The sequence below is a fragment of the Protopterus annectens genome, chromosome 11.part0 (genome assembly GCF_019279795.1).
Source record: "Protopterus annectens isolate FY-2018-M chromosome 11.part0, PAN1.0, whole genome shotgun sequence".
Taxonomy (NCBI): Eukaryota; Metazoa; Chordata; order Ceratodontiformes; family Protopteridae; genus Protopterus; species Protopterus annectens.
Window position 1 is genome coordinate 821,884,129 of NC_056745.1, and position 144,179 is coordinate 822,028,307.

Genomic DNA, 144,179 nt, shown 5'->3' on the forward strand with positions numbered 1-144,179 from the left:
GGATGAACAAGAAGAAGGTCACGGTGAGCTGCCTGTCGGGCGCTAGGATCCGCCACATAACACAAGCACTCAGGTCACTCCAAGGCAAGTACAAATATGATTCGGTCATTGTCCATGCTGGTGTGAATGACCTGAGACGTACTTCCCTGGACTACATGAAAAGAGACATAGAGGAGCTCTCTGAGCATGTAGCCCAGGCCGGTATGACCCTGACCTTGAGTAGCATCTTACCCTCACCAAGAATGATGCCACAATATGAAGGCAAGATGATCAATTTCAACAATTGGCTTAAGTATTGGTGTCATTCAAAGGGGATCCAATGCCTGTCAGCCTGGGATGACATGCTCGACAAGCCACGATGCTTCGCTAGGGACGGCTTGCACCTGTCACCCTTGGGCTTTCGGATATTGGCAAAGGCTCTTGCTTTCCCCATAGTGCCTTTTTTAGGCAAGGCTCAAAAGACAAACCCACTTCCATAGGTATCACAAGGGATAAGAAACTAAGAGTAATGCTACTCAACGCCAGAAATCTAAACCTCAAGATGCACTTTTCGAAACTCTCCTTAGCATGGAGAACATCGATATCTGTGCAGTAACAGAAACCTGGTTCAAGGCTCCTGAGAGCACCCCAGCACTACCAGGTTATACCTCATACCATGCTTTTCGGCCCCAAAACTTGGACCGAACTCCAAAAGGAGGGGGAGTATCAATATTCGTCAAAGATACCCACACCTCCAGGTTGGTGGCACAGCACGAAGCATCAGAGACTATCCATGTGCAACTAACAGTGGGTAAAACTGCCTTCCAGTTTATAGCCTGCTACAGACCACCCTCCCAAACCCAGGAACCCCACTCGGCCTTCCTGAGAACACTGGAAAATATGAAGGTCTCTCCAAACACCATTATATTGGGCGACTTCAACTACCCAAACATAGACTGGGAACATTACTCTAGCTCCAACACCCTAGCCCAAAGGTTCCTAGAATTTATAAACTCAAATGCTATGGAACAACTTGTTACCACTCCCACAAGAGGGGAAAACATACTGGACCTGATCATCACCAACATGGGGACTCTATGCTCCAGACCAGAAGTGTATCCCTCATTGGTAAGATCAGACCATAAACTAATCTCACTGGATAGTCACATCTCGACCCCACCCCCTGCCCAGAAAACCACAGTGAAAAACTTCTCTAAAGCAAATTTCACACTCCTCAAAACCGAGGTGGAATCCTTCAAAGCCTCCGAGCCTGTGGAAAATACGGCCCAGACCGCAGAATCCTTTATAAACTCATTCTATGAACACCTTCAGGAATGCATGGATCATGCAATCCCAAATAAAACCAAGACCTAATCCTCCAAAGGCAGACGTCCTGTCTGGTGGACCCCAGCCATAAACAAACTATACAATAAAAGGAGGAAGCTACTACATGATAGAGCAAAATCCCAAAAAGGGAAGGCATCTTTGATCAGTATTAGCAAAAAACTATGGGCACTCATAAAATCGTCTAAGGCCAGCTTCAAGAGAAAAATTGCACAGGACACTAAGGATAATCACAAGGCTTTCTTTAGTTATGTTAGGAACCTGGGTGGGAGTTCCCAGATATGCTCAGAATTAGTCCAACATGACAAAAAATACATCGAACCCACAGACATTGCCAACATCCTAGCTGACAGGTTCAGCGCAAACTCCCCCTCCCCCACCAAAAGGGCAACTATCTATCCCAGCAGAGTGCTGCCCCCCTGACATCTCAGATGCTCAGGTAAGAGCCGCCCTCTCCCAAGCAAAAAACACAGCATCAATGGGACCAGACGGTGTCCCGGGCTGCATCCTACATGAACTCCAAGAAGAGCTAAACCCAAACATAAAACTACTGTTCAATCTCAGCCTTACTACAGGATATGTACCCAAAGAGTGGCGTACAGCAGCAGTGGTCCCTCTCCTCAAAGGTGGTGCCTCAACGGATCCTGGAAACTATCGCCTCATAAGCCTGACTAGCTTGGTCTGCAAAGCTATGGAAAGGATCATCATGAACCTCATAAATAAAGATATTGGGGACCTACAGCCGCTGGATCCTACCCAGTTCGGCTTTGTTAAGGCAGATCCTGCCTCTTAAACCTGGTCAATTTCTTTGAAACAGTCACCAAGGCCATTGGAGGGAAGGTGGTCCACACAGCCTACCTGGACCTCGCAAAAGCCTTCGATACAATACCCCACTTGGGCATTATAGATAAGCTCACCAGCTTAAATATAAACCCCTATGTCACTAGATGGGTTGCAAACTGGCTCAAGTACAGAACCCACATGGTTAGAATTGCTGGAGCCATGTCAGACTCCAAACCAGTTACAAGTGGCATCCCACAAGGCTCAGTCCTGGGACCTCTCTTGTTCGGTATATATTTCTCGGAGGTACAGGCCAACACAGAAGGACTATGGCTGACCAGGTTTGCAGATGACTGCAAACTGGGTGCCATAATCGACTCTCCAGCCGACACAAGCATCCTCCAAAAGGGCCTCATAGAAACAGACAACTGGTGCCAGAGCCATGGCCTCAAGCTAAACGCCAAAAAGTGTATAGTCATCCCTTTGGAAAAACAAAGTGCCCACAAATTACCACATAGGTGGTAATCCATTAAGTACAGAAGAAGTAATTAGGGACCTGGGGACCCAAGTTGATAGCAATCTCTCCTTTGACAACCACTTGGCCAAAGTGGTTAGAAAAACATTTTATATAGCCCACCTAATCATGAAGGGATTCACATCTAGATCAGGGGAGGTCATCGTGCCTCTTTACTCATCCCTCATCAGGCCCATAATTGAGTACAATGCCCCTTTTGGGATGTACCTTACCAGACACCTGCAGCAACTGGAAAGACCCCAAAAGTACCTCACCAAGAGGATCAAAGGGCTCAAACAGATGCCATATGCTGCCCGATTAAAGAAACTCCAGCTCTACTCAGTGGCATACCGCCTGCTCAGAGGCGATCTGTGCTTGACGTATAAAGCCATGTCCAACCCGGAATTAATGGACATGCTGCACCTCAGAAAATCCAAATCCCATCGAGCTATGCGCTCGAGAGACTTGAACCTCAACACTGAAATAAATAGGACATGCTGGTGGGACAGATTCATAACCCAGCGGCTCCCTTCACTCTGGAATAAAATCCCAGTCCAGGTTAGGCAGACTCCCTCACTGACTCTCTTCAAGAGGAATCTTGATGAGTGGATGGGAGAGCGTAGGTTTACCCCGGGTATCACTTCTGTGTCACTGTTAGACAGAGGCACAGTATACTAACCTCGAAAAAGGGCATAGCAAAATTAATTTAAATTGGGTGGCGAAAGCCAAACACACTCTGGCTAGGCTTATAAATGCCCTAGGGCAGATAGCCTAGTATGAAACTATGAACCTATGAACCTATGGGTTACCTGATATGGAGCACTCAGAACATATATGTGATGATGAGTGACATCTGCAACAGGGATACTGTAGATATACAGTAGGTGACATACATGTGCCTGTCTGTAGGAACAGGTGCCAGCGTCAACACAGGCACACTCGCACAAGGACGCACAGACATTGACACACTTGGCAGGGCCAGGAGTGCAACTCATCACTAATGATATTGCCACAACACATCAATGTGCAGGCATTACAAGGGTTGGGAGGGTGGCCTAATGGTTAAGGTGTTTGCCTTGCAAACACAAGGTACAGGGTTTGAGTCCCACAAGGGATAATTGGCTAGGCTTAAAATGGCTCACAAGGGCAGTTAGCCTAGTACTAATCTAATCTATGCACCACACAGGTCATATGGAGGTCGTATGGGCAACGAGTATGAGGAGGTGTCAGACATTAGACAGCATGATACAGTATGCCCTGGGGGGGGTTGTAGTGAGTGTGGATGTGGACATACGTACCATACAACACACAGGGTGCCAGTTCTGACATGCATGGGTGCATATCTGCATGGGTGTTTGGTGGTCAACTGTGCCACCAGGCTGTACAAGGGTAGGTGATGGGTATACCTTGGCATTAGGCCACATGACAATGGTCTGCATTGTGGCTCAGGCCTATAGGTTCTGCATTTGCCCACACAGGTGGGTATTGCATCCCCCATCCAGTCACCTGGGTGACTATTGTGTGTGGCCAATGCTGTACATCACATGCCATGTATGTGTTCCTTAGTCCATTACATGGATGGTGTCTGGGATGTGCACACATCCCACATGCATGTACAGTGACATGTGGAACTGTACCTGGGGTGTCTGGCCCATGTTGTGAACACAGATTATCATCAGATGTGCCAGTCTTGCCCTCCTGTGGCAGGAACTGGTAATGGGCAGCAGGTTTACCCTGCACCTACATTTATAGCATGATAACAGCATTCCCTGATGTCAGTGTCATCTGTCCATATAGGGCATGCTGTCAGGCATGGTATGTCTGTTGTGAGTCACATGTTAAGGCACCACAGGTGGTGCAGGTGTCCATTGGGGATCATGGTGGATGTGCACTGTCTGCATGCACTTGCATATTGGACAGATGGGCAGGGTGACATGCCCTCTGTAGCCCACTGTTGTCACTGCATAGTTACTATCAGTGGGCAATATGCAGTGTACTACCCACATATTGGCTGTTGCCTAGGCATGTGTGTGTGTGTATGACACATGGGTTGAGTGTGTGCTCTGGATAATAGTGGGGTTGCTAACTGTGATTGGCTGATCTTGATGTCACATGTATGGGTATGGCTTTGCATCCCAGCCTCTCAGCTAATTTACATCTGTTATCCCTGTATGGTTGACATTGTGATATATAGTAGGGCCACCATAAAAGAAATAAGCACAACCCCCTCCACATTGCCCTCACCCACACAGGATACAAATTACAAACACACACCTGTCATGTCTGGAAATAGAACCCCTACCTAACTAGTTTATTACACTATGCAGTTATAGTATGTGCCATGGACATTACTGGAGTGCTTCTTCCCCAAAGGTGTATTTCACACTGACTGACATCAGCAGGATTACCAAAATAGGGCATTTCAACTGTACTGCGAGTGACTAGCCTAAAATGCATTGTTCCCTACACAGACTGTGAGACACACACAAAACATCCACAACTGATATGTGTGGGTATAGAACTCCTACCCAAGGTATATATTACACTGCAACCTGGAGCTGTTATAGGACGCACCACAGGGATTACTAGAAGCATCCTTCCCCAAAGGTGTATTTCACACTGAATGATATCTGCAGGATTACCAAAGTAGGGCATTTCAACTGTACTGCAAGTGACTAGCCTAAAATGCATTGCTCCCTACACAGACCGTGAGACACACACAAAACATCCACAACTAACATGTGTGGGAATAGAACCCCTGATTAAGGCCTATATTACATTACATCATAGAGCAGTTATAGGTCGCACCACAGGGATTACTAATGAACTTGCTCCCCAAAGTTGTATTTCACAATGAATGAAATCAGCAGGATTGCCAAAGTAGGGCATTTGAAATGTACTGCAAGTGAGTAGCCTATAATGCATTGCTCCATACACAGACATTGAAACACACACAAAACATCCAGAACTTCCATGGGTGGAGATGGAACCCTACCACTGTACTAAATCACAATACAGTGGTACGCAGTTACGGGACACGCTACAGAGATTACTGGGCTATGACTTTCCCAGAGGTGTATTTTTAGGTGAGTGACATCAGTAGCCTTGCCAAAGTTGAGTATATGAATTCTAAGGTGTGTGAGTAACCTAAAAACCATTGCTCGCTACTCAGTCAGAGACACAAAGATTCATGCACACACACTTGCCAAGTCTGGGGTTAGAGCACCTACTTAACTACCTTATCATACTACAGCAGTATGCAGTTACAGGCCAGGCTATGGAGATTACTGGTTTATTGCTTTCCCAGAGGTGCATTTCTAGGAGAGTGACATCAGCAGCCTTGCCAAAGTTGAGTATATGAATTATACAGAGTGTGAGTAGCCTAAAAAAGCACTGCTCTCTACTCAGTCAGGCACACACAGATTCACACACAAACACAAAGTTGCCAGGTCTGGGGTTAGAACACATACCTAACTATTTGATTTCACTACAGCAGTACACAGTTATGGGATGCACCATGGGGATTACTAAGCTACAGTTCTCCCAAAGGTGTATTTCACATTGGATGACCTCAGCAGGCTTGTCATAGTACTGCTATGGGGAGGGTGGTGTGTTCATGGGCTGTAACCCATTCATGTAGGGTTCAGTCACAAAAAGGTAGGGCTTGACATGCCACATTCGGGCACACACGGGGTCATATGTCACAGGTACGTGTATACAGCTACTAGGTGACTACTTCCTTGTACAGTCATGTTGCACAGCTGACATGTGCACCACATAGTCTGTCATGCTGACAGATACTGGTGGCTAGTATCTGCAGTGAGTGACATCTGCACCTCATGTGTTTGGGGCCCTTTGGCTGTGTACTGGGTGGGACAGGCCCAGATGGCTCCTTGTCATGGTCACCGTCTTCCACACATCTATGTCCGTCTACCTTTGGCATATTATAGTGTGTTGTCCTTGCATATATGTCTGTATTCCTATCTACTGTGTGTGCAAGGTAGGAGTGCTGCATACTGACATGCGTCTGCACTAAGAACTGCAACTGCCAGATATGTCTGGTCCACTGGTGTTTGCAGACATGGCCTTCATGTGTTTAAGCATGTGAGCATGCCCAGTATGACCTTTCAGTATGTTGTTGACTGAGATTGCCTTCATTCCTCTGTGTGTGAGTATGCCCAGTATGACCATCTATATAGTATGTGTGGATCAAGTCCAGGTAGTTTGTACTGTGGTGCTGACATTTGTGTTGTACACCAGTAAGTAGCATGCAGTGTCTGCAGGGTATACATTGGTCATTTGGCATTGACTGTTGCTACATTTCTGCATAGCGGGGATGGGACACCTGACCGTTATTAGATTTCTACACAGGAGTGGGGTGGGCACACCCGACTGTTACTATAAGTGTACGTAGGATGGGGGGGCACACCTGACACTTTTAGACATTTGCTAGAACTGTACTAGTATATCAGGTACTGCATTTCAGTTTGTAGTCTTACCTATCATGCTGGCATACCAGTATACTACAGATCTTAGCTTTAACTACCGACATATTAGTTTCTGACTTCCTAGCCTTCACAACTTGCATCCGACTGCCTGGCCTGCTGTAGTCTGTGTGTGTAGGCCTGGGGGAGGGGGTTACCTATAGGGCTCATTCAGAGGCCATAGTACAGTATTTGTTTGTGTTTGTCTACACCTATCCTGCTGGCTGTAACTGTTGTTGGGTATGTGACCCCCTCCCCAACTGGCATGTGTGAGTCACTTACCTTGTGGGTGTCCCAGTATTGAGGGTGGTGCTGCAGGGCTGCCTATGTCGGATGCACATAGTACACTTCCTGTACATGGTTGAGCACAGGTAGTGTCATGTTTGGCATCTCTTTTACTGTATGTGTGAGTTGGAGAGAGGTGTCATTCCCTGGGTCCCTATTGTGTCAGTGCATGTGCTGTGCATTGCCTCTTTGTCAAGGCCAGGGCATACTGGGCACACCTCCTTCTGCCTACTGGAGCAGGCTCAGGTTGTTCCTCCTCTGAGTCACTCTGTGCCTCTGCAGGCCTTGGCATTGGTGGGGGGGCTGTGTGGCCCTGCCCCATGCTGTTCCTGCTGCAGCTGTTTCCACAGGATCATATTGTGTAGCATGGCACATACAGGGACAATTTGGGTACATGTATTTGGTGAGTACTGCAAGGCTCAACAAGATGTGTCCAGGCACCAGAACCATGACTTGAGCATCCCAAACACACACTCTATTATGATTCGTGTTTGTGCGTGTGCCTCATTATGGAGTTCTTGTTCGGATGTGTGTGCATTTCTGATGAGTGTCATCAGCCATGGCTCCAGTGCGTATCCAGCATCCCTCACTAGGTGACCGTGTGGGATGTCCCCATTGGCAAATGTCTGGTACAGCTGCATCAGATGCCAGATGTGGGAATCGTGGTAGCTTCTATGGCAGCCAGCACACACATTCATTATTATGCCCTGGGCATTGAACACAACCTGGCATTTGATGGAGGGGAAGCCCTTGCGGTTGATGTAGACCCTTCCCCACTCACCAGGTGGTGCTTTAATGCATATGTGCATGCAGTCTATTGCACCCACTACCTCAGGATATTCTGCTATTTGGTGGAAGAGACGCATATTGCTGGCCAATGCCTCAAGAGTGATAGGGAAATATACGTGCTCACCGACATGTGCTGACATGGCATCCAGGAACTGGTGGAGTACCCTGGATGCTGATGCCTGTGAAATCCCCATCATATCCCCAGTTGGCCTTTGAAAGGTACCTGTAGCTAGTATTCTTAGGCCTACACATACCTTGGTATCCACTGGGATGGGTTCCCCTCTGTTAGTTCTGTGTGTCAGGCATGGCCGGCACAGCTCAACAATTTGCTGTAAGAGGTCTCTGTCCACCCTATAGCACTCCACTAACTCCAGCTCATGTAGCCCTTAGTAGGTTACCCTGGGTCTGTACACTCTTCCCCGTCTCCTCACTCTGAGTTTCTCAGCAGCATTCACATCCTGACCACCCTCAGCCTCTTGCACATGCTGGTTTATGATAGCAAAAGCAGCCCCTAACATTTTTTCTCTTGCTTTCGTTTTGTAAAATTTCCCCATCTGTTTACACCGGTGGTGCAGAGATTTTGGGAAAAACAAGGGGGAAAGGTGTTTGTATAGTTTATAGTGCTGTGCTGGGTTGGTCTACTGCCTGTATACTTGGCTGTTTCTGATACATTTCACCTGGCAGCTATGCTAGTTCTCCTTGATTACCTTCCTATTGCTGTTTTCCATTCCCATTGCCTCCCTGTTTAAGCCTGTCTGCGCGCCGCGCAAACAGAGTGCTGAAATGTGCACAGAGCTGCTATTTCCTGGTTTAACTTCCTTTTTCTTCCTGTAAAACCCGGTGCGCAGCACGCACACCCACTTACACTTTGTAAAGAATGCTAGGCAGGTTTAGACACACCCCTAGCTTAGCTGTGCCAAGCTAGGTGCAATCCTGAGCCACAGGACTCCAATCCACTTACAGTTTGCTTGACACACACACCCATGATGTCACCTATATCCTAGTCTTGCACCCAGCTATTTATACTCTTCCCCTTGTTTGCATAGGATTGCCTGCTGATGCATAGTTACATGTCTCACACTGAGCCTCCCCCCTTAGCAACCACTACTCACTGGCCAGGTTGTCTTCTGCCTGCCACTGATTTGCATGGCAGAATACTGTTTTTAGTTAGAATGCTCATTTTAAGTTATTTTCTTATCCCCCCCCAATCCCATTTGCGCACCGCTGCCCTATGCTTAAACAGCCGAGATCTGTGGGAAAAAAACTTAAAAGTTGATTTTTTTTATTTTTTACACAGTTTGCAATGCCAATGGCTAATACTTGGCCATTGGCATGCTTCCTCAATAATATGCAGCCTTTATTTGGAGCTGTCATAGCTCCGTCTTAGAATTTGCAGAAATGTACTCAGTTACTAACTGAGTATATTTCTACAAATTGCACTAGTCTTGCATGGATTATTGCAAGCTTCTTGGATTGCAAATTCTCCTCATTTGCATGGATTTCTCCTGCAAATGAGGTGATTTGCATACCAGGGCTTAGTCTGTGCAAGATTATTGCTGGAGCTTTTGGGCACGCCCCTGCTGGCTGTTCCTGGATCGCACGGCAGACATATTGCCTGCGTGAGCTCCTGCACTCATCTTGCACTCTGTGCACACTTTTGAGGATCCAGGGGATTGTATAATATATATTCTTTTACTAAAACCCCCTTACCAGCTTCCTTATGGACCTTTTCCCCACTACACTGCTATGTCCATTTTGCTATCTGTAACAAAGTGTTGTCAATGAACAAGTACTTGAATATAATGAAAAATATGGCAAGCTTTCTGAATAAAAATTGTTGTGGAAAGATTATGCTATGATCAAAGCTATTTACTGTATTTCTTCACAATGTCATTCTTGTCAGTAATGAGAAAGATGATTCCACGAGTACAACCTTTGTAAATATCAGGATAATATTTGAGGCTGTAGATCATTTGCTACTAATTCTGAAACTTAGACAGAGGTCCTGTAGGAATGAAACTTTTTTGTCTGCAGGCAACGTGTATTCTGATTGCCTGATGCTCTTTCCTGGTCAGACTATGGAATATGTACAAAAATGCATACATATAGCATTTACATCATGTTTTCTTTCTCTGGGACAGACAATTGGCTTAGTTTTGAATTGGGAGGTTCTTAGAAACAGTATGCTCAGTCTAAACCTGACATTATTTATTTATTTTGCATTTGTTTACCGGGAAAGTCCGACTGGACAAAGTGTCCTTTTTCAGTGGAGGGCCAGGGAGAAATTCTCCACATAAAATCTGACTGACATTTACATTAATGCAATATTTTTTTAAACAGTAATACAACATTTTTTTATGATAGAGAGAAGGTAGACAACATATGACAATACAAGGTAAGACAATTATCTACAATATAACATTTCAGTTTAACATTTCTCAGTGATTTTAAGTTGCAAAAAGAAAACAGTAGCAGATTTATATGGTAGTTAAGTAAGGTAATTAACCTTAGATGGGGAATATATGGAAACTAGTTATGATATTAGCACTTCTGTATTAGGTGTTTTGAAAAAAAGAAACTGTACATTATTACTTATTATTATTAATATTATTATTACATTATGTATTAGAAACTGTACATGGGGATTATTACACATGATATCATTAAAACAGGTATGTATAAGTATTTGAACTCAGTACTCTTTCTGTTATCACCCCAGTACATGTACAGTGATTTTTTTAGTCTGAGAATATTAGTGTCCCAGTGATTCAGACGGAATTTATTAACAGACCTGTGTGAAGGGTATACAGAACAGAGTTAATGTTCCAAACCTTGAAAATGTTATTAAAATTACATTCCAACTAAACTTGTTGAAAAGCTAGAAGGTATTGTGCTGATATTTCTGTTCTCCTTAGCCATCCAAGTTTCAAAATGGTTACAGTGATAGTGTCCTTGTCATTTTTGTCACACTCCAAAATCTTATGAAAATGAAACTCATAAATGTAAGAAATTTCACAAAAGGAAGATTTTTTTTTCCATGGAGCAGAATGTAAACTATGTGTGTGTGTGTGTGTGTGTGTGTGTGTGTGTGTGTGTGTGTGTGTGTGTGTGTGTTTGTGAAGAGGGGGGTCATGGAGGCTAAAGATGCATTACTTAATTTGTATGTTTGGTCACAATGCAGAAGCAATCTAAGTGTCCTTACGAAAAAATATGCATACAAAAATAAATATAATGAGCAAAACCAAGCCTGAATATCTATGACTGTCTACAAGAATTCAAAAATGTTCTCATTTGTGTGACTGTCTAAATGCTTACTTTTGTAGAATTTGACAAAAAGGTATCTGCTTCCCTTATATGGAAGTCAGTTGAATTTTATTAGCACGTAATTCTGTTGTTAATTCCCTTGTATGCATTCTCATACACAAATGCACCAAAACTGAATAGGCATATCTTCTGAGATGAAGAATATAATAAAATTTGGCATGCACAGCATTTAATATTACTTTAGCAGAGTGAATTGGATTAGTTAATATTACCAGCTAGAAGTGTTTTGAGTGGAAAGTGTCAACATAAATGGTTACAAAATCACGTGTTTGTGTATGTAGACTTATTTATGAGCTAACTGATATCTCAGTCTTTGTAATTAGCTTGGGGAAAGGTATTGGCAGTTAATATATATTTAATACAAGAAAAGATAACATATAAAAAGAACAAATGAAAGATAAAAATGTCAAAAAATGAGTTATTAACAGCCATGCAAGGCATACTTCATATTTGCAAAAGTAATGTTAAGAAAAGGTATAATTCTTGCTTCTTTGAGGTGGTCTTGATAGATTCCTCAGTGAGTACCCTTTTATATCACAGTCATGTCAGGAAATGAATGATGACTGCTATAAACCATTCTGGGTACCAATAACCAAAATGTGTGCAGTTTCATAGAACCCAGTTTCTGTCACAGCCTTTCTGAGGGTCTGCCTTGACACTTATTTCTGAGGATTTCCTTCAGAACACTGGGCATGCTTTGATTAGTTTTCAGCTTTTTCAGTACTCTGTTATCCATTGAATCATGACATGTGTCTGAAGTGTAATAGTGGTTCACTGCCGAGTGAAAATTTCATTTAACAAAAGCTGCACTCATTTTTTGTTTGTTTATTTATCTAGAATAAATCAGGTGCTAAACAATGTCTCTATTATGGTAGAATATTGCTTTTATAACCAAAAAGCAACTTGGTCAACAGAATTGCCTGCAGTCATGTAATAAGGAAGGTGCTAAGGGAACTTAATATATAATTCTTATATCATTATACTATATTTCTGCCATCAGACTTGCCATTGCTACTAGATCCATTTCACCAGGGCAGTGTCTCGCCTTAGGCGATTAAAACTAAGAAGAGTTGCTCTGCATATATATCTTCAAATATTAAACAAATGAATGATCATTTTCATTTTAAGAACAAAGAATAAACAAACAGTGTTTAGAATTAGAAGAAAGTAAAAAGGAACATTTGGTTTTGTAATACCCCCTGCAGGGCAATCATTATTTTCTGCATTCCCTTTTCAGGAACTTGACAACAAAATATTGCAACTGTATGAAGGCAAAGTGTTTTATCAATAATAAAAAAAAAAGACTTGCTTATTACAGCTATGATATTTAGGGCATCAAATAAAGCATACAATTGAGACTTTTTTCACTGAAGAAAGTTACTGAATTGTTTTTTACAGAATGTTTTATTCTGCTTCTTAATTCTTAATTCATATTTCTCACATCTGTATTCCTTGCACATTGCTAATGTGAAATGGGACTATTCATTTGATTAAGCTTTGCTTCATTTGCTTATATATCCGCTTTATTGTGGAACTCAGCCTACACTAAGCACATTGAGCCTCCCTCATTTAGCTAGTGAATAATATATTGCAAAGTGAAGGTAATGATATAAATAGCATTCAATGAGCATTCCTGGGACTAACAGATTATTATATTTATGCTAGGAAGCAACTTTGACCTAATTACATTGCAACATTCATATAAATTACACTAAATGAAGCATCAATTTAGTAAACACAGATTGCCTCTTTAATCATTTTACTATTTTTCACCTTTGCCCAGGGCTCAAACTGGAAATCAACCCTATATATCTTTTTTTGGGACTGTATTGCTGTCTTTTCCCAGAGTAAGGCAGGTAAGTCAGTATGTTTCTGTTAGACTCTGGGTATTTGGACAGCTTCTCTTTCAAGTAAAACAACAGTTCTTTAAGTATTTCTACAGCTTTAAATTCAAATGGGGCATATTTGCATAAAAGCAGAGCAGTTGTTTATGAAGACTGTGGAACAAGGACAATGTGTCTCATTTGTCCTTTACTTTAAAATAATTTTTCTTACATATATCAAGAACATTCTGGGAAATCATACGTTTTTTAAATGAATCAATATCTTAATGATCAGACATCTTTTTCATTTTTCATGCTGGACTATCTTCTGTTTGACTAGCCCTTTTGTCAGTACAGACATTTCTTGTTTGAGAAAGTTTTTTACAGAAGAATAGAAGCTCTACTCCATTTTTAATTTGAATCAAAACTCCAATGATTACATTTTATTTATTTAATTGTCATTTGTTTACTGAGATGGTCCGACTGGGTTTACAGAACCCATTTTCAGTGGAGGCCCAAGGAGAAAAGCTCCACATACAGTACAATACAAACACATTATAGTCCAAAAACAAGACAAGTGACATGAGGAATACTATATAAAAATAAGTTGATAGAACATAACCTTGGTTACAAGATATCCTACACATCTGGACCATTCTATAGAGTTACATTATTATAGACAATTTGAGTCATTCTAACAACATATACATAGCCTATGAGTAGAAAAAGTGTACAAAAGTAGTTTGCAGGTAGTACAATGTATGACATCAGCTGTTATAGCACATGAAAAGTAAAATGCTGGTTTCAGTTAGGAAAATAATAGCAGAAGAGTTAGTGATGCAGAAAGGTAGTGAGAGAGTTAGGAATAATAAAGGCATTACAGACTGTGCAGTCGCTTAAGGATATGGTACACTTAAACTGGAGAGCAAGACTTTGTTGGTCATGCTTTTGCTTTGTACTTGACTTACAGATACCTATTGTATTAGTCTAAAATGCAATATATATTTCGTTTGTATAATTGTCAATGCAAATTAGTTACTGTCTTGCAGTTAATGGTATATTCAATTGCAGTTAATAGATTAATAACTACATGTACTGTAGATGCATCACTACATTTACAGTGACTCTCCTGACATTGACTGTAAAACAAATGCTGTTGACTGCTGCTGCCTTTACCATAAAAAGCTTTTTATAATGCTTCTATGTGAACTTCTCTTTTTAATTGGTGGTACAAATGTTTGTAGAAGATATTGGGACAGATTAATTAACAGTTAGTTGCAGCTATCTTGTAAACAGTTACACTAAGGGCTGTACACACTGCTGTGCAATGCGCACATGATAGTATGCTAGTTCATATTTATTAAATGACTCTACACTTAGCATAAAGCCACCACACAAAGGTAAATGGCAGAATATGCTAATGAAAGCTTAATTAGCCAAATTAGATGCTAATTAACCAATCCAACCTGGTGGAGCTGTTCATGACACTATAAAGCAATTGTGTACACTCAGTGTAGCCATATGCCCTGAAATCAAAAACCCTTTGGATTGCAGCCAAGATTACACCTAAAACAACATGTTAGCAGTTCCTGCTGCCATTATAAAGCTGTATGGGCAATAGACTTTAATTAAAGTTGCTGTTGCCAGATCTGTGCCAAGAAGAAGAAGAAGAACTTTTATACCCTGTTTGACATGCAACTTCTTTTGCCCTCATCTGAGGACCAAGGTAAGTGTGGAACCTGTTAAAAAAATAGCTATCTGCTTAGTTCTGTATGCAAGTAGTTATATGCACCTAAGATCAGACTTCTGTCCTGGGTACTATAATGTTAGCAATATTGTATGACTGTGATGTCTGCAATACCCACCTATGGACTTTACACAATAATGAGTATCAATCATTTCACTTTCCCACTCATATATGCAACCATGAGTACATTAAAAAAAGCACAAAGAGCAGTGCACAGAAATCATCATCACCACTGACACAGGCTGGTGTTGGGGGAATACATGATGGCAAACCTAACGCCAAAGAAGTGAGTGTGAATGTTGAATTGTATTGCATAATTGAAAGCTCTGCAGTATACCTACTGGTGTTGTCCTCCATGTCAGAACCAACATCAGCGATACTGGGTGAATCCTTTGCTGAGGTGTTAGTGATCTCCAATAGTGGACAGGAACTCCTCAGTTTTGGTCACTGGTGGTTTGTTAGCTGCCTTCCCCCACCCGTACATAAAGCCATATATTCCCAGTCAAATTCACATGCCCTATATATCATGTACATTATTATGACACTGGCCCTCCAGAGTAGAACATCTGTCTCCAGATATGGTCACAGGAGTACTTTTCACCTCTGCTTCTTTCTAAGAGGAAGGATTCATGTGGGCTTAGTGCCTTGATTATAATGTCATTCTCTGCAGCACTGTATGGCACTTTACAGTGTGCAGATTTCTTGGGCAACATAGCCCTGTACAAACTGAAAAATGAAATAAATATATAATACACAATTAAGACAGAAATGATTCTTAACAAAACAAATACATATATATGAATGTATACATCCCTCATGTATAAATTAATGAAAAAATAAAAGCTCCATATTAGTACACAGTAGTAAATACAGCCCCCTCCAAAAAATAACTAAATAAATAATTAACTAAATAAATAGATAAATAAAGAAATAAAAATAAAAAAGTAAGTCAAATGAAATGCTATTGTACAGGTTATGTAAGGAGAACAACAGCTGTGTAACTAAGTAGTATATTGCAGCTTTAACCAAAGAAATGTACACTTTTCCATTACAAATGGCTAAAAGCTTTCTTGGAGGTTCACTTATGCGGCAGGTGGTCAGTTATATATCACAAGCTTAACACATTGTGGGCTACAAACATCAAACCCCTGACATTGCTAGTAAGTGACACTCTTCTGCAATAACTTGCCAGATGGGTATAGAAAATGTTCCATAATGTCATATTACATTCTTCCCAAACATTTGCAATATACAGAATAACTGATATACATATCTAGGCCACCAGCAAGGGACAAACAATACATATGCTAAAGCTATTGGTCTGTTGTGAAATGCAATAAATCAATAAGGTTGAAATACAGCAGTTGTTGAAAAAAACAGAAACTTACCTTTGCATCAAGTAGATGTGACACCAGAATCACATTTTGCAAGCAATTAACAGCATGCAGCTCTCTGGATAAACAGCCTCTCCTAACACAATACAATTTCCTTGCCTAAACGATTATCTTGATATGGTACAGATTCAGCCCTGTGAGCACTGTGAATATGCAAATGAGACATGAACCCATTAACATTCATGAATTCCAAAATCTGCACTAAGTGCAGGGAATGTAAACATGGTGTACAGACCTACACGATTGCATGCACATGCATTACCTCTACAAGGATGAACACTGGGAAGTGTTACCTATTAAGTACTTGGAAGTATAAATGATAAGTCTAACTGCAGTATCAAATAGTTTTTCACAGTCAGTCCTAGTTAATTTGCACTTATCGAGGGTATGTCACACAGTGATAAAAATCTGAACTGTGTCTTGTGAATGCCCTGGGGTTCTAATTCACAGATTGCGGTGTTTGTGTAAACATAAATAATGTTTATTGAACATATGTTCATGATGAAACACAACAAAGTTGAGGAAATATTACGACTATAATTTTAACTATTTGTTTCATAATGTTTCCTTTATTTCAGTAACTTTAATTTTTCTTTCCTTTTCATCATTTGAATGCCATTTGGCATGGCACTCTCTAGCAAGGCAGCGGTCTTTAACAATGAACTACAGTTCACTGTCTAAGGAAAAAAGTGAAACAATTAATATGAGTAAACAAGCATGGTACTGTTGTGCAGCCATCAATACTCTGGATAGTACTCAGTGAGGAAAATACACTGTCAGGTAACTTTCTTTGTGACACAAAGTATAAGTGTAGTAAGCTTAGAAAAAAGGACAGCTAACTCAGGGCTGTAATTCATTTAACCAATTTCATGAGGAGCTGAATACATATATACACACGTTTCATGATATCATTGTGTTCTTGTTTAAAATTCAACTATTCTCAGTATTGCTAGCAACATGTGAGCTGTGTGTCCACTTTCACATAATTTTGCATTAACTACATTTCTGATAGTTTGTGTCAGAAATTAAGTTTGCAATCTGTCAAGGAGATGTGAGAACCATGAATTTGTCACTGTAATGCATTTCTTGCTCTGGTCACTACTAGATATACCCTATGCTTGAATTAAGTTTTTCTTTCAGCTTTTTTTCTCTCTGTCAGTTTTTTTAATGCCTTTTGCATTTGGTATTCACTCGACAGTGTGCAAACACAGTTCACTTTCTAAGGGAAAAAAGTGAAAAATTCTAGTTAGCCTGACACGGGTGCATGCCCATCAGCGCTCTGGATAGTACTTAATGAATAAATTCCACCTCTAAGCTAACTTTCCCCGTAGTAAAGGATGTAACTGAACTAACTTGAAAGAAATAAGACAGGCAATGCGGGGTATGAATCCCATTTTTTTTACTATTGTACAACTGCAGCAGAGATATCAGAAAACTGTGAGGCACATCAGGAGAGAATAACTTCCCTCAGAAAGACATGGGTAAGTATGCATTTGTTCTGATTTTAAGGCACAAAGGTAATTTCACTCCATCACTGTATATCATTTTGAGCAGGCATACCTTAACTTTAATATCAAGCTTATATGTCGGCTTCAGTAAGTCTTGATTATTGTACCAGGCAATTAGTATATCAGATTAATTGTATGTGGGTTCAATACCCACAAAGAGATATTTGATTTTTTTGACAGGCTACATTTTATAAGATATTTAACTTGAATACTGTATGACATTAGCAATTCAATATTTGCAAATGTAATTATTACCTTATAAAGCAAATATCTGATATGGCACAGTGAAAAGAATGATGCTATTAGTCATATTATACTATTGTGATTGATTTTATGACACATTCATGCCTTTCCATCATATCCGAATGTGGCCAAAGTGTATTTCTCATATTGTTTTATATACTGAAATAATTAAGTAACATGAAATGCCATTGACCTGTCTCACTTTTTGTCACACGCCACCATTTATCTCTCCTTTTATTTATTTTTTAATACATTACTTCTGAAAACAAAATGATCATCAACACACATAGGTTGACTGATAACTGGGGTTCAACCCACCATATCTCCATGGGTAGCTGCAAAAGGAGCACTAAAGGCAGCATAGACACCCAGTATATATATATATATATATATATATATATATATATATATATATGTGTGTGTGTGTATATATATATATATATATATATATATATATATATATATATATATATATATATATATATATGGGTCATTGACCTGTCAGTGCTGCCTTTGCAACTCCTGCCCTGCCTGTTCCAGCTGCTTTGTGTAGCTGTGCTCTTGCTGCTGGTGCAGAGGTACCCTCTGGGAGTAATAGTAGTGGAGGTGGAGATTTTCTCACCTGACAGGAGCTGACAGAGCTGATGGAGGGCATTATGGAAAGGGGACTAAGTGCCCAAATCAACAGGGTTGGAAAGGTCCTGCATCGTATTGCCAAACCAATGTCATGTCCTGCATTGTCGCAGGTAGCTGACGCAAAAGATAGTGATGACAATTCCAAGGGTAAGGATTAGATTTTTCCTTTTCTCAAGCTAGATGTTGCTGCACCTCCAAAGTTCCTTATCTTTCCCCAATCATGCTGTCCTCCAACATTTTGTGTCTGTCATCATCCTTGTCTGTCTCATATATCCTGTATGCCTGTATGTGCCACCTAATCTACGCTAACTACCTGATCATCTAATTTCTAAGCACCTTCTGCAATATTCCACTCTCTCCCAAAAAATGGGCACCTGTCCCGCCAAAGAATTATGCCCCACACACAGCTCTCCACTTCATCTAAGTGTCACCTTGACACACTTGATTTGGTCCAATAGGCTGTACAACATTATTCCTTTTGTTGTCACCCATCCCTGGACTGGTAACTCTCCAAACTCCTGAAATGTGTATGCAATACTACATACATGTTCTGAAGAAGTGGATAGCTGTTGCTCTCCTGCTACCCTCAATGCAAATTCCTGTATTCTTTCTTCAGTGTCATACCCTTGGCTTGCCATCCCTATTTTCACCACTGTTCTATGAACCCTTTTTCACAAATTTAATATGGTTAAAAAAAAAATCACACACAACTCATATGGCCTGATGTGGTCCATCAAACAGCCTTTACTTTTTATCCTCAACCTACTGACAAGTATGTAATGCCTCATTTTCAAATGGGCTGTCTCCACATCCACTGAGGAGATACATTTATCTTTGCACACAGCTCCCTCTGTGCTTTCTCATTTTTAACAGAAACATCCTCTCTGCAACACTCTGAAGAGGTCATCCTGTCAAAAGTGCACTATTTTCCTGTGGCACTTGTGACTAATACTGTGCTGTCTAGATTATGCAACTGGTTAGGTGGGTGGTTCAAATGAGACAGTAGTGAACTTGTGTGTCTGTGTGGTTCTAGTGTCACAGAAGTAAAGCTTCAACAACAGACATGCTGTGTCCAGTTCCAGTCAGGAGAAAACTTTAAATTTGTACAGAGCTCCCTTTGCAGTTTATCCCACTTTTAATACAAACATATTCTCTGCAACACAGTGATAAGGTCATCCTGTCAAATGTGTACTCTCTCTCTCTCTCCTTAAGAGTCATACTGGTCATATGGCACTTGAGCAGCTAATGCTGTGTTCTGTAGATTGTATAACTAGATAGTTTGAAGGTTCAAATCTCAGAGTGGGGAACTTATGTATGTAACTTCAATGTCAGGTGTGCAAAGTTTCCTAAATGGGAATGATGTATCAATTTCAAGTCATTGGAAGTTTTTAACATGGGAGAGGATGTCCCCATCCTCTTGTTCCACTCTTGCCACAAACATCTTCTCTTCTTGCCAATGTTGCAGTCAGCATGTGCACACTGTCCTCTTACAGCTCAGATGTCTCCTGCAGCACATGTGGCTAATTCCATGCTGTGTAGGTTGTGCAAATTGATATGTAGAGGGGTTCAAATCCAGTACTGGATAACTAATGTGCGTGTAAGTACTGTCATTTATAACTGCATCTGTGACAGCACCCCTTATGTAAATTTCCATTTAGAGACTATTTTCACTGGCAGAGGATTAGTCTATATATTTATATTACCCCAAGGCAATAAATGATTTTGGAAACACAATGCTTACATTATTGTATCAAAAATGAACCACAACAAAGTGGTCATATGCATTAACTTGTGCTGGCTGTTGATTTTTTTCTCTCTAGACTGTATAAATACAGAGGGAGGTGGTTTGTATCCAGCAACGATTGACTACTGTCTGTGGGTGTTTGCCTGTCATGCTGTGTAGAGAAAGCTTCCAATGCATGCACTGTGTGGAGATATGTAATGTTACTGTGCACTTCAACTACATACATTTTTTAAAAGAACAACTGTGTATGAAAGAATAGCGATGTCATCCATTCAAATGTGCTCTGCCACAATTGTAAAAGAACATCTCATGTGGCACTTGTGATTCAGGCAGTGTTCTGTACTTTAAGATCTTAGGCTGTGTGTTCAAATCCAGCCATTACTCCTTTGACTCACTTGTGTCAGTATGTCTGTGAATGTGCAGGTATGTGCCCACTGAGTGGTGCACAGCTACAGTTATCCCACTCCACAAGGGGGGATCCACCTTGGATACCAGGAACTACCGCCCCATCAGTCTGATGAGCCTGATCTGTAAGGCCATGAAATGTATTATCATGGAATTTATTATCCATGGACTCAAGCTCAATGCTAAGAATTGTATAGTTATCCCCTTTGGGAAAAAAACATGTACCCATGAATTACCACATAGGTGGCAGTACACTAAACACCGAAAGTGTGATAAGAGACTTAGGGACACAGGTGGACAGTGGTCTCACTTTCGATAACCACATTGCCACAACAGTCAGGAAATCTTTCTATGTGGCACACTTCATCACTAAGGGCTTTTCATCCAGAAAAAAGGAGGTCATTGTCCCACTGTACTCATCCCTCATTAGACCCATTATAGAATACAATGCCCCATTTGGTATGTACCTCTCAAGACATCTGCAACAACTGGAAAGGCTGCAGAAATACCTCACTAAAAGAATCACAGGCATAAAGCAGATGCCCTATGCTGACCGTCTAAAAAAACTCCACCTATACTTTGTCTCATATCGTCTACTCAGAGGCAATCTCTGCTTAACATACAAGGCCATGTCAAATCCAGAGCTGTTGGACATGCTACACTTAAAGATAATCTCAATCCCTCAGAGACAGACACTCCAGGGATCCAAACCTTGTCATCACAATGAACAAAACATGCTGGAGGGATAGGTTCCTGACCCAGAGACTACCCAGACTCTGGAATAGATTACCCATACATGTCAAGCAGAGTGCCTCTTTGGCTCACTTCAAAAGGAACCTTGATGATTGGATGGGAGATAGGAAATTCACCCTGGGGATCAAATCAGTTGCCCTGCTAGACAGGGGTCCAGGGAAGTAAATACTGTGGGAAGAAATAGCCAGGGAATTGTTATGGCTGGGCTTGTATAAGCCCTAGGGCCAACAGCCTAGTACCAACCTATGAACCTATGAACAATATCATCAGTCAGCTATCTGCTGTGTACTTGTATGGCTGGGGATTCCTATTACAATGATTCTTTGCTCATTTTTCACACATAAACACTTTATTGGATAATAATGATTCTATGACATGATATTTGGTTTTTCCCAGAAGAACTATTAAAGCTTTTCATGTAGCATGAGGACATGAGACTATGTTCTGTATGCCATTGCCTTAGCAAGGCATGTGCTTGAATCCATGATTATGCACACACTGTGCCTGATTGACATTCTCCCATCACAGTGATGACTTCTTTATGCAACACTTGTGTTTGGATATACCTAGCAGCATACAATGTTGTGTGATGAACACATATTGCAGTAGCCTTTTAAAGAAATTACACATAACCCTTACAGCAATAACATGATGTCACAACTTGAAAGACCCAAATATCTCACACTTGTTGCACCAGTGTCACTGTGCCATGCTTATTCTTCTCAATATCATGTACCTTCTGTCATCACATAGTCAGGTGTTTAAAACCTATACTGGCTGACTGTAAGCATTATGTGTCCTAATGCTGTTATGCATGAATGACATCCACAAGTGTTGTAATGTGTACAATTACAGTGGGAAAAAAATCTCCCAGTCCTTTTATCTCATACAAATTGCAACACAATCATATGATGTAATTGCTGCAAACAGGTGGAGTCTCACAACTTTATTAAGACTTCCACTGTGGCTCATGTGATTCTCATGTTTGCAGTCAGTGGACATGCATATCTTATTGTTTAATTCTGGTTAAGGGTAACATTCTATGACTATACTGATATTACACAAACAACACTGCATGAACGTGCATTTGGAGAAAGAAATATAAAGTTGTTTTGTAATATTCTGCCAGACAAACAGCTGTTCTGCAAATGTTGTGGTGTGAATGCTCCTGTGTCATATGCCTTCAGTAATGACCTGTATAGCATATCTACACTGATACAATGTGATGGGCAATATTGATGGATGGAACAACAGGGACAGCTTCCTTGGCCAAGAAACATTTGTATTTACCTGGCTGTGGATTGCAATTCATTACTGAGACTAAGCAGAAATTCCTTAAGATTCCAAGAGCAGGATAAGTTATTTCTTACACACATTTAATTGAATTGCACTTCTGTAACACTTATAGTTGTGCTATACAGTTAGTCTACTGCATTTTTCACTGTTGTGGAGCTTTTATTGCTGTTTCACTGCATTTGCATACTGTTTGGTACTGTTATGACTGTATTTTTCATTGCTAGATACAGTTTCATTGCTCTAATTGCTTGTTTGCTGAATTATGTAACTGTGAACTACTTTTTCATGCTGAGAGTTGTATTTCCTTTTTGTGGGTGCTCTGTCCATGCTTTTCTGTATATTTTTGATTTGTAGAGGTTTCTATGTTCTAGTCAGGTATCATATAACTTATTTGCTTGCAGTTAAAAGCATTCTCTAGAGTCTCCTTGCTCCTTTATCTGTTTAAAATTTTCATTTAGTGGCTACAGCTAGTAGCTGTAATAGTGTGCATTACTATAATTGCATTTCTATTTAACTACTAAACTGTAAACTGCTTTTTCATACTGAAACTTGCATTTTCTCTTTGTGAGTGCTCTTTCTATGCATTTATTATGAAGTTTCTGTGTTCTGCTCAGGTGGCATTGTCTTGATAGAGGCCTGCTGTTGTCCGGGCCTGGTAATTTTGTTTGAGTTTCCTGTGTTTCTGGCAGCCATTTTCTGCTGATAGTTTGTTGTCTTCATTATTATTGAGAGTGGCAGGGTTTCCTGACCTTCTGTAACATGAGTGATTGGATAATAGCAGGGGCTAGTAGGACTGAGTAGTAATTTGATCTTCTTGATTCTTCCATCCTGTCTGGTATATAAACCCTGTGTCTGTAAAAGGCTGTGTTTGTATTTACCAGGCTGTGGATTGTAATTCATTACTGGGACTAAGTAGAAATTCCTTAAGATTCCAAGAGCAGGATAAGTTATTTCTTACACTTAATTCATTGACTTGCACTTCTGTAATGCTTATAATTGTGTTATACAGTTAACCTACTACATTTTGCACTGTTATAAAGCTTTTTTTACTGTTTTACTGCATTTATGTACTGTTTTATGCTGTTTAAACTGTATTGTTCATTGCTAGATACTGTTTCATTACTCTAATTGCATATTTACTGAATTACTTAACTGTAAACTGCTTTTTCATACTGAGAGTTTTATTTTCTGTTTGTGAGTGCTCTATCTGTGCTTTTCTGAGCATTTTTGATTTTTTTTAGGTTTCTGTGTTCTAGTTAGGTATCATATATATGATTTGTTTGCAGTTAAAAGCATTTTTTAGTGTCTCCTTGCTCCTTTATCTGTTTAAAATGTTCATTTAGTGGCTACATCTAGTAGCTGTAATAGTTTCCCACCCCCTCCCTCTCTATTGTTGTCTTGTTCTTATACTTGGTGGCTTTGCAGTTGCCCGCCCATACTGTATAGTTGATCTGGGATACTCCTCCCAGTCTAGTGTCATTAGTTCATTCTACCTAACAAAGAGAGAACATTTGTGAAGGCCAACCCACTTAGATTCTTAAACTTGAATTAACTTCTGTTCCAGCTTTCTCCTTTTCCACTTTACTACAAAAAAAAATAAAAATTCTAAGCTTGTTTCCCCCCTTTCCTGTAATAAGTCTAGTCCAGATACAGATTTGCTGTATCCAGGACTGTATGTAAGCTCCTGAGCCCCCAAGCCTTTCTGTGTTGGAGGGAAGCCTTCTAGCTTATCAGTGGGAGTGGTAAGCACTAGGTAACCTATCGACCACATAAGGAGTGGTTTCTGGGCCAGATTTGTGGTTTCTTGGCCTTTTGGACAGTTTCTTCCATATCTTTCAACTTTCTGGTTTAAAAGCCCATGTTTGCACTTGTTTGCCCCCTTTTATGTAACTAGTCTAGTTCAGATACAGATTTGCTGTGTCCAAGACTGTAAGCTTCTGAGCCCCGCAAGCCTTTCTGTGTTGGAGGGAAGCCTTCTAGCGTATAAGTGGGAGTGGTAAACATTAGGTAGCCTATCTACCACAAGAGGAGTGGTTTCTGGCCAAGAAATTGCAATTTTTTGGCCGTTTGGATGATTTTGCCATCTCTCTGAACTTTACAGTTTAAAAGCCCACATTTGCTCTTGTTTCCTGCCTTTCCTGTAACTAGTCTAGTCCAGATACAGACTTGCTGTATTCAGGACTGTTTGAAAGCTTCTGAGTGGTGGCAGAGCCTGCTCTTCAAATTTTCCCTTAGATCTACTAGTTTTCTCCTCTCCTGCACTTATACTAGCTTATTAGTCTAGCACTTTACCAGACTTCTTGTAGCAATTATTGTAGCACACAAGTGCTACCAGCACTAAACGTTCTACAAGGAAACAGATCTAGTACTTATTATCAATGCCCACCCCACCAGGCATGTCTCAAGGTCAGTTCCCTGTGCTTTCTCCTATTAACCTGGTGAACTTGGGCATCCTGAGGCAATGTAGCAACTGCCTCATGTACACCGACAAACCTCTCCTCTTACCTGCCAACACTCAGACTTGCGAGAGATGCACTTATATATCCAAATTGGAAACCACGCACTCTCCAGCCAAGACTGGAATAGCTGGTCAAGAGGAGAAGGTCAACAGTTGCATCACACCACATGGAACACATAGCCTTCCAGAACACACACCAGCACTGCCTTCACATAAAAAAACAAACCACACACCCACCTTCATGAAGGTTCTCAATAAAAATCTACCCAAGCAGCAGAGCCCTCCAAGGCAGTAGCGCACTCGACCACCGCAACACAACACTAATCACGAGACACATAACTCTCTTAAACAGTGTGCCACTCAACCAAAGCCCCTAAGGCAAAACAGCATGTCCAACACACTAGTCATAGGTGACTGTTGAATAAGGAGAAAGTAACAGTCAGCTGCCTGTCAGGTGCCAGGATCCAACACATAATGCATGCACTCAGGTCGCTCAACAACAGGTACAAGTATGACTCTGCCATTGTACATGTGGGTGTGAATGACCTAAGACCTACATCCCTGGACTACATGAAAAGAGACATGGAGGAGCTCTTGGATTATGTAGTCCAGGTGGGTATGACCCTGGCCCTGAGCAGCATCCTAACATCACCCAGAATGATACCACAGTCATCATCTCATCATCATCTCATCATCATCTTTCGGTTGTTCCTGTTAGGGGTGGCCACAGCAGATCATCTGTTTCCATTTCTTCCTGTCCTCTGCATCTTGCTCTGTCACACCAATCACCTGCATGTCCTCATTCACCACATCCATAAACCTTATCTTAGGACTTCCTCTATTCCTGTTACCTGGTAGCTTCATCCTTAGCATCTTTCTCCCAATATACTCAGCATCCCTCCTCAGCACATGTCCAAACCAATGTAATCTTGCCTCTCTGGCTTTATCTCTAAACCTTCCTACCTGGGCTGACCCTCTAATATACTTATTCCTAATTGTGTCCACCCTCATCACACCTAGTGCAAATCTTAACATCTTTAACTCTGCCACATCCAGATCTAACTTTTGCCTTTTTGTCAATACCACTGTCTCCAACCCATATAAGATAGCTGGTCTCACTACCCTCTTGTAGACCTTCCCTTGCACTCTTACTGGTACTCGTCTGTCACAAATCACTCCTGACACTCCTCTCCACCCACTCCATCCTGCTTGTACTCTCTTCTTAACCTCTCTTCCACACTCATCATTACTCAGAACTATTGATCCCAAGTATTTATACTCATCCACCTTCGCCACCTCTACTCCCTGCATCCTCACCATTCCTCTATCCTCCCTCTCATTCACACACATATATTCTGTCTTAGTCCTGCTAATCTTCATTCCTCTTCTCTCTAGAGAATATCTCCTTCTCTCCAGTGTCTCCTCTACCTATTCCCTACTCTCACTACAGATCACAATGTTATCTGCAAACATCATAGTCCATAGGGACTCCTGTCTGATCTCATCTGTCAATCTGCCCATCACCATTACAAGTAAGAAAGGGCTCAGAGTTGATCCTTGATGTGATTCCACCTCCACCTTAAAAGCATCCATCACTCCCACCGCAGACCTCACCACTGTCACACTACCCTCATACAGATCCTGTACCACTCTTACATACTTTTCTGACACTCCCAACTTCCTCATACAATACCACAACTCCTCTCTTGGCACCCTGTCATATGCTTTCTCTAAGTCTACAAAAACACAATGCAAATCGTTCTGACCTTCTCTGTACTTTTCCATCAACACTCTCAGAGCAAACATCGCATCTGTAGTGCTCTTTCCCGGCAAGAAACCATACTGCTCATCACTAATCATCACGTCCATTCTTAACTTAGCTTCCACTACTCTTTTCCATAACTTCATGCTGTGACTGATCACTTTAATCCCTCTGTAGTTACTACAGCTCTGCACCTCACCCTTATTCTTAAAAATCGGTACCAAAACACTTTTTCTCCATTCCTCAGGCATCCTCTCACTTTCCAAGATTTCATTAAACAATATGGCTAGAAACTCCACTGCCATTTCACCTAAACACCTCCATGCTTCCACAGGTATGTCATCTGGACCAACAGCATTTCCATTCTTCATCCTCTTCATAGCTATCCTTACTTCCTCCTTGCTAATCCATTGCACTTCATGATTCACTATCCCCACATCATCCAACCTTCTCTCCCTCTCATTCTCTTCATTCATCAACCCCTCAAAGTACTCTTTCCATCTGCTCAACACACTCTCCTCGCTTGTGAGTATGTTTCCCTCATTATCCTTTATCACCTTTACCTGCTGCATATCTTTCCTAGTTTGGTCTCTCTGCCTAGCCAATCGGTACAGGTCCTTTTCCACCTCCTTAGTGTCCAACCTTTCATACAACTCTTTATATGCCTTATCTTTAGCTTTTGCCACCTCTCTCTTCGCCATGCACCTCATCTCCTTATACTCCTGTCTACTTTCTTCATCTCTCTGACAATCCCACTTCTTCTTTGCCAACCTCTTTCTCAATATACTCTCCTGTACTTCCTCATTCAACCACCATGTCTTCTTGTCATCCTTCCTCCATCCAGATGTCATACCAAGCACCTTTCTATCTGTCTCCCTTACTAGCACTGCTGTAGTTACCCGGCTATTTGTTAACTCTTCACTGCCACCCAGTGCCTGTCTTAATTCTTCCCTGAACTCCACCTCACAATTACCCTTTTTCAATTTCCACCATTTGATCCTTGATGCTACCCTTATACTCATCCTCCTCTTCTTGATCACCAACGTCATCCTATAAGCCACCATCCTATGCTACCTAACTACACTTTCCCCGGTCACCACTTTACAGTCTCCAATCTCCTTTAAACTGGCCCTCCTACATAAGATATAATCCAGCTGTGTGCATCTTCCTCCACTCTTCTGTGTCACCCTATGCTCCTCCCTCTTGTTAAAATACGTATTCACCACAGCCATGTCCATCCTTTTCGCAAAATCCACTACCATCTGACCTTCTGCATTCATTTGCTTAACACCATACCTACACATCACTTCCTCATCCCCTCTGTTCCCTTCACCAACATGCCCATTGAAATTTGCTGCAATCACCACTCTCTCACCCTTGGGTACAGTCATCACCACTTCATTCAACTCGCTCCAAAATTTTTCTTTCTCATCCATCGCACACTCAACTTGTGGAGCATATGCACTAACAACATTCATCATTACACCATCAATTTCCAGCTTCATAAACATCACTCTATCTGACACACTTTTCACCTCCCTCTTAGCATACTGTTCCTTCAGGATAACTCCTACACCATTTCTTCACCCATCCACACCATGATAAAAACAATTTGAACCCATCGCTGATACACCTAGCCTTACTCCCCTTCCATCTGGTCTCTTGCACACAGAATATGCCAACCTTCCTTCTGTCCATCATATCGGCTAGCTCTCTCCCTATACCAGTCATCCTGCCAACATTCAAAGTTCCGACCCTCACTGCCACAGTCCTAGCCTTTCTCCTCTCTTCCTGCCTTCGGCCATGCCTTCCCCCTCTTCTCCTCCTTTGGCCAACAGTGGCCCAATTTCTGCCAGCACCCTGTTGGCTAACATTACTGGTGGCAGCTGTTGTTAACCCAGCCCTCAACCGATCCAGTATGTAAATATTTACTGCTGTCTGCATGGATGATTTGGCAAAGTTTTACACTGGATGCCCTTCCTGACGCAACCCTCCCCATTTATCCGGGCTTGGGACCGGCACAAAGAAATGCACTGGCTTGTGCATCCCCAGTGGCTGGGTTCCAGAATGATACCACAATACAAGGAAAAAATGATTGATTTCAAAAATTGGCTAAGTTTCTGGTGTCATTCTAAGGGGATCCAGTATCTGTCCGCCTGGGATGACATGATTGACAGACCTCGATGCTTTGCCAAAGATGGCGTGCATCTGTCACCCCTGGGCTTCCAGATACTGGCCAAGGCTCTTGTCAACTGTATAGTGCCTTTTTTTAGGTCGTGTTCCAGAGACCAAATTACCACCGTAACAGCTATAAACAAATGCAATCTGAGGGTCATGTTGCTCAACGCTAGAAGTCTAAATCTCAAAATGCACTCACTCAAGGCACTCCTTAAAATGGAGAACATCAACATTTGTGATGTAACAGAGACCTGGTTCAAGGCAGCAGAAAGCACCCCTGCACTACCAGGCTATAACTCATTCCACACCATTCAGCCCCAGAACTTAGACCGAAGCTCCAAAGGCAGTGATGTTTCCATATTCATAAAGGATGCGCACGCCTCCAGACTGATAGCCCGACATAATGAATCAGAGATACTTCAGGTGCAGCTAACATTGGGTAAGACAGCGATTCAGGTCGTAGCCTGCTATAGGTCCCCAACCATGTCCTAAGACTCGTACTCCATGTTCCTAAGCATCCTGGAGAATATTAGGGTCCAACCTAATATTCTGTTACTAGGTGACTTCAACTACTCCTCCATTAACTGGGTAAACTACTCATGTACCAGTACACTTGCCCAATGGTTCCTGGAGTTCATTAATTCCAATGCCCTGGACCAGCTCGTTTTTACCCCCACTAGAGGTAGCAACATCCTTGACCTGGTCCTTACTAACATAAGCAAACTCTACAACAGAAGGAGGAAACTGATGCAGAATAAGGTGAAGTCCCAAGTCTGGAAAAGCTCCCTTATTTGCCTCAACAAAAAGTTGAGATCCCTCATCAAATCCTCTAAAGCTAGGTATGAAAACATAATTGCAGCAGATTGTAAAGACAACCACAAGACCTTCTATAGTTATGTAAAGAATCTCCACGGCAATACCCAGATTTGCTCTGAGCTACTGCACAATGGTTCCTCCTATACTGAGCCAACAGATATTGCCAGTATACTGGCTGTCAGATTCAATGCCAACTTTACCCCCCCCCCAAGGTCCAATCACAATACCAGTAGATTGCCAGGCACCCAGTATTACTGCTGCACAGGTTAAAACTGCACTGTCAAAGGCCAAGAATACAGCTTCTATGGGACCTGACAATATCCCTGGCTGTGTTCCACATGAACTACAGAGTGAACTGGCACTTCACTTGTGCGCCCTGTTCAATCACAGCCTCACCTCAGGCTTTGAATGGTGCACTGCTACAGTCATCCCTCTCCACAAAAGAGGAAAGACTACAGACCCTGGGAACTATCGCCCCATTAGCCTGATGAGTCTGATATGTAAAGCTATGGAATGCATCATCATGGACCTAATAAATAAGGATATAGGGAATCTCCAAACTCTGGTCCAAAGACAGTTTGGTTTTGTGAAGGGTGGATCATGCCTGCTCAACTTGGTCGACTTCTTTGAGTCAGTCACCAGAGCTGTGGATGAAGGCAAGGTGGTTCATACAGCCTACCTTGATCTGGCCAAGGCTTTTGATACCATTCCCCACTCAGGAATCATAGAAAAACTCACTAAGCTTGGCATCAACCCCTATATCACTAGGCGGGTTGAAAACTGGCTCACAAATAGAACCCACAGTGTGAAAGTAGCTGACTCCAAGTCAGACTGACGATAAGTCATGAGTGGAGTCCCACAGGGTTCGGTCCTGGGTCTTCTCCTGTTTGGTATCTACTTCTCTGAAGTCAAGGCCAACACGAAGGGACTCTGGCTGGCAAAGTTGGCAGGTGATTGCAGGTTGGGAGCTATTATTAACTCCCCCAGTGATGTTGACATCCTACAGAATGGCCTCACTGTGACCAACAACTAGTGTCAGAACCATGGCCTTAAGCTCAATGCCAAAAAATGTGTCGTCATCCCCTTTGAGAAAAACCCAGTTCCCATAAATTACCACATTGATGGTAGTCCACTGAACACAGGAGAAGTTATAACAGATCTGGGAACACAGGTTGACAGCAACCTCTCTTTTGATCACCACATTGCCACTGTGGTCAGAAAGTCATTCTATGTGGCAAATCTCATTACAAAGGGTTTTGCATCCAGGAAGAAAGAGGTCATTGTCTCGCTCTACTCTTCCCTCATTAGGCCAATCATTGAGTACAATGTCCCATTTGGCATGTACCTTACTAGACATCTGCAACAACTGGAGAGGCCGCAAAAGTACCTCACAAAGAGGATCCTAGGCCTTAAACACTTGTCCTGTAAGGATAGACTCAAAAAACACCAACTATTCTCTGTCTCATATCACCTACTTAGAGGCGATCTCTGCTTGACTTACAAAGCCATGTCTGACCCAGCTCTGTTAGAAATGTTACATCTAAAGAAATCCCAATCCCTCCACACCACACGCTCCAGAGATCTCAACCTCATTACCACAATTAACAGAACATGCTGGAGGGACAGGTTCATAACCCAGAGACTGCCCATGCTATGGAGCAGACTTCCTATACATGTCAAGCAGAGCACCTCGCTGACCCTCTTCAAGAGAAATCTTGATGAGTGGATGTGAAACAGAAAATTCACCCTGGGGATAACACCAGTGGCATTACTCGACAGAGGCTCTGGGAACTAAGGTTGGGTGGCACTATGGCAGGGTAATCCAATGGCTAGGCTTGTAAAGGCCCCAGGGCCATTAGCCTACACACACCTATGAACCTATGATATTGCAATGCTCACAGTTTGCGAACATTAACATAGTTACCTCCTTGTCAACATTCTGACAAAATCACATTGTACATATTATCCTTACATATTCTTTATTACTTCACACATTCATTTCATTTATTTGTGATAAGATCCAGTGCAATGTTGTGAGACAGACATAATCAATACACAGCTGTGTAGAGTATGTAGTATGATAGGCAGGGGTTTGAATCTGGTAGCATCCATCTGTGGCATAACTGTGTCATACAGGATTAGCCTTAAGCAAAGGAACTATTTATTGTACAGTCTGAGGGAAAATATTTTTAAGCCATCAGTCTCCTCAGTAGAGGATCCATACTCATTACAATAGGCAAGTGCTGTAAGCCCTTCAAGTATCTTTCTCATGACAGTTACAGTATGCCAATTTCTATGGCCTTACAGATTGATATGCATCTTTCTGATACCTGTCCTGACATGCATTCAAGTCTGGAAAGATGCAAATGTTGAGTATATCATTGATTGTTCACAGACATTAGTTAATTTTCAAATAAGGAGGCATTGTATTGCATGTCTTTCTCCAAATATTTCTGTACTGCTGTAATTGTTTTCTTCATAGTGTACAGCTTTATTACACATGAGGAATTACATAATATGTCTTCCTGTCTGGCATGATGCCAGATCATCATAAAATGGGATTGGACTTGTGTTTGTACACTTTCTTATGTGTTTGTGTTGTTTACATGCTGTCATGGCAGTGTTCACTGTAATGTCTTGTGAGTATGTCCAGTATAATCCTGTATTAGATGCACTCCATTTACAAACAGAGACCTTGAGCTACTGCAATGTCATTAGATCTGTGTTGCCATTTTTCACTTATGTATTTTGATTGCTATTATATTAGTGTTTATGATGGAGTTGTATATAAAAGACATGGTTGTCTACAATATGTACCAATGTAATATACCCTCCTATCCATGGTTGTACAATGATAAATGTTAAAACCTGTTCCTTTTGGCTGGCTGTGCATGACACAGCTGCTTGTTTATGCATGATGGAGTGGAGGATACAGCACTACAGTCAGTTATCAAACACATATATTCCCTATATATACATACCATATTCAATAATTGCACTTCACCATATGCGAATGGTTAATAATGTATCCACTTTCCTTGCTAACTATTATTTCAATATGGCAAGTTATCCACATTAATATCACTTTTATTCACCTTTTTTACAATATTGCATTTTGCCTCTTTCCCATAAATTGTTAGCATGTCCATTTTTAAGATATGTACATTGGTAAACACTTGGAAACAGTATTTATTATTATCATCAGTATGGGCATCTTTATATTGAAAATGTTTGTTGTGGTGTTATCACATTTGAATGGATTAGCTGAGTACATTTTTTTCTATTAATCCACCCCTCATAATTGTCACTGCACTATAACATTGCATTGTGCATAAATTTGAACAATTTCATGTTCCCTGCATCTACATGATTACGGATCACTTGCCTTTACTTCATATAAGCTCTCCACACCTGTTCACATAATACGTTTGCCTACAGGCAAGTCGTTTTGTTCACATTGTATGATTATGATCCCAGCACCATTTTGTGGCCACCAACACTGCTGCTGGCCAAGAAACAGTGCTTGGAAATGTGCAAGCATGATTAGCAGCATGCATATTCGATGAGCACTGCTGTTCATCGCTCTAAAGCACTAAAATCAAGTAGGCTTCATGCAAGGCCTCCACCATTGTTAATGAATCCCAGGGATTATAATTACAACATTTGGGGTATACAAAGATAAACTACTTCAGAGTCAAATGTTGATTACTGGTACATCTTATTCAGACAACAGTATTTTGTGGAAGTAACACTTGAGACCAAATAAAATACCTCTCACCTCACTTTTATAAGTGGTAACAACATTTTGCAACTTATTCTGAACTGTCAGAAAATAATGAGAACCTTACAAGTTGTACATTGTTGACATGTTCCTAGGACAGTTCACCTCTCTGTTAGGCTGGTAATGATGGAGCATGTAGAATAACATAGCAGAATTGTTTCCAGACTGCAGTAGTAGTATTTGTGGTGTTTATTGCAGTAGCTTTTCATAGGTGATGCAAGAGTTGGTATGCATAGAAAATGGTCCTGCACATTACAGCTTCTTCTTATTAAGGAATGTAATGAAATAATAAGGGACAGTCATAGTTTACGGACAAAGACATTGAATTAATGACACTTTGCCTATTAAATATGCATGACCACCCACACATACCTACCCAAATAGTTGAGCTGCATTTTCTTATAAGTGTGATTACCCAGTCTAAAAAAATCACTGAGTTCTCATGTGAATGCATATTATGTAGAGCATAAAAAAGAAGTACAATGTGGCCGATGAATTTATTTACAGCCATAGATTACATTGTTATATGGCTTGTGATAAGTATAACCTTATGTAATGTTAATTCTTCTACTTACTTGAAACCAAACTTTAATATACATAATATGTTAGGAAAAGTAAATAAAAGTATAGAGCAATGAGACAATACAAACCAAAGAGTAGCATGAAAAGGTATAGCAACCTAGCATACTTCTTTATTGATTCCCAGATTCTTATCGAAATCCAAGTTACAAATCATTATTCATTTTTATACCTCTAATACACAGATGTGGTGGAGTTATACAGTGATATACTCCAAAATGGTCCAGTTTGAGTTTGAAGACAAATCCACAGGGATCAAAAAGCTTAGAAGGTGGTAAACTCCTCCACAATTACTACCCCAAAAGATGTTAAAGCTTTTATACCACTAAAATGAATTTTAATGTTTTATTTCTTTGTTTTAATTGTATTTTTCAGAGATATTTCAGTACTGAGCATGGAAATGTGTACACTTTCTTAGCATTGTCATGACTGGAACAGAATGGGATTGCTTTCAAGGTTAAATGGGGGTAGTAGCAGAAACAACATTGCATTCAATTTTTTTTTACTTAGGTTTGACACAACATAAATGTCTGTCATTCCTTAGCATAAGTAACCTCTACTTGGTACCTTTGTGTGCTGCATTGGTTTCCTTAGCATAAGTATTATTTGATTATAGTAGTAAGTCATTCATTAGGTGACATCAATATTTTTATAGTGAGATCCAGTGTCTACAATAATATTGCTGGTGGTTATGTGATCACCTGCATCACTGCAAGTACTACAAGTGCCCATCTATTGTGCAAGTGCACTCTTCTTCAAATGCACCGACAAAGCCTTCCATCACTAGCTTGGGTAACCAAAGATCATGTCATCTGTTCACCAGCTCCTGCTTTTTAAGTATTATGGCCTCCAACTGGCAATGTAGAAGATGATAACCTAGGTGAGAACCACCTCATCATCCCCACATAATGGCTAAGCTGTAGCCAACCATTTCTTATACTCCCCTCCCTGTCTGCTCAAGTGCCTGAGGTGGTACTTGAACTCAGATCATCTGGGTCACAGTCAGGGCTTTATCACTCTTTGCAGCAGAGTGTATATATCATTAAAAATTTGGGCTTGAAGATATCTTAACTGGCCCCACAGTTTTATCTGGTGCTGTTGTTTGCCATATAAGAAAATTATGTAAAATGGCTTGTATGTATTAATCAATATTGGTAAGCCATATACTTTTTTTCTGTAACACTTTGACTTTTAATATTCATTGATAGCACTAGTATTAGTCTATTTTGCAGAATAATTACATGAGAAATCAGGTACACTTTAGGATAAAAGTCTTGATACATAATCATTCCATACTACCAACTCATAAATTAGATTAACACTGAAATAAAAGGTGTACTGTCAATTATTGTGTGGTATATAATTTCATCAACAGATGTCTTTATCAAGATGTAACTCAACATGTTTCTTGAGTTTTCTACAGCATTCCTTGTATATATATATATATATATATATATATACATATTTTTCAGCCACTATTGATTGCCAGATTTTCTAAAGAAGTAACAAGTAAAGGTTGTCTAGATATATATTCCAAATGATTTAACTTCCCATCTTTTATAGAAAGTGTTAAAATAATATGTTTGAAGTTTCATATCCTATCCTGCTTTTTCAGGCATTTTGGACCTTACACTGTTTTATATTTTATTTATTTATTTTTTTATTTTATTTTTATTTTACATTTGTTAACTGGGGGTGTCTGACTGAGCCAAAAAGGCCCTTTTTCAGCAGAGACCCAGGGAGAAAAGCTCCACATAGAAAAATTACAGATACGTTTAGATATTTAGACATGATCAGTATACACACAAATTACAATAGACATGTTTTTACAATGGTATGCAGCACATCAACAGTTACAGTGGAGAGAACAAACAAGAAAATATTAATTTAAAAATAAATGTAATAGATTTGTGGTGTACAGCTGAAATTTGGAACTTAGGTAGAATATATACATAGTACACAGGTACAGTACATACATTGTAGATTAGCCAGTGTTTGTGTTCTTTAATAAGATTTAATAAGATTAAACAGATGACCACATAAATTGAGATGAGAGTACTTTCAACTTTATACTATAGCATGAATTTCCATTATTTCTGTTGAGGAATACCTCTTTTCTACATCATTTTAGAGGTTTCTTTATGGACACAACTGGTTTCTTTATGCTGCCATGTCCTTGTGATGGAATGCCTCTTAGTACCATTACAACTTCCATAGGTTCATAGGTTCATAGGTTGGTACTAGGCTATTGGCCCTAGGGTCTATACAAGCCTAGCCGTAACAATTTCCTGGCTATTTCTTCCCACACAATTTACTTCCCTGAACCCCTGTCTAGCAGGGTGACTGACATGATCCCTTGGGTGAATTTCCTTTCTCCCATCCAATCATCAAGGTTTCTTTTGAAGAGGGCCAAAGAGACGCTCTGCTTGACATGTATGGGCAGTCTATTCCAGAGTCTGGGGAGTCTCTGGGTCAGGAACCTATCCCTCCAGCATGTTTTGTTTATTGTGATGATAAGGTTTAGATCCCTGGAGTGTGTGGCTCTGAGGGATTGGGATTTTTTAAGTGTAGCATGTCCTACAGTTCTGGGTTTGACATGGCCTTGTATGTTAAGCAGAGATCGCCTCGGAGTAGACAATATGCGACAGAGTATAGCTGGAGTTTTTTAAGGTGGTCAGCATAGGGCATCTGCTTTAGGCCTGTAATTCTTTTAGTGAGATATTTCTGCGGCCTTTCCAGTTGTTGCAGATGTCTTGAGAGGTACATACCAAATGAGGCGTTGTATTCTATAATGGGTCTAATGATGGATGAGTACAGTGGGAAAATTACCTCCTTTTTTCTGGATGAAAAGCCCTTAGTGATGAGGTGGCCGCATAGAAGGATTTCCTGACTGTTGTGGCGATGTGGTTATTGAAGGTGAGACCACTGTCCACCTGTGTCCCTAAGTCTCTTATCACACTTTCAGAGTTTAGTGTACTGCCACCTATGTGATAATTCATGGGTACATGTTTTTTTCCCAAAGGGGATAACTATAAATTTCTTGGCATTGAGCTTGAGCCCATGGCTCTGGCACCAAGCATCTGTTTCTGTAAGGCCCCTTTGTAGAGTATCCACATAATTTGGGGATTCAATAATGGCTCCCAGTTTGCAGTCATCTGTGAATTTTGTTAGCCAGAGTCCCTTAGTGTTGGCCTGTACTTCAGAGAAGTAGATGCCAAACAAGAGAGATCCCAGGACTGAACCCTGAGATACTCCACTTGTCACTTGTCTGGAGCTGGATTTGGAGTCAGCTACTTTTACAGTGTGGGATGGGAGAAAGGAAATTCACCCCAGGGATCACGTCAGATTGAACCAGGAGCAATGTCTGAATAAATGACTTGCTCACACAGTAGGCAAATGATGGCTGAGGGAATCAAACTCTGTATCACTGAAACAACTCACAACCTTAACCTCCATCATCAGCTGTTGGACCTAAGTAGGAATGCTGTTATCTCAGGTGATTTTAAAGGAATTACTCACAATGTCAGTATTGCTTGCACTTGGACAAATATATCAGACTGGCAGCATCCACCAAATCCAAGATGAAGGAAAGGTTTAAAAGCAAATCTTTGTGGTGGTCCACTAATATAAATAAATTATGTAATAATGGGAAGAACCTGCTAAAATGAAGTAGCAGAACAAATATCCCCCAAATTAAGGAATAGCATTAAACTTCTAGATAAAAGGCTAAAATGGGACATAAGAAAAAAAATCCCATCAACTCAGTCTAGCCACAGAAGCAAAACACAACCACAAACTCTTCTTCATTTATATACCGTAAGAAATAACACCCAACGTTACTACAGGCTTATTCACAGTGGTACCAACTACTCAAATCCAGTGGATATCACTAGCTGGTTAATAAATTAAGTACAAACTTCATCCCGAGAACATCAATTCCAAATCTTTCTATCCCTGATTGATTCAATCCAAAAATCATCATAACAGAGCATTTACTGAAGGTGGACTCCTAAACAAAGAATACCTCATCCATGAGGCCTGACAACACACCATGTTGCTTAATTAATAGCACTGAGCAAGCATTGTTGTACCCACTCCTTAAACTCTTCAAACTGAGTCTATCAACTGTTTTTTTGTCCCAAGGAGTGGCACACAGCTTTTGTAATGCTTCTCCACAAGGCTGGCTCCATCTTAGATGCAATGAATTATAGCTGTCAGCCTAATTAGTCTTATATGCAAAGCCACGGAATGTATAACAACAGATCTAATTAACTATCATAACTAAATCTTACCAGAGTTGACCCATAGCAATTTGTCTTTGTTAAGTTTTGATCCAATATAAAGCACCTTGTGAACTTTTTTTAAGAGGATTACTCAGGTTGTGGGAAGGTGTCCACACAGAGTAGACATTTGATACCATTCCACATGCTAATATATTAAACACACTGAATGAACTCCAAATTGACTTATACGTGGTTAAGTAGTCAACCAAATGGCTTAGAAAAAAGACTCACACTGTGAAAGTGGGGTACATCATATGAGAATGTGAAGGTGATTAGTGAAGTCCCACAGGGATTACATCGGGTTTGTTTGATGTTCAGTATCTTTGATCTACAACTATCAGATAAGGTTAACAAAGTTTGTGGATGATTGCAAGCTAGCAGTCATTGTCTAGTCCCCCTCTGACATACATGTTCTCCAGCAGGATCCTGATTTCATCAATAGCTGGGGTTCTAAAAATGGGATCAAGATTAACACCAAAAAGTGCAGCATTCTAGCATTTGAAAAGTATCCCCCAGCCCCTACTTAAAGCAGAGATGACACACCACTTCAGTATTAAAATGCTGTCAGATACCTGGGTACATGGGTGGACAGCTCACTTATCTTTGACCATTACTTTGCAACAATGATCAGAAAATCATTTTACCTTGCACAGCTCATAACTAAAGGTATGTCTTCCAAAGCTAAAGAAGTCCTCACTTCCTTGTACTCTGAATTGATTAGACACATCATGGAGTAAAATGCCCCCTTTGGGATGTTCCTTACTAGGCATATCAAGAAACTGGTGAGATCCCAGAGGTTTGCAACTAAAAATATCACAGGCCTAAAACATTTTAACTACCATAAAAGACTGGAGGATTTGTCACTGCACACAGTTTCATGTAGACTCCTTAGGGTTATTTTTGCCTTGCTTATAGGTTTACAGGGGTTCCACTGGTCCAAGAACTTTTATACTTCAATAAATCAGCCCAGCTAACAGCAGGGCCACAGATGTAAATCTGCTCCAATAAATAACTAAGACTATCATGCTGCACCTACCTGTTTTCTGGAACAAACTCCCTTTCCAATTGAAACAGTGTGATGTGCAGTCTGCCTTTAAAAAACATCTGGAAAACTTTATGGATATTTTCAATTTCACCCCAGGTATGACTGGCCTAGCCCTGCTTGAAAAGAGAGCAAAACCTAAGGGTGGGTATTGGCAAAGTGAGGCCTTGATGCTTGATTGCTTTCTATGATTGTATTAATACACCAAGCAGACATAATTGTGATGTTATATTGAACAAGTAATTAGATAATAAATACATTTTATTATTAGAATTATAGAATGAAGTATTAATATCCTAATGAATCCTATTAATATCCTTCTAACCACAGTTGACAGAACTCAACAATCAATGTGAATTTTGTTTGTACGGATGTAGTCTTTAATCTGCTGCAAAGCAGTCTTACCCCTTTTTTCAGATATCTGCATAATTATGATTTGTATGCATATTGCCATATTTAGTGGAAAAGTAAGTGTAAATATCAATAAAGCAGTGCTTTTTAGGCACCAGCTGTCAATAAAAACATTTTCAAGCATTGTGTATTCTTTCAAGTTATTAATATAATTATTAACATATGGCTCACATTCATAATATTTCTGGAAAATAATATTTTTTTCTGGTAACAAGTGCCCTATTTGTCTAAGTAGCCACTTCTGGGCTCTGTTGTAAATGGGCACATGAAATACTCTTCCACAATATGTCCAGATGGACACTGCATGAGATGTTTACAGAAATAGGATAATTATGCATATATGCATATTTTATAACTAATAGCTATAAATATCTAGAAATTGGTGATAGACAGAAAGCAGGTGTGAGCGACGATACGTACAGCATTATGTACATTTTTTTGTTAGCATGACGTACCATATATACATGTTCTTGGAGTATTAACATAAATATCAATATGAACTAACGTAAAAACGAGCAACTGGAAAATACTGGAGAAACAAACGTAGTGACCACTCACAAACTACTCACTGCTCAGCTGAGAAATAATACCAGTCTGTTGTAAAAATCCACAAGAAGGTTTTATTAACCAAAGGGTTAAGCGCTTTCACTCGTATCACACGAGCTTCATCAGAACAAAGTACAAATTCTAAAATAACACTTTAAATACTATTCAAATTGGCGCCAAAAACTTCTTAAAGCCATAGCATACTAATAATAAAGTGCAATTTACACATAATAGTGAATGCAATAAAATCAATTTGAATTTCATACAATAATTATATCATCATATCTCAATGAATTGATTTAAAATTTTGAATGTCAGAACTAAAAACTCCTGTAATATATAAATATTTATTGTTAATGAAATTCAATTTTTCAGCATTAAAACTGGTTTCACTGAAATGTAGTCATTAATACCTGGTGCAGTCATAGCATCAGTGTATAACTGCCACCAGTATTCTCTATAAGCTAACACATTTTTGATGTTGCCTCCCCTAGGGTCAGCTTTCACGGTTTCTAATATTGCAAACTTGAAATGATGTGTGGGACCCTCCTTATTTATGTGCCTATAAAGGGCATTTTTAGTATCCTTGGTTTTGATACTGTAACCATGAGCATAAATTCTTTTTTTGAATTGTCTCTGAGTTCTTCCTATGTAATAGGCGGAACAGCACATACACTTAGCTAGATAGATAATCATGTTAGTGTTACAATTGCCTTTCCTAAACCTCACACAAGTCTTGTTTATGTTGTCCAAAATTATGTTGCTTATGTCTAAAATATCCTTACACTGATTGCATGCCCCACATTTCTTTGTGTGCGTGTCAGTGATCAAACTATATTTGTTGTTACTTTCAAAAAGATGTTTTAAATTCCTGCCCATTTTGTAGACAAACCTAGGTTTGTGACCAAGAATGTTCCATATTTCTTTGTCATTGTATAATAATTCCCAATTCTTGTTCATGATATCTTTTACTGCATAAGAGTGGGGACCATATTCAATAATGCATGCTCTATTAAATTTGTTAGTATCTACAATATCCACTTGAGCGGTGTTCGTAACAGTGCCTGTCACCTCATTGGTATTGGTGCCTAATAGAGGTGTATATTTCTTACCCCACTGACCAATAACATATTTGCTAGTGTCTGTCAACAGTTTTTCATCATAGCCTCTTTCTCTAAATAAATTGGTGATGAAAGTAACTTCCTCAATCATGTCTGCATAATCAGATGTCATCCTAAGTGCACGAACGAGCTGTCCTTTGAATATATTGTATTTAAGTTTGTCAGGGTGGTTACTGCTATATTCTACATAAGAATTGGTAAAAGTACTTTTTCTGTGTATCCTGGATTTAAATCTCACCCCATCGTGGGATATTAGGGTGTCCAGATAAGCTACTCCAGTTGAATTACATTCAAAGGTGAATTTCAAAAATGTAGAGCTGTTATTCAGATATGTGACAAAATCATCCAAAGATTTATAATCACCATTCCACAGGATGTAAATGTCATCTAGATAACGGGAGTAATAGACAATATTCTCAGAATACTTGCTGTTAAATATATGGGTCTCCTCCCAGTCTAGTAGCACCAAATTTGCATAAATGGGGGCACAAGCTGCCCCCATAGCTACACCTTGTGTTTGTCTGAACCTTTCACCCTTGAAAAATATGTAATTATAATCTAATACTATATTCATCAGCTCTGATATCAATCTTATCCTGTCCCAGCTCATTTTAGTGTGTTTAACCATGCTGTTGGTAAAAGCAGTAATCCATTCACTGTGTGGGATGCATGTAAACAAATCGACTACATCAATGGATGACATTATTAAATTTTGACATTTGGTATCGATGGGAAAATTCTTCAAAAATGCCCAGGAATCTTTCACCAGATGTTTAATTTCCAAGCTGATAGATTTAAGGAAGGTGTCTATTACCACCCCTAAGGGAAAAGTTTTTGACCTACTCCCTGAAATAATGGGGCGGAAAGGGGGTTCTAAAATATTTTTATGCACCTTCGGAATGCCAACAATAGTGGCCATGTAGGGAAATTCTACCACCATGAATTTATGCAAATCTACTGTGATTCTACCTTCCGTCAAAAAATCATCCAGAAACATGTCTATCCTTCTGTAAGCTGAATTAACTTCATTCATCGACACCACTTCATAGTTTCCTGAACAGTGCAAGATATCATGTATAATAGAGCTGTATAAAGTAGCATCAAATAATACAATTCCATCACCCTTATCAGGTTTCATTATACGTACACTTTTATTGTGTCGTAACTCATCAAATAATCTCTGTTCATCAAGTGTGAGGTTTTTGTTCACTTTATTGTGTTTGGCTACATTATTGTATCTGTATAATTCCCTGGAAACTTTGTTTTCATACACCTGTATCAATATATTGTTAATGGGAATGAATGTGCTTTTTTTCTTAAGTTTCCCCTGTTGTGCTGTAATTTCAGATTGGTCTCTAAACATCAAAGCCAGATTTAACTTTCTGGTATATAACTTCAGTTCATTTACGCTATCAACAATATTAAAGTGAGTAGTAGGTATGAAATTCATACCTTTGGAAAGAAGGCTGAAATATGTAGTATCCAGATGGACATTACAATAATTAAATATCTTAAAATCATTGTATTCATATGTAATGCCATCCTGCGGGGTGACAATAATCTCCTGTGTAATATGAGTGTTAGTCTCACTTTTTAGTATTTTTTCTTCCATCCACCCCCCTGTTTCCATCTTGGAACATACCTTCTCTTGGGTTTCTGAAAAAAATCATTGTCACTCCCAGCAACATGCCTTACTTCCTGCTCAACAAAATCATTGCAAAAATTGCTTTCCCTGGTGTAAAAATGATCTTTGTTATCCCATTTGTACATGTCATGACGTGAATATTGGTCCGTATCCCTATTCACTTTTTTATTTTTTCTCTCTAATGCTTTTTTAGCTTTAAATTCAGCAGATTCAAATTGTTTATTGTACAAATTTTCCCATTGTGGGAAAGCTAAATCATGTAATATCACTTGATTAATCCTTTCAACCTCTGCCATTATTCTACAAAGTTTCATATCATTGTGCTTAATTAATAACTTCATGAAATCAAATCCAAAAGAATCAAACAATTCATTGAATTCTTTTTTAGTTTCACTGTTAATATCAACGCCAATGGGTTCCTTGTAGAAACGTAGGCCCATGGGTACTATTTTAAGAGACATACAATGTGTTAAATAAGCGCTGTCTAGCTTAACAGCATTAATAATATTCAACTTCTTACCAAATAAGTAAATAGTGTCCTTCAAGTTACCATGAAATTCCATAGGTGCATGAATATTATCTCTACCACTATTATTGAAATTACAGTCTTTGGTAAAGAAGTCCTTTAAATTGTACTGTCTTTCACTTTGATTAATAGTGTTGTTACTCGAATTTTGAACAGTACCTGTAGGTCCACCTAGACCATGTGAGACCTGGCTGTACGTGCGTACAGGTTGAGTGGATTTAGGCTTGGTGCCTGTCCTTCTCGCTTCCTCAGTGAGATTGGTGAAAGAAAAGTCAAAAGTGAAGTCCTTAGCATCCAGTTTGTGACAGTCAACTCTTCCCTCAGAAAGCGGTAAATCGATGTTGTACCCACGTTTGGAGTATTCTTCTTGCCCGTTAGGGATATCCGGAGAAGATGTGGTGGGTGTTACAATACGTGACTCCGCTTGAATTTGCTCGGCGCCAACTTCCGTAATTGTAGATTGTTTGCCGATGTTACTATCTGACGGACAATGCGACTCATTGTCAGATATCCTGTTTTCAGGCTGAATTCTGGTAAGGTTTGTGCTGAACAAAGTCAATAGCTTGGAAACCTCCCCACGTAGTGCATTCAAGTCGGCTCTTAGCTCGGCAAGTTCACTACCATTGCAGGGTAGGGCAGAGTCAGTAGAACTATTAGTTATTTCAGGGAGTAGGTCAAAAACTTTTCCCTTAGGGGTGGTAATAGACACCTTCCTTAAATCTATCAGCTTGGAAATTAAACATCTGGTGAAAGATTCCTGGACATTTTTGAAGAATTTTCCCATCGATACCAAATGTCAAAATTTAATAATGTCATCCATTGATGTAGTCGATTTGTTTACATGCATCCCACACAGTGAAGGGATTACTGCTTTTACCAACAGAATGGTTAAATACACTAAAATGAGCTGGGACAGGATAAGATTGATATCAGAGCTGATGAATATAGTATTAGATTATAATTACATATTTTTCAAGGGTGAAAGGTTCAGACAAACACAAGGTGTAGCTATGGGGGCAGCTTGTGCCCCCATTTATGCTAATTTAGTGCTACTAGACTGGGAGGAGACCCATATATTTAACAGCAAGTATTCTGAGAATATTGTCTATTACTCCCGTTATCTAGATGACATTTACATCCTGTGGAATGGTGATTATAAATCTTTGGATGATTTTGTCACATATCTGAATAACAGCTCTACATTTTTGAAATTCACCTTTGAATGTAATTCAACTGGAGTAGCTTATCTGGACACCCTAATATCCCACGATGGGGTGAGATTTAAATCCAGGATACACAGAAAAAGTACTTTTACCAATTCTTATGTAGAATATAGCAGTAACCACCCTGACAAACTTAAATACAATATATTCAAAGGACAGCTCGTTCGTGCACTTAGGATGACATCTGATTATGCAGACATGATTGAGGAAGTTACTTTCATCACCAATTTATTTAGAGAAAGAGGCTATGATGAAAAACTGTTGACAGACACTAGCAAATATGTTATTGGTCAGTGGGGTAAGAAATATACACCTCTGTTAGGCACCAATACCAATGAGGTGACAGGCACTGTTACGAACACCGCTCAAGTGGATATTGTAGATACTAACAAATTTAATAGAGCATGCATTATTGAATATGGTCCCCACTCTTATGCAGTAAAAGATATCATGAACAAGAATTGGGAATTATTATACAATGACAAAGAAATATGGAACATTCTTGGTCACAAACCTAGGTTTGTCTACAAAATGGGCAGGAATTTAAAACATCTTTTGAAAGTAACAACAAATATAGTTTGATCACTGACACGCACACAAAGAAATGTGGGGCATGCAATCAGTGTAAGGATATTTTAGACATAAGCAACATAATTTTGGACAACATAAACAAGACTTGTGTGAGGTTTAGGAAAGGCAATTGTAACACTAACATGATTATCTATCTAGCTAAGTGTATGTGCTGTTCCGCCTATTACATAGGAAGAACTCAGAGACAATTCAAAAAAAGAATTTATGCTCATGGTTACAGTATCAAAACCAAGGATACTAAAAATGCCCTTTATAGGCACATAAATAAGGAGGGTCCCACACATCATTTCAAGTTTGCAATATTAGAAACCGTGAAAGCTGACCCTAGGGAGCGCAACATCAAAAATGTGTTAGCTTATAGAGAATACTGGTGGCAGTTATACACTGATGCTATGACTGCACCAGGTATTAATGACTACATTTCAGTGAAACCAGTTTTAATGCTGAAAAATTGAATTTCATTAACAATAAATATTTATATATTACAGGAGTTTTTAGTTCTGACATTCAAAATTTTAAATCAATTCATTGAGATATGATGATATAATTATTGTATGAAATTCAAATTGATTTTATTGCATTCACTATTATGTGTAAATTGCACTTTATTATTAGTATGCTATGGCTTTAAGAAGTTTTTGGCACCAATTTGAATAGTATTTAAAGTGTTATTTTAGAATTTGTACTTTGTTCTGATGAAGCTCGTGTGATACGAGTGAAAGCGCTTAACCCTTTGGTTAATAAAACCTTCTTGTGGATTTTTACAACAGACTGGTATTATTTCTCAGCTGAGCAGTGAGTAGTTTGTGAGTGGTCACTACGTTTGTTTCTCCAGTATTTTCCAGTTGCTCGTTTTTACGTTAGTTCAAGTTGTGGATGGATACCACTCGCAGTTCTACTGACTCTGCCCTACCCTGCAATGGTAGTGAACTCGCCGAGCTAAGAGCCGACTTGAATGCACTACGTGGGGAGGTTTCCAAGCTATTGACTTTGTTCAGCACAAACCTTACCAGAATTCAGCCTGAAAACAGGATATCTGACAATGAGTCGCATTGTCCGTCAGATAGTAACACCGGCAAACAATCTACAATTACGGAAGTTGGCGCCGAGCAAATTCAAGCGGAGTCACGTATTGTAACACCCACCACATCTTCTCCGGATATCCCTAACGGGCAAGAAGAATACTCCAAACGTGGGTACAACATCGATTTACCGCTTTCTGAGGGAAGAGTTGACCGTCACAAATTGGATGCTAAGGACTTCACTTTTGACTTTTCTTTCACCAATCTCGCTGAGGAAGCGAGAAGGACAGGCACCAAGCCTAAATCCACTCAACCTGTACGCACGTACAGCCAGGTCTCACATGGTCTAGGTGGACCTACAGGTACTGTTCAAAATTCGAGTAACAACACTATTAATCAAAGTAAAAGACAGTACAATTTAAAGGACTTCTTTACCAAAGACTGTAATTTCAATAATAGTGGTAGAGATAATATTCATGCACCTATGGAATTTCATGGTAACTTGAAGGACACTATTTACTTATTTGGTAAGAAGTTGAATATTATTAATGCTGTTAAGCTAGACAGCGCTTATTTAACACATTGTATGTCTCTTAAAATAGTACCCATGGGCCTACGTTTCTACAACAACCCATTGGCGTTGATATTAACAGTGAAACTTAAAAAGAATTCAATGAATTGTTTGATTCTTTTGGATTTGATTTCATGAAGTTATTAATTAAGCACAATGATATGAAACTTTGTAGAATAATGGCAGAGGTTGAAAGGATTAATCAAGTGATATTACATGATTTAGCTTTCCCACAATGGGAAAATTTGTACAATAAACAATTTGAATCTGCTGAATTTAAAGCTAAAAAAGCATTAGAGAGAAAAAATAAAAAAGTGAATAGGGATACGGACCAATATTCACGTCATGACATGTACAAATGGGATAACAAAAATCATTTTTACACCAGGGAAAGCAATTTTTGCAATGATTTTGTTGAGCAGGAAGTAAGGCATGTTGCTGGGAGTGACAATGATTTTTTTCAGAAACCCAAGAGAAGGTATGTTCCAAGATGGAAACAGGGGGGTGGATGGAAGAAAAAATACTAAAAAGTGAGACTAACACTCATATTACACAGGAGATTATTGTCACCCCGCAGGATGGCATTACATATGAATACAATGATTTTAAGATATTTAATTATTGTAATGTCCATCTGGATACTACATATTTCAGCCTTCTTTCCAAAGGTATGAATTTCATACCTACTACTCACTTTAATATTGTTGATAGCGTAAATGAACTGAAGTTATATACCAGAAAGTTAAATCTGGCTTTGATGTTTAGAGACCAATCTGAAATTACAGCACAACAGGGGAAACTTAAGAAAAAAAGCACATTCATTCCCATTAACAATATATTGATACAGGTGTATGAAAACAAAGTTTCCAGGGAATTATACAGATACAATAATGTAGCCAAACACAATAAAGTGAACAAAAACCTCACACTTGATGAACAGAGATTATTTGATGAGTTACGACACAATAAAAGTGTACGTATAATGAAACCTGATAAGGGTGGTGGAATTGCATTATTTGATGCTACTTTATACAGCTCTATTATACATGATATCTTGCACTGTTCAGGAAACTATGAAGTGGTGTCGATGAATGAAGTTAATTCAGCTTACAGAAGGATAGACATGTTTCTGGATGATTTTTTGACGGAAGGTAGAATCACAGTAGATTTGCATAAATTCATGGTGGTAGAATTTCCCTACATGGCCACTATTGTTGGCATTCCGAAGGTGCATAAAAATATTTTAGAACCCCCTTTCCGCCCCATTATTTCAGGGAGTAGGTCAAAAACTTTTCCCTTAGGGGTGGTAATAGACACCTTCCTTAAATCTATCAGCTTGGAAATTAAACATCTGGTGAAAGATTCCTGGACATTTTTGAAGAATTTTCCCATCGATACCAAATGTCAAAATTTAATAATGTCATCCATTGATGTAGTCGATTTGTTTACATGCATCCCACACAGTGAAGGGATTACTGCTTTTACCAACAGCATGGTTAAACACACTAAAATGAGCTGGGACAGGATAAGATTGATATCAGAGCTGATGAATATAGTATTAGATTATAATTACATATTTTCAAGGGTGAAAGGTTCAGACAAACACAAGGTAGCTATGGGGCAGCTTGTGCCCCCATTTATGCAAATTTAGTGCTACTAGACTGGGAGGAGACCCATATATTTAACAGCAAGTATTCTGAGAATATTGTCTATTACTCCCGTTATCTAGATGACATTTACATCCTGTGGAATGGTGATTATAAATCTTTGGATGATTTTGTCACATATCTGAATAACAGCTCTACATTTTGAAATTCACCTTTGAATGTAATTCAACTGGAGTAGCTTATCTGGACACCCTAATATCCCACGATGGGGTGAGATTTAAATCCAGGATACACAGAAAAAGTACTTTTACCAATTCTTATGTAGAATATAGCAGTAACCACCCTGACAAACTTAAATACAATATATTCAAAGGACAGCTCTTCGTGCACTTAGGATGACATCTGATTATGCAGACATGATTGAGGAAGTTACTTTCATCACCAATTTATTTAGAGAAAGAGGCTATGATGAAAAACTGTTGACAGACACTAGCAAATATGTTATTGGTCAGTGGGGTAAGAAATATACACCTCTATTAGGCACCAATACCAATGAGGTGACAGGCACTGTTACGAACACCGCTCAAGTGGATATTGTAGATACTAACAAATTTAATAGAGCATGCATTATTGAATATGGTCCCCACTCTTATGCAGTAAAAGATATCATGAACAAGAATTGGGAATTATTATACAATGACAAAGAAATATGGAACATTCTTGGTCACAAACCTAGGTTTGTCTACAAAATGGGCAGGAATTTAAAACATCTTTTGAAAGTAACAACAAATATAGTTTGATCACTGACACGCACACAAAGAAATGTGGGGCATGCAATCAGTGTAAGGATATTTTAGACATAAGCAACATAATTTTGGACAACATAAACAAGACTTGTGTGAGGTTTAGGAAAGGCAATTGTAACACTAACATGATTATCTATCTAGCTAAGTGTATGTGCTGTTCCGCCTATTACATAGGAAGAACTCAGAGACAATTCAAAAAAGAATTTATGCTCATGGTTACAGTATCAAAACCAAGGATACTAAAATGCCCTTTATAGGCACATAAATAAGGAGGGTCCCACACATCATTTCAAGTTTGCAATATTAGAAACCGTGAAAGCTGACCCTAGGGAGGCAACATCAAAAATGTGTTAGCTTATAGAGAATACTGGTGGCAGTTATACACTGATGCTATGACTGCACCAGGTATTAATGACTACATTTCAGTGAAACCAGTTTTAATGCTGAAAAATTGAATTTCATTAACAATAAATATTTATATATTACAGGAGTTTTAGTTCTGACATTCAAAATTTTAAATCAATTCATTGAGATATGATGATATAATTATTGTATGAAATTCAAATTGATTTTATTGCATTCACTATTATGTGTAAATTGCACTTTATTATTAGTATGCTATGGCTTTAAGAAGTTTTTGGCACCAATTTGAATAGTATTTAAAGTGTTATTTTAGAATTTGTACTTTGTTCTGATGAAGCTCGTGTGATACGAGTGAAAGCGCTTAACCCTTTGGTTAATAAAACCTTCTTGTGGATTTTTACAACAGACTGGTATTATTTCTCAGCTGAGCAGTGAGTAGTTTGTGAGTGGTCACTACGTTTGTTTCTCCAGTATTTTCCAGTTGCTCGTTTTTACGTTAGTTCAAGTTGTGGATGGATACCACTCGCAGTTCTACTGACTCTGCCCTACCCTGCAATGGTAGTGAACTCGCCGAGCTAAGAGCCGACTTGAATGCACTACGTGGGGAGGTTTCCAAGCTATTGACTTTGTTCAGCACAAACCTTACCAGAATTCAGCCTGAAAACAGGATATCTGACAATGAGTCGCATTGTCCGTCAGATAGTAACACCGGCAAACAATCTACAATTACGGAAGTTGGCGCCGAGCAAATTCAAGCGGAGTCACGTATTGTAACACCCACCACATCTTCTCCGGATATCCCTAACGGGCAAGAAGAATACTCCAAACGTGGGTACAACATCGATTTACCGCTTTCTGAGGGAAGAGTTGACCGTCACAAATTGGATGCTAAGGACTTCACTTTTGACTTTTCTTTCACCAATCTCGCTGAGGAAGCGAGAAGGACAGGCACCAAGCCTAAATCCACTCAACCTGTACGCACGCACAGCCAGGTCTCACATGGTCTAGGTGGACCTACAGGTACTGTTCAAAATTCGAGTAACAACACTATTAATCAAAGTAAAAGACAGTACAATTTAAAGGACTTCTTTACCAAAGACTGTAATTTCAATAATAGTGGTAGAGATAATATTCATGCACCTATGGAATTTCATGGTAACTTGAAGGACACTATTTACTTATTTGGTAAGAAGTTGAATATTATTAATGCTGTTAAGCTAGACAGCGCTTATTTAACACATTGTATGTCTCTTAAAATAGTACCCATGGGCCTACGTTTCTACAACAACCCATTGGCGTTGATATTAACAGTGAAACTAAAAAAGAATTCAATGAATTGTTTGATTCTTTTGGATTTGATTTCATGAAGTTATTAATTAAGCACAATGATATGAAACTTTGTAGAATAATGGCAGAGGTTGAAAGGATTAATCAAGTGATATTACATGATTTAGCTTTCCCACAATGGGAAAATTTGTACAATAAACAATTTGAATCTGCTGAATTTAAAGCTAAAAAAGCATTAGAGAGAAAAAATAAAAAAGTGAATAGGGATACGGACCAATATTCACGTCATGACATGTACAAATGGGATAACAAAAATCATTTTTACACCAGGGAAAGCAATTTTTGCAATGATTTTGTTGAGCAGGAAGTAAGGCATGTTGCTGGGAGTGACAATGATTTTTTTCAGAAACCCAAGAGAAGGTATGTTCCAAGATGGAAACAGGGGGGTGGATGGAAGAAAAAATACTAAAAAGTGAGACTAACACTCATATTACACAGGAGATTATTGTCACCCCGCAGGATGGCATTACATATGAATACAATGATTTTAAGATATTTAATTATTGTAATGTCCATCTGGATACTACATATTTCAGCCTTCTTTCCAAAGGTATGAATTTCATACCTACTACTCACTTTAATATTGTTGATAGCGTAAATGAACTGAAGTTATATACCAGAAAGTTAAATCTGGCTTTGATGTTTAGAGACCAATCTGAAATTACAGCACAACAGGGGAAACTTAAGAAAAAAAGCACATTCATTCCCATTAACAATATATTGATACAGGTGTATGAAAACAAAGTTTCCAGGGAATTATACAGATACAATAATGTAGCCAAACACAATAAAGTGAACAAAAACCTCACACTTGATGAACAGAGATTATTTGATGAGTTACGACACAATAAAAGTGTACGTATAATGAAACCTGATAAGGGTGGTGGAATTGCATTATTTGATGCTACTTTATACAGCTCTATTATACATGATATCTTGCACTGTTCAGGAAACTATGAAGTGGTGTCGATGAATGAAGTTAATTCAGCTTACAGAAGGATAGACATGTTTCTGGATGATTTTTGACGGAAGGTAGAATCACAGTAGATTTGCATAAATTCATGGTGGTAGAATTTCCCTACATGGCCACTATTGTTGGCATTCAAGGTGCATAAAAATATTTTAGAACCCCTTTCCGCCCCATTATTTCAGGGAGTAGGTCAAAACTTTTCCCTTAGGGGTGGTAATAGACACCTTCCTTAAATCTATCAGCTTGGAAATTAAACATCTGGTGAAAGATTCCTGGACATTTTTGAAGAATTTTCCCATCGATACCAAATGTCAAAATTTAATAATGTCATCCATTGATGTAGTCGATTTGTTTACATGCATCCCACACAGTGAAGGGATTACTGCTTTTACCAACAGCATGGTTAAACACACTAAAATGAGCTGGGACAGGATAAGATTGATATCAGAGCTGATGAATATAGTATTAGATTATAATTACATATTTTTCAAGGGTGAAAGGTTCAGACAAACACAAGGTGTAGCTATGGGGGCAGCTTGTGCCCCCATTTATGCAAATTTAGTGCTACTAGACTGGGAGGAGACCCATATATTTAACAGCAAGTATTCTGAGAATATTGTCTATTACTCCCGTTATCTAGATGACATTTACATCCTGTGGAATGGTGATTATAAATCTTTGGATGATTTTGTCACATATCTGAATAACAGCTCTACATTTTTGAAATTCACCTTTGAATGTAATTCAACTGGAGTAGCTTATCTGGACACCCTAATATCCCACGATGGGGTGAGATTTAAATCCAGGATACACAGAAAAAGTACTTTTACCAATTCTTATGTAGAATATAGCAGTAACCACCCTGACAAACTTAAATACAATATATTCAAAGGACAGCTCGTTCGTGCACTTAGGATGACATCTGATTATGCAGACATGATTGAGGAAGTTACTTTCATCACCAATTTATTTAGAGAAAGAGGCTATGATGAAAAACTGTTGACAGACACTAGCAAATATGTTATTGGTCAGTGGGGTAAGAAATATACACCTCTATTAGGCACCAATACCAATGAGGTGACAGGCACTGTTACGAACACCGCTCAAGTGGATATTGTAGATACTAACAAATTTAATAGAGCATGCATTATTGAATATGGTCCCCACTCTTATGCAGTAAAAGATATCATGAACAAGAATTGGGAATTATTATACAATGACAAAGAAATATGGAACATTCTTGGTCACAAACCTAGGTTTGTCTACAAAATGGGCAGGAATTTAAAACATCTTTTTGAAAGTAACAACAAATATAGTTTGATCACTGACACGCACACAAAGAAATGTGGGGCATGCAATCAGTGTAAGGATATTTTAGACATAAGCAACATAATTTTGGACAACATAAACAAGACTTGTGTGAGGTTTAGGAAAGGCAATTGTAACACTAACATGATTATCTATCTAGCTAAGTGTATGTGCTGTTCCGCCTATTACATAGGAAGAACTCAGAGACAATTCAAAAAAAGAATTTATGCTCATGGTTACAGTATCAAAACCAAGGATACTAAAAATGCCCTTTATAGGCACATAAATAAGGAGGGTCCCACACATCATTTCAAGTTTGCAATATTAGAAACCGTGAAAGCTGACCCTAGGGGAGGCAACATCAAAAATGTGTTAGCTTATAGAGAATACTGGTGGCAGTTATACACTGATGCTATGACTGCACCAGGTATTAATGACTACATTTCAGTGAAACCAGTTTTAATGCTGAAAAATTGAATTTCATTAACAATAAATATTTATATATTACAGGAGTTTTTAGTTCTGACATTCAAAATTTTAAATCAATTCATTGAGATATGATGATATAATTATTGTATGAAATTCAAATTGATTTTATTGCATTCACTATTATGTGTAAATTGCACTTTATTATTAGTATGCTATGGCTTTAAGAAGTTTTTGGCACCAATTTGAATAGTATTTAAAGTGTTATTTTAGAATTTGTACTTTGTTCTGATGAAGCTCGTGTGATACGAGTGAAAGCGCTTAACCCTTTGGTTAATAAAACCTTCTTGTGGATTTTTACAACAGACTGGTATTATTTCTCAGCTGAGCAGTGAGTAGTTTGTGAGTGGTCACTACGTTTGTTTCTCCAGTATTTTCCAGTTGCTCGTTTTTACGTTAGTTCAAGTTGTGGATGGATACCACTCGCAGTTCTACTGACTCTGCCCTACCCTGCAATGGTAGTGAACTCGCCGAGCTAAGAGCCGACTTGAATGCACTACGGGGAGGTTTCCAAGCTATTGACTTTGTTCAGCACAAACCTTACCAGAATTCAGCCTGAAAACAGGATATCTGACAATGAGTCGCATTGTCCGTCAGATAGTAACACCGGCAAACAATCTACAATTACGGAAGTTGGCGCCGAGCAAATTCAAGCGGAGTCACGTATTGTAACACCCACCACATCTTCTCCGGATATCCCTAACGGGCAAGAAGAATACTCCAAACGTGGGTACAACATCGATTTACCGCTTTCTGAGGGAAGAGTTGACCGTCACAAATTGGATGCTAAGGACTTCACTTTTGACTTTTCTTTCACCAATCTCGCTGAGGAAGCGAGAAGGACAGGCACCAAGCCTAAATCCACTCAACCTGTACGCACGCACAGCCAGGTCTCACATGGTCTAGGTGGACCTACAGGTACTGTTCAAAATTCGAGTAACAACACTATTAATCAAAGTAAAAGACAGTACAATTTAAAGGACTTCTTTACCAAAGACTGTAATTTCAATAATAGTGGTAGAGATAATATTCATGCACCTATGGAATTTCATGGTAACTTGAAGGACACTATTTACTTATTTGGTAAGAAGTTGAATATTATTAATGCTGTTAAGCTAGACAGCGCTTATTTAACACATTGTATGTCTCTTAAAATAGTACCCATGGGCCTACGTTTCTACAACAACCCATTGGCGTTGATATTAACAGTGAAACTAAAAAAGAATTCAATGAATTGTTTGATTCTTTTGGATTTGATTTCATGAAGTTATTAATTAAGCACAATGATATGAAACTTTGTAGAATAATGGCAGAGGTTGAAAGGATTAATCAAGTGATATTACATGATTTAGCTTTCCCACAATGGGAAAATTTGTACAATAAACAATTTGAATCTGCTGAATTTAAAGCTAAAAAAGCATTAGAGAGAAAAAATAAAAAAGTGAATAGGGATACGGACCAATATTCACGTCATGACATGTACAAATGGGATAACAAAGATCATTTTTACACCAGGGAAAGCAATTTTTGCAATGATTTTGTTGAGCAGGAAGTAAGGCATGTTGCTGGGAGTGACAATGATTTTTTTCAGAAACCCAAGAGAAGGTATGTTACAAGATGGAAACAGGGGGGTGGATGGAAGAAAAAATACTAAAAAGTGAGACTAACACTCATATTACACAGGAGATTATTGTCACCCCGCAGGATGGCATTACATATGAATACAATGATTTTAAGATATTTAATTATTGTAATGTCCATCTGGATACTACATATTTCAGCCTTCTTTCCAAAGGTATGAATTTCATACCTACTACTCACTTTAATATTGTTGATAGCGTAAATGAACTGAAGTTATATACCAGAAAGTTAAATCTGGCTTTGATGTTTAGAGACCAATCTGAAATTACAGCACAACAGGGGAAACTTAAGAAAAAAAGCACATTCATTCCCATTAACAATATATTGATACAGGTGTATGAAAACAAAGTTTCCAGGGAATTATACAGATACAATAATGTAGCCAAACACAATAAAGTGAACAAAAACCTCACACTTGATGAACAGAGATTATTTGATGAGTTACGACACAATAAAAGTGTACGTATAATGAAACCTGATAAGGGTGGTGGAATTGTATTATTTGATGCTACTTTATACAGCTCTATTATACATGATATCCTGCACTGTTCAGGAAACTATGAAGTGGTGTCGATGAATGAAGTTAATTCAGCTTACAGAAGGATAGACATGTTTCTGGATGATTTTTTGACGGAAGGTAGAATCACAGTAGATTTGCATAAATTCATGGTGGTAGAATTTCCCTACATGGCCACTATTGTTGGCATTCCGAAGGTGCATAAAAATATTTTAGAACCCCCTTTCCGCCCCATTATTTCAGGGAGTAGGTCAAAAACTTTTCCCTTAGGGGTGGTAATAGACACCTTCCTTAAATCTATCAGCTTGGAAATTAAACATCTGGTGAAAGATTCCTGGACATTTTTGAAGAATTTTCCCATCGATACCAAATGTCAAAATTTAATAATGTCATCCATTGATGTAGTCGATTTGTTTACATGCATCCCACACAGTGAATGGATTACTGCTTTTACCAACAGCATGGTTAAACACACTAAAATGAGCTGGGACAGGATAAGATTGATATCAGAGCTGATGAATATAGTATTAGATTATAATTACATATTTTTCAAGGGTGAAAGGTTCAGACAAACACAAGGTGTAGCTATGGGGGCAGCTTGTGCCCCCATTTATGCAAATTTGGTGCTACTAGACTGGGAGGAGACCCATATATTTAACAGCAAGTATTCAGAGAATATTGTCTATTACTCCCGTTATCTAGATGACATTTACATCCTGTGGAATGGTGATTATAAATCTTTGGATGATTTTGTCACATATCTGAATAACAGCTCTACATTTTTGAAATTCACCTTTGAATGTAATTCAACTGGAGTAGCTTATCTGGACACCCTAATATCCCACGATGGGGTGAGATTTAAATCCAGGATACACAGAAAAAGTACTTTTACCAATTCTTATGTAGAATATAGCAGTAACCACCCTGACAAACTTAAATACAATATATTCAAAGGACAGCTCGTTCGTGCACTTAGGATGACATCTGATTATGCAGACATGATTGAGGAAGTTACTTTCATCACCAATTTATTTAGAGAAAGAGGCTATGATGAAAAACTGTTGACAGACACTAGCAAATATGTTATTGGTCAGTGGGGTAAGAAATATACACCTCTATTAGGCACCAATACCAATGAGGTGACAGGCACTGTTACGAACACCGCTCAAGTGGATATTGTAGATACTAACAAATTTAATAGAGCATGCATTATTGAATATGGTCCCCACTCTTATGCAGTAAAAGATATCATGAACAAGAATTGGGAATTATTATACAATGACAAAGAAATATGGAACATTCTTGGTCACAAACCTAGGTTTGTCTACAAAATGGGCAGGAATTTAAAACATCTTTTGAAAGTAACAACAAATATAGTTTGATCACTGACACGCACACAAAGAAATGTGGGGCATGCAATCAGTGTAAGGATATTTTAGACATAAGCAACATAATTTTGGACAACATAAACAAGACTTGTGTGAGGTTTAGGAAAGGCAATTGTAACACTAACATGATTATCTATCTAGCTAAGTGTATGTGCTGTTCCGCCTATTACATAGGAAGAACTCAGAGACAATTCAAAAAGAATTTATGCTCATGGTTACAGTATCAAAACCAAGGATACTAAAATGCCCTTTATAGGCACATAAATAAGGAGGGTCCCACACATCATTTCAAGTTTGCAATATTAGAAACCGTGAAAGCTGACCCTAGGGAGGCAACATCAAAAATGTGTTAGCTTATAGAGAATACTGGTGGCAGTTATACACTGATGCTATGACTGCACCAGGTATTAATGACTACATTTCAGTGAAACCAGTTTTAATGCTGAAAAATTGAATTTCATTAACAATAAATATTTATATATTACAGGAGTTTTTAGTTCTGACATTCAAAATTTTAAATCAATTCATTGAGATATGATGATATAATTATTGTATGAAATTCAAATTGATTTTATTGCATTCACTATTATGTGTAAATTGCACTTTATTATTAGTATGCTATGGCTTTAAGAAGTTTTTGGCGCCAATTTGAATAGTATTTAAAGTGTTATTTTAGAATTTGTACTTTGTTCTGATGAAGCTCGTGTGATACGAGTGAAAGCGCTTAACCCTTTGGTTAATAAAACCTTCTTGTGGATTTTTACAACAGACTGGTATTATTTCTCAGCTGAGCAGTGAGTAGTTTGTGAGTGGTCACTACGTTTGTTTCTCCATTAAATATCAATATGACATATGTTCATAATTTGACATACACTTTTGTACCTACTGGACACTGTATTTGGGTCAGAAGACATTTCTGACCTATATGATGAACTGTCATGTGAAACGGTGTTCCACCATGTGACTAAATGGACACTTTGTAAGATATTTACATAAATATGAAAATATATATAAATATCATATATATTGCTAAACAATATTTGCAAAGTGTTGGTAGGTAAACCACAGGTAGCAATGAACTATTTCCCAGCATTATTTAAGCTTTCATTTGATGCCATAAAGTACCAGATAAACTATTAAAAAATATGAATACAATCATTGTATCTCACTTACTGTCCATCTAATGTTTTTGGTCTTGAGGTATTCTTTGACTTTTCTACTGACTCAGGCAATGAAATGCTGCTGCACAATTCTTTCAAGGGGATACTGCTTAAGATATTAAGGTATAGATGACTATGATAGGTTTGCCAATGTTATGTGTTTGAGACATGGATGTCAAGCGAGGTGAATCGTGGCATCTACATTGAGAACATGTAATAATAGGTTAGCAAGCCGTGAACCACTAATAATGTTTGCAGTGCATGGAACTTTATCTATTTATAAGTTATGGAAAAAAGAAAAAAATGGTAAGTGTTTTACCGGCTTTCAAAGCTGTAAAGCACTTAGTGAACTCTTTCAGAAAGGTAACGCATTCCCTTATGTTTCCCTTATGTTTACAGTCAGCTTCCATGGCTCTCGACTGTCCAGACTTTCACAGAATGTAAAGATGTTTGCCTCATATGTTGGGTATGTTCTTCACAAAGATCATGATTTTTGGACAAATGACTGAAGATTGAAGACATTAAATAATGGCATACATTTTTGTTTCAGACTTTGTATGGTTCAGAAAATCATGGCTTTCTAAATTTAAAACAGGAAGTCAGGGACAAGCTACTGATGAACAGCAGGCAGAAGCAAATCTTTTATTCTGCCACTGTCCTTTGTACTTGCAGATTTTACTGCATAACCTGAGACTTGTCCTTAACAACTTTTGCAGAGGGTGCATAACATTTGTTACTTCAGGTCTCGTGTCACTCTCCCACTTAACTGATTTCTCTTTTTTCAACTATCAGAGTATAATCGGCATGCTGCATGTACTACATGAGATTTATGCATATTTCATGTTGTATTGGCAAGCAAAACACAGATATTTGTGATGTGGTGTTAGATGGATACCAGCTATCTGCAACAGCTTTCCAGAATTATGTCCCCTTTCATTTGATGTCATCAACTCCTTCTGCTTCGTGTTAATAGAAATATTATTAAGGTGCATATTTATCATTTTTGAATGAATGAAAAGGAATCAGATTACCTTACACGCCAACTACCCCAAAGGGTTCAGAAACAATTTCTGATCTATGCGCTGACTGGATATGTGAAATGATGCTCTTCAATACTTCTTAGAATACACTGCCTAATTTTCTTATCAACATAATTATTTGTGGCCAGACAAGTAGAAGACAATGGTGGCACATAGACACCATCTGCCACTGACAAGTATCTGAGCATTATATATGCTTTTTTTGAATATTACTATGGTTGGGTGGGCGTTTGAAAGACATGCGTAAATGGGCGTCTCTTCATTGATGGTTGAACGTCGAGCTGACATCTTGGCGTTCATGAAAATCTACTGCCAATCATTAGCGGACCGGCGTTCCGCTGTGGTGACCCCTAACCGGGAAAAGCCGAAAGACAACAACAACAACAACTATAATCCCTCAAATACACAGATGTGCCCAATAATTAGTATGTATACTGTATGTATACTGTCAGTATACTGTCTGTATGCATGCCAAACATGTCTGTGATAAAAAAATTGAATAAATGAATGAATAGCTCTAAATAATAACCACAGTAATATATATCAGGTTCCTGACATCAGCAGTTTATGTGTCAACCCACTGCAGTCTCCCAAAACAAATGGATCTATGACCGCCCATCAAATGACTTACTTATTGACTGGCATAACAGAGAGCACAATTCAGTGAATATTCCTTCACCGAATGTTCACTTTAGCAAAAGTGTGAGATGGGAAAAGTAACCAGTTGGCCAACACTTACCCATCTCACACACCACAGTATTTCAAAACCACCCAGGTGGGGGGCTTCACCCCCACACTCCCTAATGTGTGGGTCTTTGCCCCTACACCTCCCCTAACTATATACTCCAGGACTGGACAACAGTGGGGAAAAGGGCATGGAAACAGTTGTCCGACATCAGGAAATTTGCCCTTTTCCCCACTATAGTGCGATCTTGGAGTTGGTATATACAGTTAAAGGGGTTGGGGCAAAGCCCCCAACATGGGTGGGTTTGAAATACCGCAGTGTGTGAGATGGGGAAATGTTGGCCAACTAGTTCTTTTCCCTGTCTCACATTTGCTGAAGTGAACATTTGGTGAAGGAACGTTTGCTGAATTCTGATCGCTGATATTTATTTATTTATTTATTTATTTGCAGTTGGTTTACCAGGATAGTCCATTAGGCCAAAATGAACCCATTTTCAATGGAGTCCTGGGGAGAAAAGCTCCAAAAACAAAACAAAACAAACTAGGTACATACAATAGATTACTAATGATAATTATACAAATGTAAAAAGATACAAACATTTAATTTCAAATTTTAGGAAACATTTCAAACAATACAATCTGGTGATGATAATGTGAGGTGTTTAGGCTGTGAAAAGTAATATTGCTTAATCATACAGAGTAGTTATTTTGTAAGGAGCATAAGCTTTACAAGGTACAGTCAAAATACAATCTTTGCAGGTACAGTGGGGAAAAATATATAATGTGAGTTAAGGGGAATTAATAAGGAAAAAATGCTGGAGTAACATGAGCGTGAAAGGAAGATGAAAATTACCATATTTTGTTATGAAGGGTGGGAGCAAGAGCATTCCCATTGGGACATTAGATGTATGTGAAGAGATTTTTTGAACATGTTATGGTTAGAGGTGGTGCGAATGGATGGTGGAAGTGAGTTCCAAAGACGAGCTAGGTTAAAGGATAGTAAGTTTTTGCCAGGGGGACGAGTTGGTTTATGTACCTCTAATAGGTATTGATTGTTTGACCTTAAAACTCTATCAGGTAGGTGCATCTTAAAGGCAGAAGACAGGGAGGGACAAAGAGAGGGGTTGAAAATGAGCTTATGGGCTAGGGTTAGCTGAGTATACTTGAGATGATTAGGTAGTTCTAACCAATTAAGTTTTTGGAGAGAGGAACAGTGGTGGGTGGAGGACCTGTGGCTGTTAGCGAATTTGGCGATTTTGTTGTAGCAAGAGGAAAGTTGTTTTTTTAGAGAGGACTGAAGATTAGTTAGGAGAGGTGCTCCTCCTGATATGCCACTCAATGAGTAATTATATTATAGCCATGGTAATATATCTCCAGTCATTGTTGTCACACAGATGTGCCTGCCAATTACACCTACTGTAATGACTACTGACTGTGTATACCTGAAATGCCAAACTGTGACCATATGAATGAATAAATACATAAATTATAGAAATAGTAATATATTTCATGTTGCCAACGAGATATGCCCTGAAAAGAAATACTCAGTTTATTGGCTATGTACTCATCAGCTGCATGATTGTGATCAAGTGAATAAATACAGAAATAATAGTCACAGTGATATTGCAGTTTATTGCTGTCAGACATATACATGATCAGTGTATCTCCCCAACTTACTCAATAATTAAATCCTATTCACTGAATGTTATGTATGCCAGATGTCTTACTATCCATGTGTGCGTGTGTGTGTGTGTGTGTGTGTGTGTGCGTGCGTGCGTGCGTGCGTGCGTGTGTGTGTGTGTGTGTGTGTGTGTGTGTGTGTGTGTGTGTGTGTGTGCGCGTGTGGAGGAATTTTGTTATGGTTATACTACAGTTAAACTTCAGGAGGTTAACTGTAGCATAATTTGATACTTTTTCCCTTTTTGTGGTTGTGCAACCTTGGAGTTAGTTTATTTAAGTTCTGAGAGTTGGGACAGAAACCAAAATGCAAAAACAAATTATTTTAGGTGTGTCAGTGATTACAGATTTATCACTTTCATTTACATTTGTCTTCACTTTCCTTATATGAGTTTTTCAAAATTCTTAATTAACAATGAAAGTTTTTGATGTGCTGTGGGTCAACCTGTCTCATTGTTTTTTTTTTGTCAGTGGTTCAGTAGATCAAATTATGTAATGGTTGAGGCTTGTAGATTGACTGTTACATAATTCCCCTTTGTCAAGTTTGTGCAACCCTGGAATTAATATATTTAATGTATATTTAATTTCTGATAGTGTTGTGGGTGTTTTTGTTTTCTTTTGGTAATCCCAAATGGAACATATTTGTTTACATTTGCAATTACTTTTTTGATGATTTTAATGGAGATTTATGGTAGTGGAGTTTTTTTAATGTTTTGTGTTTTGATCAAACTTGCTTGTGATTATTCATTATAAACTCATATTTATATATCTAGTATCTATCTATCTATCTATCTATCTATCTATCTATCTATCTATCTATCTATCTATTTCATAATTTGAATGGAAAGATTATCAAAATTCAAATCATTGGCCACTTTCTGTTCACAGCAAAGTAATTCAAGATTTTTTTTTGAGAACAAGCCTACTCCTACTCCTCCTACCCTGCCTGCTTCTTATATAAATGGTCTCTGAGATCACACAACAAGGAAGCAAAAGGAAAAATCCCTGATCTCCACTGTCCAGTGATCTTGTGCAAACAGTACCCCTAAGTGTTTATAAAACATGAATCAACGTTCATTTTACACTTTGACTTAAAAAACGCTTGGCAGGACTATAAAAACATGAATCAACGTTCATCATTTTACACTTTGACTTAAAAAACGCTTGGCAGGACTTCTTGCAACTATATCTATTAACCTATATATGTATAATGAATTACCATCAAAATGTTGTACCTGTAATGAGCAATCAAGAATTGTCAGAAGTCACATCCCAAGATTTCATATTGCTGAAAAAAAATGTTGAAGTCACAACAGAGAATGCACACTAGCAATCGCTATTGTGGATTCAACATTTTGAATGGAGATCGCTATATAGTGGGGATCACAAAATGTACCCTTTCCCTCACTGTAGTGAAATCTTAGAGTTTGTATATATAAGTAGCAGGGGGTGTGGGGGATGCAGACCCCCACATGTGGGGTGCAGGGGGGCTTGCCCCTCTGCAAAACATGTGTTGAATGGCACTGGATGTTGAGGTAGGTTTGAAAAATGTCAACAATTCGATTTCGAATTGTTGACATTTTTTTTGCTTTGTTATTTTAATCTGTCGCTACCATAAATGTTTTTGAGTATGTAATTACTCATAAAAAACATTGTTGATATTAATGTAGTAAACTATCTATAATATATATATATATATATATATATATATATATATATATATATATAGATATATAGATATATAAAATATATGTATACACACAGACACACATACACACATTATTGCAGCAGCATGCTTGATAATGTTTTCATCTAACCATGTAGGTCACTTCTCAGATGTAGATTATTTAATCTGCCAATGTAATTCAGGACATTAAGAGAATATGTTCATGTTGTATATTTTCTGTAAACTCTACAATAGTCTGTTGCTTTTCCTGAAACAAACCTGAAATTTATAGTTCCAGCACTGCTCTTTACCAGAGTCATTTACACATTAAAAGATATATTTCTTTCTAAAAAGGAGTGACCCGAATATTGGTCACGTCACTCTTATGGCTTTAGATTTTATATAAACTACATTTTAACAAATGGTAGTCAATTTTTGATGAGCAATAACAATTTTTAACTTTCTGAACACTTTCAATACCACATACATTACTAACATCAGTTGTTAATCTGAGTCTAAAGTTCCTAACAAAAGATTTGCCTACATAAAGCTAAGTTAAAATCTGGTCACCATAAATACATTTTGTTTTATATGTTCTGAAATAATTGAAATTCATACTAACTGCAAATTATTTTCCTTAATTTCTAATCGTCAACACATTTACTTAACCACAACAAATGATTAGTAGGCATGAAAAAGAAAATACAATGAAACAATGTAACTACTAATAGTGAAACTTGAAGAATGCCACTGGACAACACTGTCCATTCCAATTTCTGGTCATTTTTATTTAATCTGGGTCTACAGTCCATCAATTAGTTATCTGCCAAGTTAAACATATGTGCATCTGTATTATGATATATTAAACTTTGCAAATAACTGTGATGCAGAATGGAATCAAATCAAATAATTTTGACACATCTACACACCAGCACACACACACACACACACACACACACACACACACACACACACACACACACACACACACACACACACACACACACACACACACCTCAAACACACATGATATGCACCAATTACATCAACATTATTGGCTGTGTATACCTTAGATGACAGATTGTGATGAAATTAACAAATAAATGCATTAATAATGGACTCATTAATGGATTGCAACTCAGTTCTGTTAGATACAAACAGGACAACTCATTGCAACCCCCTGCGCAAACACAGACTTACACTTGCACACACAGATTTGTCCAATTACAACCATTGATTATCTATGATGCAGACATTTGAATGTAATCAAGTGAATGAATAAATATTTAAATAATGCTCACATTAATATATTTCAGCTCATTGCTGACAGAATTAGACAGTGCATCAGATTTCAACCCCGAAACACAGGTGTGACAACCAATTAGAACCAGGTTATTGACCCTGCACACCTCAGATATCTGATCATAATAACTTTCAGCTCACTGCTATTGAATTCATACAAAACATATAGTTATAACTTACACACACACACACACACACACACACACACACACACACATATTCTCAGCAATTACTACTGTTTTTAATTTGTATACTTCAGCTGTGTGATTGTAATCCAATAAATTAAAACTCCATTAATAACTACAAAATACATGTCAGCTCATTCCTGTCATTTACATACATTGCAAGCCATTACAATCCCTCCAAACACACATGCACACCCACAACAATCATGCCCCCTACACATACACACTCAGATGAGCCGACCAAGTACAGCCACTTTAGTGAATATGTACAACTCAGATATCTGGTTTGCATTAAATGAATGAATACATACACAAATAGCTACTTAACTGTCCAGTCAAAAATTGAATTAAAGAACATACCTCTACACACACAAACATATAGGTGGTCATCGCAATTTCTCGTCTGGCAGCATTCATGAAGAAATGTTCGAGTCTACTGGCTATCACAAAGAAATATTGGAATAGGAGCACTCTAGTCTGCTGACAGTAATTAAGTATTCTAGGCTGTTGTTAATCATGAAGAAAATTAGGGATGACAATATTCCAAAAAAGTCAGTGGTAAAAGGTAAACAAAGTGTAAATCTAGTGTACAAAAATGACTACATTACTAGAGGACTTTATTATATGGCTATATGTGACTGATGTCAGTCCTTTTATATATGCAAAACAGAAAGGACCCTACGTAAAATAATTTATGAGCATTACTATGAGATGGAAAGGAAAATATGAAAAAAATGTCTTGTAGAGGCACCCTTTAGGATATGGGACATCATGGAAGTTTAAGCTTGCCATCCTGAAAAAGTAATGACAAGTTCTGGGTTGGGGGGCTGGAGTGCAGTTGGAAACTAAGACTGAGTATAGAGAACTTGTTTGGCAATTTAGGCTTAATGCTGCTACCCCCGGGTTAAATTATTTTACTTTAGTTCCATTAATAGCATCATGTATGGCAAAGTTATAAGGAATTCAAGAAGACACACACACACATAGACACACATATACACATTCATTGAATCTCATTTCATTGAATTTCATTTCACCTCGAACACTTCTCTGAAAATGCAATTTACTGAAAACTCATTTCACTGAACTGAAATTAGTACATATGGCGCTGTGTAGAGTACTGTAAGGCAAATAAAAGGCATATGCCCTTTTCCCCACTGTAGTACAATCCTGGATTTAGTATATATAGTTGGGGGGGTATAGCCCCCTACCTTGTTTGTTTTATATTGTATTTTACCAAAAACATCAAAACAATACATTTTAAACAATAGACATGCATAGTTGCAACACTAGTGACTAACTCTGTCCAGAAGACAATATGCCCCCCCACACCCCTCAGTGTGGCAGGATGTGCCCCCCACATCCCCCAACTATATATACTAACTCAATTCCAGGATCGCACTACAGTGAGGAAATGGGCATATACCTTTTACTTGCCTTACAGTACTCTACACAGTGCCATATATACTAACTGTAGTTCAGTGAAATGAGATTCAGTGAAATCAGGTTTCAGTAATTTGAGTTTTCAGCGAAGTGGTCGGGGTGAAATGAGATTCAACAAAACAAAGTAGACCTATATATATATATATATATATATATATATATATATATATATATACATATATATATATATATATATATATATATATATATATATATATATATATATATATATATATATATATATATATATATATATATATAATGTGTGTGTGTGTGTGTGTGTGTATATATATATATATATATATATATATATATATATATAATGTGTGTGCGTATATATATATATATATATATATATATATATATATATATATATATATATATACATATATATATATATATTATATATACATACACGCACACATGTAGATATAGATACAGATATCGATACAGATATAAATATAGATATATATTGCCAAAAATTGCTTAACATTTATCTAATGCATCTTGTACAGATTAAATTAATATGTGCTTTTATGAGAATATTGTACTTAAATACCAAAATGGGTTTTAAACTTAATTCATTAGTCATGTGATTTTTTTTTTTATGCATTTAAATGACGATGTGAAAGGTAGGTTTGTAGTTCTGATTAAGTCCCATATGTTGAGTATATGGGAATGAAAGTACTAATTTTCATAACTTATGAAATGGGTTTATTTTGATATTGTGGCTGCAAAGTGTCAGACTTTTTGAGCGGCATGATTGCTGTAACTTTCTTGGACTTAGGTGCTAATACTATACATTTTTCTACATTCTAAAAATAAAACAAATATAAATCCACCCCGGGATTCATGAAGCTTGTTGCAAGGACGGTTTTAGCCTTGTGACAAGTGTCCTCATTACAGATGGTACATCAGCGCCAAATGAATATTTATGAGGGTGCGCTGCCGCACCTTCGACGTGCCCAGGAAATGTGTGTGAGTGCAGGGGGAGTGTTTAAGTGCTCTACGGAGGCGGTAACATGCCCCCACAGTTGCACAACCTACTATGCTTACTATTAGAGCCCGCCTTTTAGGCCTGTCTAATAGTAAGCAATTAATTCAATGTCCGTGGATACTGAAATGTATGCTAAGCATACAAGAGTGTCCATGAACACTAAAATAAAATCAAAGTAGTAAACACACAAGCATGTAGCAGAATGTTGAGCCCAGTCCCTAGAACTTTCACAATTAGATTCCCCACGTCCCTATTTTACATTTGTATTGCTTCAATATCAAAATCGAAAGTGTAAGCAAAGTGCAGGTTGTGCGTCGCTGCCCCCTGCTTAACGTAGCTTACACATCAAAATCATCCAAATAGAAAATGGCATGCAGAATCAATGTTAACGTCAATAGTGTAGTGGTTAGAGTATCTGTCTAACAAACAGGCATGTACGGTTCGAGCCCAACTATAGCACATATCATTTTCCATGTGGAATGTCGTTTTGCTGTTTAACCTACATAATAACATGTAAATGTGAATTGGAGTACCGCATGAAATGTTTAACTAATATCATTCAATCAAAGTGGTAGTGTCATAATGAATAAGGCACTAGTAAGCAGGTGTAAGCACAAATAAGCAGTAGTAAACATATATAAGTACCAGTAAGCAAATCTGAGTGCACTTGTGCGGGTGTAAGCAGTGCCCAGCACAGGAAATGTATATAATTATGTAGATGTATGTGCATGTGTATGTACAGATATATAATATACATATATATATATATATATATATATATATATATATATATATATATATCTATGAAGAATCAACATCGTAACAATATAGCATACAAACATACGAGAAGGGAATCAACAGCAACTCCTGTATTATTTAGTTATTTAGTGCTGTCAGTGTATGTCATACCCAGCTGGGCAGGGGTGAGCAAAGCACTGCTACTCACACCACAGGCAGGATACTACCAGTGGGAGTAACATTGCTGATCTGCTAAGTCTACTTTACAAATAATCAGAGGGTAGTCCATGGTGGGACTACCCAAAAATTGCTAGGATGGTTGGACCTTTGACCATTACACAAGCAAGGGCAGGTATGCTCAAGGAGTAAATGGTGGGAGAGCCTGATAATACATGGATTGGGACAACATATGTGTAGGGCCCCTAACGCTGGGGAGAGGGCAGTGTGTGGAGGTGTGTCATGGCTGTGATAGCAACCGGAAAGTGGATGGTTTGCTTGTATATCGAACTCGGGTGGGGTGGGGGAACTATGGGTATGAAATTATGGATGCAGGCATGTCAGGGTTGGATGTCCTGGTTCTAACTGGACCGTCTCGTGGAGGTCAGTGAGTTCATTATAAGTATATATGCATACACACATGCATACATCTATATGTAGAAGTACATTCCCTGTAACACATTCATTCCTTTTGCAGACATAAATAACATGAAAGTCTCTCTCTACAAACCTCAACAATAGATAGAATAATAGGTTGTGCATAAGAGGGAAGGGAAGAAACTGCTAAAACGCAGAATTGTGTACAATGTCTGAAGTCAGTGCTGCTCTCATAAAATCAAACGTGAGGACTTCCTCACACTTAATCATTCCTGTGATCTGCCTGCTATGGCAACGCCAATCACTAAACCGGTCTTATTTGTAAAATAGTTTTGCTGAACTTGTACATTATTAGCTCTCATGAGTAACGTGTGTGTTACCACATAGTCATACCTATTAATTTATTGCAGTGTCATGTTAATGGGAGTAATGATGTAATGAAGTATAGAGTCTAATCTTGAAATAAAGACATGTGTGTCCCAGGTGGGACAACCCAAAAATTGCGAATAGTGTCCTATTGGTCACTCATTTCACCAATGTTTGTGGACTAAAAGTTTGGGATGTCTGAGGATACGTGGAGTGAGTCAACCCATGTGATGGGTCTACAGGAGTAGGGGGTGGCCAATGTGTAGTGGTGTGGATACACCATGTATCCAACTGGAGAATGGATGACTGCTGTGTTAGTGTAGTGTTGGGGTGGGTGTTTGGGGAACTTGGAGTCATGGGTATATATGCAAATGAAGCAGCACAGCAATAGTGTAGTGGTTAGAGCATTCACCTAATGAACAGACATTCCTGTTCCAAATTCCACTGCAGCACATACCATTTTCCATTGGTAATCTGTATATGAACATATTTCGACATCTGTCTGCTGTATAACCTGCATAATAACAATTAAAAGTGAACTGGAGTGAAGTGTCAGTGTCATAATGAATAAGGTAGTAGTAAGCAGGTTTAAGCATAAATAAACACCAGTAAGCGTGTTTAAGTGCATTTGCACAGGGGTATGCATTGCCCTACAGACATATATATATATATATATATATATATATATATATATATATATGTGTGTGTGTGTGTGTGTGTGTGTATATATATATATATATAGTTGCAGACATAATGGGTGTGTGTGTCTGTGTGTGTGTGTGCGTGTGTGTGTGTGTGCGTGTGTGTGTGTGTGCGTGCGTGTGTGTGTGTGTGTGTATGTGTGTGTGTGCATAGATATACACAGATATACAGCTATGATAGGAAACAGCACACAAGAATGACATATGTTCACAGGCTATGCCAATGGAAGTGAGGGGCCCAAGAAAGAAACATGTAAAACGTAGCATGACACCCCCCCCCCAGCCAGACCAAGGAAACATGCACACAAACCCACAAACAATGTAAATAGTCCACTGCTCCCCAGACCACAGGCAGGATACAACCGGGGGGGGTGGGATAGAGTGCACCCGTGAAATCTAATCTTGGAACAGACAGGAACGTCCTTTAAGGGATGCCACAAAAATTGACATATAACCAAAGGAAGCCAATACGATGACCATTCTGGCTGGGGTGTGTACATACCTGGAATACAAGGGTGGGAAAGCCTGATGACCCATGGATAGAGACAACATACGACATGGGTCTTGTGAAGTAGAGAGTGGGCAGCGTGTAGTGCTGTGTTCAGATCTGACCTGCACCCAGAGTAATGATGGGTGCAGTAGAGGAGGTGCGGGTGGGGGAACTATGGGTAGCTAGTTATGGGTCTAGGTGTGCAGGTGTTGGCTGATGTGGGCCTATACGGACAGCCCCAGGGCTGTGAGCAAAAGTGTTCATTGGGCAGAGATGTCACCCAACGAGCAGCCACACCCGCTACCAGTCCCACTGCAGCAAAGTCTAATCTACATGGCAGAGAATGGAATAACCAGATGTAGATGTATATATATATGTAGAGGAATGTGAGTGCATATCTACCCATAGCGACATGGATTTACACCTCTCTCTTTCCGTAGTACAAATGTATACATACAGAGACAGAATACATATACATACCGACATATAGATATATACATATGCAGACACCCATACACCCATTGTTGTTAGATATACGTAGACAGCAATATATAAATATATACATGTATGCATTCATATACAGATATATCTGTATATAGTAATATATATATATATATATATATATATATATATATATATATATATATATATATATATGTGTGTGTGTGTGTGTGTGTGTGTGTATGTATGTGTGTGTGTGTGTGTGTGTGTGTGTGTGTGTGTGTGTGTGTGTGTGTGTGTGTGTGTGTGTGTAAATATACACATGTAAATAGGTAGGATATGATACAGCAGTTACGAATTACATATGTTCACAGAGCGTGCAAATGGGGGTGAGGGGTCCAATCAACAAATGTGTAACACGTAGCACCAACCACCCCCACCTAGACAGGTGAAACATACAAACACATGATACAAGTAAACACACCACTGCTTCCCAGATCACAGGTAAGATACTACCAGTGGGAGAGATCTGCCAGGTCTAATCTTGAAACAAAGACATCAATGCCCCTTGTGGGACTCCCAAAAATTACTGATCATTGGAGTCAGTCCTTGTAATGATTCATCAAACCAGGCTGTAGATGTATACGGACCAGTAAGTTGTGCAAGCCTGATAACCCATGGGTCAACACAACGTATGACATGGGCCCTGACACGTGGAGAGTGAGCAGTGTGTAGTGGTGTGGTTTGACCCCACCCGCACCCACTGTAAGGATGAGTGCTGTAGAGGAGGGGCAGGTGGAGGAACTATGGGTATACAATTATGGGCCTAGGCGTGCAGGTGTTGGCTGGTGCAGATGTATTAGGACCGCCCCGGGGATGTAAGTAATATTCCAAAATGGGAAGAACATACGCCCAAACCTCTCAACCCCTAAGAGCAAAACCATTGGACAGAACATAAACCGTTGGGGGAACAAATAAGGACAGAAAGCACATATTCCACTTACAACCTTAGAAAGCTGATAGAATAATAGATATGCATTAGCATGACTCGGCTGAAGGATGTGGGGTCCTAAACCCAATAACTTGTCTGTATTTAATGGTGTCAGTTCCTGGGTATTTGCCAGACAGGTGCAGATTGTAAGAGGAACACACCAATAGTATGAAGCAAACTCTGGACAGGCCGCGGATTCTGTACAGTCAACTGGCATGCTTATGCCTAATGGGCAGCCATTCCCGATATGGGTCCCATCGCAGCACAGTCCAGTTTAAATGGCTAAGTATGGTATGACCATATGTGTTGTTGCATAACCCACTACACAACATCTATGAACACATGGTTGCAACACCCCACTCTAGGCATGTAAGCCGATGTAATAGGCATCACAAGGTATTATTGTAGTCCTCAACCCCACCCAGGGGTGTGCGTGTCAGATGCAAACACCAAATGCAGTGCATTTGCAAGTGCGGGAGCAAGCAGGTGTAAGCCTCTTTGGCTGCCGGTATGCGAGTATTACACTGGTGAAGCAATGCAGAGGCTAACTGAGTGTAAGAAACTGTAACCAGAGGTTAGCATTGCTTAGCTCCATGCAAACCCACGCACACCCGCTCACAACTGCTTTAAAGTGCCTTAATCACTCTGTATCCAACAGCTCGTGTTCTGGCCAGTAACAAAATGAACAGCCTCTGCAAGGCTAGAACTCAAGACCCTGTACATCACAGTCACAGTAGTTAACCACTACGCCATGATAGCAATACATATAAAGGAGGTATCTGCAAACTAATCCTCACTACAGGGAAATCAAATCATACATGTGAACTGAATCTATGTACAGTGTAATGTTCTATATTCTGCCACAGACCATATAGATGTGAATTGGAGTACTGCAGTAAACATAGAGTTTAGGTGTCACTGTAATAAAGTTATGAAGTACCCAGGACCCCATACAGTGTATGTACACATGAATGACGGATAGCAGATACACATATAACCTGTAATGAATAAGACATAGCTTAGCCTTTTCGAAACCGGCCAATTCTGGAAAAGTGCAGGGATCTGGCCCTACTTAAACCGAAGAGGCAAGAATATGGCTCATAACTGGTTGTAGCATCCCCCTGCAGGCAGAATGGCTGGAGTGGTAGAAGGCACTCGCTTTAGAGTGCAGCGCTGGGGCATCCAGGAGTCCAAATTCATGGTATGGCATCCTGGTAAAGCACCATGACAGGAGACTACTGCAAGGCCAGTACCAGGGCTCGCAGTACAAAACGGTGGCTTGGGACAGTCTCGACCGTGACCTCACTAGTACCACAGGTATCCTCCAGACTGGTGAGCAGGTCAGGCACCACCATGCATACTTGAAGTGGCAGAGGGGGGATGTCCTGGAACAGTGGATCCAGGAAGCAAGGCAGATGCAGAATGTCCCAGAACTAAGTACTCCTTCCACTATGTAGTTAATAATTGCCTAGCTTGTGTATACTATGGATAGGTATGGCTAAATATCACTGTACTTCTTTGACAGCTGCAGATGAGCATGCTGCAAACCAGCAAGCCTATGATGCTAGGCTGCAAAGGATACATTGCGAGGCAGGTTAGTAAATAGCTTGCATGTACTGTCATAACAAATAAATGTAAGGGCCTCAGAAAATGCTGTACCAGTATACAGAATTGTGTAATATGCTGCGAATAAAGGTGTAATCCCTGCATTGTTTCTGTTTACTCTGCAGTCACATGTTGTTGTACTGTTGCAGTTATTAAATAGTACTGCTGTAGTAAGCAGTGTTACCCACACTAAATTATGCAGAGAAAATGTGCATGAAGTGCTGTATAACAATGTTGGAAGTGAAAACAGGTCAGTCATATTAGACAAAATACATTGCAAAGTCTCACAACAATTGCCTGTTAGCATAGTGTACAGTGATCTTACCTGTAATGCTTTTGTCACACACAGCAGGACTTTGGATCCCAGGAGTGCTAGTAAGTTGTATGCATAATCATTCCACACAACTGCACACAGTTTGTTAGAATGTTTATAGAGAAAGCTGTATGCATATTTACACTTAACAACTGTAGAGATTTTGCTAGAATGCTCAAATAGAGAGTGGTATGCATATTCATACCCCTCAACTGTTCCAATCTGCCCAGTATGTCCTGATAAATGGCCCACATCACCTGTCTTTTGCCCCGTTCCCCTGACAAATTAGTGTGATGATCCAAGAAATGTTGGCAGCTGTTAATGACATATAACTGATAGTCAGACTTGTACATAGAGAATGTACATGCAAACATACCTGTCATCCCAGCATCTCACCCAAAGTATATGAGAGCAGTCTCAAAACATGTTGCATTAACACCTGCATCTTGTCAAGCCTGTACGTAAGACACAGGTACCATACATACTACTCTACAAACATACCATTGTACAATATAACGCCATTGTGTAGTGTAATAATACATGTAAGGGACAGACCAGTGCAGTGACTATGAATGTTGTGAAAACTACAAGGATTTATTAGCTGTTAATTGAACTCTGTCTCTCTCACCCCTACCATATGTGCAAAAATAACCGATTTACACAACTCATTTGGTATGTCTACACTCCTAACCTTTGTTGGGACATATGTCTTATTTTTTTATAAATATTCACATCTGTTTCTATGCATGTGCCATGTTAATATACTCCCATGTTGGTGGCCTGTTGCCATCAATGAAACCTGCATGTTGTTGTAATGGCCACTGTTTACCCATATATGCATATGTTCCGCCTGCTCTGCAACTATTTATATCTGGTGCCCTGGGTAATGGGAATACCTATGCATGCTGTTATAACTAATCATGAATGCTGTTGACTATTGCTAACCAATATCTGCCTTAAACATGCGACAACATAGCTTGTATGGGAAGGCAGGTTCCAGCGGACCCACCTGTCCCACCTCAGCTGGCCATGGCACCGGGCACCAGCACATCTAAGGCCCAGCCTGGGACCTCCTCATCTGTTGGCCCTGCACCACCGTCAGGTGGAACCACCACAGGAGAAGGGGCTGCCCCCCTTCTGGGAGCGGCAGTGATAGGATCCTGTCACCCGTGGTATGGTCTGGGTCGTGGTGCATAGGGAGCTCGTCAGAGAGATTTGAGACTGCCTACACCAGCTTGAGGTCTGAGTGGCACAACTAGAGGGTGAACCTGCCCCTCCTGCACAGCCCCCAGTGCAGCCACCTTCTGGGTTGTGAAAATGCAGTAGTGACTGCCCATGGGTGGGGACCTCAGTCCCACTGTATCCATTTGTGGGATCATGGGTTTGCGACTTCCAACCACCCCTCCCCATCCAAGGTGTTTCCCCCCACATGTGTCATATACCACCCCTGTACGTGTCTTGTTTGTCTTGTTTGTCATCCTACCCAACCTGTCCTCCCTGATCATACCTACTCTCCTTTCCCAACATCCCACTCTCACCTAAAAATAAAAGAAAAAAAGGGCAATCTGTTCCCACAAAAAAAAAAGAATGCCCCATACATAACTGTCCATTTCGCACACGTGTCCACTGGACACATGTAAACATTTCTAATTGGCATCACAACATACTATTGTTGTCCTCACCCCTCTCTCAGGGTTGTGAGTGTCCAAATGTACTGCCAAATTTATAGCATATGCACAGTCGTTGCTTTAGAAGAAATGGGCAGCTATGGACCTTCCCTATACCCTTCCTGGACATCCCTAGCTACCTTGCCTACTGTCTTTCCCTCTTTGTGCCCATTTTTCACCACTTTCCTATCACCCCTTTTTTTCTTTTCTTTTAAAGAAATTAGCGAGGGGGGAAGCGGGAGTAAGCACTTTTAAGCAGCAGTGAGCAGGTTTCAGCCTGTTTGCACAGGGGTGAGTACTGCTTACACCGGTTAAGCAATCAAGAAAGTAACTGAGTGTAAGGAACTGTAACCAAAAGTAACCACTGCTTACCGTCACGCAAACCCACGCACACCCGCTCACAACTGCTTAAAAGTGCCTTAATCACTCCGTATCCAACGGCTCTTGTTCTTCCCAACAACAAAATAAACAGCCTCTGCAAGGCTCAAACCTGGACCTTGCACATCACAGCTAATGTGATTTACCACTAAGCCATGGCAGATATACAGACATCTGATGTTATCACAAATATATCATCCAGCACAGTCATTCAACAGTATAGGAAATGTATTTCATTATGTAGATGTATGTGTGCGTGTTTATGTCCAGATATGTCTACATACATAGATATAGATATATATATAGCTATATCAAGAACAAACCATGTGACAACAAAGCATTTAAAAAGAATGAAAAGGAAAACACCAGCAACTCCTGTATTATGTAGTGGTGTTGTCCTATGTAATATCAAGACTCCCTCAGACAGACATGTGTCATTAATACACGCAAACATTTGTACATTGCCCAACTACATTACATTGAGCAATTTATTTACATTAACAAAACAGTTCCTGTCCAATCATAATGTGAGAACAGTACTCTTGCAAGGTGCTGTGTGCAACATCATCATCATTAAAAAGTTAAATCAGGTAACCATAGAAGGACTGGTAGTGTCGTGTGTACACTGGGGTCATCTGCATAATGTGTACCTGGAACCTTTAGGAGTCATGTGCATACCAGGATTGTGTACCTGAGAGAGGGGTGAGGACAACAGTAGTTATGTTGTGATGCAAATTAAAAAGGTTACATGTGTCCAGTGGACACGTGTGAAATGGACAGCTATGTCTGGGGCAAAAGTTGTTCTGGGAAAAGATTGGCCTTTTGTTTCTGTTTTTGTAAGGTGAGAGTGGGATGTTGGGGAAGAAGAGTAGGTATGCTGGTGTGGAATAGGTTGGGTAGGATGACAAACAAGATAGACAAGACAGAATACAGGGGCGGTATATGACACATGTGGTGGGGAAACATCTTGGATGGGGAGGGGTGTTTGGCAGTCACAAGGCCATGACCCCTCAAATGGAAACAGTGAGATGGAGGTCCCCACCCATGGGCAGCCACCACTGCACCTTCACAGCCCCAAAGGTGGCTGTGCTGGGGGCTGTCTAGGAGGGGCAGGCTCACCCTCTAATTGTACCACTCTGCCCTCGAGCTGGTGTAGCTGGCCTCAAAATCCCTTATTGATCTCCCTACGCACCAATGCCTGGACCATACAATGGCTGACAAGTTCCTGTCTGGACCTGTTCCCAGGGAGGGCAAGCCCCATCCTCAGTGGCGGTTCCACCCAAAGGTGGTGCAGAGCCAACAGAGGTGGAGGTCCAAGGCTGGGCCCCAGATGTGCTGATACCCGGTGTCATGGCCAGCTGAAGTGGGACAGGTGGTTCCGCTGGGACCTGCAATCCCATACAGCCTATGGTGTTGCAGTTTTAACACAGATAAGGCTTAGTAATACTCAACAGCATTCAGGATTACTTATAAGTGCATGCATAGATATGACCATTAACCCAAGACAACAGATGTCATTCATTTGCAGAGGGAGCACAACACATGCATATATACTGCATGACATCTGTCCAAAGTGTAGATGACTTGTGACTGCAGCTATGAACAGGGGCCCATTATTGGCATGTCACTGTGATAACCTCAGACAGTGACAATCATACCACTGTTTCATGTGATGTATGTCCAATCAGGGATGCGATGTCAGGAACTCTCATCACTGTCACCGTGTACTGACTGCAATCCTCACACTATGCTTCTGCAGTTCACAGATGTGTGTTCTGTGAGTAACACAAGAAACAACTGGTTCCACACACTGACCAGTCCACAGATGACCCTACAGATGAGGGTTTCCTCACAAACAGAGCACTGTGTTGTCAGTTATTAAAACATGCAGACTAGCCATTACCACACACAACCTGTTAAACTGGCAGTAGTCTGAATAAAGCATAGCTAAACTTACATGCTGTAGTCATGTCTGGCACATCACCCTCCTGTTTTCCACAGTGTATGTTGTTTGAGGAATATCCAGATTTCATCTGTGATGCTGTTTACCAAACACCGGATCCAGCGACTGTCATGGGCAAACACCAACATGATGTTCCTAGATATTGTACTGTGTTTCCATGCAATTGGCTATGGGAATGTCACCACAGCTGTTCCACATGCAATCAGCTAGGGGAGGACTGTAATAGGTGCAAGAGGCCATCACGTGATCATGACCCTCACTTACAAAACACAAGCTGCTGCTGAGCAGATGTACATCTCCACATCCACCAGAGAGTGTGTGGGAGGGACAGACAGAGGCAAAATACATCAGAGAAGGGCTGGGAGACTAAAACCTAAGCATCTTCTGTCACACACCTACCAGTACAGGGGTTCAAACACCTGACTGACTAGCCATTACTATTACAAGTACATGCAGTTACTCCATGTGCCACATAGCTGACATGTTGGTGTGCTGTTAGAACATATATGTGTGCTGGTGAGAGACATCTGCAATAGAGATATAGTAGACATACATTAGGTGTCCACATGAACAGATGTCATTGTCAACACAACCACACTCTTTAAGGGACTCAGACACATTGACACACTTTGGCAGGCTCACAAATACACTTCCTAACTACTTAGTTTGCCACACTGCAGTAATGCACAGGTATTACATGCACCACTGGCAATATCCTGATGTTCTATTGATTAGGGCATGTGAACTTGTCTGACATCAGTCACTATGCCAATGGGAGTTATACTGGGTGTGACTGTGGTTGGGAACATCATACCCCACATGCCGACACAAGGTGCCAGTACTGACATGCATGTGTGCATTGCTTCATGGGTGTGTAGTGGTTGGCTGTGCAAGATGGCTGTACAAGGCTGGGTGAGGGGTAATACGTGGCATCAGGCCAACTGACAATGGTCTGCAGTGTGGTTCAGGGGTGTAGTATCTGCAATGTCCCACACAGATGGGTATTGTATGACCTGTCCTGTCATCCTGGTTACCATTGTGTGTGGCCATTGCTTTGCAATGCATGTCATATCTGCGTTTGATAGTCCTTGACATGGGCAATGCCTGGGATGTGCACGTCCCACAATAATGTACAGTGACATGTTTAAGTGTACCTGGTTTGCCTGGCACATGTTGCGTACACTGACTGTTATCATCAGATGTGCCAATACTGGCCTGTGCCAATACTGGCCTGGTGTGGCAGGACCTGCTAATAGACAGCAGGTTGACCCTGCACCTGCAATGATAGCATGATACAGGTATTCCCTGGTGTCAGTGGCATCTGTCCATACAGGGCATGTGTGTATGGTGGATTCTATACATTTGGTCGAATTACACTTAGTCGAAAATTATACCAGGCGTTGCACTTCACTGAAAGCTCACTTGACTGGAAGCTCACATGTCGAAGTTCATTTGGTTGAAAATGGAATATAGCCCCTGCCCCACTGCAGTGCAACCCTGGAGTGAGAATATTAAATAAGGGGTGTGTGGGGGGCATAGCCCCCCACATAATTTTAATGCATTCAAAATTATAAGAAGGTATATCCATTAGAAATGCATTGATATATATATCTTTAGTAAAGACTATTGGCATAATGAAGGGGGCTATGCCCCCCACACCACCCAATATGGGGGGCTTTGCCCCCACACCCCCCTTATTTAATATTCTCACTCCAGGGTTGCACTGCAGTGGGGCAGGGGCTATATTCCATTTTCGACCAAATTAACTTTGACCAAGTGAGCTTTCAGTCAAGTGAGCTTTCAGTGAAGTGAAATGCCTGGAATCATTTTCATCTAAGTGTAATTCGACCAAATGTATGGAATCCATGTAAGGCATTGTATTTCCTTTGTGGATCACATTTGATGGCACCACATATGTTGCAGGCGTCCAGTGGGGAACATAGTGAAGGCACATTGTCTGCAATTATGTGCCTATTGTACTGTTGGACAGGGTGCCATGCCCTCTGCGGCCCACTGCAATCACACCATGTCTACTATCTGTCAACAATGTGCAGGGTACTAGCAACATAGTGGGATATTCTAGGCAAGTGTGTTTGTGTATGATACATGGGTACAGACCGTAGTCCGGGTAATAGTAGGGTTGCTTACTGTGTTCATCAGGCCTTTTGCCAGATATAGGGGTATGGCTTGCTAACCCAGTCACTTGGCCGATTGAAATCTGTAAACCTCGTGAGGTGGACATTGTGACATATAATATGGCCACCATATAAGAAAACTACAAAACCTGCTCCTCAACATGTCCAGTGGTTAGACATTCAAAGCCACCTCCACACAGCCTCTGACTGTCAAACACACACACACACACACACACACACACACACACACACACACACACACACACACACACACACACACACACACACACACTCACACACCTGCCATGTCTTGAAATAGAACTACTACCTAACTAGTTTATGACACTACAGCATTAAGCAGTTATAGCACGCACTACAGAGATTACTGGGCTACTTCATCCCCAATGGTGTATTTCACAAGGAATGACATCAGCAGGTTTACCAAAGTAGGGCATTTCAGATTTCCTGCAAGTGAGTAGCCCAAAATGCATTGCTCACAAAACAGACAGTGAGACGCACACAACTGACATGTGTGGGTATAGAACCCATGACCAAGATCTATATCACACTACTGCATAGAGATGTTATAGGATGCACCACGAGGATTACTAGGGAATTTGTTCCCCAGAGGTGTATTTTACAGGGTATGACATCAGCAGGAGTACCAAAGTAGGGCATTGTAAATGTCCTGCAAATGAGTAGAGTATAATGCATTGCTCCCTACACAGACATTGAAACACACAGAAAACATACATAACTACCATGATTGTGGATGGATCCCTACCACAGTTCTAAATCACACTCCAGCGGTATGCAGTTACAGGACACCCTGCAGAGATTACTGGGTTACAGCAGTCCCAGAGGTGTATTTCTAGGTGGGTGACATCAGCAGGATTGCCAAAGGTGAGTATGTGAATCGTAAGGAGTGTGTGTACCCTAAAAAGCATTGTTCTCTTCTCAGGCAGACACACACAGTTAGCATGTCTGGGATTAGAACACCTACCCAACTAGTTTATCACACTACAGCATTATGCAGTTATAGGATGCGCTACAAAGATTACTGGGTTACAGTACTCACAGAGGTGTATTCCTAGGTGGGTGACATCAGCAGGATTGCCAAAGGTGAGTATGTGAATTGTAAGGAGTGTGCGTACTCTAAAAAGCATTGTTCCCTTCTCAGGCAGACAGACAGACACACACACACACACAGTTAGCATGTGTGGAATTAGAACACCTACCAAACTAGTTTCTCACATTACAGCATTACGCAGTTACAAGACGAGCTACAGAGATTAGTGGGTTACAGCAGTCACAGAGGCATATTCCTAGGTGGTTGACATCAGTAGGATTGCCAAAGGTGAGTATGTGAATCATAAGGAGTGTGCATACTCTAAAAAGCATTGCTCCCTTCTCAGGCAGACACACACACACTTAGCATGTCTGGGATTAGAACACCTACCAAACTAATTTATCACACTACAGCATTATGCAGTTACAGGACATGCTACAGAGATTACTGGGTTGCAGTAGTCCCAGAGGTGTATTTCTAGGTGGGTGACATCAGCAGGATTGTCAAAGAAGGGCATTTCAAGTGTACTGTGAGTTGTACATGTCTTGTACCTGTGTGTACCCACTGCTTACTGACATGAAAACACATTTACACCTGCTTACAACTGCATAAAAGTGTCTTATTTAGTCCTAAATGACATTATCAACACGCCTTACAGGTCTTGAACCCTGGACCATGCACACTGAGGTCACTGGATGTATCACTAAGCCATCTGGGTTGCATACATGTTTTATGGTTTTTATATAACACATCTTACTCCAGGTATTCCACAGTACTGAAAACAGATGGGACAGTCACTTTTTGTAAATATGTACAGTACCCATGAATGTACTGTACTCTATGAAACAACATAGACAAGTCTACATCTGTACAACTGTAATAACTACATACATATATGCACCTACTAGATGTGTGTATATACACACACACACACACACACACACACACACACACACACACACGCATATATATATATATATATATATATATATATATATATATATATATATATACGCATACACACAGACACAGCTATAGCCATATATATATATATATATATATATATATATATATATATATATATATACATACACACATGTCTGAATACCCTTTGTGACATAGAAGGGATCCAAAGGAACTGATGTGTACACAAAACAGAGGCATCTCTTGTTTTATAACATTTAAATTGTAATCAGTTCACCAGAGAAGGAATGGTTGTTGTGTATGTGGCGATTGGGGTGGGGAATGATGGCTAAGGAAATATACCCCGGGGATTGTGGAGTTTGGGTCAGGGAATGATGGGTATGGACAAACCGGCAACCACTTCTGTGTCACTGCTCAACAGTGGCACAGGAAAACAGCATACCCAATTGTAGTCGTTCTTGACTGTCTATTCTTTTATATTCCTAACTATGTAATAATTTGTAGACTCTAGTTACCACAGATGACTACCATGGTGTGCAGCATGTTAAAAGACATAACACATGTGTATGCCTGGCTACAGGGTAGTCACACACACACAAACACACACACACTTACCAGTATTGTGCATACATGTCTTGCCTATGTAAAGGTAACTAGTAGAGTGGTATGCAGTTGGGGTATGTGCCACAGACACCATACAATTACACTTACTCTGATTCTGCTTCTGAGCTGGGTGACATCACAGGACTGATTACTTGCAGTGGGATGGGGGGAAAAGGGTGGTTTAGCAGATGAGAAGGATAAAGGCCAGTGCAAAAGGTAGTTTCTCTTTGGAAACAGCAAAACCCACTGTCATGACAGGATGTAGACACACACACACACACACACACACACACACACACACACACACACACACACACACACACACACACACACACACACACACACAGTTGCCAGTGGTGGGATCAGAACTCCTGCCTATCTACATATCACTATTACAGTACTACGCAGTTATGAGATGCACCACAGAGCTTGCACATTTCAAGGCAGTCAGAATGCCCTTCTAAGAGTGAGGACAACAACAGGGATACTGACAGTTAAGATGTACATAGCTCTAAACCTGTGTGTTTAAAGTAGGAGTTCATTACAACCTGTATGCACAAACATGACACATCATCTTCAGGTAAGACATAGGTAGGCCTGAGAGGTATAGTTGTAGCACAACAAGCCCTGAACTGGAGTATGCCCATCTCTGGAATGGACAACTACTATCACTATACAGGGTTACAGTGGTCATGCTCATACACATAGAATCACAGTACTTGTTTGGATGCATTGACTCCAATTACACAAGGTGACAGTGGGCATGCTCATACACTTAGTAGCACAGGGCCATTTCGGATGCACTATGACTACAACTACACATTGTTATATTGGGCATGCTCATACACTTAGAAACAAAAGGCTTGTTCAGATGCACTGACTCAATTTACACAAGGTGGCATTGGGTATGTTCATCCACTCAGCAGCACAAGGCTGTTTGGGATGCACTCCGAATCTAACCACTGAAGGCCACAGTGTGCATGCTCATGCACTTACATGTACAGAACATGTTGCAATGGACCCCTATTGTAAACACACAGGTTTACAGCTATGTACATCTTAACTGTCAGTATATATGCACATCATACAGGTTTACTACCAGATACCTGTATGTGGCCCGCAAATGATATATCTGTGTCTGTGCTGTGTGATACACATGCATACATGTACATAAAGTACTGACATATATATGTGAAGTATACACAATCATGCATGTGTGGAAGTGACAGACAATAGGTTAACTGGGACATACAGGTGGATGCTAACTGCAGCATGTGTCACACACATTGCTGCTCTGAAAGGCATACATTGATAGCAGGTTGTGGACAGTGGCATTATACTTGGAACAGTGGCATGTGCAAGCATAATATATGAGCCCCATTGTCTAACGGTACTGAGGTGCAGGTGTCAAGATGACCTCTCCTGGCTGTGTTAGTAGTTGTCATTATTAGCAGGACTGCTACACTAAGTATATCTGACATTGGTCATATACACAACATCTGCTGGTGTCTGTCACCTTAGATGTAGCATTTGATACCAACCACATTACTGCCACTCACAGTGATTTCATGGTACGAGTGGCAACTGCTTGACCAAAACAATGAGCCAATGTCCTGCTGTAATTATGAGGTTGTCCAGTGTCTGTCATTCCGGGATGTCATGACTGAAAGACAAGCCTTTGTCACACAGCACATGCATCCATGATTCAAGGGAGTGTGGACAATACCTAGGTCGCATTTACCCATATAGTGGCATTCCAAGGCAAAAGTCCTAAACACAGAAGTAACACCCTGACACCTACAAGACAATTGCATTAGATTCTTATGCTAACCAGTGCTAGATGTGTGGCTTTCATAATCCATTTGCTCAATGTAGAACCTACAATGGGGAATACTGACATCTGTGCAGTGAGGAACACCTGGCTGAATGCTCTGTAGTGCACAATTGCACTACCACCATATAACTCAGATCCAGACATGTGGGCCATAACACTGGCATGGACCATTCCAGGTTGTGGTGTCCACATATTCATAAAGGCTACTCACAAGTAAAGACCGCTACTCTGACATAAGTCATCACAGATGAGTCAGGTACAGGTGACCGTGGCAAAAGCTGCATTCTAGGGTGTATCCTCATACATCAACCACCATGTCCTCAGACTACCAACACACATCTATACATGTGGTATGACATAGTATAGTAGAACACCAAATAACCTTCGATTGGTGGACTGTACCTAGGCCTACATCAACTGTGCAAAGTACCCATGTACTGCCTCAGTTGCATAATGTGTTATGCAATGCAATTATACCAATGTTTGTAACCAGGTCAGCTGTACACATACCAGGGTCCCTCGGATGCTGTCAGCATTAACACAGTCGACTGTTGCTGTACACCAGTAAACAACACCCTCATGGTTGGATATGACCTAAATGCACCTGCCCTGGATATGTACATCCCACACTCATACAACATTAATGAAAATACCATAGTTGTTGTTGTCCTTTCTACATACAGGGGGCTACATTCATTACACACATGCACATGGCAGATAGGTCCATGGCTGATGAATGATAACAGTACATAAGGTTTGATATCTATGTTGACAGAGGTAATATTCCCTCTCTACTGGTCACCCATGACACCTATCATATCATGCAACAACCCACATGGCATGTATGTCATTAGACATGTCCACCTAATGCAATGCCTACAAACATACCCAAATAACAGGATCATATGACCTACACACATGGCCTGTATTGACAGACTCAGGGAAATACAGCTATGCTCTGTATGTTCCTGAGTAGTTACAGGTGATATGTCCATGACATGTACAGCCATGTGTGCCCACAACTCCTATATATACCCCATGTCAACAATTGCAAGCCATGCATGCTGTGTGCTGTCTGGACATTAACCTTATTACCACAAAAGCCAGAATGTGCTGGGGTGAGATGTTTACAAGCCACAGACCTCGCACATGCTTGAATGAATGTACTGTCTAGCTCAAACAGAGCACATTGCTGGCACTCTTCAAGTAATCATGAGGTGTGTGTGGCATATATGAAGTGCTCACTGTTAAACATTACAGTGCCCTGGCTTCACCGTGGAACTGTCAAGTAACAGTTTGTGGGATCATGACATGGAATATTGCTGTGTGTGAAGTGTCTTGCTGATATGTGCTGTTGGCATGAATGTACACTTGGCTACTCAGTGAAGGTGGTTGTGTGTCCTACCAGTACATGAATACAACATCCATTATGGTGTAATGCTCGGCTAGGTTTCACACATGGTGTGGGGAAGGTGTGGAATGTATCCTCTTGACCTGCTAGTCCACTTACTGATGGAGACTGCATATGTGTACATGTATTGATGTGTGTTTAGATTCCATGTGTGTGCCGTGTCTGATGTTTGAAGGTGACTGTTGTTTTAGTACATCATGCTGTTGCAATGCAGCCTCAACATTGCCAACTCTATATGGTGATATGCTCAAAGTACAGTAAGCTTACTTTAGGTATGGACAGATGTTTGGACATGACTACTAAGTGGTGGGGCTACTTTTCAGATGAATGATTACTGAGGACAGCTCACAGGTGTGTTACAACCATTCCTACAATAACCTTTGTAACTGCTACACTATGGTTCTGTTAATTGTAGTGGAAGACACGCAATGTAGAATGCAGTAAGGGTAACACTGAAGGCAAACCTCTTGACACCTGTAACAGTAACACCTCCCCTGTGAATATAGTGTGCATATATCAGCACAGGTGGCAAAGGAAAGAGTCGGTACACTTTGTAGTGCATGTGATAGTGCTGTAACTCTGTAATACCTATCATGAGATAGGCAGGTGTTTGATTCACAGTACTGGCATGTTTGGGTGTGTGTGTGTGTCCTTATATGTCACGTATGGTGGGGAATACATCACAAATGTTTTTCACTCTCCTGAACACTGTGGTAGACATCAGTACAGAGTGAAGTGTAGAATGAAAGGCATAGGCAGGCGGTTGAATCTCACACATGTCAAGTGTCTGTATTTGTGTGACATAGGTATATATCTTTGTGAATGCCACAGTGTGTGTGTATGTGTGTGTGTGTGCGTGTGTGCGTGTGTGTGTGTGTGTGTGTGTGTGTGTGTGTGTGTGTGTGTGTGTGTGTGTGTGTGTGTGTGTGTGGCTGTCCGGTCCCTGGCGTGAGGCTGTATTTTACCATAGTGAAATGTTAAGGCCCCCTCCCCCATCCACTCAATGCAATCTAGTATCCCTGTTGATGTCATCAATCTTAGAAGGGCATTCAAAACGCCTGTGAACATATACACCCTGGGGTGAGGCTTGTTGTTACATAGCCGACTGATGAACCCCCCACCTCACATTCACTCACTGTACTCTAGTATCCCTGTTGCTGTCCTCGATCTTAGGCCATTCCGACTACCTGTACATGTGTAATCTCTGGGGCGCATCTTGTAATTGCGTAGTACTATAATGATGATTTGCACCTAGGCAGGGGTTCTCATCCCAACACTGGCAACTGTGTGCGTGTGTGTGTGTGTGTGTGTGTGTGTGTGTGTGTGTGTGTGTGTGTGTGTGTGTGTGTGTCAGAGTGTGTGTTACTATCTATGAATCCCTGAGTGTGTGGGTGTGTTACTGTGTCTGTGAATCCTTGAATGCGTGGGTGTGTTATTTTGTCTGTGAATCCCTGAGTGTGTGGGTGTGTCTGTGTTTGCATCCTGCCATGAAAGTGGGTATTACTCCTACCCAATGAGAAGCCACTTTTTCCACTGGCCTTTACCCTTGTCATCTGCTATACCACTCTTTTACCTCCTCCCCGCTCCAGGTAACTATACCTGTGATGTCACCCACTATGGATGTGATGGCTCTAAACACAGTAGCTTACTACACAGGTGTCATGCTCTTGGATCATTAGATCAGTAAACATAATTGAAACTTGGGAGATTAAAGCTGTGATGTGGAAGCTACAAAGTGCATGCAGGTATTGTCATACAGACCTGTGAGTAGTCAACATTTACATATGGGACACTAACCACAAACACTGACATCCCCCGGCACATGCAATTACACCTGAAAGAGGAAGGCAGAACATCAAGATCAAAATGCAGTTACTGTTACACATGATACATGCTGTCAGATGTACCAAATGCATTCCAAAACTGTACTACATGGTATGTCCGTTGCCTGTCAAACACTACTCAACAATATTAATCTACAATTGTCTTCCTAGTATGTTCACCCTGTGCATCAGACCATATGAGCATGTCCCTGCACCGATGATGTGGATGACAGGGATGCAGCACAGGCATCATGATATGCACAGAGTGATAATGTTTGCCAGAGGCCTAGGCTGCACAATTGGATGACATCATGTGTGTGGGTTAGGGCCTTTGATATCATTGGGTGTGTGGATGTTATGTGTGTGTGTGTGTGTGTGTTGAGGTGGCCTACATTTGTTCTGGTGTGTGTGTGTGTGTGTGTGTGTGTGTGTGTATGCACACAGGTCTGGCATGTGTCTGGCATTCACTGGGGTATTATTGACAGCTGCAGACTGTACAGGGCAGGTTCCACAGTTCACGGTGTCTGGCCATGGCCATGTGATCTGCGTCTGCCAGGGGTTGCACGGGCACTACCAGGCAGAGGTCCAGATTGGGTACTGTCTGTTGACACATGTCCACTGGAACCGTGTCCCTGTTGGGACCATCCAGGACCATATCCACATGGCCTGCTGTGTGCTGGTGTGGACAGCACAGCACCAGCTGCACTGCTGCTGCCACCACCACTATTGGAGCGGGCATGTGAAGTAGCATGTTCATGTATACCTTCAACAGGTGATGTAGCTAGCCTACGTCCACGTGCCTGACGCCTCACTCCCACCAGATGTTCCAGCACAGACATTCCATGCTTGAGGATTGATATGCCATGGTCAAGGACTCCCACCATGTCACCCAATCATCTATCCAATACATTTGCAAGATGATGCTGAGCATTTGCAATTGTCTGGATGTTGTCAGTTAAAGAATGGACAGCAGCCCTCTGAAGCCTCAGACCTTCACTGTTGTGCCATTCAGCATGTGCCTGTGCTTCCATTACAGCCAAAAACATGCATCTGGTGACACCAGCTGATGTGCTTTATCTTACAGGGGTATGTAGGCCAGTGGTCCTCCTATGAGCAGCACTGGGCACATGCCTGTGTGGGACATCACCAGTCAGTTGGCTGGGGTCATGGTGTGCAGGCACACCTTCCATGGTCTCCACACTTTCCTGTTCCATGCTACCATCCGCCAACTGTCCTTCCTCCATGGCCACTGGTGATGGGGTATGTGTAGGCAGGAGAACTGTGTGTGGGGATTTGGGGGAAACAGGTGGAATGGCAACAAATGGCACAGATTCAGCCCTTGACAACCCTGCCTGTGCCTCAATCATACTTTCATAATCACTGCTAGAGTCTGTGGGGACACTAACATCAGTTGGACTGCAGGAGGGCAATGCACCTAAATCAACACCTGTGGGGGCAGACAAGAACTGTACATTACAAGTTATACAGTACAGCAGCCACACAGACAGACAGACACACACAGACACACACAGACAGACACAGGCACACACAGCCATAGACAGACACACACAGACAGACAGACAGACACACACAGACAGACACATAGACAGACACACAGACAGACACATGCTATGGCACCCAACGGCATGCAACATGCATGTGATATGGCAGATGGCATTCAGCTTAGAGAATTATAGTGGTAGTTATCATACATCCCTGAGTTTCACACAACAACATGCATGTGTTATAGCAGAAGGCATGCACCTTACACATTTACAGTAGTAGTTAGCATAAATCCTGTGTTGCACCATTTGTGTTAGTAGCTTATTCCCCATACCTGCAACACAATGCATGCACTATGCACCATTGCACCGCACTGCCATGGTTTGTGCAACATACCCCACATGTTAACAGACCTTTGCTGACCTTTGTACATCTGCCACTGATGCTTTGTGTTTCCCACTGCCCCTATGTGTGAGGAGGACATGTGCAGAAGGGTATGTGGAGTGAATACTATGTTTGCCTGAGCCCTAGCTTGCATATCTCCCCAAAGCAGTGCATGTCTGTTCAACATTATTCTGCCTACCCCTGAGCTGAGTCTACAGACATAATGCATGTGGCTGTACACACATGGTTGACATGGCTGTCCCTACTTTGCAATGGTGCCACAGACCACCACAGGTTAACAGTACACCAGCCTGATGTGTGGCATATGACCTTGCCAATCACATGTAGTATGACATGTATTCTACTGATGTGTTGAATGACATGCATACATGTGTAACACAATGGTGTCCTTTCAAATATACAGTAAGGTAATGGTGTCCCAATGCAAGGACATGTTATACTAACATGGACCTTCAGCTGACGCAATGTTGTCAGTCCACCCTACAAAGATGATGTGCATAGCCATTGCAGGGCATCATGTGGCTTCACTATTGCTATACAGTGTGAGTTACAGACACAGTTCATAGCCATGACTGTGTTCAGATACAATATATATCTAATGTGGAATGTGACCCATGTCACTGAGGTGTATACACACTAAACCCTAATGTGGAATGTGTGATACAGGTCACTGTAGGGTATACAGATGACACCCCTGCACATTTGCACCCATATTACTGATGCCTGGCAACTATGCTGAGACATGGCTAACTTAGCAGTACTCCATGTCCCACATGCCATCTGTGTACCTCACACACATGAGGAGCAAGCATGACAGTGATGTATGACACCAGCAAGGTGAATGTACTGTATCTGTGACCTGCTGTGGTTATATGTGTATGTTGTGCAACACATGTATATATTTGGATACTGTATAGATGAATGCTTTCATTTTGTGACACACTCAGGATGTTAAAGACATGTTATGTGGTGGTTTTGATGCCATGCCTACACAAGCTGTGCACAGGCCTGTATGATGTTTAGTGTTTCACATCTGCAATATCACCTTTACACAAAGGCCGTAGTTGTATTGTGTTGAGCCAATGTACAACAGGGTGTACACACATGTACATCTCTTCTACTGTGTGTGTTGCTTCATGTCTCTGGGCATCCTCCATGGCCATGTGTACATATGTTTTGTCCAATGGTTGTGATGGGCATCTATGTCACATGTCAGTGATATCCCATATGACATACACCAATAGATGTCATATGACAAAGGCTGGTATGTTTGGGATGTGAGATATGTTTTGCAGGATAGCTGAGCAGTGTTGCAGTCAGCCCACTACATGTCATGGACATGTCAGATAGCACATGACATTGTGTGACATTCATAGCATGGGTATAATCCAGAAGGGTGAATTCTGTGGGCTGGTCATACTCCAGCTCCAACACATTTAGAATATGTGCACACATGTGCTCTCTGTATAGTACTGATTATATTTCCCACATGTGTAATGCTGATCTGTAGTACCTATCCCTACAGTGAACCATACCTCCACCATTGTATTCATAGCTGTCCACACATCTGGCAATGACAGTTTGTAAGGTTTAGTGTAGGTGTTTCATATAGTCTTCAATCATTCCACATGGGTAACCACTGTGATGCATTGCAGGTCTGACCAGTGTATATTAACAGGACCACCATACATTATGTGTACATGTGTTAGATGGCCACATGGCAGATAGCATGAAATTAATATGATCTGTGCATTATCAAGCATGGTAAATAACAATCTCACCTGAAACAGGCCGGTGTCACTGCGAAATGCCAGAGGTACCTAAATAGGAGTGTCACAGCAGTAAGATCATTATCCACACCTGTGTGATAGCTACAGGGTGAAATGTCCATGTTAGCACATAAGCCAGTACAATAGACTATACTATGGAGTATGCACATCTGTGCATACATAGAGTAGCAGACTATAGTATGTGGCATGTGTGCATACATGCCTTGTATATTGTACAGTAACACATGTAACTATATGAAATATAGTTGTGTTATATGTGCATTAGTGACTTACCAGGCAACTCCAGGCTCGGTGGCTGAGAGACACCCACTTCCACAATACCAGCTAAAGCTTGTGGATGGAGGTCTGAAGGTGTCCCCAGGTTGGCCAGTAGCTCCTCGGTACGTGTGAGTGGGGGCTGGGTGAGTGGCCCCCCCCACCTGTTGCACCTTGTTCCTTGGCAATTGCATTAGCATGCTGTTTCACCCATTTTATGAGGTCCATGCATTGTCGGGGCACCTGCTGATAGGTGCGATTGTGGCCGCCAACATCATTTACCCTCCTGCGGAGTTTCTCCCACTGGGCATCCCACTGCTGTGCATCCTGTGGCACATGGCTGAAGGGTGTTACATGGTTGTCGAGGAGGTATGGGATGAGGACCTCATCCTCCAAGTGAGTGTATGGATTACAGCCTGGCACGCGGCATACCTGGAAGACATAATGATGGAGACAGGTCACAGTAACTCACAGAGAAGTACAGAAGTACAGCTGAACATACATGTGTATCACATTTATTAAAATTACAAATATGTCTTTGCAAATCTACATGGCACTAACACCACTGACATGATTAACTCAAACACATTTGACACTTACTGGTGATTTGATGTTATCACCATATATGTGTGTGTCAATTGATGACATTACTCATACGCCATGTGGATGTCTTAATGTGGGCATGTCTGTTTGCCTGTACTGGTGTCTTTACCTATCAGCGCATGCCTGGATGTGTTCACATTAATGCAATAGACCTTAATGCTGTGTATATGTCACATATATAGTCATACACAGCCTTAAGGGATGTGACCTGTGATCCTGCAGACTTGCTCACAGAAAGCTTTACATGTATGTGTTTTGCCATATACATCTACATGGCACTGTACAGCTGTTTAGCATCCTGCCTTGTATTACCCGTGTTGCACATGTGAAACACATGGGACAATGGCTAGCCTGATGGTATTTGCAGGGTTGGATATCAACTATAGCATGTGTGGTCATAGTGAACTAGTAGGCTATATGCCCTGGGCCATTTATGAGCCTAGGCTGAAAGGTTACCTAGCTGTAGCCAACAGACAGGTAAGTTTTAGTGGCCAGTTCAAGCAGTGCCACAGAACTGATCTACAGGGTTACTGATATATTTGCCATGTGGTCCTCACACCATGTCACAAAGAGGGGCAATGTGCAGCTTTGGTGAACAGGGATGCATAGTATGGCAGGTGTATGTAAAGTGTATGGGACAGAAATCTGTCAGGCATGTTGTGATCCTTGTACTAGAAAGGTAGATGTCCATGAAGTATGTGTTTATTTTAAATCAGGATGTGTAAGTGTAGCATGTCCAACATCTCTGGGTTGGACATGGCTTTAGTCAGGGTAGGCATCATGCTACATAGTGCAGCAAGGGATTGGGAAGGGCAGTGTGGGCCATCTGAACATGGGCAATAACCCTTAAAGGAGATATGTGATCTATTATGGGTCACTTGAGTGTTGAGTATGGCTGAACAATGATATCTATATTCATGGATGGCACCCTGTCACGATTAGGGGTGCCACGTATGACTACCTGTCTGCTGTGGTGAAGTAACTATCAAAGGAAAGAGTAATGTCCAGCTGCATCCCATACACATACAGTTTCCATTATATTGACCACTGCCTAGGTGGTAGTTCATGGGTACAGGGTTTTTAACATAGGGGATGACAATGCAATATTTAGCTGTCAGATTGTGGCCATACATCACACACCACACATCGACCCACAAAGGCCCTTCTGTATGTTGACCACAGCACACATTGAGTCAACTATTGCTCCTAGTTCATAGTCATTTGCAAATATCAATAGGCTGATGCCTTTTGTGTTAGTTTGTGTGGTATAGATAACAAAGTGGGGGAGTACCAGGAATTAACCCAGTATTACTGTAGCTGGCACTGGTTTGATGTGTGTGTATTAGTCAGACACCTTATGTAGTGTTGGTTCTGCCAGCAGTCCAGCTGCCAACCACTCCTGTAACATAGGAATATACACCTAGTTTACTGAGTGTAGCTGGAACACATTATGGGTGATGGTGTCCTATGACCTGGCAAGGTCATGATATGCTGTGTGAATCAACCTGTCATCTACATCTGTAGTGACTACATCAAATAAGTTGATCATGGTTCATGGCCTTACAAACCAGACTCAGCAGTGTAGTAGTGCACTATTTCCCATTATCAGTGGTGTTCCCCCCTTTGTGGGGTGTGATAACTGTTGCTGTGCACCATTCAGTGTGTACACAGGCTAGCATGAAGCTATGATTGAACATGATGTGTATGTAGAGAGAAAATTGTTCTGACATTTGTGTAGGATACACTTTAGGATGTTGGCAGGTCCCATGAAAGCTGTATGTATGGCTTTAGAGAGTGCAGCTTGTTCCTGCATAGTTGTTATTACAGGGCCTCTGTAGTGTACATGGATATATAAATATGTGTACCTGTTGGGGGAGAGGTGGGAGTGGGTTTAGGTTCTCCAAGAGCCTATCTGGATGAACAGGTGCTATTTCTGTAAGTGCAGTACTTCCCATGCCATAGTGCTGTGAAGCACGGCAGGTCTTGTTGTTGCCATTAGGATTCATGACACAGCTATAGAATGCTCTGTGGTTGGCCTCATAATATGTGGCTGGTTAGTTTCACAGTAGCTTTGTGTGGTTTTATATGGTGTATCTGCATCTTACTGACGCTGACCAGGGATCACCTCCACTCATGTGTATTCACTCTTGCAACAGTTACTACCTTCTGTGGTACACTTTAAGGCAGGGTACCACCGGTTTGCCTTCTTGTTTGTGTTTGGTTGAATCTTGGTTCTGTTTCAATGGCACAATCACTGCACTTATGTGAGTGCTTAAAGTTCATTTGTATAGGATTCAGCATTTGCACATGCATTGTCCATCTGCATGGGTGCCATGACAGTCACCACTTTGCTCTTAAAAACCATAACATTGGCTTTGGAGACTGACTATGTGTAGCATACTGTTAGCCTTGTTTGTGTGACCATGGTGATCAAGGTCATTGAGGTTGATGAAATCCAACATGCATTGAGTGCAGGTGTTGGTACTTGAGGGGGTCTTCCCAGTTCATAATGAAATAGTTGAGAGTAGCCATTATCATGGTTTTCTGTCTCAAACCTAATATTCCCCATTACAGCACAATATGATAGTTGGGAATTCTGAGGCATGGTGGGTGATATGTCACAAGGTGCAATTTGTATTCTACTGTGGCACAAAGGTAGTTGCTCAGCATAATGCATCTGAAGTTATGCAAGTGAACTAGCGTGGGGGTGTACATATCCTTCAGGAATATGGACACGCCTGTGGCCAGTGTGTTCCAATAAAGGATAATGGGCAAGAGGTGAGGTATGTGTTATAACATGGTCATGCAGGTGTGCTCTCCGGAGCATTGAACCATATCTCAGTCACTGCACAGATATGTTCTCCATGTTAAGGATTGACATAAGTGAGTCCATATTGAATTTCTGAAATGTATCAGTGAGTAGCGAGACCCGCAGTATATTGCTTGGCTGCCCCTGTTACAGCAGTGGACTTTCACTTGAACTTTGCATGATGAAGGCACTATAGGGGAAACATGAGCCCTAGGCAGTATCCAGATTCCCAATGTTGACAGGTGCAGGCCCTGTCTGGCAAAGCATCATGGTCTGTCAACCATGTTATCCCAGGCAGAGATATAATGGACACCCTTTGCACTGCACCAGTACATTAGACAATTGTGCAATACAATCCTTTTGTCCCTGTACTGCAGTATCATTCTGGCCAATGACAGAATGCTACCCAGGCCTTAGGACATACCTGCATGGGCTACAAGACCTGAAAGTTCCTACATGTGTGTTTCCATGCAGTCCAGGCTACTGCAACACAGGTCCTGCACAACAACATGGAATATGCCAGGACCATGTGTATAGTTCAAAAGGTGGTCTGAGTGTATGGGTATGTGGCTAATCATGGCAGACAGGCAGCTGACAGTATGTTTGCCCTCGTATAGCTTGGTGTGTAACATAGTGCTAGAGTTTTCATTCACAAATGAGTACTGTTGGGCATGTTTCCAGCCACATGTTCTGAGGTGTGGCACAATTATGCAAACTATGTCATACAGTTTGTGTATTTTGTTGTCTGTCTTTTCCAGCTTGGGAGGTCACTTGCTTGGCCGGATACTTAGAAGCCTCTGTGAATGTGTGTGATTTCTGGTAGTATGTGTGGGTGTCCTTACTGTATTCTGGTAAGGGTATGTGTTAGTTGTGATGATGAGATGCATGTGTTAACCTACACCTCATGACTGTCCAGTCCAGTCATGGCTGTAGACAGGACTGCCTTCCAGCTTACCCCTGTAGCTGCATCCCAGACAATGTGTGGGGTGTGGTGTTAGGTGGGTTTGGCAGTGTACATGACATAGAGATTGCATTCCACCAGGATGGCCACATACACAATCCTGACATTAGTAAACACCAGTAGCTGACTAGTGGACATGCCTGTATGAGCATTCAGTGCTACAAGTACCAAGTACTGTATTTAGTTTACTTATTGCTTATGAAGATGTTTTAGACAGTGATGCTCACAAGTAATTACTTGTGTTATGGACGTGACAACACTGGCTATTACAGAAACATAGTAGCTACCTTTAGCAGGAATCTTTCTCTGAGGAGCACATCACATCCTGATAGATGATTACAGATGATGCAAGTGTCTACAGGTCTGTTTCCTTTTCTGGGAATATAGTCACATATCCACCAGGACCATGAGCTCTGTTGGGCACAGACACCCACTCTCCAAACAGAGTCATGTATCAATAGACTCTGCTGCCACTATCAACATGATCAGGATATAATCAGATAGTGTAAGCCATCACCTATGAAGCAGCTATTACACTTGGGCAGCAGTCTCCTACACCTTACACTCCTACTGCAGATGTTACACTGGTGTTAAAGATGATATGCAACCTGTTTGATTACCAGTGCTGTGCACAACCTTACATACAGTACGTGCAGGCAGCTGTTAATTTGGCAATGAGAGGTTGGGCTACACAAACCTGGTAGTTCAACCAGTGTGTCTGTACTCTCAATATCCACTCTATGTAGGTGTGCACATAGCCATTGGGCACAGCACTGTAATAAGGGTCACTACACATTTGCATAACATGTACACATGCACAGCTGTTATTGCTTGCAAATGATACTAGAGAGGTGGATATTACATGTCTTATGTGCATGGATAGTTACCTAGCTCTTCCAATTATCTTTGCTATCATGCTGCTAAACTGTCAGATGAATACAAGTCATATGTATCCTGTTACTGAGTATTGCAATTGCCAAAAGACATAACTAATGTTTGCATAGCATAACAGAAATGCTTTGCAAAATGGAATACAGATCTGCCTAAAATACTGTACATTACACAGTTATTGGCGCAATATCCCACAATGCAAACCATATTTGCACAGTAAGCCCACCTTTGACATGTTCATCTTACTTATACACCCATACATATGTCTACTGTTACAATATTTCAACATATACTATCCCCTGTTATAGCACATACTTGTTGGACCAACCCTGACACTGACAGTGGCTGGAAGAGAACTGGTGAGTTCCAAGCCCATATATATCATCCCTTGTGGTGTATGAGGAGTTTGCCTTGTGACCTACAGCAGTACACACATAGCATACTACAAGCATTACTACTGCTCAACAATACATCGCTACAAGATAGCTATTTCCACTATATGCATTGATTACACTGTAATTCTTACAGAATAAGTACTGCATACACAGACATACTAAATGTTATACATACCTTCTTAGTACTCGGAGGTGTTATTGACAGGTATATTACTCGTTTCTGGTTTGTGTTTCAGTATTTTGTACTGTTTTACAGGTAGATACAGATGGTTTGAATGTGTGACAAGGCATTCTTTTATAGTTAGAGATCAGTAACATGTGCTATCCTGATAACCAATTGGTGTTCCTAAGTAGTTAATTACATGCACATCAGCTGTGCAGATACTGCCTTAGCCAATACCATGGCAACAGTGCAGTAAAACTGAGTACTCCACTAGGGCATTGTCTCTTTCCCTTACTTGTGAGGAAGACAGCCTGGAAGTGTTGTTTGAAATCTATTGCAACAGCTGTATGGAAACATACACTAATATATTGTGTGTAATGACTAGAGGATGTGGTCTAAATGTGAGTACTGCTGTTATATTTCTGAACATTGCTACTTGTGAAGGGTTTGTCTGTACCTAATACTTCTGCATATGTTTCAGTCTGGCCAGGATGTTTGACCAGCTCAAGGCTGTATGGCTATGCATATAATGTTAGGGGGTTTACAGTGTGCGTACCAGACATCTTTAGTTTGGTGTTAATGTGTATCATACTGTGCTGATAATCAGTAATCAGTAACACTTCCTGGTGTAATTACTTTTCAACCCTCTGAAACAGGAATAGTTCAAACAAACCCTGTAACACCAGCAGCTGTTCCGTTTTATAACAGCAACTATTTCACATAGGGCCATGTTATTGTGTCTGTGTCCAGGTATGTTAATTTTTAGCAGATGACGTACAGTGGGTGAATAGTTGGTTATGGTATGACAATATGTATTGCTGTAATTAGTTTGGGTGTGGGGGAGATGTTGGTGGGTGTACATAGCAGATGCAGGTGTGTAGGAACCACTTTTATACATCTTCTATATATGTGTGGGGGTTCTTTCCCTATGTGAACACCTATCCCTTAGTGGACTAATACTATGGTAATTGCAGGCTGATTCATTAAGGCACTGTTAAATGCTTCCTGTATAGCATGCAGGTACTGTTAGTCCTTGAATCCTTTTGGAAATACATCGGAATGTAATAAAGTTTTGCTAAATGAAAGCTGTCTGTGTATTTCTGTCATGGATATTTGCAGTCATTGTAGTTGTGTTGGTGACTGTGTCCATAGAACATATTTGTAATAGTGTATTGGCATATACTCTTCATATGTTATGTTCATATTATTTGGGGGGGCAGAATGTGTGATTGCTATGGTCCATGTTATACTCGGATATGAACACTTCAGATGCTGTATACACACATGTATGTATGTATATATATATATATATATATATATATATATATATATATATATATATATATATATATATATATATATATATATGTGTGTGTGTGTGTGTGTGTGTGTATGTATATGTATATAGAAATATATATATATTATTGCATACGTTTATCTGTAGCTCCATAGATGTGCAAATGATTTTAACCTGTCTATATATCTACATATATATGTATATATATATATATATATATATATATATATATATCGACATGTATCTGTTTATCTCTCTCTCTCTCTCTCTCTCTCTATATATATATATATATATATATATATATATATATAGCATTGGGTACATGGAGGTTTGTCCGATTTCCACACAATCCTTCCTTTTGTGTTTTAACCTGTCTGAATACACAACTGGCATAGGTACATCTCAGATAGCTTAGTGGTAGGTTACTCTGAGGGTGGTGTTCATGGTTGTGGGTTAAAATCCTGGAAGGGGTTATTATTTTACCTCTCAGAGTAGGCACTGGTAGAGAAAGTGTGAATAACACACATTTAAGTGGTTGTAAGCAGGTTTGCTCGTGGACTGCGCAATGTTAAACAAAGGTTAAACCTGTGAAGCGCTTATCCATTTAACTATGTTTAAGTGGCATTTACCATCGGGGAAACCCGCGCAAACCCACTTACAACTGCTTAAAAGTGCTTTAATCCACCTGCATCCTACAGCCCTTATTCTGGCCCTCAGAATAAGTTAATAGCCCTTGCAGGTCTTGAACCCGGGACCATGAACACCACAGTCACTGACTTTACCACTAAGGCATCTGAGATATGTACAAATGTTATGGTGTTTAGAATATACATTTTACTACAGGCATTCCTCACTACTGAAAACAAATGTGACAGTCAGTTTGTGTACATATGTATGATACATGTTAATGTTCATATGTTTGTGGAATTAGGTGCTGCAATGTGACATGACAGGGTGTATTATGGATGAGAATGGTTCTTGTTTTGTGTCCTTTTTATATTGTCCCCATACTCCATGTATACCCCTCCAGTTCACTTATTGAACATACAACCCTGGCTCTCCTTGATGCATGATTTCATTACCCATCATTCCTCCCCCACCACAATCTCCACATACACAACAAACATCCCTTCTATGGTGAATTAGGCTAATATTGATAGTTATAATACCAGAGATGCATGTGTTTTGTGCACACTTCAATTCCTTTGGATTGCTTCTGTGTCACGAAGTGTGTTCATAGATGTTTATATATATGGCTATAGATGTAACTGTATATATATATATATATATATATATATATATATATATATATATATATATATGTATATTTATATCTATGTGCAGACATCACTGACATTTATATATATATATATATATATATATATATATATATATATATATATATATATTTAGTATTCATTTGTAACAGTTATACTTATGTAGACTTGTATATGTTGATTCACAAAGTACAGTACATTACAATGTACTGTACATATGTACACAAAGTGACTGTCCCATTTGTGGTCAGTACTGTGGAATGCCTATAGTATAAGGCGTAGTCTAAAGACCATGACACATGTATACAGCTCAGATGGCTTAGTGGTAAATCCCATGACTATAGTGTGCATGGTCCAGGGTTCAATATCTGCGATGCTTTAAAACTATTTTTTACTCCAGAATAAGGCTCATTTAAGCAGTTGTAAGCATGTTTAAAAGTGTTTCTGTGACATTAAAGCAGCAGTTAAGCAGTTAAACAAACTTTAAAACGTATAACCTGTGCGTGCAAACACAGCCACATCTGCTAACTACTCAGGATATAGGTTCATAGGTTCATACTAGGCTATCTGCCCTAGGGCACTTATAAGCCTAGCCAGAGTGTGTTTGGCTTTCACCACCCATTTAAATGAATTTTACTATGCCCTTTTTTGAGGTTAGTATACTGTGCCTCTGTCTAACAGTGACACAGAAGTGATACCCGGGGTAAACCTATGATCTCCCATCCACTCATCTAGATTTCTCTTGAAGACAGTCAATGAGGGACTCTGCCTAACCTGGATTGGGATTTTATTCCAGAGTGAAGGGGGCCTCTGGGTTATGAATCTGTCCCTCCAGCATGTCTTATTTATTTCAGTGCTGAGGTTCAAATCTCTCGTGCGTGTAGCTTGATGGGATTTGGATTTTTTAAGGTGCAGCATGTCCATTAATTCCGGGTTGGACATGGCTTTATAAGTCAGGCACAGATCGCCTCTGAGCAGGCGGTATGCCACTGAATAGAGTTGGAGTTTCTTTAACTGGGCAGCATATGGCATCTGTTTGAGCCCCTTGATCCTATTGGTGAGGTATTTTTGGGGTCTTTCTAGTTGCTGCAGGTGTCTCGTAAGGTACATTCCAAAAGGGGCATTGTACTCAATTATGGGCCTGATGAGGGATGAGTATAGAGGCACAATGACCTCTCCTGATCTAGATGTGAATCCCTTCATGATTAGGTGGGCTATATAAAATGTTTTTCTAACCACTTTGGCCACGTGGTTGTCAAATGAGAGATTGCTATCAACTTGGGTCCCCAGGTCCCTAATTACTTCTTCCGTACTTAACGGATTACCACCTATGTGGTAATTTGTGGGCACTTTGTTTTTGCCAAAGGGGATGACTATACATTTTTTGGCGTTAAGTTTGAGGCCATGGGTCTGGCACCAGTACATTTCAGTGAAGTAACGTCTCACTATGTGCTTACATAACATTACATTCTCTGTTGACTTTTCTCTCCAGCACACATGGGTTTATATGTGTGTTTCAAATGTTTATTATACTGATGAATACTACCTATATATGCAAGCTGTGGTTAAGGTATACTTTTTAACATGATAAACATCACTGACATTATTGGGATTTGAACCCTGAATGCACAGATACTATGCAAATGCTGTAACCATTACATTACTGACATTAACATTGCTTCCTCCTATTTCCTATTTAGATTATTTCTATGTGTAAGCTAGGCTAAGCAAAGGGCGGAGGTGCCCAAACCCACTGAGCTTCACTTAATCGTGAAATAAAAACATATAACAAATGAAATGAGAGACTATAAATTACATTTCTAACTACATTAGGCATAGCCCCTCACTGACACCCTTCAAGGGAAACTTTGATGTGTGAATGGGTAACAAAATATACACCCCTGGTATCATGTGTCCCAGAACCATACAGCCAAGGGGTGGGGGAGCCCCTCCAGTTTTATAGCTGCAAGACCTGTTGGGGAAATTGAATGGTGTTGATTTTACACGTTAACATGCCCTCTTTAGATCACTAAGTGCCCCTATCACCCTCAACCACCTCACTCTTCAACAGCTTCCGGCAACTCTGCCTGGAATCACTTAATTGGCTATGCTTGACAGAGGCTCAGTTACTTCATCAATGGTGCGGAGAAATCCAATACACTGTAGCTATGCTTCTAATTGCCCTTGGGCAGATGCCTACCTATCTGTGAACCTCTAAAGTGCAGGCCATCACAGCCATAATATGTGAATAAACAGAGCTTTCAGATCACAATATACAGTGAAATATCACCATGTAGTCAGAAAACAGTTAAGTACAGCAAGAATATACAGAACACTGATACTTAATCACTCCAAAAGCCTATCTTGGAAGCTAGAAGACTTGTATAAGTTTAAGGCTTTCTATTGCTTACCAGTAGGTTACCTACAGTAAAGATGAGAAACAAGCACAGATGGGAAACATGCATGCAACACTATCATACCGGCTTATGTGTCAGGCTTAGGCTTTGGAATACTGGCCAAGGATATTGGCGCCCCCATGGTGCCTTTTTTAGGGAAGTCTCAAAGGTGAATCCCATCTCCGTAAACAGCACAATAGCAGAATTAATGAGAGTTATGCTACTCAACACTAGGGATTGTGATCACAACATGCACGCACTCACAGCACTCCTCAGTATGGACAACGTCAATATCTGTGCAGTAACTGAGACCTGTTTTAAGGCTCCTGAGAGCACACCAGCACTACCAGACTACAACCCATACCACACAATTCAGACACAGAACATGGACTGACACAGACATGGAGGGGGTGTATCCATATTAATCAGGGATACCTACACCTCCATGTTAGTGGGGCAGCATGATACTTCTGAGATCATCCATGTGCAGCTAACATCAGCCACAACTGCAATGCAAATTGTGGCCTGCTACAGATCACCCTCCATGACCCAGGACTACCACTCCACCTACCAGGGGGCAGTGGAAAACATGACAGTCCATACCACACACCCCGGTAATGGTTGATGTTAACTACCCTACCATTAACTGGGAAACTTACTCAAGTACAAACTTCCAGGTCCAGCACTTCCTGGAATTTATCACCTCATACGCCCTGTATCAGATGGTAAACTCCTTAATGAGGGGAGGAAACATACTAGAAGTGTTAATCACCAACATGGGCGACAGGTGCACCACAGCAGAGGTAAACCGGTCACTGGTTAGATCTGACCATGAACTATTCACTGTTTCCACACCCAACCATCTCCCCCACCCATGGAAACCACAGTGTATACCTTTCCTACAGCTAAATTCACACTACTAGAGACAGGGGTGGGGGGTTTTGCAGCCCTCACGCTAAGGGAAAACACTGCTCAAGATACAGACAGATTTACAAATGCACTCTATAAGCACCTACAAGGATGTATGGATCATACCATCACTGGTAAACCAAGACTCACTCCTCCTAGACAAGGACACCAGTCTGGTGGACCCCTGCAATAAACAGGCTATACAACAGAAGTAGGACAGTAGTCCAGATAAACAGCAAATCCCTAGAAGGGCAGACATCCGTGACCAGTATTAGTAAGAAATGTAGGTCCCTCATGAAATCATCCAAGGCTAACATCAACAGGAAAATAGGCAAGGATTCGAAAGATAACCACAAAGCCTTCTTTGGCTATGTCAAGGATCTAAGTGGTAACACACAGATTTGCACTGTCCTGGTGCAATATAGCACAAAATATACTGACCCTACTGATATCGCCAACATCCTTGCAGATACATTCAGTGCAAACTTCACCCCCTAAAGAGCCCACAACAATACCCAAAAAGTACAGTATCTCAGACATCAGATACACATGTTGTAGAAAACACTGACGGATTCAGCAGCCAGGAAACAAAACCACTTCAAAATGCCATACACGAACTCTTTATTTGTTAAAATACGAACAGATAAGCGCTTTCACGCACCTGAAGTGCGCTTCCTCAGATCTTCACATTTAGGCAACATTTACAAAGAGTATATATACCCAGCAAAAATCAATTAAATCAGATCAATTTCAATTAATCATTCAATCAATTAATTGGTTTAAAATGATAAGTAGTGCTCACAATTTTGTATGTAAAGAAGTAGTGCAAAACAAGCTCAAGTAACTTATTCACATTGTCATTCGGATCTTAGAATTACAACAATGCCTATGGTAATATGTTTCTCAGAAACATTAAGATATTTTAATTATTAAAACCATTCAATGTAAATAACCAACATTGTTCATAAGGATAATATAAAATATGAAAAAAAAAAAAAAAAAATATATATATATATATATATATATTCTTTATGAAAATAAAAATAAGTATATAAGAAATAAATGCATGAAAAAATATAAATGCATAAGAAATGCATAAAAAATACATAAAAATACAAAAGACATAAAATTTAAAACTCTCAAATGGACACATATACATAAAAGTTCCTATATTATTAAACAGCTTGGGCCCTAATTAAAGACGCCCTATTCTATAGTGTATTAGTCTGTAGACATTAAAAAACTATATAGGTATGTGTCTTTATTAATTTCATGACAAGAATATATGCATATATAACTAATATATATATATTTATATTAAATATTAAATAAATAAATAAATAAATATATATATATAAAATCTTTGAATGTAAATAAATAATACATATAAATATATACCAGCTGATAAATAAATATATAAATGTATATATATATAAATATAAATAAATAATTAAACATTGAATATGATATTTTGAATCAATATAATCCATTAACTGATAATATTTAAGTTGTGACATCATAATAAAAACTTTTGCATATGTTGCATTCATAAATTCAATAACATTGATGGAAGTCATATTCATTTATGAACAAGGTGTATGTCAGTGAGTAGCAGATTTACGGCAACATTTCAGTAAAAATTCAAATAAAAATAGGAGAATATTTATATACATATCAATATAAAAATCATTATTTATATATCCTACTATCTAAAACTGGTTTGATACAGATACTTTGATTCAAGCCTGGATATAAATGGGCACCTAATCTTAAAATCCATGACAATTCAATATTTGCTAAAGTGTTCACATTATTACCCCATCTCTTGTTCAAACCTGCTAGTTGCAATACTCTAAACTTAAAGCTATGCTCTCTGAATTCAATTATGTGTCTAGCTAAAGCATTCTTATCATTCTTTTTCTTTATTTCATAAATGTGATTATATATCCTTTGCTTAAATTTTCTCTTAGTTAAGCCCACATAGAATGCTTCACATTTTGTGCATGTCGCTAAGTATACCAAATTCATGGAGTTGCAGCTTGCATAAAATCTGGGTTTAAACATAAAATCCATTCTGGGGTGTTTGTATATTTGTTTGTCACTGATATGTCGACACATATTACATCTAGTGCAAGGAAAGGTGCCCATAGTGTTAATATGTATCTGTTCATTGGAATTTCCTTTTCCTTCTTTGAAACATAGCAATCTTTTTAGGTTGGGTGAGTTTTTGTATGTAAATCTCGGTTGCTCTCCTACTATATTCCTAGTTACTTCATCTATAGTTAGGAGCTTCCAGTTTTGTTTAATTATATTCTTTAAATCAAAGTTGTCATTTGTATATTGCATTATGTATGCTACTCTATTAACAGAGGATGTTATCCATTTCTTAGCTTTAAGTTTGCTGGGTAATGTCTTATGTCTTGCTGTTGACTCAATTGCAGAATCATGTATTGAAAAAACTTCATTCTTGATATCATGCAACATTTTCATATTGTAGCCTCTTTCTAAAAATAGCTTCTCCATATTGTCTGCTTCTTTAGTGAGCACTTGTGGGTTATCACATAACCTCCCTATTCTAATATACTGACTTTTGACTATGCCTGGGAACACATGTCTAGGATGCATGCTGTTGTAGTGTAAAAGGTTATTCACCCAGCATGCCTTCCTATATAAACTGGTTTCTATCATATGTCCATTCATTGCAATGTTGATATCTAAAAAACTAATGTGAGTATAAGACCACTCCATAGTAAACTTTAAAAACTGGGTGGTAGAATCTAAATATGTTAAAAACATTTTGAATTCATCCAAAGTACCTTCCCATAAAATCAGAATATCGTCTACAAATCTTCTATACATTCTGATATTGTTAGTATACCTTGCATCACTAAACAAATTATTCCTCTCCCAGTTAAAGACAACCAAATTAGCATAAGTGTTAGCAACGGGAGTGCCCATGGCTACTCCCCATTGCTGTAAGTAATATTTGTCTTTAAACATGAATACATTGTTTTCAAGAACCATTTGTAAAAGAAAATGTAACAGAATCTTTTCATTTGTGTCGAAATCTGTATCTGAATTAAACACTTCCATTACGGCTTGCAAACCATCTTCATTAGGTATACTAGTGAAGAGGTTTTTAACATCTAAGGTTATTAAAAGACAACTATCCAATGCCTCTATACGATTCTCATTAAACATTCGAATATCATCTAACAGATGATATGTATCTTTAAGAATGGTGGGGATGGAGTCAACTATAGGTCTTAATATAGTCTTTAGATATATGGATACATTAGAAGTGACCCATACCCTACCTGAAACAATCGGACGCATTGGAAGTGGAAATGTTCCCTTATGTACCTTAGGTAAGCCTTTCATACAAGGTATCATTTGTAAATCAATAACTAAGAAATCATATAACTCTTTTTCCACTTGTCTGCACATAAGGAGATCGTAGATGTTATCATGCACATTCTGTATAATCTTGGATATTTCAGCAGTAGATATGACTATATATGTTTTAGTATCATTCAAAAGTGCATACATACTTTCAATATATTCTGCTGTATCCATAAGAATTATGCCACCCCCTTTGTCAGCTGGTTTTATGGTTAACATATCATCTTCTTTCAATTTAGCAAGTGAGGCTACTTCAGAACTGGTCATATTGTAGAATCTATTCTTTTTTCTATTCTTATTTTCTTGTGTATAATATTTATAAAAATCATCCTCACATATTCTAATAAAGCATTCAACATTACTAGGTGTAGGAGGAATGAAATTACTTCTCTTTTTCAGTGGTGCACTGGCGGCAGCTTCAGATGTTTCTGTATGTGTGTTAAAATACATTTTAATTGCTACCGACCTACCAAATAATCTTAATTCAGTCAATGTATTATTTAATTTACTGCATTGCGAAGGTATAAAGCCCAACCCTTTATTTAATAGAGTAAAGTCAACTTCATTAATCCCTCTAGTGGAAAAATCATACACCAAGTTATTTAATTTCTTACAGTTTTCCTTTGTCCATATCTCTCTTCTGAAAACTTTCTCTTTCTGGGACCTTTGCTTAGTGAACGACCTCTCGTGTGATATGTCTGTCTGATGGGATAAGGTAAAAAATGTGTGTCATCCAAATTCGTGGTTTTACGATGAACAACTTGTTCCATGTCCTTACTGGGTGCTCCCAATGCCTGCTGATTAGGAGGTGGCGTTGATGTTTCAGCATCAACTCTATTCCGATTCCATACGTTAGATTGAACTGTTTCGTTGAAAATAGCATTAGAATTCACTTCCCCTATTCCAGTTTCGGTAGATGTTTGTATTTCATTCAATTCCATCATCCGATCCATCCGGCTGTCCACGTGTCTCCTATGCGTCGTGACATCATCGACTCCTCCTTCCATAGCTGCGGCTGCCCCTGGTTGTGTATGTTCATGTAGTCTCGGCCACACGAAAATGTTGCAGTTTAGAAAATCGCTATGATCACGGCATAATTTTCTTTGCTTAATCAGCTTGAGTTTTTCACTGTATACATTCAATTGAGAATGCAAATTTTCTAATTTTCTTGAACAAAAGTTATTAGATGCGAAACGCTCATAGATGTCTTTCCGGAGCGCCTCAACCTTTTTTTGTAATTCTATCTCAATAGGCAAAAAGTATTCCAAAATTAAATTGATGTAACTGAAACCAATGTTGATGTTTAAATCTTGCCACTTCTTGAGAAGAATAGGATGTTGTTCGCCATAAGTAGGCATGCAAAGTACTCGCATGCCTCTAGGTATTATTTTAAAGTGTACGCAACCCTCCAAGTGCTTGCGCTGCCAGGAGTACCTTTGCAGCCTATACATGTCATTCTCTAGTTGTCATCAGATACACAGGTGGAAATGGCCCTCTCTAACAGCAATACACGGCGTCAGTGGAGGCAGATGGTGTCCCAGACTGCATCTTGCAAACACTACGAGACAAAGTGATCCTCTACCTAATTAAGCTTTTCAACCTCAGCCTCTCCACAGGCTACATGCCTATACAATGGCACGTGGCAATGGTTATTCCACTCCACCAAGGTGGAAACACAACTGACCATGGTAACTACCATCCCATAAGCCTGACTAGCCTGGTCTGCAAAGCTATGGAGTGCATCCTCATGGCACTCATTAACAAAGATATTGGTAACCTCCAAACACTTGACCCAACCCAGGTCAGCTTGGTTGAGTGCAGTTCATGCCTACTGAACCTGTTTGATGTCTTACAGACAGTCACCAAGATGTTAGATGAGGGGAGAGGTGGTTCACACATACTACTTGGACCTCGTCAAGGCTTTTGACACCATTCCCCACTCAGGTATTACTGATAAACTCACCAGCCTGTACATACACCCTTTCATCACAGGATGGGTTGCCAACGGGCTTATACACAGAACCCACATGGTACGACTAGCGGTCTCCAGGTCCAACTCTTAACCAGTCACGACTGGTGTCCCACTGAACTCAGTCCTGGGACGCCTACTGTTTGGCATATATTTCTCAGAGGTACAGGCAAACACAGGTGGACTACGGCAGACTGTGTTTGACTGCAAACTGGGAGCCATACTTGACAGTCCAGCTGACACAGTCATCCTACAAGGGGCCTCACAGAGACCAACACAGGGTGTCAAGGTCATGGCCTCCAGCTAAGTGTCACAAACTGCATGGTCATTCCATTGTGGAATATTAAGCACCCACATATTAACACATAAGTGGCAGCCACTTTAATACAGACGAGGTAATAGGGTATCTGGGGACTAAGGTAGATAGTGATCTCTCCTTTGACAATCATATCTCCAAAGTAGTTAGGACATCCTTCTACCTAGGCCATCTGATTACTAAAGGGTTTGCATCTAGGCATACTGAGGTTATAGTGCCCCTTTATTCATCACTCATCAGTCCCATAATAGAGTATAATAACCCATTTGGGATGTTCCTCAGAAGACACATCCAACAGCTGGAAGGTCCCATGAATGTGGGTCACCGGGTGGTGACTTGATCTGTATGTACATGCAGTCTATTGCACCCAGTACCTCTGGGTATTCTGCCACATGGTGGAAGAGACGCATATTGCTGGCCAACTCCTCCTGCGTTCGGGGGAAGTATATGTGCTCATTGGCATGTGGTAACATGGCATCTAGGAACTGGTGAAGTACCCTGGATACTGATGCCTGTGAGATCACCATGATATCCCCAGTTGGCCTTTGAAAGGTACCTGTAGCTAGTATTCTCAGGCTTACACATACCCCTGTATCCACTGGGATGGGTTCCCCTCTGTTTGTTCTGGCTCTGAGGCATGGCTGGCACAGCTCCACAAGTTGCTGTAGACCCTGTCCACCCTGTAATGCTCTACTATCTCCAGATCATGTAACCCCTGGTAGATTACCCTGGGTCTGAACACTCTTCTCCTTCTCTGGTGCCTGAGGTGGTTGTGTGCATCATCCTCCACACCATCTTCAGTCTCCAACACATGCTGGTGGATCAAAGCTATGGCAGCTCCTAACATGTACATACTAAAAGTTCTCTGTCTGTATCCACCAATGGTACAGAGTGTATGGGAATACACAAGTGTGTGTGAGGTGCTTTCACATTTTATACTAATTTGCTATGTATGCTGCTGATGTCATTAGGTATGTATGAGCAATTCCAGCTGCAGGGTATTTTAATTATGGGTTTTACAGTGAGTACTGCAAGTGTGGGGCCTTTAGTGTGGAGTTATGCTTGCCTGCCTTGATTAATCTGTTGCCTTTTAATTCACTTTTTGACCTAGATCCCCTCCCATTATCAGGCATGCATCCACCTGCCATCTTTCTTGTTTTGTATTTTCCCTACCTAGTTATGTGTTGCAAAATGTGTCTTGTAGCTGATATACTGCAAATCCGCTTTGTTCTGCTGTGACACTTTACTGTTTACTTTGCAGTACAGCCCCTCTCCTTTCCTGTTCTGCAAGTAGCTGCTTGCAGCCTTGTTAGCTGTTGTCAATGGTCCACTATAGGCTCCTAGGTGTTAATTAGTCATTTGTACTCCAGTTTCCCTGCTGCAGCATTTCCTTATTTCTTTCCTATATCCTTCCTGTTTCAGCTCTGGTGCACACCTCGCAAACCCATTTACTGGGTTTAAGCACGTTTTCATCTCCGTTCACATGCATACTCGGTTACCTTGTGTACTTTCAGCTAAGCAAAACTATAGCCAGTTCGACACACCCCTATCCTGCAGCTTTGCTTATCTATGGGCAAACCGGATTAGCAATGCTCCAATGTGCTTACAGCAAAGGTGACACACCCCTCTTATGATGTCATCTTTATCTCAAGGGCACACCTCGGTGTTATAACGCTACACTGTGAGGTGCATCCTTGCACCAGCGGGGAATCTGTGATTCACTATTACTCCTCTCATTTGCTTGGCATTGCCTACTAATTCCTAGCTACCACACATAACACTGTCACAGTCCCTTAGCAACCCTTGCGCCATGGTGTGGTGTAGCATGCCTGCCATTCACTATTATGGGGAAATCATGATATGTGTTACATTGCAGTTTTAGTCTATATTTTTCTATTTTCCTTGCGATCCCATTTGTGCACCGCTGCCCTGCGCTACTACTTCGCGATAGTGTGAATATAAATATTAAATGTTAAATTTATATTTTGTAAATTTTTTTATGCCATTGGCTATATATTTAGCCACTGGCATATATTAACAATATAATACATGTGTTTGGTCGGCTGTCATGGCTCCAATTTTATGTTTGCAAAAATGTAAATCGTTTTTTACAGTTTACATTTCTGCATGCTTACAGTATGCCTGCACCACTTCCTGGATCATTAGATACCTTCATTTGCATGCTACACTGCTGCAACTGGGGTAATTAGCATACAGGGCCCGGAAGCTGTGTGGGCGTAGCGTATGCAGGTAGCGTACGGGGAAACAGCTCATACCTGGATCGCTCGCCGGACATATTTGGTGTTGGAACACCAACGCTACGCCTGCACCTGGTGCAAGCTTCAGGAATCCCGGGGCCAGTTTATAAGTAGCATTAAATTATACATAATATATTTATTATTACGGTAAGATGAATTAATGAATGAAAAAAAAGTGGGTGAGCACACTTGTAGATAGTAATTAGAACTATATCTGCATAGAGATCTTGGTTGAGTTCTACATCATGTATCAGAAATACTCACTATTTGTATGCTATATCATCTTTAAATGTTGCTAGTTTCATTTGCAATAAGGACTATTTTCAAGAACAATCTGCTGTGTTTTTGTCATGTTGTTGTGTGAAGAGGTTTCAACAAACTTCCTTTCATAAATGAGTCTTCCCTATTTAGTGTATCTTGGTGAAAGTTTTTTTATGACAGATGGCTGAAATAGCTTTTATCTATCACTTCACTGTTGGAATCTACAAACTTTTCAAATGAAGAGTTGCATGTTATGCCTAAATTGACAAAAGAATGGATGGTATGGAATGAGATCTGATTGGGAAAAGTTCTGAAAACAACCAAAAGTCAATGCGTATGCTAATGAGCATAGCATATGCTGATTGCAGATTCTGCTCACTTGTGTCTGATTCCAAAACACATAATGAATGAAATGAAACTTTTATTTCACTCCTGTTCTTACCCTCCCCCTCCCCCCCCAACTCTTTGCCTCCAAAACTAGTTACTTCTCTTCTTGCTTTAATCTTAGTAATATGATAAAATTTAAGAACTTTAATCTTTCTACACATACCCTAATTCTATCTAATGCATTTGTTTATTTATATTTAGTTTAACTTTTACCTGAATGTTTATAGTCAATATTTTTTAATGCCATTTTACTTTTCTCCTTTTACCAACAGTACCATAGTACTGTTACCTTATATGACTTTATTACACTTGTTTCCTTTTTTTTTACATTGTTATTGCTTATGCTTGGAGCTTTTCTCCCCGGGCCTCTACTGAAAATGGACATGTATCCAGTTAGACTAGCCCGGTCAACAAATGTAAAATAAAAAAAATAAAAAAATAAATAATGTAAACTCAGTGTCAATAACATGTGGAAAACAAGAATGCAAATGTTTTATAGCAAGCATTCTGTGAAGGCTACATCTGCTTGGTTTGGTATTTACAAATTATAACCAGTATTATAAAATCTAACTGCGAATTTTGCAGAAACAGCAGAAATAATGCTGGTGATGTTATTTTACAGACTGGGGTTTTACAGGATATGTTACTGGACAACGTGCAAATGCATCCTTAATTAAGGAGACAACCAGCAGGGTAGTGAATCAGTCTGCAGCTAATCCAGCTGTCTGGGTAATGAATAATCAATACAGATTATACAGAGGCTGTGTTTGGGAAGTGCACACTCCACATGTCTTCACATAGCCTGTGGAGTAACTCCATCTCAATAGAGACAAGTGTTTATCCAGTCCTTCATAAACTAGTATCTGGGACATTCCACTGGCACATGGCTGACACTGTAGAGGTGTCTCAGCCAGCTGTTGGTCACATACTAGAACAATTCCAGGCAATCATGTGCAACAAAGTGGATGAGTTCATCTGCTTTCCAGTAACACCAGGGGAGCAGCAGACTGTCATGGAATGGCTCTATTCCATAGCCAACTTCCTTGGGGCAATTGAATGCACCCACATACCTATCAAAACCACTTTTGGATATAATGTAGAACTTTACTTTAATAGAATGGGGTGGCCATCATTCATTTGTTATGTAATGCACTCAGTAGTTGTCCTCATTGTTATCCTGATGGCAACACACCCTGTTAGTGTGCATGATGGCGGTATCTGGAGAATGTACCCTATAGGCATCATTCCGAGAGGGTGAGAACCCAGAGGGGCTATTAATTGGCAAGCATACCCATATGCAACAAATGTGTTCCAAGTTTCCCTACTGTACTGTGAATCAACCTTGTTCTAAAGAAGAGTTAATCTCTCGTTCAAATATCTTTTCTCTCCAGTATGTTTTGTTTGAGTAGCTAAGTTTAGATACCTAGATCAGGTGACCCTTGTGCTGTTTGACTTGCGGATGTGTAGCAGCTCCATCAGGGCGGGATTTGTGAGTACATTGTAGGTCAGGCATAGATCACCCCTTAATAATCAGTAGGAGACAAAGTAAAGGGATAAGGGTTTTAATCTGTCTGTATAGTTCATGTTGTTTACACCCTGTATTTTAAATGAAACACAGCAACAAACAACTAAAAAGCAAACGTAAAAGACAGCAAACTGAGCGTTCCTTAAAAAATCCCAACTGGTTTATTGTTGTTAGCACTTTTGTTCGTGTCTATATCACGTTATCGAAATCTTACTACAGTGAATCACTAAAGGTCAACCTCTAGTGATCGATGTAGTAAAACATCGAATAACATTTAAAAAACAAAACAAACAAAAAATAAAAACTAACTAGCGTAGGCAGGGGGCTGTGCCCCCCACACCCCCTACTTAAATATTCCAACTCCGAGACCACAATACATTGAGGAAAATGGAAATCTCCCCCTATGGAGATTTCCATTTACCTGCACGATGTTCTGCGCTTTCAATGTTGTGGTGCCAACAATATCAGCTTTGATATTGTCGGCTTTCGACATCGTGAAGTAGACCCCTTCTTCAGACAACATTTCCCAGCATCCCATCCTTAAAATAAAAAAGTTAATTAACAATTAACTAAATTTCATCCATTCTTAAAAATAACTGCACTTTTTACTCAAAATAAACATGTATATATATATATATATATATATATATATATATATATATATATATAAATATATTCATACATTGCCAACATTAAATACTTATACAAAAGCACTCAATAATATTAAAAATCCATGATTCCTATATATTTAAAGGAACTTTTTCAGAGGAATAATTCTAAACTTGATGGTCAGCTACCACTTTAAAGCCCACATTTTCCTAATTCCTAATCTACATATAATACGCTAGACTTATTATTGATAATAATAACTGATAATAACTAATAATAATAATAATAACATCAAAACAAAAAAAAAACAGCCACAAAGTACCAAAATGAGACCAATAACCAAATCTGGCCTATTGGTATCTTGGATTTGGTAATAATAATAACAACAACCTCATTCAACTTCCACATAGTTGCTTCTGTTATCTTTCCAGCGACTTAAGTTTCAATACACATTTGATGGAACAATATTCATTTAATCCTGGGAAAACATAGGCATTGGTTCTTAATTGCCATAAAAGCTCCTGTTCTTCTAGCTTCAATTCCCATGGGTTACCTCTAATACTCTTACCCACCTGTTCTATAACAGTATTTTGAAACCCATGAGTAGGGTACTCCGCTATGTGTTTGGCCAGTGGGTTAGTACTAGCTTGACTAGTGATCTGGTATTGATCTTCATAAATCCTTTGTTTTAATGTCCGCTCGGTCTTCCCTATATAGAACCCATTGCATTGTTGACACATGGCAAGAAAAAATACCCCTGTTGTTTCACAATTAAACTTCCCCTTTATTTTGCATGTCATATGATGGCTATAAAAGTCAGATCCGACCTTAATAAACTTGCAATAGTGGCATCGACCACACCTTTTCATACCCCAGATCTCAGCCCTTAATGGTATATTCGTTTCAAGTAAGCTTTTCAAATTATGCCCCCTTCTGAAAGTAATACAGGGCCTATGCCCCAAACTGTTAATAGTGCTATCCTCAGCTATGAATGCCCAATTTTAACTAAGGTGTCTTTCAAGGCAGGGGCATCCATCGAAAAAGGAGTTAGAAAGCTAGTACTGTAACTGCCACCTACATTAGTAGTTATTATTGATTCAGACTGTAATCCATCCTGGACTACCTCAACCTGATGAACCTCCACATGCCCCTTCTAAAGGATAGGTTTAAAGTATCCCATATTCCTTTTCCTACTTACTTCTAAAATGAGTTGATGCAAAAGTCTTTTCAGATACCCCCTTCTAATGAACATATTTCTTAAAAATTCACATTCATCATGAAAATCTATATCAGAGCAAACCATCTTCTCTGCTCTAACCAACTGCCCTTTCATGACCGCCCTCTTCTGATGGAAAGGGGGACAGCTCAAAATGAAGGAAGGAATTGAAGTATGTGAATTTCCTGTAAACTTTAGCCACATACCTCCCACTGCTTTTATCTTTATTTAACTGTACATCAAGAAAACTAATAGTTTCTGTTTCAAACTAGAACGTAAATTGCAAAAAGTTGGTTAAACCTGCAATGTTATTTACAAAATCCACTGCTGTATTATAGTCTCCCTTCCAGATAAAAACATATCATCCTGATAGTGAGTGTACCATATGGCATTCTCCCTGAAGTTTGCATTTTGGAAAAGCAGCTGCCTTTCCTAATAAGCCATAACACAATTGGTGAAACTACAGCTGCAAGGTGAACCCATAGCCACCCCTGTTTTTTGAAGAAAAAAAACTCTTTGTTGAACAAGATATAGTTGTTGGATAGTACTAACTCCAAAAGTGCTTCAATCAGACTTATCTCTGGGCCTTCAACTCCTTTTAAGCATAGGAATTCTCAAACCCATTCAATCGCTAAATCCTGGGTTATGACTGTATACAGGTCTTTAATATCCACAGTCAAAAAATTAAAGTTCTCTTTAAACTTAAGTTTGTTAATGGCTTCCAAAAAACCCCAAGAATCGCAGCAAATCTGCGATTCACTTTTTAACACACCTTTTATTTTACTATCCACCAACTTGGTACAGGCATAAGTGATAGATTTTCATCCATCAACTACTGGGCGAAAAGGGGCGTTATTAAGGTCTTTGTGTATCTTGGGTGTACCAAACATTACCAGTGTCATAGGCACTACCTTTGTTAAATAGTGGTAGGTATCTATACTGATGCTGCTTTCAAGGAACACGTCATTCAGGGCTGCCTTAATGTGTTGATATGTGCCATTTACCTCATTAAGTGATACCTTAACATAATTCTCACTATTCAAAATTGCATACATCCTATGCTCGTAATCTGATTCATCCATAAACACAAGCCCACCCCCTTATCCGGTTTCATGACCCTAACGTTATGCATTTTTAACAAATTTAAGAATTCATTCTCATTATTATCCATGTTTGTTTTTCTATAATTCCTAGTAGTTCTATTGAACATTGGCCTGATGTCCATTTCACAAACTTTTTCAAATACAGCTAAGGTCATGTGTACTGGTGGGTTAAACACACTAGAAACTCTCAAGTCTCCAACCATTTGTGTATTATTACCCAATAAAACAGATTTCATTTGCGTTTAAAAAGTTTAAGGTCCAGTAAAGTTCTAGGCAAATTGGCTCTAACGGCCAGCACAAAAGTGAGACCTTTCGATAGAGTTTCAACGGTGTCTTGAGGAACAACTAGAGAAGAACATCAATAGCATGTCCACTCTAAGGGTCATGCTATTGATATAATTTGCAGGGCTATTTGACTTCCCAAAGGGTATGATGATGCTTTTTTTCCCATTTAGTTTTAGGCCATGATTCTGGCACCAACCATTTGTCTGATCTAGACCCTCCTGGAGAATATCTATATTGTTGGGTAATTAAATGATTGCACCCAGCTTGCAGTCACTGGCAAATGTTGTCATCCAGAGGCCTTCCACATTTGCCTTGACTTCAGAGAAGTATATTCTGAATTAGGACCTGGATCTGGATTCACCCACTTTAACCACATGTCCTGTTCATGAGCTAACTGTCTATCTATCTGGTGACATAGGGATTTATGCCCAGTTTTGTGAGCTTATTGATAATACCTGAGTGGAGAATTGTGTCAAATGCTTTGGCCAGGTTAAGGTAGGTGGTATGCACTGTTTTACCCTCATCCATGGCCTTAATGACATTATCAAACAAATCCACCAGATTCAGTAGGCATTACCTGCTCTTGACAAAGCCGAATTGGGTTGGGTCCAGTTTTTGGAGGTCTCCTCTGTCATTATTTATCTGGTCCATGATTATTCTTTCCATGGCCTTACATATAAGATTACTCAAACTTATGGGTCTGTAATTTTCCAGGTAAGTAGATGGTCCCCCTTCATGCAGAGGGATGATGGTTGCTGTCCTCCAGTCTAATGAGACAAAGCCAGCCTGGAATCTGTGGTTAAATAGAGATTCTAAAGGACCTGATAACTCCTGATTTAAGCTGTTTAAGAGGCAACCTGGTATATTGTTAGGCCCCATTAAAGCCATGTTATTAGCTTTATGGAGTGCAGTAGTAACCTGTTCTTTGGTGATAACTGGTGATGGAGTGGTGGAAGGTATTTTCTGAGGGAGAACTGGAGGTAAAACAGAGGAGAAATTTGAGCTGGATTTGTCAGCCAGCAGATTTGCTGTGTCTTCCAGCTGGGTATAGGTGATGCCACCTATAACTAATTCTGCACATTGTTGGGCATTGCCCTTAAGATTGTGGACATATCTGAAAAATGTCTTATGGTTATCCTAAGCTTTGGAGACTATTTTTACCTCAAAGTCTGCTTTCGGAAACTTGACTAATACCCTGATTCACTTGTTTAGAATAATGCGGGATTTATTTCTATGTTGAGCACATTCCCTCTTACTTCTAAACAGGATTTTCTTTATTTTGTTGTACTACCTATTTCAGTCTGGTACTGACATTTTTACGCAGTTGTTTATGTGGTCATACAGGGCTTTTGCATATGCCTCTGCATAGGTTACTGTACTGTGTTTTCTGGATTTGTGGGGAGCTTGAAAACTAGCTATGCCATCCCCTAATAGGGGGTAATTTACCTTAAAGAAGTTCTTAACATTTTGGGGGTTACGTGGGGGGGACTAGTTTTACCTTTATTTCAGGGAAGACTGCTCTGAGATCTGATCTCACTAGTGAGGATATAACACTGGGGGGGGGGGGGGATGCAGCACTCCCTCATACTTGTAAGTGCCAGATCTAGGATAATTGTTCCCCTAGTGAGTGCAGACTAGCTGCTCCAGGGCATTTGAATTTATAAAGTTAAAAAATCTCTGGACCTGCATGTTGGTGGTTGTGTCTTCTTCTTCTTTCAGCTTTTTCCGGTTAGGGGTCACCACAGTGGATCAACTGTCCGCTCATGATTGGCAGTGGAGTTTTATGGTGTTGAGTTGCCAGCCTGGCATCCAACCTTCCACAGAAGGCACAAACACACACACGCCTAGGGCCAATTTAGAGTGTCCAATCCACCTACAGCATGTCTTTGGGATGTGGGAGGAAACCGGAGCACCCAGAGGAAATCCACGTGACCACAGGGAGGACATGCAGACTCTGCACAGAAGGCACCCCAGCCAAGGATCGAACCAGAAAACCTCTTGCTGTGAGGCGGCAACGCTAACCACTGCACCACCACCGCCACCCATGTTCGTGGTTGTGTATGCCTCCCAATTAATGGAGGGGTAGTTAAAATCACCCATGAATATGGTATTGGGCAGGATGATGAATGATTCTAGTAACCAAGTATGATGAGTGGATTCTCTGGTTCACAGTAGGTGACCTGTAGCTAGCAAGAATATGGTAATGGATTTTTCCTATGGTTAGTCAGACATGGAGTAGCTCAAGCATGTCATATTGTTTGACCAGCCTCAAGGAGTGCTTATCCTCTATGTAGACAGATAGACCTCCACCTTTAGCTCTTTCATGTTCGGTGGGTGGTCAGAATGTATGAAAGGCATTATAGCCATGCACTGCTGGCGTGCTTAGCATGGCTTTGAACCCTGTTTCAATAACTGCATTGATGTCAGCATTCTCCAAGGTGAGGAGAGCTTTCAGGGAGTGCAGTTTCTTGTTGAAGCTTCTAGCATTGAGCACTGACACCTTTAGCTTATCTTGAGTAGCTTTTATTATGTTAGAAGGTTTAAGTGTTTAAGAATGCCTAAAAAAGGAACTTTAGGGGTAGATAGTGTTTTGGCTAATACCCGAAAGTCTAGAGCTGACAGGTGAAGACCATCTCTGGCAAAGCAGCATGGCCTATCAGTTATGTCCACCCAGGCTGACATGTATTGGACACCTTTGGAATGACAGCAGTAGCTAAGCCAATTGTTAAATTTGATCATTTTCTGCTGGTATTGTGACGTCATCCTTGGAAACGATAGAATGCTGCTCATTGCTAGGCTCATACCTGTCTAGACACATATTCTGAGAACACAATCATGTCTCTCTTTATATAGTCCAAGGAGGTATGTCTCAGGTCATTCATGCCTACATGGACTATGACTGAGTCATACTGGTATTTAGGGGTAAGTGGCCTGAGTGTTTGTGTTATCTGGTAAATCCTGAGCCCTGACAAGCAACTAACTGTAACCTTACCCTTATATTACCTGGTAAGAGGGACATCAATGTGTCTCACAATGGAGTCTCCTATGACCAGAATATTGGATTGTGGAGTGTTTCACCTTATGAGCTTGGTAGTTGAGGTACAATGAGACATGGCTTTACGTGCAGTGATAGGAATTGTCTTCTTTGTGTACTTGTGGATTTTTTGAAGACTGTGCCTGAGAAGCCTTTGATGTTTAGGTAAGTTAGATGTGAGGAACTCTGCATATGTGGGTCTATGTGTGTTGTCCTTTTTGGGAGCATTGAGTAATATGTGTGAGTCACTGACAAACTGCTGCTTTTTGTGTCTGTATGTGAGAGTCTAGCCACCAATATCAGTATGTAATGACAACTCTCACAAACTGTATTTGTCTGTTTAAAGAATTAAGTGGTTGCCAGTGTACATAAGGCAATTGTTACATTGCCTCAGGATACCCATGTCCACCAAGCTAGATGCAGAGATAACAGGAAAGTGCCCATCCATGGTTGCAGGTACTAATGTATACTTGAAAGGAGTGGAGGTTGTTTGTAGCTGGATGAGGGAAGTGCGTTTACATGGTGTAATCTGCAGCTAACCTAATCAGCAATGCTGCTCAACGCCAAATCAGATGGTCTCTGAGCAGCAATAGTCCTGGGTGCTGTAATAAGGTAACTATCACAGTAAACTTTCACAGTAATGAAAATAAGCAATGTTTCTGGACATTTGCATCTGTACAGCCACTGGCACAGCGAACAGCTATGTGCAAATGTGCCGAATTTATACCAGCACTGAAAATATAGAAACATGACTGAGCCCTCTGGCCAATATGATGATTACACATAGCTTTTGCATGCTTCCAAGCTCATATAGACCAGGTAAACACCTTCTGCTACTAGATGAATAATCTTAGCCCTCCTAATGTAGAAGCACAGTAAAGGAGTGTCTGTAATGAAATGCTACCATGAGCAAATTAAAAGATATGGATATAGTAGTGTACTTTAAACAACTTATACAGGTGTGTAAAAGTAGTTCACTTTGCAGAAATGAGCCAAGAGCCACTCAACTGTATAGAATTTATAAAGGCACTCAAAACAAGATAATCTGATTAATAACCCCTCTAACCAATAAAAGTACATGCAAAAATCTCAAGTTTTTCCTAAATCTAAACAGACCAGGCTACCACCCTGTACCATGAGATGGAAAATCCACTGACCTCTTTATGTAAAAACACACAAAAGTGCTTGAAAGAATGTAGAAATACACTACTTTATCCAGCAGCTAGCCAGATAATGAATTCCAAGCAAGTAAAACAGTAGGACAGACAATGAGAAGCAGAATGCACTTTTTTTTTCAAACTAAGCACAACGAAAGGCAAATAAGTAATTCAAGATATCAACACAGTATAGACAGGGAGGAGCTTATAAAACTCATTTTACAAAAAGAGTGGGCAGCTTAAAATCACCAGGTTTAAAAAGCAGATCAAGAATTGGGAGAGTGGGTGAGAAAAATAGCTAGCGGGAAATCACCAGCAGTCCTCGTAGTTATGCAGGTTTGCAGTCTTGTTAGAATAGCCAAAGACCTAAAAATTCACTTTAAGTATCCCCCAAGAAACAATTTACCTAATGAAAAAAATGTGAAATGTGCAGCCTAGATAATTTAAGCATCTATCTCTCACATAGAACAAAAACACCAAGCCAAGCAGATTTCTTAAACAGAAAACAAAATGGAGCTGGTAAAACAGAAAGCAGCTCTATCTGTTTAAGCGTCTGTGGGGCTCACATCCATTACTGTGATACCCTACATCCTATACTTTAGTCACTGCACTAGAATCACTGTAATGATGCAAGTATTCACTTAAGTAAAGCATACAGAACTTTTACTGTGTCAGTCATGAGTATATCAGGTCATAAAGTCATATCCATGATATTAAGTCATGACAGATGGTGATGTCAGTAAATGGGAAATACATTACAAAATATTCTGCACACATAGAAATTAAGCATAACACGTGCATAGCGAATGACAATATCTGTCTGTGTCTACAACTAATAGTTAGGTAATGGAACACCTGCTACAATGTGGAAAATGTTAATGTCTGCAACATGGAATGAACTTTGTTAGCCTACTAGAATATGAACAAAACAAGATCAACAGTGTAGCATACAACAAGGCCTTCACTATTTGTTTGTATTTAAAGATGCCCTAAAAGTTCATATCTTTTCATAATAGATCACAGCCTGACATCAATAACTTAAATCCATCCTCTCCTCAATGGACTGATCAACAATTCTGAATTCCACCGACTCTACCCCTGCCACTGAACTACTCAGCACTATATTGATAATGCTCCGCAGTAATCCAAAGACTATACAAACCAAAAACTAACAAGTGATCAACCTACAAGGTTAAAGCTCTTCTATAACTCAGAGACAAGGTATGGCATTATTGGAAAGCTCTTTATCTTTCTGTAACAAGACCATGCTACACCCAGCTATGCAACATTGCCAAGTAAGCAATACATCATTATAAAAGTTACCTGGTGAAATTATAATACACCTCACTAATAAATTTGCCTAAAAACTTCTGGAAAGAAGTCAACAATCTTAAAGGATGGGATAGCTTTCCTTGCTTGCATTCCACATTTTTACAACTGTATACCTCTGATTTCCTTTCTCATTTTGGCAAACTTCCCACCCCCTTCATTAGCCAATTCCAAACTGCCTATGCTTCACTCCCATCCAGTCCATAATCCCTTTATTCTACCTTATATCTATCATATCCAAGGAAATCCCTCACTGCTTGAGTAAATGAAACTTGATAGACCCCACGTACAGACTACCTTCACCCATGGTTTATTTATTTCTGTAGAGACAACTTCATAACCTCATTACAGCACATCTACGGCCTTTTCATTGCACTAATATCTGTAAAAATGCTATTGTAAAACCTCTCCTTAAAACCAGTCCCTCCAATCCCACAGACTTCTGTCCCATTTCTATTCTTCCTAAACTATGAAAGACTCTAGAAAAATTACTTGACTTACATTTGACTTAATACATCGACAGGTACCATCTTCTCCCTGAAAAGCAGCATGGCTTTTGATCTGGTTGCCGCACATCGACAGCTATCTGGACACTCAGCAACAATATTCTTCTTGGAATGGACAAAGGCTTAATTAGTGGAATCATTTTTATTGACCACTCCATAGCCTATGATGCTGTTACTCACTCAGTTCTATTGCAGCCCATCTCAAAGAAATAGACATCAGCAATGACACACTGCCCTGGTTCTAAAAATACTTCTTTAACAACCACTTCTCAGTGAATTTTAACTCATCAACCACTCCATCACTCCTTCTGCTCAAAGGTGTCCCTCAAGGATCTATTCTGGCACCTTTCTTCCTTTTTATCTACATTGGCAAACTTCTTTTTTATTTACCCCATCTTCCTCTCCTGCTTTATGCTGATGGCATGGTCATATTCTGCTCTAACCCCTCTGTCTTCTTTCTTGAGCTTTAGGCTGATTTTCATGCCCTTATTCAATGGGTCAAAGATAAGCAATTACTGCGTAACTCTTCTAAAACAAAAACAATGATTTTTGTACTAGGTAACAGCTCATGTCTATTTCCAGAACTGTTTCCTTTTCAGGGCTAATAGGATCTCTCCTTTACTATTCAGACTCTGTAAGAATACCATAGGTAAAGGCATCTTAATGACACAGCTAGAATATGGTCGCCCATTGGGTGCCTCAACCTCATAAAGTAAGGCATCCACCATTCGAACCATCTCAAATGCTGTATGTAAATTCATTATTCTCTCCTGAAGAAATGGAAACTACTGCAAAACCTTAGAAAAATCTAGGTGGCTAAATGTGAAACAAAGTACTGACTTTCTTCTTGCATCCCAGCTGTTTAAATTTACACCCCACTAGTCTCCAGACTATTCAAAGATGCATCAACATGCAACCGTAGCAGTCTTAACCACTCAAAATCTCTTCTCCAAAATTTCCAAACAAAGCTTCTGTGCACAGGCCATGTTTCTTCACTCCTTGTACCAAACTCTGTGACTATTTCCCTTCTTTTCTTAATTATTAGGCCTCTTACCCCATTTTCTGATCATTACTAAAACACATTACAAGACTCTAGGAAAATGCAACACCTATCTCTCTGGTCATATAACTTAACCTCTTCCATATGTTCCTCTACATACACTGCTCTGACTTGACTTTTCATTGTGATTCATTCAGCATGCCATCTATAATGTTCACTCTGTATATAATGCATGTATAAAATGTGTTTTCTCAGTCACTCTGGACTGCATGAAACAGTAATTGTTGACAGATAAAAGGTGGACAGGGAAACTGGTGTAACTATTCAAACTCTGTTGCCCTGCCCTCAGGTCCCAGGGAAATCACAGAGAGCCCATCTGAGTGGAAACAAAGATATGGTTAGCATGAGTTCCTATCAGCAGACCGAAGATGCATGTTTTCGAATGCATCTTGGTCGAACTCACAAAACCGAAACTGCAAAATATCGAAGTGGCATGTAAACGAATTCTTTCCCTGGGAAAGAATTCGCTTGGCAGCTTCGGTACTTTGCCATTTTCTGCACTGTAGTGTGGTCTCGGAGTTGGTATATTTAAGTAGGGGGGGTGTGGGGGCGAAGCCCCCCACTTAATCTCATGTTTTAATGTGCTTTCTTTTTTCTTTCTTTTTTTTTTTGTTGGAACAGAGATTTTTTTTCCCTTGGAAAAAAAATCGCTGTTCTGACAGTTCGGTTTTGTAAACTTTTGCTTACATGGGGTCAATTAATCACTGTTCGCTTACCTAAGCATTCGGTGATCTAATATAGACCCAGTTAGCATTATGTATATTACTCCAGAGCCCCCAGGGTATATATTAAGGATGTCACATGCATTAACCACTAGAATGTTACATCAGTTTTTAAATACATTGCTACTACATTCAAGGGAGCACATCTGTTTCCCAAAAACATCACAAGAGAGAGCAAGAACCATGTAGGAATTTTATGCAATAGCACACTTCCCTAAAGTCTTAGGGATCACGGATTGCACACACATAGAAATAAAAACTTCACTCCAGGGATCAGGGAAAGAGGTATATCAACAGAAATTGTTTCCACTCTATAAACTGTCAGGTTGTCTGTAATGCTGAAGAGATCATCTGCAGGTAACCCAAGTAGTTACCATGACTAGGGATAACATCCCTCAAGGGCATCTAGTGGAGAAAGCAGGTTATGCCCTTGAGTCTTGACTCATGACACCCATGTGAAACTCACACAACCCAACCAAGCAGGGATGCAAAGAGGCCCATGTTCAAACTAGGAATATCATAGAATACGTGTTTGGTTTGCTTAAATCAAGGTTGAGGTGTCTAGACCCATCAGGAGTTGCAGTGCAGGACAACCCAGGCACCTGTGCCAAAATACTTACTGCCTGTCCCATGTTACACAATACAATTCTCAGGAAACAGTTTCAAGAAGGACAGCAAAGGGCAGGACCACAGTTTCTTGGGCCACAGGCAGGGCCAGCAGCAGCAGGTACAGATGAGGATGCTAAGGGAGAACCACTAGCTGCAGGCGGTGCTGGAAAATGGAGGTATGCACAGTATCCCCCGGCTCTGGGTAACAGGCAAAGGATGTCACACAAATCACTACTTAGGTCATAGCCTAAGATCCCACACACATACCCATAGGAAATTTGATCCCTGTCAGACACAGCAACCTTTACTTAACCATGTAATGGCTTTTGTTCTGAGAGCATCAGACAGAGGCAACCTCCAAGCACACAATTGCTACCTGTAGTAATGACAAGGGTAAGTGTGGAATCTGTTAAAAACAGTTATATACTGATTTCTCTCCTAAGGAAATTTGTATATGCCTCTAAGCAGATCCTTTGTCTGATGCGTACAGTTGTGTCAGTAATACCTTCTCTGTAAGCATTTCAACTGAACACTGTCCATAAAATACTTCAACATATCAATTATATCCTCATTTGCTTAACTATACCAAGAAACCAGACTGAAGTACCTAATGCTTACAATGCTGTAACAACAATACTAGTTGAAATATAATGCTGTACAGCAATATAGCAGTAAGCCATTCACAAATTAGTAGGAACAATAAATCAACAACTTTAGCTTTGCAATATATATTGATAAATCTAGTGGATAGTTGGCATCAGACATATATGTAACCCTAAGTCAAAAGACATGTGCAAAGCGCAAGGCACAACCATCGTAATTTGCAAAGGATGGGGGAGGGGTAAGAGGACTGGAGGGTGAGGCTGACAACAAAGAAATTAATGTGTGCAAGTAAGAAACACATGTATCTCTCAAAGTACACAGTCTTCATGGCCAGTAACAACAGATGTATTGCAGTCGAGTACTGTTTAGATAGTTTGCATGTATGTAAAGTGGTATGGGCAAGTGAATTTTTTTCTGTGTGTGTGTGTGTGTGTGTGTGTGTGTGTGTGTGTGTGTGTGTGTGTGTGTGTGTGTGTGTGTGTGTGTGTGTGTGTGTGTGTGTGTGTGTGTGTGTGTGTGTGTGTGTGTGTGTGTCTGTGTGCGTCTGTGTGTGTCTGCTTGGACACAATCAAGCACTGTGCTAGCATTATGCCCCGGCATCTTGGACAGGTGTAAGCTGTGCATGGCAGGCTACTAAGTTTAGGGTCATCACCACAACCCCAAAATCCACCTCTGCCATGAGTTGCACTTGTAGTTCCATGGTCCTGGCCAAAAGTTGTTTTGCCCCCTGAATGTGAATGGTATCTATTGGATGAGCTCTCATCATGACTACTTCCAGAACAATGACCCCATAGCCTACCATGTCTGGGTGTGGACACCACAATCACTGATAGATCAGTGGATGTAGTGCCACCATTGGAGGGGGATGTTGCACTGCCACATCTACTAAAATCAGAAGATGGAGCTGCTCTCTGGTCACATGGATGCACACCTTTCCCCAACAGATGTTCCATCTCAGAAACTGCCAAATTCAGTGTGCTGTTCATCCTGTGTAAGGAGTTGCCCACATATTTCAGGGATTTACTCACTGCAGAATGCACAACATTCAGTAGGTGCACTATCTCTTTTGAATCCTGAGTGAAACATGCCTGTGCCTCCACTATTTAATGACATTTAACATTTTAGTGGCATTTAATGACACCCCAACCTCAAGAGGAAAGTGGACAGTAGGCCTCCTCCCAGCATGCATACCAATCCTCCTGTGAGGCATCATACCCTCACAATGTCTGTCAAGAGAGGCAACTTGGGAAGGCGGAGCCTAGATGGCTAACTGAGAGCGGTGGATTCTGAGAACTCCAAAAACTAGTACAATAATATTGGAAATTTTTATTTTTTTCAAGTTTAAAATGTCAAAAATCTATAGATAATCTACTAAACTACATAAATATCAATTTTAGTGGAGATATTCAAAAATTTTCCTGTCAGGTAACTTGGAGATATATTGAGTCATTGAATATGAAAAACTCAAGGAATTCTCATCTAGATGCTTCTTTGAAAAAAGAACTGCATTTGATAAAATCTACCTTACAGGAACTATCTTTGAAGATGGATGGCTTTAAAAATGAAAATCTCAAATTAAATTCTCAAAAACAAACTGATACTCTTAAGGAACTATTACAGCAACACCATACAAAATAACAAATATAGATACTTCTCTAAATGACATTGAAGGGAGACTCAAAGAGGAAGAATTCCAAAAACAATTTCTGCTTAAACAGAATACATGGCTGCTTGACAAAATAGATGGCTTAGAAAACAGGGAAAGGAAAAACAACATAAGGATCTTTGGTCTGCCTGAAAACACTGAAGGAGAAGACATTATTTCATTCTTAACAACCTGGATTCCTGAAATTTTAGATTCAAAAGAGAGACTTTCATTTGGGATTGAAAGGGCACATAGAGCACTGAGGAAACATGCTTCTAACTCAACAAATACTCCACCTAGATCCATAGTTATAAAACTTCTTTCATTTATGGACAATAAACTAATATTCAAATCTGCTAGGAGAAAATCATCTGAGAAATATAATCAAAGCCTGATAAGGTTTGACAATGATTATTCTTCCAGAATATTAGAACAAAGTTAAACAGTCTGGCTAATAATAAAACTGTTGAAACCAAACAACATTAAAGCACAGCTGGCCTTTCCAGCCAAGATAAAAACACTTTTTGCCAATGAGATGAGAACCTTTAATGACTTAGAAGAAGCTACTATAGTCATCAAAAACAACAACATAGTGTCTATCCCAGAAGAAAGGGAGTGGATGGCCCCTACTCTTAAAAGAATAAAAGAAACAATTCCTTGGACTGATGCTAGAAAGAAGAAACAAAAAACTAATTCCAAGATAGCTGCCCCCAAAAAATAACTCTTACAACTACATCTCTCAAAGTATCAACTGATATGGTACATCACTTGTCATCTATTTTTATTTAAAAAAGGAGGGATTTTTAAAGAACTGAGAAACAGTAATGATTTATTCAGAATGTTCAAAAAGTCCAATAATTCTTCACAACCAAAGGTAGGTCAAGATGGGTTAGTGTTTACATTTTATATATATAAGCCAAACAAAGCAACATATAATACAAACATAGAAGTTTCTATTCCCCTACTTGAACTTAATACTTATCTTGTTCATTTTTCATTGATTTTACTTATAATAATTTAAGTAATTAATTAACTAATTCAGCAAGGTACCAGTCAGATTTCAGACTCAAATGTAACAAATTAACATCATATATAATAGCAGTAACAGTAGAGTGTTTTGAAAAAAAAAATGCTGTCAGGGAGATTCATGCCTTCTTCAGTTAAAGTATGATTTAGAAATGTCATGTATATCCTGGTTAAATAATAGTAGCAAGTTCTTAGTACAAATGTCATCATTATTCTGTCTAAATATAGTTATTGTCAATTATGGCAGGTATCACAGCTACGAGTGCTGTTTGATCAATCCTGATATGGTGCGCGAGGATGCAGCTGTGTCTGGCAGCTAGTACAAATGTCATTATTATTCTGTCTAAACATAGTTTATATCAATTAATGGCAAGCGTCATAGCTTCGAGTGCTGTTTGATAAATCGTGATATGGTGTGTGTGGATGCAGCCATGTCTGGCAGCTAGTACAAATGTCATTATTATTCTGTCTAAACATAATTAATATCAATTTGAGTGCTTTAATTAAGCCTGACATGGTGTATGTGGATGCAGCTGAGTCTGGCAGCTTTTGTATGTTGCTGTTTTCATCTCCGGGAAGCTGTGGGTCGCGGCTTGTGATTGAGGTTTACTGATGCTTGTGTATTAGTAGGAGACATTTGGGGTTTTAGCCAGGATCCAGGGGAAGGGGGTGGATAGAACTTTGATTTGGGATATTTTGGCAGAGAATGGTTTGTTTGTATGTCTGCTGAGTGAGAGGTGGGAGGGCTGGAGGATCATGTCTCTTGTTGTGGCAGCTTGTTGGGAGTTTTATTTTTTTTATCTGTTTGCTCTCTGTTCTTTTCCTGGCTGCTGCCTCACTGAAAGGGAAGGAATTTAGGCTTGAAGTTTCAGTGAAGTGAAGCTTTGCTTTAGGTGCATTGCAAGCCTCTGGTATGCAGTACACAGACACATTAACAGAAACAGATGCTCCCAGGTTGCTATGGTAACAGAGACAGAGGGACAATATATATATAAAATAAAAGGATGGTCTCCCAGTACTTCATTTAGCTCATTAAGTTGATTCTTGATAAAAAACACACATACAATAGTTATGTAATGTATGATTTTTGTAAATCTAGACATAAAATATATAATCGTCATATATGATGAAGCAGTCTGCTGAATTTAGATATTAAAGACAGGATTTAATAACTTGAGCTTGTGTATTATAACATTACTGTCTTAACTTGTCATAAATGACATACACTACATTGAACATCAAGGGGAAGCATGATGATCTTCTCCTATAGATAAATGTGTATAACAAGTCATATAATTGCTTTAACTTGAATTGCGGTTTTGTAACACATCTTGACCATACATAATACTTAAGCTGTTACTAAGGTAACTAATGTTTTATACATGACATCACACTGACAAAGTTGTTCAAGGGAAACAATAGAAGCCTGAACTAGGAATGTCACAGAATGTAACAATCACATTCTGAACAAATTGTATTAAATTGACAATAATCCTCAGTTTAACCTTTGCTGATTATACAAAATAGAATGTTGCCATTTAAATCTAAAAACCTTCAGTATATGCCATAAAATGGCAATTTATGAATATGGAAAAGGGAACTTGTAATCATTAATCACAATAAGTAAATGTATTTGTTTTAACCTATAATTTCACTCATTTTATAATAAGAAATGACAGATATAAAAATCCTTATGTGTAGGAAATGGGGGAAGAGGGATGCACTGATAATTAAAATGCACTAACTTTCATCAATGTTTACATAAAGCAAACTTGATGCTTTAAGTAAGTTAGCAACAAGCAAAGTGATTACTTAAATGCTGGTAAACAATGAAATATAAGTTCTGATATATCCAGGAAAATACATTATATTATAAACATTAGGTATAATTTATTATTACCATCTATTTATATTAAGCAATAAGTTTTGAAAGATGTCTTTAATATGGGTGAATATATTAAATAACTGTATGCTATAATCTTTTACTGAGGTTTTATATATGATACATCCTACTTTACTATGATTGCATTGCTTGTCATCTATTTTTCATGTAAATATTAATTGCTTATACAATAAGTAGACATTTATATTGTATTAGAATTCTATCTAATCTACAATAGTACTATATGTGTTCAGAATAATATACATATTGCTTATTCCTATTACACATATTCTCCATATGATAATTCAATTTATGGAGCTCAGATGTTCTGCATTGTTAAGGTATGAGCAATAATCTGATGGATTTAGGTTTATCCATCAGATTAGGAATGATTTTCATTCCATGGCTAATGCAGATCTTAGTTTTGTTAACATTTATTAATTTAAATTTGTTATTTCACAAAAACATTTTTAGTATGCCTGACCAAAAAAATACTTTATTGGTAAACACTCAAAGTATAAAACTGATAATTTCCTTTAAAAACTCAAACATATGCTTTATAATTATCAGAGGAAAATGTTTAATAGTCACAATAAAACAAAAAATACATAGTCTAAATAACCTAAGATGGATTTAACTTTATTATCTTTAAATACCAATGGCTTAAACAATCCTAGCAAGAGATCAAATCTACTGAAATATTTAAAACTGAACAAAGCACAAATTGCCTTCCTTCAAGAAACTCATTTTATGACAATTACAAATGGAATCCTACGGAATATATGATATTGACACAATCCACTTAAAAGACAAAGACAAAAGGGGTAACAATTTTATGGCAAACAAATGTGATTAACCCAGAAATCATTTATAAGTATGAAGATAAAGAAGGCCTTATGGCATTAGTAATAGTTAAATATAATAGCAGAAAATGGACCCTAGCCAATCTATACTGGTTCCCAAGCATTGGATCAGGAACTGTTAAAAACACTTGAATGTCATTTCCAATAATTATAAAGGCACCAATACTAGGAGGAGATTTTAACCGTATATTTTATATTTCTGAAACTACAAATAAAAGACCGTTGCATACATCTGCTGTATCAAAAGCTTTAAACAAGTGGGTAGAATGGTTTCCTCTTGTAGATACTTTCAAATTTAAAGAAGATAAATCTTTGTTGTTTTCCCATTAAGACCACAGATTTGGTACCCAAACTAGAATAGACAAAATATTTGCTGCCCATGACTTATACTCTAAAATAATTAATTTCTCAATCACTCCATGCCCCTTTTCAGACCACAGTTCATTGATACTAAAACTTCAAAATGAGTACAAACCATTAATCTTTATCTCCAGAATTCCAGCATATATAACTAAAATTAAAGTGTCCAAACCCTGGTTATTATCTGAATTACAGTTCTTCTTAGATATTAATTACACCACAGAGATAAATAAAATAATGATATGGGACTCATTAAAAGCTTACATATATGGTGAACCTTAACTTGGTATAAAAAAAAAAATCAGAGAATGGGATTCTGAATTATTAGATCTACAATCCAGACTTTTGTCAGTAAAAGCTGAAAAAAATCAAAATCATTTAGAGATGAAAAAGAAAGTAGAAGTATTAAACAATAAATACAATGAAATGCTAACACATAAAACTAGTTTAGCTTTAGAAAAACTAAAAATTAATACCTTGGTCACTTCTCACAAATATCTACATAATGTATCCACAAGAATTAAAATACAACCTCTGTACCTCATATAGACCTATATTTATTTATTTATTATTATTTTATTTTTACATTTGATTACTGAGAAAGTCTGACTGGATGGAATGTCCATTTTCAGCAGAGGCCCGGGGAGAAAAGCTCCACATAGAATAAAAGATTACAAATAAAAAAAAAAAACAACTGTACGTAAAGTAAAGAGTTTGAAGGTTTTTAGTCTGGGGCAGAGCAAGAATAGAGCCATTTAGTGGTAAGGTGGGTTTTTAGTCTTTGTTTAAATTTAGTTAACGCAGTGCTAAATGTGATGTAACTAGGTACAGAGTTTCAAATCTTAGCAATATAATGAGAGTAGGTGGACTCTCCAGCACAATTCTGTGCTGTTGAGATTTGTATGAGGGGCTTATTGTTTGACCACAGCATTTTGCCACAGGAATAGGGCTCTAGCAAGTCATTTAATGATGGAGTTTTTGCAGAATGATAGAAGATTTTGTAAGCTGTGTTAAGATGAGATAAGTGTAGGAGATGTGGAAGTTCTAACCAGTTTAGTTTCCTTAGGGCAGAGCAATGATGTGATATCATTGTAGAATTTGCTGCATATCTAGCTATTTTATTATAGCATGCTTCCAGTTTTACCAGCTCAGTTTTCCTGAGGTTAATAAATACAGGTGATGCATATAAAAAAGTAGAGGTCAAATGAGTCTGGGCAATAGCTATTTTTGTATTATTTGTGAGATATTGCCTGTTCTTATATAATATTAAATAATGACTATAAGATATTTATGACAATATTAACTAATAGAATGAAAATACCACTATCCAAAACAATAAATAATGATAAAGTAGATTTATATATCATAGACACACACACATGACAATATTAGAATGATAATTTCTCTTATAGATTATATTAATAAAGAAAATAAAGAAAAACTCATAATTGGCTGAGATATAGAGAAAGCCTTTGATTCCCTAAATTGGGACTATTTGTTCAAAATTCTGGTGTTATTTGAATTTCCTCCTTCCTTTGTTCATCTACTAAAGAATATATATATACAAATAATTTAGTGTATGTTAAGCTAGGTCCTTTCACCTCTGAATCTATACATATAACAAAGGGTACTAAACAAGGATGTCCCATGTCACCGATTCTATTTGCTTTGGCTATTGAGATATTGGCAGATTCAATATGTAACCATACAAAAATCAAAGGAGTAGATTTTTATGAACAATACAATTTTAAAGTAATGCTCTTTGCTGATGACATATTATTAACATTATCCAATACAAAAGAGACATTAGAAGAATTAGATATTTTAACTGACACATTTTACAGGACTTTAGGACTCAATTTCAATAAATCAAAATCAAAATTTTTATTTTTAAATAAAAAAAAAAGAATTGCAGACGAAGAGGAATCACATTATAGGGAAACAAGAATCTACCTTAAAATATCTAGGAGTTGAGTTACGCAAGGATAATAATGAATCAGTCTCAAAAAAATTACAATAATATCATCAATACAATTAAAATCTCTATGAAAAAGTGGAACAAAATAATATTAACATTTGAAGCTAGACTACAGTTAATAAAAATGGTTTTACTACCCAAGATTCTATATATTGCTTTGGTAATACAACTGTTATCAGAAAGGAATATACTTAAAGAAATAAACTAATGCCTAATAAAAGTTTTATGGTTTCCCAAAAGAAACAGAATAGCTTTAATACATCATATCAGACCATGGAAACAGGGAGGATTAAACTTTCCTGATATAGAAACATATATAAAAGCATCAGTATCTAAAACAATCTCAGATTGGATAAGTCCAAATTATTCTGCAAATTAGAAAGAATTACTAACTGTAATATCAATAAATGAATTTGATTTACAAAAACATTTCAAACAGATAAAAACAATTTGACATGGCACATATTATGTATTAGTATGCAATATAACACAACAAAACCCACTAAAACTCGTATGATTAATTATTATATTGACTCATTTAGGAAAATTATTAATGCAAATATAGATTTAAAAATCTGGTTTAATCTTTTAACACCATTTATAGATACAAAGAGCTATTCACATAAAATATACAGAGAAATAATTAATTTCTGGGAACAGAAATGATTTGTTTGTTGGTTTCAATTTATCAAAGAACTAAAAGTTCTGGATATGCAAACAATAAAAACAACATACAAAATTATACAACAAGATTGGCTAACTATGCAAGGCATTCTGATGTATTTGCAAGATTTATGCAGAATAATTAGTAATTCTTCATTTAAAGAAATACCTAATCTTACGAAATACCCATATGAAATCATATATAATGATCATGACATGGGAAATAGTATTTTGAAATTTTACAAGATATTGCTAAATTATAAAACAACACCCAAATCCTCATATTGGAATTATATAACAAAAGGACACTCATTACAGCTAACTGAAGAAATTAAATCAAATATTTTATTATCAATAAACCAGACATTGTTTACACAATACTGGAAAGTCTTTAATTGGAAATGCTTGCACACAGCATTTTTAACTCCAGATAGAATTACTAAAATTAATTCTTTCACAAAGGGAATATGTTGGATGTGTGAGCAAATACACAATGCAGATTGAAATCACATTTTTTTTTCGACTGTTAAAATTAAGCCATTTCAAAATGGTATTAAAAACTGTTTACAAGCTTTATTTAATGAATCATTTAACTTATCTAAAGCTCTAGTATTATTAAATCTGTATGAAGGTCCTCATTTGAATGAGTCAAATATGTATCTAGTTTGGACAGTACTTGCAATCTCAAGGAAGTGTATAACAAGAAGATGGAATACAACCACAATACCAACTTTAGAAGACTTCTACGGCCTACTGAAGACCACAGCATTGTTGGAAATTAAAATTAAAGAATTAAGGATTCATCCTAATCCATTTATTAACAATCCATGGAAAAAAATCTTATCATTAATTGACACTTTATAATAACTGAACAGATACTCTCTAACTGGATTGTTATACATATAAAGTAATTGTATATATTGAGCTCTGTTATAGTGTCGGGCTGATGTAACTAGAGTACATAGTTATTTAAGATGTTATATACAAATACTATGGAATTTATTCAACTGTATTTGAAAAATAAAACATTTTTCAGAAAAAAAAGAGATGCAACTTGCTCTGCCACCAGAGTAGCCAGACTAGCTTGATCAATTGTGTCAACCTCAGCCTCCTTTATCAGAGGTCTCTGTGTCCTGGATAAGCATAGGCATACTGACTGTGTCTGAACCATGGGCAGGGGATATGAGAGTCACAACTTCAGTGCCAAACTGACCCCCTGCACCTCTTGTCTGTGCCTATTCATCACCAACATCATCAACAAACACTACTGATACTCTGTCATCAGGTGGTAGGAGTTCCACAGTGCCACTCTCAGGATCATCTATAATATCTAGCAAGAAACACAACAAACAGAAAAAAGAATAAAATTGATCACATAGTTTCCTTATAATTAAGGTATCTTAAACTTCATAACAGATGCTACAAAACATCATATAGATCTGAATCTACCTTATATAAAGTATTAATAAACAAAAATGTATGCTTACTTTGTACATGTGGGCTGGCAGCCTGCAACCCAAAAATGCCTGTATAAGAGGAATTAAAACCAAAAATGTCTAAGCATCACAATGCAAATGAAACAAGAAAAAGAAAATAGTCCCTTTACAAGTGCAGATTAAAAAGGATCTCATAAAAATAGCCAACATCTGGCTGCATCCCAAAAGCCAAAGCAAACTCTACTCTTTCTATATGACTGTAATCTGACTCACACAGTTATTGATGGTTGATATATATATATATATATATATATGTGTGTGTGTGTGTGTGTGGGTCTACTGCTTTTAATCGAATACCAGTTATTCAAAAAAGAGCAGTAGACTGCTTAATTATGTGAAAGTACACTTATACAAAAGTGCACTTTCGCGAAACTCGGTTTAATGAGCCGACAAAAAGATTAAAGGAAAAACCCAGAAAACACTTACTAACATTACATTGATAGGGAGGCTTCACCCCTCACACCCCCAATGTGGGGGGCTGTGCCCCCTACACTCCCCCTACTTAAATATACCAACTCCGAGATCACACTACAGTGGGGAATAGGTAAGTTCCCTATTCCCCACTGTAGTGTGCCTAGGTGCTTCAGTTTCCCTGAATGGTTCATTGAACTGTGCTTCAAGAAAATGCCCTTTTGCTTACGTGCACTTTCGCGTAACCAAGGATCCACTGTTTTTTTTTGAACAAGTGGATTTTCGGTCTTTTACAGTAGACCCATATATGTAAACATATATATATATATATATATATATATATATATATATATATATATATATATATATATATATATATATGTATAGTAATGGAACTTTTTGCTTCTTGCATACCTGGAAATTCATCTTGTGACAGTCTGGGTCTATCATCCGCAGTTGCAGCAATGTCAAAGATTCTAGTGAAACCAGTTGATGAGCTATCTTGATCTCTAAGAATGGACAGGAACCTCTGAGTTTCAGATAGTGGTCATTCAGTAGCAGGACCACTTCCATGTAGTCATCTGTTCCTGGGCAAATACAGCAACCCAACAACAGGAAGTGGTTATCATTCATTTGCCCGGTGATTTATCTGGCAGTAGGATCTCTCAAGGCCTCCAAATGCATTAAGGTCATTGACCACCTGCCGCCATATTCTGTCTTTGGCAGATTGGTCAACTCTACCTCTCCCTAAGAGGAAAGCTCCAAGGTGTGTAAGGTCTGGATAATTAGCTCACTTTTTGTGTCACTATAAGGTGGCTTATGGGGTACCGATGTCTTCTTTGGTGCCATATCCCTGTATTAGAAGAAAGAAAAAACAGACACACATAATTTTGTTCAATTTATTTATTTCAGTACGATGACCAGGGAAGTCTACTGGGCCAAGAAGTGCCCATTTTCAGTGGAGGCCCGTGGAGAAAAGCTCCATTAACAATAACAAATCCATTAACAATAACAAACATGCAATTCAAGCAAGATATAACACAGGCTGAGAGTACAATTAACAAATATGAAGAGATAAACATTTGTATATAGAGTAGCTGTAATGATAGCGGATATACATTCTGTAAGCAGACTAAACCTTAATAAAACATTTACACAGGTAAGATTTCTGCATTTACAAAATAATAAAGAATACAGAAAGAATACTAGTGTGCCTATCAGGTAGAGGATATAGTCCATGCAGAGGGTATAATTAAGTACATATGAAGAGATGCTTTTGGCTACAGATTGGTTGTAGTGACAGTAAGCAATTATCCATGTAAAGAAATAATTCTAGCAGACAGGGTATTCCTTACTGAATACATTTCCAGACTTAAGAATATCAACATTTACATAGATTTAAATTGCAGATAATAAAATGAGGGTAGAAATGCAGTCCAGAAGTAACTGTAGAGTTTTGTGTTTTAGGAAAATTGTAGGATGGAAGTAATAAGCAGAATTGAGGAGGTGTATGTGGGTGTCAATAGGGAGAGGCTATAATTGCAAGGAAAAAAGATGATTGAGGAGGGGCTCATGTGGGGGAAGAGCAAGGGAAAATCCATTTAGAGGATAGGTAGTAGTGTAGGAGGTATTTGAAGTTGGTGGGGTTTGGAGTATTTCAAAGGGAGGGGGGAGTGAGTTCCATAGCTTGGATAGGGAGTATGATAGCAGAAATTTGCCTGGGCGCTGGGAAGGTTTGTCGATTCGTTGGAAGTTTTGGTTTTCTTATTGGAATGAGCAGTTTGGAATATAGGGGGTTAAGGTAGTGGAGAGAGTGGGACAGCTGGATGGCCAGAAGATAAGTTTATGGGCTGTGGTGAGTTTTAGAAGGTTTAGGTGGTTAGGTAGCTCTAGCCATTGTAGGGATTGAAGGGAGAGACAGTGATGGCAAGAATGTTTGGAGTTGCTGGCGAATTTGCTGATTTTATTGTAGCAGGTTTCCAGTTTGGATTGCAATCTGAGTTGGAGGTTGTGGGTAGGGGAGCACTGTATATGAGAGAGAGGAGAAGGTAGGAGGAGGCTAAGGTCTTTTTGGTGGAGGGAGTGAGGTAGTGATTATGTCAGTACAGGAGTCCTAATTTTTGATGTTTTTTTATGGCAGTTTGAATATGGATGTCAAATTTTTGATGCTCATCATTGATGACACCAAGCAGCTTTGTATGAGATACAACTTCAATGGAGGTGTTATTTTGGCTTAGTATAGTGAAGGAAGTATTGTCAATGGAAGAGATTCTGGAAGGAGTAAAGATCATTAGTTTCATTTTGGTTGCGTTTAGGGCAAGGTGGTTGTTGTGCATCCAAGTTTCTGTTTTAGTAAAAGCTGACTGAGTTTTTAGTAGTAGGTCAGAGGAGCAATCAGAAGTGCAGATGATTGTAGAATCATCTGCATACTGAATTAGAGAGGTATTGGGGATGGTGTGGTGAAATTTATTGATGAATATGTTGAAGAGTAGGGGGCTTAGAACAGATCAGTTGAGCGTGAATACATTTTTCTAGGATTTTTGAGAGTGGGGAGAAGATAGCGATGGGCCTGAAATTGGTGGTGTCATCGTTTTTACCTCCCTTGTAGAATGGGATGATGAATGCATGTTTCCAAATAGAAGGGACATAGGATTCTTGGATGGATCTGTTTATTAAAATGGAGATTGGCAGGGCTATGCTGTTGGCAGATAGTTTGAGAAAGAGTGGGGGTAAATTGTCTGGTGCAATAACAGCATGGTTTTAGCTGGATAAGGAGTTTTTTACTGTGCTTGTGGGGACAGGGTTGAGGTTAAAGGTGGGTGATTGTGTATTGTCAGAAGGGTGAGCAGAAGGTGGGGGGATTAGCTTGGAGGGGGGAAGGTGGTGGTTAGTTTAGCTATACACTCAATGAAGAAGGAGTTAAATGATGTGGCTGTTTCTAGGTTGGTGAGGTTAGGGTTAGGGCAAGGGTTATCTTTGTTACCAGGATGGAGCAGAGAGGAGATAGTATTCCTGAATTTTTTTTGGGTTGGTGGAGTGCTCATACTGGAGCTTGGTGTAGTATGATTTGCGGTCTCTAGTTATTAGTTTTTTTACGGTATTGTGGAGTTGTTTAAATTCAAATAGGATATTAGGTAGTTTATTGTTATGGAATTGTTTCCACTTTTTATCTCTTAGGAGTATGGTTTGTTTGGTTTCTTTTGATAGCCAGGGAGAGATTTTGGATTTGACCCACTTGGTTCTGAGAGGAGCATGGCTGTTGAGTAGACTCAGAAAGGTTTCATTAAAGTAGCTGATTGCGTTGTTGAGGGGCAGGGTTTTTAAGGGGGTCCAGTCAATTAGTTTTAGACCGTCAGTGAATATTTGTGGGCTGAACTTAGAGAGGTTACGGGTTTGAATGTAGTGATGCTGTTTTTGAAGTGGAGAAGGATACTGGTCAGCGAAGGCTGGTAGGCTGTCACTGATAGGGTCAGGGAGGATACCTGTAGTTGAGATATGATTAGGCTGGGATACTAACAGCCAGTCAAGGATGGTGCCAGAGTCCCCATTTTTGTTAGGCCTGGTAGGAGAGTTAATTATCTGCGTGAAATTAAAGAGGTTCATTGCATGAGAAGGGGGTTGAGAGGTGATAGTGGCCCAGTTAATGTTTTTGTTGTCTAGGATATAGGTTTCATTTCTGATGTTAGAGGAGAACTAGAAGAGGATGTCTTCTAGTATTGGAATGTTGTTGTTGCCTGGGGGAATGTATAGGGCAGCTATGCATATAGATTTTTGATTGCTGATTTTTAGGTGGGCTATGGTTAATTCTGAGTTGGCGAATTTTGGAATGGGGTTGGTAAATGGTGTTACTGTGTAGGAGGAGGAGTTAGACTATGGCTACACCACTTCATTTCTTAGGGGGTCTATCATTATGGATCATTTGGTAGCTGGGAGGTAATATTTCGCTGTCTTTTATGTATGGCTTTAGCCAAGTTTCTTAGATGGCAACAATATCAGAGTGATTATGGGAGAGCCAGGCATGGAGGGTAGGGATTTTATTACAAAGGCTTTGTGCATTAATTGTGATGAAGCAAATGGACTTCGGGGTGCCAGGATGTGAGTGAGTGGGGGCTTTGTTAGATGGGGAGTAGATGAGGCCTGGGTTGGGAACGATGTCACCAGAGTGAGAGAGAGAGAGAGAGAGAGAGAGAGAGGGAGATTTTCTGTAGTAGGTGTATTATGAGGTCTACAGTGGATTGAGGTTTTAAGTAGGAGGAGAGGGCAGGTTTGTTTGGGTGTGGGTAGTGGGGAAGGTTGGGTGTGGGTAAGATTGCAAGGATTTTGGGCTTATATAGTAGGGTTGTGCTGGAAGGATAGAGTTCTGGAGGTATAGAGGAAACGGGTGCTAAGGTGGTGTGCTGGAAGATGGTTGTGTAGTGTGAAAGTGGGGTATGAGAGGGGTGTGGGACTTGTGTTAAGTAGGTGAGGGTGGTTAGTAATGCTAGAAGTACTGCCGTCTGTAGATGTGGTATGGAATGGGACATATTGTAGAAGGGTGTGATTATCTGGTGGTGTATTGTGATTGGTGGGAGGAGTATGTGATGACTGGATAGTGGGAGTTGTGGGAAGAGTAAGGGATAGATATATGTACAGGTAGTGAGAGTGGGTGGGAAATGGGGCAGGGTAGGAGAGCAGAGTGAGCCTGAAGGGTGAACGGAGTGGAAAGAGCACCGCCAGCAGAGGTGAGCAGAAAAAAAGTATCAGTGAGTGCAGCTAAGGACAGGACACTGTGGTTACAGCTGTTAGGTTCACAGTGTTGGGAGTAGATAGCCATGAATGGGTTAGTGGCACTTAATTTTAATTTATTTCACTAAGTGGAGGTGTTGCCAGATCTTAGAAGGGGCACGTGTAAAGTTAGCGAGTAGCAAAACACCTTGAACGTGCTTTGGTACTGGACAAGGAGGGGAGTTATGGAGCTCTGCTGCCACCTATTGTAGAAAATATGGTGGTACAGCAGATTGGACAGGAGGGAGGGGTAGTCCCTGTGAGTGTACACACTATTGGGGGGGCCTCTAAAACAAGACAAGAAAATGCTTTTACTCAGTGAATAGTGAAGTAGTAAAATCCCACAGGAGCTTACATGCATTTAGTAGCAGAGACACACTTTTCTCTTGGGGAAATTTGGTCCCACTGATATTTTCAGTAACACCCTGGGTCTTTTGGGTTTCCTGGACAGGATGGAGTTGAGACCGTGCAGGATGCACTTAGTGGCAGAGACCCACTTTTCTCCTGGTGAAACTTGGTCCGACCGATATTTTTGGTATCACTATGGGTCTTTTGGGTTTCCTGGACAAGACTGAGTTGAGACCATGCGGTATGCAGTTAGTGGCAGAGACACATTTTTCTCCTGGGGAAGCTTGGTCTGACCGATATTTTTGGTGTCACTCTGGGTCTTTTGGGTTTCCTGGACAGGAGGGAGTTGAGACCGTGTGGGCGGTCTGCACACTACATGCTGGGACTACAGTCTGAAATTACATATATAATGAAAATACAGGATGGTTGTCAACTCATTTCTGTGTGGCTGCATCCAACCCACATGCACACAAAGAATTTCTATGTGTTAAGTGCTTACTCATGACTATAGACAAGTTAGCGTCCCAAAGCTGTATGGACTCAGCAATGCCAGACAGGACCAAATCATCTTCCTCAAGGAAGAGTAAACCTGTCTGTTGGACAGCACCAATAAAGAAACTCTATAATAAAAGGAAAAATGCTGTCCAGGACCAAGAAGGAGCAGGTGCCAAGTTGGAAGCAATCTCTCCTTTGAACAAGTAAATAAGGTCACTGGTGAAATCATGTAAGGCTAACTTTGTCCGCAGTCTCAAAGGTAACACAAACATCTGCTCTGAACTGGTGGTCAATAACAATACATACACAAATGCCATATATAAAGCCAACCTGCTGGCAGACAGGTTCAATGAAAACTTCACTCTCCCTGTCCCCAGTAAATCAGGACATCCCCAACACCTGCCCCCCCATCCCCTCATCAGCTGGGAGCAGGTCTTTAATGCTTCTCTCAAAGGCAAAAAATACAGTCTCCATGGGACCCGATAACATTCCTGACAGTATCCTACATGAACTCAGGCATGAGCTTTCAGGTCCATTAGACACCCTATTTAACCAGAGCCTGAGCACTGGCTTCATTCCAGCTGAATGGAGGATAGCCACTGTCATCCCTCTACACAGAGATGGAGCACCCACTGACTCAGGCAATTATATGCCAATCAGCCTAACTAGCCTGATCTACTGAAAATGGCATCCTCACTAATTATCACATTAATAACAATGTACTAAGCATGCAATCAGTCATGAGGGTCTTGGGCACCCAGGCTGATAGCAACCTGACTTTTGACGACCACATTGCCTCCACTGTACGGAAGGCTTTCTACATGGCCCACCTCATAAATAAGGGTATTTTATCCAGGAACAAGGAGGTCATAACATCCCTGTACTCCTCCCTTATAAGACCCATTATTGAGTACAATGCCCCCTTTGGCATGTACCTTGCCAAGCACATGTAGCAATTGGAGAGACCACAGAGGTTCCTGACCAGGAAATTCCAGGGTCTCAAACACCTATCCTATACAGATGGGCTAAAATCCCTGTCCTTCTACTCAGTCTGATACAGACTGCTCAGACATGACCTGTGTCTGACATACAAGGCCATCTCAGACTCAGCCTTGATGGACTTGCTGCATATTCAAAAAACAAACTCTACTCATGCAACCTGCATGCAAGACCTTAACCTGGTCGGTGACATTAAAAGAACATCTTGGTGGGATAGATTTGTATCTCAAAGACTCCCCCATTTTTGCAATAGAGTCCATCTCCATGTCAAGAAGAGTACCTCTCTAGGCCTCTTTAAGAGGAGCCTGCAAGACTAGATGGGAATCAGAAAATGCACCCCCGGGATCCTACCTATGTCCCTGCAGGACAAGGGAAACAGGTGCTGACTTTGAGGGAACATGGGTGAAATTCTTGACTAGGCTTATAAGGGCCTCCAGGCCAGTATCCTAGTATCATCCGATGAACCTAAACCCCCCATTCAACCCCAATCCCCCTCCACTCAACCCCAACACAACCTGCACAATCCCCCCACACATGAACTACAGTTCTGTAATGTGTTCCAGAAAGTACATCTCTGATATTACAAGATGTGAGAAGGAAGAATTGTTCACTTAAATGTAATTCTTGCTCTGGTCATTGCTATATATGCCTATGCATTGCATTTCATTCAGTATCCCTAATTTTCCTAACGTGCATTACACTTTTGATGTCTTTTCCATTTGCTCTCTCCTTGGTATCACACAAATATGGTTCACTTAAAAAGTTAAAAATTTAGTTTAGTATGCTTACGCAGATCAAAAACACCTGGCAGCTTTGTACATCTGGCAGCATTCTGGGTAGTAATCGTTCAACAAAATACATTTGTTAGGTAACTTTCTCTGTCGTGCAAGATGTAACAGGTGAATTGACAGAAATATGGTGCATGAAACATTGTTTGTGTCCTGTTTTCAGAATGTCTTGCCATAATTCACAATACTTACTTTTCATTTGTGATCCATTTCAGGAAAC